The 144,179-nt window shown below is 42.3% G+C and overlaps 2 protein-coding genes across 24 annotated transcripts in view; both read left to right on the top strand.

Annotated features, from left to right (window-relative positions):
* Positions 1-23,803: 23,803 nt before the first annotated feature.
* On the top strand, positions 23,804-116,993 carry SH3BP2 (SH3 domain binding protein 2). Of its 8 annotated transcripts, none has more exons than XM_073342707.2 (14): positions 23,804-23,822; positions 77,885-77,942; positions 100,129-100,268; positions 101,422-101,524; positions 104,541-104,658; positions 105,215-105,285; positions 105,910-105,995; positions 107,342-107,410; positions 108,264-108,900; positions 111,558-111,666; positions 112,140-112,195; positions 113,550-113,631; positions 113,947-114,006; positions 114,445-116,993. In XM_073342707.2, exons 3-14 carry the CDS (start codon positions 100,133-100,135, stop codon positions 114,580-114,582), a joined length of 1,665 nt encoding a protein of 554 aa, XP_073198808.2. In that variant the 5' UTR covers positions 23,804-23,822; positions 77,885-77,942; positions 100,129-100,132; the 3' UTR covers positions 114,583-116,993. The 8 variants fall into 8 exon arrangements, with proteins under 8 accessions (XP_073198808.2, XP_073198804.2, XP_073198810.2 ...); XM_073342703.2 differs by lacking the exon at positions 23,804-23,822 and adding an exon at positions 52,365-52,674; XM_073342705.2 differs by lacking the exon at positions 23,804-23,822 and adding an exon at positions 53,045-53,508.
* Positions 116,994-130,733: 13,740 nt separating this feature from the next.
* ADD1 (adducin 1) overlaps positions 130,734-144,179 on the top strand; it is a 136,130-nt gene continuing 122,684 nt past the window's right edge. For all 16 annotated transcript variants that reach the window (XM_073342670.1, XM_073342678.1, XM_073342669.1 and 13 more), the window contains exon 1: positions 130,734-130,856. The gene's annotated coding sequence lies outside the window, so the exon portion shown is untranslated. The remainder of the gene's footprint in view (positions 130,857-144,179) is intronic.

Here is a 144,179-nt window from a genome sequence, read left to right as displayed (position 1 = left end):
CTTTACTTCCAAATAAATGTTCCATAACCTCTTGCAAGCCATAGTAAATCTACACTCCACATCACTGAGTTAAACCCAGGGTCCCCAACGTGGTGCCCTCGGGCGCAATGGTGCCTGCCGGGGCAGTTGTGAGCACTTGCAGGACACCGCCCGCCGATACGCCGCCGAGAAGCGTTGCTGTTTCTCGGTGGCATTTCGGCAGTGACGCTTCTTGCCGCTGCCACTTCTCGGTGGCATTTCGGCGGCGGGGTGTCTGGCACCTGCCACAGTCTTCTGGGAATAGGAATATGCTATTCCCACAGAAAGGTTGAGGACCACTGAGTTAAACCATCACTATATAAGTTAGTGCTGCCACTTGCTGGCTGTTTATTGTCTGTGCAGATGCTAAACCCTGCAGCTAGATCCCATAGGTGGGGAAAAAATGGATACTGTAGTATCTACCAGTCAAATCAGTAAAAAGAAAAGGAATACTTGTGGCACCTTGGAGACTAACAAATTTATTTGAGCATAAGCTTTCATGAGCTACAGCTCACTTCATCAGATGCATGTAGTAGAAAATACAGTGTGGAGATTTATATACACAGAGAACATGAAACAATGGGTGTTACCATACACACTGTAACAAGAGTGATCAGGTAAGGTGAGCTATTACCAGCAGGAGAGCCGGGGGGGGGGGGGGGGAGCCTTTTGTAGTGATAATCAAGGTGGGCCATTTCCAGCAGTTGACAAGAATGTATGAGGAACAGTGGGGGGTGAGGGAGGGTGGAATAAACATGGGGAAACAGTGTTACTTTGTGTAATGATACATCCACTCCCAGTCTTTATTCAAGCCTAAATTAATTGTATCCAGTTTGCAAATTAATTCCAATTCAGAAGTCTCTTGTTGGAGTCTGTTTTTGAAGTTCTTTTGTTGAAGAATTGCCACTTTTAGGTCTGTAATCGAGTGACCAAAGAGATTGAAGTGTTCTCTGACTGTTTTTTGAATGTTATAATTCTTGACGTCTGATTTTGTGTCCATTTATTCTTTTACGTAGAGACTGTCCAGTTTGACCAATGTACATGGCGGAGGGGCATTGCTGGCACATGATGGCATATATCACATTGACAGATGTGCAGGTGAACGAGCCTCTGATAGTGTGGCTGATGTGATTAGGCCCTAGGATGGTGTCCCCTGAATAGATATGGGGACACATTTGGCAACGGGCTTTGTTGCAAGGATAGGTTCCTGGGTTAGTGGTTCTGTTGTGTGGTGTGTGGTTGCTGGTGAGTATTTGCTTCAGGTTGGGGGGCTGTCTGTAAGCAAGGACTGCCCTGTCTCCCAAGATCTGTGAGAGTGGTGGATCGTCCTTCAGGATAGGTTGTAGATCCTTGATGATGCATTGGAGAGGTTTTAGTTGGGGGCTGAAGGTGATGGCTAGTGGTGTTCTGTTATTTTCTTTGTTGGGCCTGTCCTGTAGTAGGTAACTTCTGGGTACTCTTCTGGCTCTGTCAATCTGTTTCTTCACTTCAGCAGGTGAGTATTGTAGTTGTAAGAACGCTTGATAGAGATCTTGTAGGTGTTTGTCTTGTCTGAGGGGTTGGAGCAAATGCGGTTGTATCGTAGAGCTTGGCTGTAGACAATGGATCGTGTGATTTTAATAGTATACAGTGCTAAGAATCACAGGTCACATTAGTTTAATTTGCCTAAATTTTGCAAACAAAAAGTGTTCAAACTCCATTAAATAACATTTAACCATTATCTGAAAACAATTTAAAGCATCTATCCCAATCCCTGCCAGTTCAGCCTCCACCTTCAGCTCTACTTTCCTGATTCAGCCTTGGCAAGGCAACAGGAGCAGTTGCCTTTTTAATATCAGTTATATACATGCTCCCTGATCTTTACCTAAAAAGCAGGATATTTCACCGCCTTCTGCTCCTTTTAACAGCCACGTGTAAACGAAGGCAAACAGCATCAACCAACGAAGGGGCAAATCCTAAGAAGAAATGCTGCCTCACGTTCAAAGGAGAGTGGCTGGGTGAAATAGTCGAAACAGAATCTTAACTGGCAAGATTCATGTACAACTGAGGGAAATAGTCCAGTACACTGCTGATGTGGGCTTGATCTGCAAAATGTATGCTGAAACTAGAATATCCAAAGATTTCTCTACAAGAAAGAAATGGGACGATGGATGGAAGTTGGATGACATGAAGAGGCATTTATCAAGCAAAGGTCATGAATCTGCTGTACATATTCTTAGAAGCATAAATTCTCACCCACTGGGATTTGACTTGCAAAGTATTCTATTAGAAACCACTAATGCCAGTGTGACGATGCTGCCTGTGGGAGCCAGCTGAGGTCACTCAATTAGGGTGAACTGCGAACAGAACAGGGTAGACAAACCCCAAATGCTGGTGGATATTCCAATACTTAGATTTACCAAGCCAGCACAAAACAGCTTCTATTGCACCTCACTGGTTACTCAGAAGTCCAAACAACGCAGTTCCCTTAAAGTGCCCAGCCTCTGGCCTCCATCCAGACACACATGTCAGATATGATGATGGTTACTGAAAATCTTATTTCATCATATAAAATAAATTGGTTAGTCTCTAAGGTGCCACAAGTACTCCTTTTCTTTTTGCGAATACAGACTAACACGGCTGTTACTCTGAAACATATAAAAGAAAAGGTTCTCCTGACCCCAAAGGACCAAGCCTCAGAGACCCAGGTCAAATAATAACTTAGATCTTACCCCAAATACACACTTATAGTCAATTCTTATTAACTAAACTAAAATTTATTTAAAAAGAAAAGAGAGAGAGTGTTGGTTAAAAGATCAATATACATACAGACTTGAATTCAATTCTTGAAGTTCAGATACATAGCAGAGATGAGCTCGTAGTTGCCAAAAGTCCTTTTAGAAATAGTCCATAGATTATACTCCAATGTCCATATTCAGGGTGACTCCAGTCAGTGACTGGGGATCTCAATCCTTATGGCTTGAAACCCAAAGCATATCTGAAATGAAGAAGCATCCTGTCCCAAGGTTTTTATACATTTTCTGCAGCCTTTTGGCCTGAGAAAACAATAGGCTTAACTTTCCTTCTTCCAAACATCATGGCAATTAGCACAGGATAATTTATCCATTAAACAGTTCAGATACAGGTTAACACAACCTTCAAAGAGACATAGACAATAATACTATTTCATGCAAGCATATGTTAATATTCTTTTTTTAATCTTTGAATCAAAGCTATAGCCATAGACAAGACTTGTTTGCTTACATCACAAGACCTGAGCAAAAATCTACTCTTCTATCTCCAACAATACACGCTTGCATTTCAAAACTCTATTCATTTACATATCTTCCTAACCAGTCTTTAAAGTTCAGCCATGGGTCAGGTTAGTCTGTGAAAAGAAAAGGAGTACTTGTGGCACCTTAGAGACTAACAAATTTATTTGAGCATAAGCTTTCGTGAGCTAGACAGTTGACAAGAAGGTGTGAGGATACTTAACATGGGGAAATAGATTCAATATGTGTAATGACCCAGCCACTCCTAGTCTCTATTCAACCCAAGTTAATGGTATCTAGTTTGCATATTATTCCACTCTTACTCCACTTTTTCATGTTCTCTGTATGTATATATATATCTTCTTACTATATGTTCCATTCTATGCATCTGATGAAGTGGGCTGTAGCCCACGAAAGCTTATGCTCAAATAAATTTGTTGGTCTCTAAGGTGCCACAAGTACTCATGGTCTTTTTGCGGATACAGACTAACCCAGGTGCTCCTCTGAAACCTGAGTTAATTAACTCTTTCTGGCCTTATCACCTTTCAATGAGATATTATATTACACTCTTAACGTCACAGCCAGACAGAAGAGACTGGAACTGATGGAAAGACAATGTTCAAAGCCAGAAGAAATAAAAATGCTCATAGACAATGTTCTGCTTGCAGTACAAATGAAGAGCTCCATGAACTGTGCAAAATATAAATGGCAAAATATCTGCATGTACCAACGAGCTGGTGTCACAAAAATTATACTTTTGGGTTTTTGGAGTCAGTCAACAGTGTTGTCCATGCAGAAATCATGTTGCAGATTCGTCTGTCTTCCTATCATCCACTTATTATTGATGAAAACACAGCTATTTCTGTTAACAAGATGCTTATAATTTACTTTAAATTCAGAACTGCAGCATCTGCAGTGCATAAGACAATGCTTGGTGAAATTATTAGATTATCTGCTTGTAATGTGCAAGCTATTACAGCTGCTATAAAAGATTTCTACACTCTGAATAAGCTGGACATGATGAAAATGATGATGTTCACTTCAGATGGTGCTTCTGTCATGCTAGGGAGAAACAATGGTGTTGCCACACAAGTCAAGCAGTGCATTCCACATTTAATAGAACAACACTGTGTGGCCCATCGAGAAGATCTGGGGATAGTCAATGCTGGTACCAATGATGAAGAAAATAGAGACACTTTTGAAGACCATTTATACAGTCCTCTGTTGATCCTCAGTCCAAACAGGACAATTTGAGGAAATGGCAAATCTCACAGAAAATGAGACTATATTGTTTAAACCTCTTAATGAAGTGAGATGGCTATCTAGACATTTTGCTGTAAGTGCTTTGATGAGCAATTATGAGACCCTTCTTAGATACTTTGAACATCAAATCTCAGAAAATAATGACCCGATAGCAAAGTACTGCCTGAATAAGCTCTCGGATACTAATTACCATATCACTCTAACTGCATTAAATGATGTCTTATATGAATTAACAAAACTGACCAAATGCTTTCAGAAGAACTCTTTTTAACAACAGTTGAAGCTGTACAGTTAGCAAGGGCCCAGATCCGCAAGATGAGAGGACAGTGTCTCAAAGAAACAGTCTCTTGGAGCAACACTATGAAAAATCTAATTGCATCTAGCACAAGAGATAAACAGTTCAGCGGTGAATCTATTCTACGTTTCATATCCCTACTGTGTGATCATCTGAATCAAAGGTTTCCAGAAAACGAACTAAAGGAATGGGCAGCTTTTGACTTTGCCTTACTTTCATCACAGCAAATCAGTTATGAATTTGGCACTGAAAACATTAGCAAGCTAGTTGACAAATATAGAAAAATTTTGGACGTTAGTCAAGTGAAGTCATCTGCCCAAAACACCATGGAGAAGAACAAGTTCATTGTGAGCCAGTACAATGATTAAAAATACATAATTGTGGAGAAACATGAAGCAAAGTTGATGACAAATTTCCAGGAAATGATGAGTTTCAGTCTATAAAATGCAGAACAATACAGTGTAGTTTTATGACTGGTGGATATATGTGCAACCTTTCTAGCTTCCAGTGCTGACTGTGAGCGTGGCTTTAGCCTTATGAATAATATCAAAACTAAATCACGAAACAGATTGAAAGAAGATCACCTGGATATGCTAATGAGGATCAAATTTCACACTTCAAGTGGTGGAGAAGTAAACTTTGACACTGTATATAAACACTGAAAAAGTGGTAAAGACAGAAGAGAAAAGGTTCGTGACCAGTGGCAAGTATCTGCCCCATCATCTAGCCTGCCAACTACTGGCTCGGGGTCTCATTCCATGACAGTGATTAGTGGTCTCCTAAATTAAGAAAATAAATAAAGTAATTTCTTTCATGTGTCATAACAAAAGAATGTTTAATTTTATGTGTCACAAGTCACAACAAAAGGGGATATATAGCATACATAAAAACACTAGATAAAAAACTATTTTGTGTGTCAAGCCAAGAGATGTAATCTTTAATTTCAAGCATAAAGAAACTGTAACAATTATTTTATTTCATGCATCAATACTAATGATAAAATATTTTGTTTTCTATGTCAAGAAAATTGATAATTTTATTTTATGCCTCAAAGGAATAGGTACATGTAAGATTCTAAAAGGCTACTGAAAATTTTGCAGTGTTAATTTTCTTTTTATTTGATTTCATATTAAATAAACATCCTAAGCAGTGCACCTTGTTAATTATCCCTTGTTTTAATAATCTTTCTTCTTCTTCATGGTAACCTTTTAAAAATATATATTATATCTAGGTTTTTCGTTTCTACTGGTGGCACACATCGGCACATTACCTTGATATTCATGCTGCACATAAAAAAATTCATTCCACATATGGATGGAAAAAAATAGAGGGAACATTGCATAGGGAGGGGGTCGGGAGCTGCTGGAGGGGGGCTTCCACTTCTCGGCACTGCTGCAGGGAGCTGGGTCGGGGCACGGGGGCTTTTTCTGCTCCGCCTGCCTAGCAGCTGGGGCTCATGGCTTCTGCCGCCAGGGGAGCGGGGGCAGGGGGAATTTTTCCAGGGGCTTGGCCCCACTTCAGGGACCACTCTCACAAGGAGATATTCCATCTGGAGGTGGGCTTTCTCCTACAGCAAGGGACTATAGATCAAGTGTCACCTCAGCATCAAGGGAAAGGGTGCTACTGCCCATATTTCATAGTTCCCAAGAAAAAAGGAGGCTGGAGACCCATTGCTGACCTACATCAGCTGAATATCTTTATTCGCAAATCAAAATTTTGCATGGTTACACTGGCATCAATAATCCACTCCCTGGAAAAGGCATGTGGTTCATGGGTTTCAACATGAGAGATGCTTACTTTCATGTGAACATTCATATCTTCAGATTCCTGGTGGGACAAGACCACTACCAGTTCATAGTACTTCCATTTGAAGCAGGGTCTTCATGAAAGTCCTCTCGGAGGTGGCAGCCCAGATGAGATGAAGCAGCTATACCATCTTCCTGTATCTGGATGACTGGCTCCTAATGGACAGATCCAACCAAGAGGGTCAGTTGGCAGCCCTATCTTTGTCCACCTTCTGGCATCCTTAGGAAACTGTGTAAACAGAAAATCTACTTTGTCTCCCACAAAAATACTACAATTTATAGGAGCACCCCTAGACTGAACCTCAGCAAAGGCCTACCTCTCTGGACAGGGTCCAGGCCATGAACAGCCTGACAGCATAAGTCACTCTCAGACCTCAAACCACAGTCAAGTCTGCCTCTCTCTACTAGGCCACATGGCCTTGTGTACCTACATAACACCATTTTCCAGGTTTCACCTCTATTTCCTACAGGTCTGGCTCCACTCTGTTTACTTACCAGACAGAGACAAAATGAACACCAAGGAAATAATTCTTGCCAAAGTCAGGACTTCTCTTGTATGATGAATGAATCTGGAACAAGTGTATGGAAGAGTCCCTTTCCTTCTGTACATATCCAATGCAACCATAATCACAGATGCATCCCTCCTAGGCAGGAGAGTCCCTTTGGGCAGTCACTCTGTGCAAGACACATGAACTCAGGGCTGTCCCTACCCATACACAAAGTATGTAGCTGCATAGGGCATCAGGAAATTTGGTGACCCAAATTTCCTGGTGCCCTATGCAGCTGCGTGCTGCTCCAGCCCCTGCCCTGCCTCTTCCCCATGCCCCCCTGCCTCTTCCCCAACCCCGCCTCTTCCCACCCTGCTCTGCCCCAGCCCTGCCCCCATTCCCCTGAGGACTGCAGCAGTGCCAGGCCTGCACTCACTGGCAGTCAGAATAGACCCAGACCCAGCCAAACCACCAGTGAGAGCTGGGGGGCAGTTTCCCTGCCCCCCAAGCCAGCCCCCGCCCCCCCATGGAGGCCTAGGACCTCACACATACATACCCTGCAGAGGGCTGCGGAGGGTCCCAGAATAGCTAGGGACAGCCCTGCATGAACTCCTCAGGAGTTCATGTACATATCATATGTGCATGTTGCATATCAATCTCCTAAAATTAAGGGCAGTCCACCAACCCTACAATGCATTCCTCCCACTTGTATGGTCCTGTCACAGACAGATAATGTCAGACAACATGACAACTGTCTTCTATATAAACAAACAAGCTGGAGTGAAATCTCTTACTCTATGGCAGTGATACTCAGACTGAGGCTCACAAGCCGCAAGTGGCTCTTTAATGTGTCTCCTGCAGTTCTTTGCAGCATATTATATTAAAACACTGTGTGATTTATTTATTAACCAATCAAGATGCTTTTACTGTGTTATTAAGCAATTGTAGTTGATAAAATAATAATACTTCATCAGTCATTTTGCTGTGAGAATAAAATATACTGCAAAACCCCGTTTATCCAATCTAGTTGGAACCGGGGCCAGATCTGATAATCAAAAATACGTATAAACTGGAGAATGGGAAAGTGCAATGCTACAGCGCCATCTAGTGGCCACAGGAGAGAGCGTCCCCTTTTGGCCTGTGTGCTTTGGTTGTCTGGTTAACACGAGAGCTGCATAATGAAGGGTCGAATAAATGGAGTTATATATATATACATATATATATATATATATATATACATATATAAACTAAATATTTCCCCTGTCATACTGTTTAAATATGAATCTATACAGTAGTACTATAGTAAATGAATTCACACTACTGTGGCTCTTTTGGGTAAAGTTGATCATTAATTTGGCTCCTGAACCACTGAAGTCTGAGTATCACTGCGCTATGTATAGAAGCAATAAGTTTATGGAAGAGGTGCATAAGGAACCACATCACAGCCTCAGCAACATATCTACAGCATGCACAGAACTCTCTAGAAGACAATCTCAGCAGGCACTTCTCCACAGACCACAAATAGGAGATACACAGTTCCATCCTGAACGAAATCTTTGTGGGGAACACCATCCTGGGACCTGTTCACCTCCCAGACTTACAAGAAGTTCCCCTTCTGTTTCAGAGTAGCACTGGGCAAGGACTCCAGGGGAAATGCCTTTCTGTTATCCTGGATAGACCACCTGAGGTATGCCTTTCCTTCCATCCCACGGCTTCCACAGTTTGTGCAAAAGATTCAAATATGACAAAGCTGGAGTCATTCTCATCACACTGAACTAGCCCAGACAATTCTGGTTTCTGGACTTTTATGGATGTCAATCAATCCTCCCATCAGCATCTGTCCCTTCCTGGATCTATTAACTCAGGAGAACAGAAAGATAAAACATCCAAACCCGGACCCTCTTCACCTCTTGACCTGGTGTTTGGAGGGCATCAGATCTAGAACATTCATGTTTGGAGGCAGTTCAATTAAGTCTCAATCAAAGGAGAAAAGACTCCACCAGAAAATGTTAACTAGTTAAGCAGAGGCATTTCTCTATCTGGATACATCAGTTACTCCAGAAACAGTGGGTATTCCTGCTACTTTAGACTACATCCTCACTCTCAAGACATTGGGGCTTTCCATTAGTTTGCTAGCAGCAATCAGTGCCTTCCATCCTCTGGTTGAAGGATATTCTACTTTTAGGTTTCAGAGTAGCAGCCGTGTTAGTCTGTATTCGCAAAAAGAAAAGGAGTACTTGTGGCACCTTAGAGACTAACCAATTTATTTGAGCATAAGCTTTCGTGAGCTACAGCTCACTTTGTCGGATGCATTCATGAAGTGAGCTGTAGCTCACGAAAGCTTATGCTCAAATAAATTGGTTAGTCTCTAAGGTGCCACAAGTACTCCTTTTCATTCTACTTTTACTCACCTAGCAACAGTCAGATTCCTGGAAGATTTCATTAGGACCTTTCCATTGGTGGTGAAACAAACACAGCAATGGGACATCAATCTTATGTCATCAATACTTTTCAAACCACTCTTTGAATTGCTGGCCACATGTTCCACCTGTCCATGAAGGCTGTCTTCCTATTCGCCATCACACCAGCCAGAAGGATGAGTGATGTGGGAGCACTCATAGCTGGCCTGCCATGCACCACATTTCATAAGGAGATGGTTTCTTTTGACTCCGCCTGAAATGTATCCCTAAGGTAGTTTCTGAATTTCACATAATCAACCTATTCGCTTACCACTATCCTGTCCAAAACCTCATGTTTCCAAGGTGGAGAGGAGACTTCACTCTCAACGTCAGATGGGCTTTAATGTTCTATCTGCAGAAAACAAAATCAATTAGGAAGACACCTAGATTATTTGTTGCTATAGTGGAGCAATCACATGGAAGCATTATCTACTCAGCGACTTTCTGTGTGGATCTCTGGCTGTATCACTCTTTGTTATCAGCTGCTGTGTATTCCTACTCTGGACAGGGTGAGGGCCCATTCCACAAGAACACAGGCAACCTCAATAGGATCTCTTCAATAAGTACCTATACTAGACCTTTGCAGGGCAGCTATGTGGAGCTCCATTCATACCTTCATGAAAAATTATGCCATGGTCCAGGCCTCTTCTGCAGATGCAACTGTTGCGACAGCAGTATTATTGCTCTGCAGTCCTAGTAAACCCCCTGCACCAGGAAGCAGCAAGTGACAGGAATGGAGCAGCGAAGGTGGGTCCTCCAGGGCTGCCTAGAGAGGCCTTACAGAAGCAGCCAGGCTCAGATAAAAGGCGCTGTCGGGCCTTAGCAGTTCAGTAAATTCCTGGCTGGGACCAGAGGAGTGAGGAAGGGTGCTTCTTTCTGGCCAAAGCCACCTGATAAGTAGCCAGGGTTTATGACTGGCTGAACTTACACTGAGATTGAAGGAGGGTGCGGGGAGAGAGAGAGAGAAAGAACGAACCTGAGGATGCTGGGTCCTGAGATAGGACTGGAGATAAAGCAGCCTGGTAGGAAAATGCTCACAGAAATAGCAGTTTTCAGAGTAACAGCCGTGTTAGTCTGTATTCGCAAAAAGAAAAGGAGGACTTGTGGCACCTTAGAGACTAACCAATTTATTAGAGCATAAGCTTTCGTGAGCTACAGCTCACTTCTTCAGATGCAGAAGAAGATCTTCTTCAGATCTGAAGAAGTGAGCTGTAGCTCACGAAAGCTTATGCTCTAATAAATTGGTTAGTCTCTAAGGTGCCACAAGTCCTCCTTTTCTTTTTGAGAAATAGCAGTGATGAATTGGAGTAAGCAATTTGTGGCTGCTGTTCATAAGATCCCTGGATTGGAACCTGGAGTAGTGGGCCGGCCTGGGTTCTCCTACTGGCCACAGATAAAGTGGTGTAAATCCCAAGAAGGATTATATGGGAGCCTGAACAAAGGGCTGAATTTAAAGGGCCTAGAGCTGGGGCTGAAGACCCTCGCGAGGGGAAATAGACTCTTTAATACTTTGGGAGGAGTTCATTTGGATTTTGACTCAGCCAGAGGGTCAAGCCACTGAAGACATCCCAAGTTTGGCTGACACCCTGCAGTGGGTGCCAGGAAAGAAAAGGACTGTGGTACTCTTTCCAGGTGCTTGGAGGCACTCAAGGTGACTGCCACTTTACAGATAGTAATGGCTCCATAGGTTGTAACACATTATCCATTATACTCTAGAGGTGGGGGAGGGGAAGTGTTCCCATTTGTAACATGGGACTACTGATAATCTTTGCCTACTTCACAGGGGTGTTGTGAGGATTAATTAATTAATGTTTGTAAAGTGATTTGAGATCTGTGGCTGAAGGGCACTATAGAAGTGAATAGTATTATTTTTGGTACCTAGATACTACCATGATGGAAGCCCTTGAAATAGATAAACTTTCAGTAGCAGGGCTACAATGCAAGCAATTACCCCCAGCAACTGATCACTTATCTGTGTTTCTCTATATTCTGAGATAGAAGAACAGCATACATGCTATGTTCCTTATTTTCCATATTAATTTGCATAGCACACTCCCTTGAATGGAAAAACACATGGGGTCTGATTCTCCTTTCACTTGCGTAGATGTTACTGGTGGGCGTGATGGCAGAACCAGAACTATATTCTTTAAGTGAATCACCATGGGAAACAATATGGGTTTTGTTTTATGAAATAATTTGAATTCACAAATATTTTCAAAGCTTTGGTCCACCTGGTTTGTCCTTTGTATTCTACTTGGTTTACCTGTCCATAATCTAGGTAGACTGATAGGTAGACTCTATAAGTGAAAACTGTGTATCTAGACTTCCATCCATTGGTCTGTACAAACATGAAGCAAATCTTACAACACAACAAGATTATTTTTATTTCTATTTCAAGGAGGTGAAAACTGAGGTTTGTAGTTCCGTGGTCCAAAGTCACACAGCAAGTCAGTGGCAGTGCCAGGAACAAAATCACTCTTTTAATGCTAACTTTAAAATAGTGCAGCATGGAGTGCTAGGGACTCTAAAAAAACAGGATTACCTTTTGAGGTCTGGAGGATCAAGCACAAGCAGCAAAGAGAAGTCTGAATTTGTCTGCCCTGAATTTGTTTGATCTTCTGGATAAAAATAATTTGAGCATCTAATGCTACCAAATTAGTTCAATGGCCATGATTCTCCAAATCATCTGAGCTGTGCTTGGAGGCATTGAATAGGGGTGGCTGCAGGGACCTGTTTACAGATTCCAGACTTAGAGCTTCCCAGTTTTTGCACAGCAGTAGCTCTTGCTTACTCCAGAGGAAGATCAGGCATAGCAGAGCTCTGTTCCACTACACTCTCACCGTCCCCTGCCCCCAGAATGCCCTGACACACCCGCCTCTTCTCTTTCCCTTTATGCTGAGACTGGAAGGGCATCAGCTGTATAAGGCAGCAGAGGTGCTTCCTTGAGAATTATGCTAATGGCTAGTGTCCCTACACAGAGGGAATTCTCCACTGGCTGTCTGCAGCCACTTTAAGGCCAAAGACTCTGGCATACTAACTTTCTTGCAATGACACAGTTGATATATGAAGTACCTATGTCCAGAATGTTTCATAGTGGTAACTGGATTTTGTAAAATGTGCCTGTCTGTACTGATGATGAGCAGCATATCTGTCATATTTTAGATTTAGAATAAACAAAGCACAAGCTCTAAGTGCTCTGCCAATAACTTAAAATTACAACACGAAAATGCAATACCATCAGTTCACCCTCCTACAAAACCATTGCCCATACTCAAATGCTGCCAGCTCCACACACGCGCCAGTACATCAAGCCACCCACTCCTATTCAAAAACCATGTTAAAAACCTGCAGGCCCCCCCCCCACACACACACACCTTTTTTTCTTCACCATCAAGTCCCTGATTGAGCAAAGCACACACCTAACTCCCTTTGCTGAATCAGGGCAGGTATCACTTTGCTCACATTAATTGATCCTCACAACACCCTTACCTGAGAATAGGCAGAGTCTGTTTTTTTCTTCACTCCTTAAAAAGGTGTTGGGGAGCACCTTTGAATAGCAAGTTAACAAACGTGATAGTTATCTTGCGGTGAAATGCTAAATGGAGACAAAGCACTGTAGTGTGTACTTTGAGGTAGCTAGGTGAGGTCAGAAGGCCTGGGATTGATCGTGCCTAGTTTACTGCACAGTAAAACTCCTCTGTTTTTACAATGGGATAGCTAATGCACATTAATTATTCTGCAGTAAAAACACACTGTTTGGCAGTGAAGACAGACTAAGGCTATATGTACACAACCCCAGAGTCTAGTGCACATTGTTATCCACACCCCTGTAGTTGTAAGTGCTGAGCTGTAAACTCCCCGATTCCTTCCCCGCCCCCTTTGGACTCTGCAGGCACGAGGTTCCTAGTTTGCATTAACATAGTCCTGTTTGGTTTCAGAGTAGCAGCCGCGTTAGTCTGTATTCGCAAAAAGAAAAGGAGGACTTGTGGCACCTTAGAGACTAACCAATTTATTTGAGCATGAGCTTTCGTGAGCTTATGGGTTTCGTGAGGAAACCTTTTGAAGTGATAAACACCCATTTTTTCATGGTCTGTGTGTGCATCCTCACTGCATTTTCCACTTTTATGCATCCGATGAAGTGAGCTGTAGCTCACGAAAGCTTATGCTCAAATAAATTGGTTAGTCTCTAAGGTGCCACAAGTCCTCCTTTTCTTCATAGTCCTGCTTGAAGAGGATTGCACTAACATGGACTAGAAACCACTTAGTTTGTGCCCACGGCGTCCACACGGGGGAGCTGGAGCTCAGTACTTTGGTGTACACTGCTACTCAGACCCTGGCAGCCAGAACTGCAGGGCAGTGTTATCAAGCTCGAAGCTTTACCAGAAATCAAAAAAGTAGTCAGCATCAGAGGCTGAATTAAAACCCAGGAATTGCTGCTTCCCGGTCCTGTGTCCAAACTACCAGCCTGCACCTGTGTGACAAACACTGCATTGACATGAATGGTTAAAGTGACTTTTATGGTGTCTTTTCTGTCAACCCAGTGGAAACTGCTCCCTCCTATGTCACAGAAAACAATCTGACATTATTGCAACTGGGCGGGTGAACCTTCAACATTTCCTGTTCTGTCCCTTTAGCTCTCATTCAGTTCAGAATGGCGTTTGTGTCTAACACATGAACACTTCCAATGAAGTATTGTTGCCTTGAGATTCTTGTTTGGTTATACTTGAGTTTCCAGTTGCTGCCTTTGCCTCCTATTTGGGTCTTTGCAAGCATAGGACCATTTAAAAGTATTCTGCAAAAGAAGAGAAATTGGGCTTTTGTCCTTTTTGCTTCCTCATGATGAAGATGACCTGAAGAGTTTTTTGTAATGTCTTAAAAAAACAACAACAACAACAACAAAAAACTGTTTAAAGGAGGACTATTAAAGTGGCAAAGTCAAGCAATCAGATTAGGAAATGTCAGAATTAAGGTTTCTGTACAACTATAATTCCCCCCCACCCACACCCCCGTGCGTATGCATTATGATACAGTCTTTAGTTACATGGTCACATAGTTTCCCTCAGGACTCCTGCCTTATTCAGTGAATTAAACATTTCGTATTTAACACACACCATCCAAACCCTGCTCTGAACACACAATTATTTCTACCTGGGTATTTCTTTGGTGCTCTCACCATAGTATGAGTGACAGGTTTCAGAGTAACAGCCGTGTTAGTCTGTATTCGCAAAAAGAAAAGGAGTACTTGTGGCACCTTAGTGACTAACCAATTTATTTGAGCATGAGCTTTCGTGAGCTACAGCTCACTTGTAGCTCACGAAAGCTCATGCTCAAATAAATTGGTTAGTCTCTAAGGTGCCACAAGTACTCCTTTTCTTTTTGCATAGTATGAGTGTTTCATACACACTAATGAATCTATTTTCACAACATCCTGGTGAGATGAAGTGGTATTATTATCCCTATTTTATTGCTGGGTAACTAAGACACACAGATTAAGGCTAAAGCTGTCTTGTTCCCACTAATTTTGGGTGCCCAGTTTGAGATACCTAGGCCCTGATTTGTTTTCAGAGTACTTAGCATTTTATGGCGGTTTGTGTTCACAGCATTCATTCAGAACTAGTGAAACTGATATCCCATAAGACAATATTCTGGTTTTGGGAACTGTACCTTTAAGTGGTTTAGCTTCCCAGGGTGGGAACTTGGGGCAGACTACTACAGAAGCCTATGTTCTGTTATAGAGAAGCTGTTGGAACTGGTCAATGAATAAAGAGGATCTTTCAAGCACCTTGGAGTGATTACTGAACACCACAGTACGGATTTGTGTGGGGGAAATGGGTACTTGGGTACAAAATTATCCATTTTTGTTTCTCCAGATATAGTTGCATGCAAAATTAGCTGTTTGGGCTTACACTAGTTTAGTGACTAAGTGCACATGTACCACTGACCTCTGGAATAGCAGACCTGCTATTTGCCTATATTTGCCTATATTACCTGCAGTGTAAAGGCTGCAGTCTCTAGATGACACAAGCTCTAGTAGTACGTCTACAGAATAGTACAGCCTTAAGTTGAAGAAGTAGAAACCTGTGGTTTTGGAAGCAAAGGTCCTGGGTACTAGTCAGAGTGCCATAAAAGTGCTGTTTAACCTGAGTGTGGTGTCTAGACCATTGACTCTAGATGTACATATTTTTGGGGGTACAGCTGAGGTGCCTATCTTTGAAAATTTTGAGCAGAATAATAATTTTGCAGCGCCAACAGTCTGAGTCCCCATCCAAGAGTTTCATGTCTCAAGTCTCAGGGAGGACTGGCTGGGAGTAGGTTGGTCTTGACATTTAGAGCATCTGTCATCAGGCAGAATGCAGACTCTAGTAGTAGGTGCAAATCTGGCGTCATTTACCCTGTGAATGCCCTGGGTCAGGAGTGAACATTAGCTAAGCCCTGACTGTATAACTGTTCCAAGCTCGCTCTCCCATCCTTCTAACTGAGTGTTATATTCATAGCAAGCCAAATTCCTCAGGAGTCCTAGGACTGGAGTGGGGAATATTAGAGAAAACAGGGAGAAAAGATCTGCTGGCAAATAAGCCCCTTATCCCAGCTTGCTTGCCTAAAATGGAAACTGTGTAAACATGAACTATCAATCTTGTGGCAGACTAAAAACCATGTGACTGTCAAACAACATGATGGAGATATGATTTTCTCTCTGATGCATCACCTCTCACATCATCCTGCTTTGAAATTCCTTGGAACTACACAGGAGCATAATTGAAGACAGAGACAGGTAATCTGTTTTCTCATCTATTTCCAGTGAATGATTAGTCATTGATGCTGCCGCCAGTTGCCTGGTTGCGGGTTTTGTAGGAGAAGTTTTTGGTTTATTATGCCCCATGCAGGTTCCGGGGCAGCTGAGGAGGCAGTATGTGCTATTCAGCTTCCTGGGTTCATCAGCAAAGCTAAGATTTTGTCATAGATATTTTTAGTAAAAGTCATGGAGTGGGCAATAAAGAAAAAATCATGAAAGTCACAACCTGTCCCTGACTTTTACTAAAAATATCTGTGACAAAATGGGGATCTGAGTGTAAGGGGACTGTTGGCCCCTTACTAAAATTCAGTGGGGGTTTTTTGGTTGACTAGTTCCCAGTACCAAAAGAAAGGGGAAGGGGACAGTCCCCAAGGGGACTGGGGAGAGGCCAATGCTCCAGGTCAGCCTGATTGACAGGGCAGATCAATGAGGGAGTCAGGAGGCCGGAGACGTTCCATCCTCTGTGTGAGCTGGAATTGCCTGGGTCAGACAGAGTGGGACCGAGCTAAGGAGAGAGCAGGGGCCTGAGCTGAGTTGGGGAGCAGGGCCATGCCAGCCAGAGAGAACCAGAGAAGCAGCCCAGGGAGCAGGTCAGTGCTGGGAGCAGAGCCACGGAAGCAGCCCAGAGAGCAGACCTGTGCAGGGAGGAGAGCTGCAGCAATCAGAGCCAGAGGGGCCAGAAAAAGCAGCCAAAGGAGCTGGAGGCAGAGCATCAGCATCAGTGCTGAGGCAGAGTAGAGCTGGAGCTGGATGCCTGGCAACCCTACTCAGGATTAGGGGAGCATAAAGGAGGAGCGTAGAAGTGGTTTAAGGCCACCTTTGTGCTTCTCTCCTGCTGCATTATTGCACCAAACACCGCTCACCAAGAGGATCAGGGCCTTCAGTTAGTTTCACTTTTCCAACTGTACAGCAGCCATGTTTTGTTGTTATTGTATAGTAGTTCTATTCCCTCTCTTCTCTTCTCCCTTTTCCCCTCTTTCATTTATTAATTATCTGGAAAAGGAGGTGACAACTGAGGTGGCAAAAATTTACAAAAAATACAAAATCTTCTAGGTTAGTCAATACTGCAGAAGAGCATGGAGAGCTTCAGGAGACCCCCCAACCAGTTAGGTGAATGGGCAGTGTGACAGCAGATGAAATCCTTTGATGAATATAAGGTAATAACATACTAGAAGGAATCATTTGAACCACTCATACACCTCAGTGGGTTCTAGATTAGCTGTAGTCAGTTTAAGGAAAATCTCCAGTGAACGTGCAGCAGCAGACAAAAAAAATTGAAAACGTAATACCAAAATCAATGGTATGACTTCACCTGGAATACTGTGTGCAATTCTGTTCACCCTGTCTCAGAAAGGTAAAGAAGAAATTAAGGGGGTTACAGAGACAAGCAAATGAGACATGGAGTCAGATTACGGCATGAGGACAGAATATAAAGATGGGGACTGTTTTGTTCAGAGAAGAGATGAATAAGGAGAGAAGTGACAGATGTGTTCAAAATAACAAATAGAGAAGGTACTTCCCATTTCTCATAATACGTCAAGGGAACATTTAGTGAAACCAAAACACACTAAAGAAAACACCATTTTACATAGTGCACACTAGCCTATGGCTAACTCAGAGCCACAAGATCTCATTGAGGCTAATAGCAGAATTTATAAAAGGATTTGATGTGTATGGATAATGGGAACATCCACAGTGATGCTAGATAGGTTAATTTTTAAAAGGAATACAAACCCTGAGGCTTCAGGGCATAAACCAACCTTTTAATGATGGGATTAAGAAGAAAAAAATCTACTATGAGCAGGTTATAACATAATTTTCCATCGGGGTTTCTTGCACCTTCCTCTGAAGATTATGATACTGGCATTGTTGGAAACAAAACACAGTACTTTAAAGAACTCTGATCTGATTCAATATGACGGTATATTCCTGTATGCACGGTCCCATTGACTTCAATGTGATTACTCATGTGGGTAAAGGTATTCACACACGTTTCCAGAATCAGACCCAAATCTTGTAAGTATTGTTTGGAGCTCATTGAAACCTTTTTATGGGTAGAGTTAAAACCTTGCTGAGATTGAAGGGTGAACTAACTCTTCAGTTAATGTAACTGTCAGGATCAGTTAATCAGAATCCCTCCACCTTTGGCTATGTCTACACTACAGACCTTACAGCAGCACAGATGTAGTGGTAAAAAACGCCTCCCACGTAGCTGCTGTTTGCCAGCAGGAGAGAGCTCTCCTGCTGGCATAATTAAACCACCCTCAATGAGTGGCCGGCATTATCTATGTCAGCAGGAGAGCCTCTCCTGTTGACATAGTGCTATCCACACCAGCACTGTTGCTGGTGAAACTTATGTTAGTCAGGGGGGTGTTTTTTTCACACGCTGACTCACAGAATTTTACCAACAAAAGTTTCACTGGCAAATCCAATACATCCAATAAGATACCAGATTCTAGTCCCAAAGTCTACTTGGGAGTAGAAAATCCGCAGGGTCCCAAACTTTGACTAGCTGCTCAGGTGAAAAAGGGGCAACAGTATTGTCCCACCACTACCAAACTGAAGCCACTAACCAAAAGTTAACATGTCTGACTGAACTTCCTCTTTCTAGTGCCACTAACCAAGCACAGAGGTTCTGCTTTACATTTGTCATTCATCTGTGGTGAGTGTGTGTGTGGGTGGAGTGGATAACAAAGAAAAGAGAAACGGATGACTTTGTGTACAAAACATACATCCTACGTAGGCAGTAATTAGAGGGCGGCAGCTATGTTTAGACTCAAATTACAAAAATGGTCCAAAAATAGGTAGAAGTGTTACTTCAAACACTACGAGTAAGATGTTGTGGGCAAGTCAAACCCAGGCCATTGCTATTTTTAAAGTGTGTCTGTGGGCTGACAGACTTAGATGAATTAATTCACTTTTGAGAGTGAAGAAAAATATGAAAAGCAAATGAAAAGAGGTTTGGGGGTGGTTGTTATTAAAGGAAATGAAAAAGTGAATGGAACATATTAGTAAAGCTCAAATGCAGTGGCTTAGGGCTTAGCTCTTCACTGGCACACTCTAAAAAAACCACCTGCATGAGGGGCGCAGCTCCCAGCACTGGTGCACTGTCTACACTGGCACGTTACAGCGCTGAAACTTGCGGTGCTCAGGGGTGTGTTTTTTTCACACCCCTGAGCAAGAAGTTTGCAGCGCTGTCAAGTGCCAATATAGACAAGCCCTTAGATTTTCAAAAGTGACTAATGACTTTTGATGACCAGTCTGAGATTTCTTAAAAGGACCTGGACCCAAAACTATAAACACTCTTGAATATGTACACTAGATCTTCAGAAGGGAGATGTGTCGCATGGCAGTAAGCATGTTAATGTACCCCTGCAGGGATATCTGTGTGAGCATTAGAGGACATAACATGGCCTTTATATTTAAATGTCAAAAAAGATCAGTGTTCAGTCGCTTCCATTGTACATTGTATTTGCTTTCCCACACTTCTGATTACAAATGAGTTTTGTCACAACAATTCATCTTTCCTAATAGCATACTGAACAAGCCATATGACAGGGACTTGCTTAGTGTCTGACTAAAGTCAGTGGAACGAGTCCAGTTCATTTCAGTGAGATTTGGATCAGGGCCCACAGGGTCAGCTTTGAGGGTGGAATTTCATCTTGGTGAAGGCAGTGTTCATCAAGACCAAGTTAACAGACTATCAGCCCTTCAGTTTACAGTGGGGAAGACAGTATGTTAGGGTACTTCCATGCTATAGAGCAGTGGTTTTCAAACTTTTTTTTTCACGGACCACTTGAAAATTGATGAGGATCTCAGCAGACCACTTAACGATCTTTCCAAATGTTGTTTGTATTGTTAGCTAACTATTGTAAAGTGCTTTGGATACAAGCGCTATATTAAAAATAACAATAATTAATGTTTTTTTGTTCTACAAATAAAAGCACACTACTCATATTTCAATATCAGTAGTCTTACCTTTCTAATGCGATAGATGTGCCCTCTCTCCCCCACCGTGGCAGCCCTGGAGCGGGGCTGGGAAGGACGGGGGTCTCTCCTTCTCTCCCGCCCCACATCAGCCCCCGAGCTGGGGCTAGGAGGGCTGGGGGGTCTCTCCTCCAGCAGCCACAGCCCTGGAGCTGGGGAAAGTCGCCTCTTTCTCTGGCTGCCACAGCCCTGCATGTCCCAAATTCCCCCCATCCCCTCTTCTCACCCCACTGGCCCCTCCCACCTACCCCTCTATTCCCCCCAAGGCCACCACCTCACCTTACATGTGCGTCTTCTCCAGGGTCCAGGCACCTAATTTTTGGAGCCATGCCTGTGCGGCTCCACTAATTAGGTGGGTGGCCCTTCATTCTCTTGTGTGCAGCCGCCCAGGCACACCCCTAAGAGGGAACTATCTGCGGACCACCTGAATGGAGCTCATGGACCACAGTTTGAGAACTTCTGCTATACAGCCTAAATGTTCAGATACTGTGTGCACCTCCCAACCTCTGACACATAAGCTGAACTGCTGTGAACCTCCTCTCAAGATGCCTGCCCAGAGGATGTCTGAAATTAGTCTGCAGACAAGTCATAATTTCTGACAGACAGTGATGTTTAATAATGTGTGTATTACTCATGAGGAATACACAACTAGCCAACACATTTCAAAACCAAAATGTTTCTGCCTGTGCTGTGTGATAAGAAATATTTTTAAAGGGTGCTAATTAACACCTCATTTTCCCTATGTGGACAAAGTCAGAGTAGTCTCACTGAGGGGTAGTGCATGGCTTGAAAGAGTATAGAAGGTACAATCTCAGACACTATGGTTATGGGAATCAATAAATACCTAGGCACTAATGGTATCTGTATACCAGTCATGGACCAGTCATTCTGTGGGTGGAACTGACAATGCATTGACATCCAAAAATGTCAGAATAGTGGGCCCTGTGTAACTGAATGCACTCCTGTATTCACACCCTGCACATTATTCTAGTAATCTTTGTATAAAATGTGACTCGTGAGGTATCATTTAAATCCCCCCAGGAAATGTTAAAGGAGCCTGTTCAAACTCACATAGCCCCGATTACACACAACTAGTCAAGCAGGTCTTAAACAAAGGGATGTGTGGCTACCTCAATTTCTATATAAGCTGTAAACAGAGTCCTCAGACAGGAAGAGAGAAAAGACAAAGAATCTGCATCTCAGCACACACAGGTGAAAGAAAATAGCATGAAGCATCTTTCCTCACCAGACTTAATATCTCCTTGCTCTCAACTGAAAAGAACTTTGTGGGGACTGAGCTATAAAAGTGAGGGGCAAACATCCCAAGTTATCTCTTTCCCTGTCAATCTCCCTCTTTGCACCTCAGAAGACAAAGGAAACAGCCATTAGACTTTGGGGGAGGGGTCCTGACCTGAAAAATTTTTGGTCACTAATGGTGTTAGAAGAATGTGGTAAGGACTTTACTATGAATCAAGTATAGTTTTAAGTTAGGCCCCAGAAAGCATTTTATCTTTTTTCTTGTCACCATTTCTAACTTTTATGCCTCATTACTTGTACTCACTTACAGCCTCTTTTTAGTTACATAAACTTGTTTTATTCCTTAATTAAAACTAATCCAATGTGGTTAAGTTTTCTGGGTAACTCCATTTAAGGCGGCAAGTTTGTTGGGTATTGTTCCCTTAATGAGATAATGGACCTAATATCCTTGGACTGTTCAGGAGAGGGCTGCACAGTACAGAACATACTTCTGGGTGTCTGGGACAGGGAGAGTGTTGGGGTCACCCTGCAGAAGTAACCCAGGCTGTTAAAAGCCAGAGTGTAACCTAAGTGTGGCTGGCAGGCTGCAGTTATACACAGATACCCAGGGTATGACTTGCATGCTGAAAGGCTATCTGAGCAGCCCAGGTGACAGCTGCAGCAGCAAAGCATTGTAACTAGGGCTTTCAATTAATCACAGTAAATTCACATGATTAACTCAAAAAAATTAAACGTGATTAAAAAAAGTAATTGCAATTAATCGCAGTTTTAATCTCACAGTTAAACAATAAAATACCAATTGAAATGTATTAAATATCTTGGATGTTTTTCTACATTTTCATATATATTGCATTCTGTGTTGTAATTGAAATCAAAGTGTATAATATTTTTATTACAAATATTTTCACTGTAAAAAATAAATGAAATAGTATTTTTCAATTCACCTCATACAAGTACTGTAGTGCAATCTCTTTGTCTCTTTGCATGGCACTTTTGTAGCCAGCATTGCAAAGTATGTATGTGCCAGATATGCTAAACATTCGTATGCCCCTTCATGCTTCAGCCTCCATTCTAGAGGACATGCTTCCATGCTGATGACACTCGTTAAAAAAAAATGCATTAGTTAAATTTATGACTGAATTCCTTGGGGGAGAATTGTATGTCCCCTGCTCTGTTTTACTTGCATTCTGCCATATATTTCATGTTATAGCAGTCTCGGATGATGACCTAGCACATGTTGTTCATTTTAAGAACACTTTCACTGCAGATTTGACAAAATGCGAAGAAGGAACCAATGTGAGATTTCTAAAGATAGCTACAACACTTGACCCAAGATTTAAGAATCTGAAGTGCCTTTCAAAATCTGAGAGGGACGAGGTGTGGAGCATGCTTTCAGAAGTCTTAAAAGAGCAACACACCAATATGGAAACTACAGAACCTGAACCACCAAAAAAGAAAATCATCCTTCTGCTGGTGGCATCTGACTCAGATAATGAAAATGAGCAAGCGTGGGTCCTCACTGCTTTCAATTATTATCAAGCAGAACCTGTCATCAGCATGGACGCATATCCTCTGGAATGGTGGTTGAAGCATGAAGGGACATATGAATCTTTAGCGTATCTGGCACGTAAATATCTTGCAACGTTGGCTACAATAGTGCCATGAGAATGCCTGTTCTCACTTTCAGGTGACATTGTAAACAAGAAGCGGGCAGCATTATCTCCTAAAAATGTAAACAAACTTGTTTGTCTGAGCGATTGGCTGAACAAGAAGTAGGACTGAGTGGACTTGCAGGCTCTAAAATTTTACATTGTTTTATTTTTGAATGCAGTTTTTTTTGTTCATAATTCTACATTTGTAAGTTCAACTTTTACTTGTATTAGGTGAATTAAAAACTACTATTTCTTTTCTTTTTTACAATGCAAATACTTCTAAATATAAAAAGATCACTGTACACTTTGTATTCTGTGTTGTAATTTAAATCAATATGTTTGAAAATGTAGAAAACATCTGAAAATATTTAAATAAATGATATTCTTTTATTGTTTAACAGTGTGATTAATTGCTATTAATTTTTTTCATTGCTTGACAGCCCTAACTGTAACACACACAAGGTTGCAGGGCAGGTGTGAGACAGCCCCTCACCGGCCTGGATTGCACCCTGGAATGCCACAGCCTATTGGTCTGCGTTGGAGGAAATAATGAGGTAGATTTTTTTCTTTAATTATTCTCTTTTCCAAAGATACTTGTTTTCCAAAGTATCTCTTGCAGTTTGACTGAGATTTAAATACAGGTCTCCAGAGGTACAGAGCAGTGCAGTAATCCAGATTTAGTTTGATCTGGACTACATTGAAATATTGGTTAAACAGGAAAAATAGAAGGATTTTAAGAGCGACTAGAAGTTTGGGATAGGAATATACTTTATTTCCCCACCCCCACCGCCACGCACCTCCCACCCACCATACATGGCTCAGGATCTACCATAACAATGCTGTTATTATAGAATGGGCAAATGTCAGGATAGGAAACTTGCCACTGTCTGGCTACAACTAAGAGGAAGAACTAAAGTCTCCTGTGCTCCCACGCCACTGTCTACCTGTCATCCATACTAAATGGTCTTGGCTGCAGAGGGAATAAGATTGGAAGAAGAGGGGGTTAAAAGAAACTTGAATTAATAAAGGAAGATTCTCATTAGGATTCTGCTGACTCTCAAATGTTCTGATGTTTGTTTTGTTTGGCTTTTCTATTTGTAGCATGGCATAAACCCCTCCAGTTTGAATTTCAATTGATTCCTTTTGGACAGGCCAGACTGCATTTTAACTGCTAGAAGACTGAAGGCCAGACTCTAATCTCAGCTGTGTTGGTGTAAATCAGGAGTAACTCCACTGAAGTCAATGAAGTTAATTTGGATTTATACCAACAAAAATGAGATCAGATTCTGGCCCTATCTTTTGCAAATGTATGTCTTAAGCTATGTCGCGTTTAAAAAAAACAAACCAACAACTTTGCTATCTTTTTCCAGGGAATTTAGTGTCCCGCAAAAAGTACTGGATTGATAACCCTGGAGACCAAAGTCTTTCATGTACAGAATGCATACAGCACTAGAAGCAGCAGCGCAAGCTTCCCCACACTGCCCTGCCAATGTGCTTCAAACCTGACATGAAAGAATCATTTGTAAGGATAAAAGGGTAGTTCAGTCTCCATACACAATCAAGCCCCAGCCATAAAGAGCCAGAAACAAGGACCATACAATATCTCTCCAGACTCTTCCTTCTGTCTTCTCTTAACTTCAGGGTTCTCTTGTCCTGACTTGTCAGTTTACTTGTTCTTTGATACAGTTCCACAATGTTCAGTTCTAGTCAGCATCCATTTCCTGTAGGAGTGTTTCTGGCCGCTGTGATGCTATAGTTGTTATTTATTTGAGCCTGGTTTCTTTGGATACCCAGATTATGATTCCATCAAGCAGTTTTATGTTTTGCTAATGATATGATGCTTCATGTTGTAGTGGATTAATCATAGTGAATCTCCCACATTTATTTCTGGATGATTTTCTCTATTAACTTCCTCTCATGCCTCCTCCTAAGATTTCCACCCCCCACTCCACCCCCAGTGTTCTCAGAGGATCCAGTCATTCGCTGGATTTGGTTTGTGAGAGAGGGCAGTTTATCCTGGACTCTGAAACTTCTGTAGCAGTTAACAGTGCTTATGAGAGTCTGTGATGGCTTTTGCATTGCTGATATGATTAGCTTGTAAGCTGGAAATATCACCTAAGGCAGGGGTAGGCAAACTACAACCCGCAGGCCGGATCCGGCCCATCAGGGCTTTGGATCCTGCCTGCAGGATTGCCACCCCCCGTGGCACTACAGGGCTAAGGCAGGCTTAGCTTGGGCAGTGGAAGACGTACATTTCTGGAGGAAACCCTGGGACTGAGAACTTGCTGGTATTGCTCTGCAGTGTAACTCATCAGTGGCGGGCCATAGCACTCATACAGTACAACTGGGAGTGACTTACATGCTGGAGGCTGTGTGTGAGCAGACGAGGAGTGAAAGCTCTCATAGCAAAGCAGGGTAAAGGGCACCCCAGGTGGGGGAACTGAGGGGACACAACTGTTCAAGAATCCAGATCGTATTCTGGGTAATGTCACAGGGCAGAGCAGTGCACTCTTCAAAACGGCACCCCCCACCCAATACTGGACAATACTACATCTGGTTTTGTCTGAGTACGACGCTTGGGACAAACCTGAGCAACAAGACTGTACAGTTTAATACCGGATGAGTTGCCTGCCTATGTATGGCATCGTTTGACAGGTGAGGCACAGGCAGCTGATTGAACAGTAAGTGAAAAGCAGGTGGCCTCCTGTCCTGTGGTGAAGGCTGCCATCGTGGATAGACTGGGACTGACTCTGGAGGTGTACTGGTGCTGTTTCAGATCAAACCATTCCCACAGGGGGCATGACTGTGGACAGTGGCTCAGATTATAGGACCTCGCTACATGAGGGTTATGCCCAGAGACTACTAGTTCCACAGGGAAAATCATGAAGGTCCTTTCCAGGGGAGCCCAGAGCTGCCTTAATGGGGGAGCCAGTCAAATGGTCAGAAGCCTTCTTTAAGGCTGAAGTAGCTGAGCATGAGCAGCCTGAACAGTGTGACAGACTAGTGGTGGCCCCCTAGGGAGACCAGACAAGAGGATAACCTGGTCTGAGGAGTCACCAAGAGGCTCTCAATGGAAGAAGAACCTCAATAGCTGAAAACAGGGTTGCATGGGAACTACCAGAGTGCTGTTCAGTCCCAACTATAGTGGAAGCGCTTCTGGGACAGCCAGGGAAACTGGGAAGTCCAGTGTTCCATATCAGATGCAGCAAGCCTGGGCATATCGGGTGAGTGCCCAATAATTTAGTGTGATTACCTGGGCTGCTGTTACAGCCAGGCTGGGGGTCTGGGGTTTACTCTGAATGATGCTGGGGCAGAGCCATACCTGGAACCAGTCAGACTGGGAGGAGTGCCAGTAGAAGGTCTTGGACTTAGGTTATGGATGCACCTTTATCTGGGAAAATGGGGTGTAGCAAAGAGGATGGACGGGCGCCTTCCCATACATGTCTCCCTATGGACACGAAACAAGTGTCTACCTTATGACAGAGGCTGAGCTGGGGGCCCAGGGCTGGTGGCTAGGCTGACCTAAGATTTAGGTGAAGGCCTGGCCTGAGGCACATTGTTACTTGCACAGTGTCATGCAGGAAGTCTGTAACAGAGCTAGAAATTGACTCCCAATCTCCCAAGTCCCAGGTCAGTGCTTTAACCATAAGATCACCTTTTCTGTCTGGCAGAGGGCCAGGTTGCAGTGGAGCAAGGTAGCTGCCACATGCTTTGGTGGGGGAGGTGGGAGGCCACCAGTGCACCTCTGACTGGAATGATGGCCTGGCTAGGCTGACCAGAAGAGTGTTTATTGAATGCCTTCTCTCTGGAGCACTCAACTATAGAGATCCTAGTGGGAATTCATGCAGCTCCCTACTGCTAGAAGGAGCAGGGAGTGCAGCAGTAGAAACACTGCCTGGCCTCTGCAAGGGTAAACGCTTCCAGGGCATAAAGAGATTTGCTAGCATAGGGAGGGACGTGGGCACCTCTCTGTGACAACTTTAGTGACTCTCATCCCAACTCCTTGTGAGTTAGGAAAATTTGATTTGGCAGGTTTAAACCTTCAGTAATAGTGTGGATCTCTTTTACCAGAATGGCAGCAAAATGGCTCCTATTTAGGAAACTGAGGGCATGGCTACACTTGCAGGTGTAGAGCGCTTTGAGTTAAACCAGCCTTTGTAGAGCGCAGTAGGGAAAGCGCTGCAGTCTGACCACAATGACAGCTTCAAGTGCACTGGCATGGCCATATTTACGGCACTTGCAGTGGCGTTGGGAGCGGTGCATTATGGGCAGCTATCCCAGCATGCAAGTGGCTGCAACGTGCTTTTCAAATGGGGTGGGTGGGTGGGTGGGTGAAGTGTGACAGGGAGTGTGTTGTGTGTATGTGGGGGGGAGAGAGAGTGGGGTTTTGGGGGGCTAAGAGCATGTCAGCATGCTGTCTTGTAAGTTGGGACAGCAGCAGACCCCCCTATTGCTCCTCCCCCCCACCTCTCTCTCTCTCACACACAGCATTCCACACGAATGGTTGCTTTGTCTCTGAACACATAAGCAGCCAGCTATCAGAAAGGGAGCTTTCCAAGGGCATTTCTGCATTCCTACAGCCGATTCCAAACAATGACAAGAGTGGTCACTTGCCTTAAGGGGATTATGGGACGTTTCTGGAGGCGGATCAGAGCGCAGTAAAGCAACACCTCGTTCACACTGGTGCTGCAGCGCTCCAGTGAGGGCGCAGCAAACGTTATTCCACTTGCCGAGGTGGAGTACCAGCAGCGCTGTAGCTGTGGAGTCAGAGCACTCTATGTGCCTTGCCAGTGTGGACAGGTAGTGACCTAGTGCACCCAGAGCTCCTTTATTGCGCTGTAACTCGCAAGTGTAGCCAAGCCCTGAGACTGAAAGTGGCTGATTAGTCAACAAAGAACTAATGGAAACTGTGACAGGTTGGATCACAGAAACCCCCTTGGGGCTGCCAACTGATGTGCCAAGACTACTTCTGCCCCTGCCTTCCTCACCAGCTTGGGACTCCAGAACCCTCCTGGTTGTGCCAGATATGCTTGCTGGTCACAAACACAGACCCAGGTCTGAACCACATCCCACAAACTGCAAGCTTAACTGAAAGCAGCTTAAGAAGTGTTCCTGTCTTTAGCACTCAGATGCCCAACTCTCAATGGGGTCCAAACTCCAAATAAATCTGTTTTACACTGTATAAAGCTTATACAGGGTAAATTCATAAATTGTTCTCCCTCTATAACACTGATAGAGAGATATGCACAGCTGTTTGCCCCCTGACCAGGTATTAATACATAGTCTGGGTTAAATAATAAGTAAAAAGTGATTTTTTAAATACAGAATAGATTGATTTAAGTGGTTCCAAGTAGTAGCAGACAGAACAAAGTGAATTACCAAGCAAAATAAAATAAAACACACAGCTCTATGCCTAATACAGTAAGAAAAGAGAATACAGATAAAATCTCACACTCAGGTGTTCCAGTAAGTTTCCTTTTACAGACTAGTCTGCTTCTAGTCTGGGTCCAGCAATCACTCATCCCCTTCCCCCCCGCCCCGTGGTTACTGTTCTTTGTTCCAGTTTCTTTCAGGTATCCTTTGGGGGTGCAGAGGCTATCTCTGGAGCCAGCTGAAGACAAAATGGAGGGGTCTCCCAGGGGTTTAAATAGACTTTCTCTTGTGGGTGGACACCCCTCCCTCCCCCTGTGTAGAATCCAGCTACAAAATGGAGTTTTGGAGTCACCTGTGCAAGTCACATGTGCATGCATGACTGAGTTCCTTACCAGCCAAGCCACATTCCTGAGAAAGCTCAGATGTGGATTGGCATCTCCAAGTTCATTGTTGGCTTAAAGGCTTCTTGATTGGGCACTTACTGAGAATAGTCTTTTCTCAGGAAGCTGACCAACTGCTTCGCTGAGGCTATTTAAAATTAAACAAGTATACAGCCAATATTCATAACTTGGAGTACAAAAATGACACATGCATACAAATAGGATGAATATATTGAGTAAATCATAACCTTTTCAGAGATATGTTACATGGCATATGTAGCATAAAATATGTTCCAGTTATGTCATATATATACATTCATAAGCATATTTCCATAAAGCATTATGGGATGCAACATCTCAGAAACATTGACACTATTGGAGAGATCATAGGCAACAAAGCTGCCATAGGGAGACTCTGCATGCTACAGATTCTTAATTCCGTGTGCCTATAAATACATGTGCTCTGCCAGTCCCTCTGTTCCATTAAACCTTTATATGTAGTTAATCAACTCCCTAGTCCTCTGCCTGTCAGTCTTTCTACCAGCAAATTGGTAAATGTGTGTATAATGCACTTTGTATTTATACATACACATCCAGTAAAGAGGTGCACATGCTCTGAAGCCTTGCTGTGTCTGTGAAGTGTAATTAGGGGGAGCATTAAAAAGGGAACTGAGGACAGAAGAAAATGAAGTCTTTCTTCAGAGTTCACTTTCTTTGATCTTATACTGCTGTATGTTCTGTACTAGCTTTCAATCAAATCCTGCACTGCTTACTGAAGCCACCTCTGCACTGGGTTTTAATTTTGGGTACAATTTTCAAAACCATTTTGGTGTCTTAGGAGCTTAATTCCAATTTATTTCCAGTGAGACTTGGGCTTCCATGTCATTTAGGCACTTCTGAAAATTTTACCCTCTAACCCTATGTAAATTTACACCAGTCCAGCTTGTCTGCACGAGGGCTAGATACTGATTGAAAGAGTGACTTGCACTGACGTGGCCCACCTGGTTTGAAGTGGATGTGCAAGTCATCACTTCTTACATCTATGCAACCCATCTATAGTCGCAAAAAGAAAAGGAGTACTTGTGGCACCTTAGAGACTAACCAATTTATTTGAGCATGAGCTTTCGTGAGCTACAGCTACAGCTCACGAAAGCTCATGCTCAAATAAATTGGTTAGTCTCTAAGGTGCCACAAGTACTCCTTTTCTTTTTGCGAATACAGACTAACACGGCTGTTACTCTGAAACCCATCTATAGTCGGAGTCTATCCTGGCGCAGCTACATCAATGTAGCTATACAGGGGCAAAATCCCCATTGTGATCAAGGCCCCAACACCCATTGACTTTGCAAGTGTCAGGATTTGCAGTACTTAATACTAGAGGATTTGAACCAGGTATCACACAAATGTAAAAGCTTGCTGGGCCAAGTTTTCTAAACAGGAAGATTAAGTTCTACGTGAACAACAGTGCTTATCTCTGCCCATGCAGTCACCAGGATTGCATGCACAAACCGGATGATTTTCATGTGAAAATGGTTGGTACTACGTAGCCTTTTATGTTTTTAGTCACCCAATTTGCACCAGTTAGGGTAGGCACACAACTGATTTCAAGGGAAGTTTTTCCTGAGTAAGCAGGGCAGAACTGGACGGAAATTAGGGTGCAGCCCTGCTCCTGCATAATGCTCAGTGGCTATCAAAGTCAATGGAAGCTAAGGCTGCTTCTACTTTTCAGGGCTGGACCTTATAGATTGAAACATAGTGCATTGAAAATTGGAAAAAAAAAAAAAAACAAGATTACAAACACCTGCATACAGTTTTTTCATTCTATGGGCCACTTTGTACAATAATGTCCATCTCCTCTGCCCACACAGAGACTGGTGGACTGGCTGCCTAATGCAGCCAGATTTCTCTCATAAAACCAGTCCCATAGCCTGTATTTTGAAACGTTTGTGTAAGGAAGAACTCTTGAAAATTATATTTATTGTAGGATTACAATACCTGTGTACAAAGATGTGCTGATGAAATATTGAAACAGCAGAATATAAAGCAGACTAGCAATGTTAGACATTACCAGCTGGTTTGCCTGCTGAGTATAAACCAAAGAAGAAAAGACAAAATGAAAGCTTCTTCATTAAAGCTTATGATCAATTATGAATGATATTTTTATGAAAGTTTTGAACACAGGACAGGTTATGAAAAATTTACTTAACTGTCTTCAAAAAAATACATTTCAAAACAGATTTGATGGAAAATAAAGATACCCTATGACAGGTCATTGGAAATGTGAAAAGAAATCAAAGCCATCCCAGCTATACCTAGACTCATGTTAAAAATCATTATGAATGCTGGTGACACAAAGAATGAAGGGAAGAGAGGCCCAGGAAACTGAACCTTTACCATAGTCGTGTGGGCCTGTTGTAATCCATTACAGGCAGGTTTCTAGGCAGAACTGGAGAGAACACTCCATCTCCAGGCAAGAAGAAATGTAGTCTATGATAATTTATTTGACAAAGGTATTCCCCCAAGGTCTGAGTTTGCTCTGTGATTGGTTAGCTGAAGTGGCAAGCTGTTAGCTAGGTAGAAGTACTGTAATTAAATATCAGTTGGATTTGTGGTTCATCATAGATGCTACTAGGATTGATACCAATGTAGCAAACAGTGTTTACGTAATGGAAAGTAAGGCGGTGAGGGAATCCCCAACTGAATCCCCAGATGAGCCAGTATTAAAACTAGTGGGAGCCCTATTGTAGACAAAGGTTCCAGCAGGGAGAACCATTATTACTGTTTTAGTTAAACACAGTGGCAGAAATGATTACAGCTGCCAAAGCCTTGCCTACATTAGGGCTTGCTAGGGTGACCAGATGTCTCGATTTTATAGGGACTGTCCCGATTTTTGGGTCTTTTTCTTATATAGGCTCCTATTACCTCCCACCCCGTCCCAATTTTTCACATTTGCTGTCTGGTCACCCTGGGGCTTGCACTGATTTTAACACTTTTCAATGAACTAAGTGGGGAATTTTTTAGTTTAATTACCTGAGGAGGGCTTCCAACTTTTCTGATTTTTTTTTTAATTTTTTTTAAACTGGACCCCCTGATCTGCTTCTTCTCCCCAGGCCCTGCCCCCTGCTCGCTGCTCTCCCCCCTCCCCCTTACTAGTCACTCAATCCTCTCCACATGCCACCCTCACCAGCAGGGCTCCTCCTGCTCCGGGGCTGGGATGGCACCTGCAGCCCCCGAAGCAGAGCCTGCCTGCCCAGGAGATGCAGGTAGGGGACGGCCCTGGCTGAGCAGGGGCTAGTGTGGGTTGATGACCCGGCACCTCCCTGCCTGCAGTAACCTGACTTTTGGTGTCCGGTCAGTATATGCAACCAGACGCTGTCAGGTTCCCCCTTTCGACTGGACTTTCTGGTAGAAAACTGGACACCTGGCAACCCTATATCGGAGTGATTGTAAAGATTTAAAAATCAAGATTCAAATAAGTGGCTATTTAGGAGAAATTAAGTGGAGGGGTTGGCTATTATTTAAAGCATCCCAAATGTTACTGAGATGATGAGTTCCACGGAAGTCAGTTTTTTGTATATTTATGTAAATGTTAGCAGTTATTCATGAAGGTAGACACACATGGGATACTAGTTTGTATAACACAATTTTACTATCCTACTTACAGTTAAATACATGCCATGCTTAAAGAATTCAAAAATACTATTCAAGGATCTGATCTAATCCTGAACAAATAACATAACCTGGGCAAAATTCCTGAGAAGGCTGCAGACCATACACAAAACAAAAGAACAATTGTCCCTCTCAGATGCTATGACTGTGCATGGGGATCCTTTTCAGTACTCTTTCTTGGCAATCCTCTCTATTCCTGTCCCAAAGATGAGAGATATCACAGCAGGCCTGGGACCCAGTATAGCCACAATCTCATTGTTCAACCTACACACAACCCAGAAGTAATCTAAATACATAATCGGTCACATTTTTATATCACTTTTCTATCTGTGGATCTCGAAGTGTAACAACCATTAATTAATCTCACAATAACCCTATGAGGTATGGAAGTATTATTCCCATTTTACAGATGGGGAGATTGAGGCCTAGAAAGGTTAAGTAACTTGACCAAGGTCAGGTAGAAAATTTGTGGCAGAGCTAGTTAGAGTCCAGAACTTTCAGTCCCATATTGTAACCATATGATCATCTTCACCAGTGATCTATAATTAGTTTTTCTTTTAGCAATTCATGCTGTATTATGTTTTGTATTTTTACTTGTAATGATTAAAGCTGGTGTGATAATTTGTAAATATAATTTTAATTCAATAATGTAATGGTTGAATACTAGGTCCATTTATTGGATGTTGAATTGGGCAAGTAGAAAAACTAAATGAAGTGAAAGGCCCACTACTATAGTGGTTAGATGTTGTATTTTTCCCCATTTTTTTATACTGGTGCATAATATTTATTTTGTACTCCATTGATTTAATGTTATTTTGTCTTATTTTAAAATAAATGCTTTTTCAAAGTAATTTTAACCCCCATGCAAAGAATAGTTCCTGCACACAGTTTTATAACTGGCTGCATTCTGTGACATGGAAAAATATTTTAGATCCCTTCATATACTAATGTGAAAGTGAGACTAAAGTTCCAATCCTGCTTGTAGTCAAATCAATGGCTAAACTACCATGACTTCAGTGAGAGCAAGACCTGGCACTAGTACACTGCTCAACAACATTATTGCTTATAGGAATGACACTTTTTGGCTTGAAAAGCTAAATTAACTATTATTAGAATATATGAATAATATAGATGCAGCTGTCAGGGGAGAAATCATTTACATGTCTGATATGTTTAACTAAACAAATGCTATTTTTAACTATTATTTAACTAAACAAATATTATATTTATAATTAGAAGCACAATTTATGCAAAATATACTCTTTGATGTTCAAAGTGAGCTATCTGCATGGGTATTTAGTTAACATTAGAGAGGGCAGGGGACAGAGTGCATATAGCATACCTCTCAATCTGGTTCAAAGACACAAAATGAGAGGGACCCATAATTCTAAACAGGAAGCCTGTAATACTGTGGTATTCCTTCCTTTAGTGTGAATAACTCTGTAATGTCAGTTTCATTATTCTGTATTTCTGATCTACAATAAAAGGGGACACTAGATTTGTGGGGAAAGTAGCTGACTTTGAGACTAAAATGAGCCATGTCCTTCAAAAGAAGGTACAGCTGAGAGGTACGTCAGTGAGCAGGACTATATATTTTTTTAACCACGGTACAATATAAATAATCATAAAGGGTCAAACTGTGCACTTCTCAGGGCACATTCCAGTCCTACTGAAGTCACTGAGGCTCAGATCCTCAAAGATATTTATCTTCCTAACTCCCACTGAACTCAATAGAAGTTAGGTGCTTAATTACCTTCAAGGATATGAGCCCATGAGTCCGTCCATTGACTTCAGATGGTGCAATATCAGGTAGCTCCATCTGATGCTGGCAAAATTTTCAGACTTTATTAGGAGCAGAATGAGTCATGGAGTTGCTTACTGACTTCAGTGAGTTTTACCTGAGCAAGAATTGAGGAACAAATCCTACTTTCTCTTCTGTGGTTACACAAGACTCCCAACTTGTGTCAGAGGAGGAGGCCCCAGGACCAAGCCCAGCTACCATGGCTTAGCTCAGCAAAAAGGATTTAGCCCTGAGTGTGGACTGCAGGATTTAGCCCAATAATACATTGCATTCTTCATGCCTTTAATCTGAGGATCTCAAAGTACTTTACAAGCAATAACAAATTGACCATTTCAACTCCCCTGTGGGATAGAGTAAGGGAGATGTAAAATACACTTTATGCTGAAAGTATGTGGTTGCTCCGTCATGTTTGGGAAAATAAATTGCAATCATCTGATTTTTTCCCCCTGGTTATGCCTCAGAGTTAGCAGAAGGAACAAAGATCTATGGGTAAACAAAATGAAGACTGAGAAACCCATAGCATACAGTTAGAGACTGGTGGGATTTGAATTTTGAAATTCAGACCCACCTTAATTTTACACTATCCCTTATACCCTCTATATCATACTATATTGCCTTCCCAGAGCCTCAGTAGCTCAAACATTAGCTTACTATCGGCTACAAATTACTACAAATTAGCTTGCTATCGGCTTCCTGCTTGTCATGGAAATTGTAAGCCTTGAGGGCATTGGGTAATAATAAGGCTTTGGTTGATTATTGCAATGTTCTGGCTTTCCGTGGTGTGCAGTGACCTAGCACACTGGGGCAGGCTGGCAAGAAACAGCAGGTTGGCATTCTTCCTACTGTATCCTCATTTGACTTTGCTATGTGATACAAACAATGGTTGTAGTGTCAAAGTTATTCCTTAGAACTCCACTAGCCTCTCCTGTGTTTATTTTGTCCTGTATTGTCCTTGCTTGTGCCTTTAGACCATAACAGGAATCGATTCTGTTCCTTGTTTGACTAACATTAGCTATCTAAAAATGTCATATACATTTATGATGCTAGAGAGAAAATAAAATTGCCTGTCAGTGGTAAGTCTTGAATAATGGTTACCTCATATTTCCCTAACCCAATTCCAGTCTAACAGATTTTGCCACAGGGACTGTTACAGATGGGCCTGTGATATAGCATTAGCCTGGACAAATTTGCCTGGAAAATATTGCTCTTGAAATATTCTTTCAGGTCTCAAGTCAGGGACTTCTGTCAGTCCTGTTTCGCTATGTCAGTCACAGTCACTGAGTATGTGCTCTTCTGAATTGCACTGAACAGTACCATACAGTGTCCCTGATGAAACAACACTGCCTTGTTTCTTTTAGTCATGTGTTTTGCTTATTAGTTGAATTCTTGGCACATTTTTTGGACAGATGTCTACACTTGTTACAAACCCAATGCTGTCTTTGCGCTTCTGGTTGTTAAATTTGGCTTTTTAGGAACTTAGAGCTCCTTTCATTTATTGGCCGGAAGAGGGTCCAGGCCCTTCTTGGTGACTTGCTGTATCCCTTACCATCAAGAAAGTTTGATGAGGAAACCAGAACTTTCTCACCTTTACAGTTGGCACCTCTAGGTCAGAATTCAGGGTACAGGACAGTTCAGCTCAGTCTCTGTGCATAGATATTTCTGAGAAGTTTTCAACCTGGCTCATGCTGAGACTCCAGGTTTAAGCCTGTACACTACACTTCCAGTATTGATCCAAACCTTTCAAACTGTGCATTCAAAGCATAGGAGTCAGCACAGGATCTAATCTTGCAGAAATTTCTAATGCTTCCTCTGAACCCAATTCAGCTCCCATTGAAGTCTGTGGCAAAAATCTCATTGGATTCAGTGGCTGCGGGGTTGGGCCCTGTGTGAGCAATGGATTTAACATGGCAGCTCAGGTGTTAGGAACCAATTAAATCAGCAAGCAAAGCTTATCAGATGGCTGCAGAAATATCCATCCATCCATGCTCTTTTATACTAATGAGGAAGCAGTTTATCATATATATTGACAGTTTCAGTTGTCCCTCTAATCCTATTACTCACTGGATTTCCCCCAACTGAATACTCCTTTCCAGTCAAAACATAATTATCTTCTTCCTCCTCTGCTTCTAGCTTCATTTTCTCCAGCTCAGACTTTTGCTTCACCGTTAACTGTACCAGAGTCGCTGATTTCGTTTTATCCTTTCCATCTTGGCTCCTTTTTCTCATTCTTTTTTTCCTCATCCACACATGGAATGACTTTCCTGAACAGATCCATAAGGCTGCTACCCTCTCCTTCTTCAGCTCCTTTCAAGAACCTCCTCTATGGTGACTGCTACCAGAAATTAGCAAACTAGGACACAAGCAGGAATAGTTTATATTATTTCAATTTTTAAAAATGTGTATTAAATTATATATATTCTGATTGCATCCATCTCCCAGATCCCTTGTAGGTTGCTTGGATTTCTAGGTCCTGTCCTGCAAGCAATTACTCATATATACTTAATTTTATACAAGTCAAAGTCTCGTTGACTTTAGTGGAACTACTTGCATGTGTAAAGCCAGGAATATGCCCAACTTCAGGATTGAGATCATAGACTGTAAGCTCTTTCGTGCAGGCACCAGGTCTTCCTATGCCCATTGGAGCCTAAATACTACTGAAATATAAATACTAAGTCATTAGTTCTTCTCTTTGTTCTCATGTTAATTATTTTCCAGTAGTTTTTTCTTTGTATTAAATAGAATCATAGAATTGTAAGACTGGAAGGGAATTCGAGCACTCGTCTAGTCCAGTCCCCTGCACGCATAGCAGGACTAATATTATCTATATTTTAAAGAAGATGAATTACCGAGGAGAGAGGGACAGATGAAAATACATCAGCCAACACAACCCTAGAGTTATGCATTAATTCTTAGCAGTGACATAGCATGTGCTTCACAGGCATGCATTGGTCCTTGCAACACTTCTGTGGGATACGTATTTCTTTCAAATGGGAAAAGTGAGACACAAAGAGTGAAATCCACTATTGGTTTGAAGGGCCACCACATGGGGCAGTACAACACCCTGATGCTCCACACGATCAAGTGATGGTGTGGCCATGCAGGCTTGTCTGTGCCTTTTAGCGTACTGTGGAAATCATCTCTGTGCCAGGCTTTCGTAGGCCAGTGTTAACATTCACTTTGGAGTGGAGTTGGGGTGGAGCGTGGGGGCCAGGAGGGGCTAGTGGATCTGACTCAGGGAGGCTGCAACTCCTACTCCAGCACAGAATATGTGGATTGATGCTGCAGGGAGGCTGCCAGCAGTTCTGTGGTATGAGGCTAACATGCTCCTTCTTGCAGGCTCCACAGACACATTTCAGTGGAATTAAAATGCATTCACTCACTTCCCTTTGCATGACACAGTGGGCAGATGTCTCTCTCAGGGTATGTCAACGCTACGAAATTAGGTCAAATTTGTAGAAGTCGGTTTTGTAGAGAGCGTTTTTATACAGTCGATTGTGTGTGTCCCCACACAAATGCTCTAAGTGCATGTAGTCGGCGGAGTGTGTCCACAGTACCGAGGCAACCATCGACTTCCAGAGCGTTGCACTGTGGGTAGCTATCCCACAGTTCCCGCAGTCTCCACAGCCCATTTGAATTCTGGATAGAAATCCCAGTGCCTGATGGGGCTAAAACACTGTTGTGGGTGGTTCTGGGTACATATTGTCAGGCCCCCCTTTCCTCCCTCCTTCCGTGAAAGCAAGGGCAGACAATCATTTTGCGCCTTTTTTCTTGAGATACCTGTGCAGACGCCATACCACAGCAAGCATGGAGCCCACTCAGCTAACCGTCACCGTCAATGTCTCCTGGGTGCTGGCAGACGTGGTACTGCATTACTACACAGCAGCAGTTTATTGCCTTTTGGCAGCAGACAGTGCAGTATGACTGGTAGCCGTCGTCAATGTAGTCCTGGGTGCTCTTTTAACCGACCTCGATGAGGTCAGGGGCGCCGGGGCAAACATGGGAGTGACTCAGCCAGGTCATTTCCCTTTTAAATTTCATCTCGTGGCGATTCAGTCCTACTGGCAGTGCACTGTCTTTTAATCAGCAGCCAGCAGAAGATGATGGCCAGCAGTCATACTTCACTGTCTTCTGCCAAGCACCCAGGAGATGACGATGGCTAGTAGTCGTACTGCACAGTCTGCTGCCCGCAAGATGTATAAAGATAGATGAAGTGGATCAAAACAAGAAATAGACCAGATTTGTTTTGTATTCATTCTCTCCTCCCTCCCTCCGTGAAATCAACGGCCTGCTAAACCCGGTTTTGAGTTCTGTCCTTGAGGGGGCTATTCTTTTTCTCGCAAAGCCACCCCCTTTGTTGATTTTAATTCCCTGTAAGCCAACCCTGTAAGCTATGTCATCAGTCGCCCCTCCCTCCGTCAGGGCAACAGCAGACAATCGTTCCGTGCCTTTTTTCTGTGCAGACACCATACCACAGCACGCATGGAGCCCGCTCAGATCACTTTGGCAGTTAGGAGTACATTAAACACCACACGCATTATCCAGCAGTATATGCAGCACCAGAACCTGGCAAAGCGAAACTGGGCGAGTAGGCGATGTCAGCACGGTGATGAGAGTGATGAGGACATGGACACAGACTTCTCTCAAAGCACGGGCCCTGGCAATGTGGGCATCATGGTGCTAATGGGGCAGGTTCATGCGGTGGAATGCTGATTCTGGGCTCGGGAAACAAGCACAGACTGGTGGGACCGCATAGTGTTGCAGGTCTGGGATGATTCCCAGTGGCTGTGAAACTTTCTCATGCATAAGGGCACTTTCATGTAACATTGTGACTTGCTTTCCCCTGCCGTGAGGCGCAAGAATACCAAGATGAGAGCAGCCCTCACAGTTGAGAAGCGAGTGGCAATAGGCCTGTGGAAGCTTGCAACGCCAGACAGCTACCGGTCAGTCGGGAATCAATTTGGAGTGGGCAAATCTACTGTGGGGGCTGCTGTGATCCAAGTAGCCAACACAATCAAAGATCTGCTGATATCAAGGGTAGTGACCCTGGGAAATTTGCAGGTCATAGTGGATGGCTTTGTGGCAGTGGGATTCCCTAACTGTGGTGAGGCCATAGATGGAACCCATATCCCTATCTTGGCACCGGAGCACCAAGCCAGCGAGTACATAAACCGCAAGGGGTACTTTTCAGTAGTGTTGCAAGCACTGATGGATCACAAGGGACGTTTCACCAACATCAACGTGGGATGGCCGGGAAAGGTACACTCGCATCTTCAGGAACTCTGGTCTCTTTCAAAAGCTGCAGGAAGGGACTTTATTCCCAGACCAGAAAATAACTGTTGGGGATGTTGAAATGCCTCTAGTTATCCTTGGGGACCCAGCCTACCCCTTAATGCCATGGCTCATGAAGCTGTACACAGGCAGCCTGGACAGTAGTCAGGAGTTGTTCAACAACAGGCTGAGCAAGTGCAGAATGGTGGTAGAATGTGCATTTGGACATTTAAAAGTGCACTGGCGCAGTTTACTGACTCGGTTAGACCTCAGCGAAACCAATATTCCTACTGCTTGCTGTGCGCTCCACAATATCTGTGAGAGCAAGGGGGAGACGTTTGTGGCGGGGTGGGAGGTTGAGGCAAATCGCCTGGCTGCTGGTTATGCACAGCCAGACACCAGGGTGGTTAGAAGAACACAGGAGGGTGCGGTGCGCATCAGAGAAGGTTTGAAAACCAGTTTCATGACTGGCCAGGCTACGGTGTGAAAGTTCTGTTTGTTTCTCCTTGATGAAATCCCCCGCCCCTTGGTTCACTCTACTTCCCTGTAAGCTAACCACCCTCCCCGCCACCCTCCCCTTCGATCACCACTTGCAGAGGCAATAAAGTCATTGTTGCTTCACATTCATGCATTCTTTATTAATTCATCACACAAATAGGGGGATAATTACCAAGGTAGCCCAGGAAGGGTGGTGGAGGAGAGAAGCTCCAGGAGGGGTGGTGGAGGAAGGAAGGACAAGGCCACACAGTACTTTAAAAGTTTAATACTTTAAAACTTATTGAATGCCAGCCTTCCGTTGCTTGGGCAATCCTCTGGGGCGGAGTGGCTGGGTGGCCGGAGGCCCCCCCACCGCGTTCTTGGGCGTCTGGGTGAGGAGGCGATGGAACTTGGGGAGGAGGACAGTTGGTTACAGAGGGACTGTAGTGTGGTCTGTGCTCCTGCTGCCTTTCCTGCAGCTCAACCATATGCTGGAGCATATTAGTTTGATCCTCCAGCAGCCTCAGCATTGAATCCTGCCTCCTCTCATCACGCTGCCACCACCTTTCAGCTTCAGCCCTCTCTTCAGCCCGCCACTTACTCTCTTCAGCCCGCCACCTCTCCTCCCGGTCATTTTGTGCTTTCCTGCACTCTGACATTGTCTGTCTCCACACATTCGTCTGTGCTCTGTCAGTGTGGGAGGACAGCATGAGCTCAGAGAACATTTAATCGTGAGTACATTTTTTTCACCTTTTAATCTTCGCTAGCCTCTGGGAAGGAGAAGATCCTGTGATCCTTGAAACACATGCAGCTGGTGGAGAAAAAAAAAGGAACAGTGGTATTTAAAAAGACACATTTTCTAGAACAATGGGTACACTCCTTCACGGTAAACCTTGCTGTTAACATTACATACATAGCACATGTGCTTTCATTCCAAGGTCGCATTTTGCCTCCCCCCAGCGCATGGCTAGCCCCTCCACCCTTAAGAAAAGCACCCTATTTCAACCAGGTGACCATGAATGATATCACTCTCCTGAGGATAACACAGAGAGATAAAGAACGGATGTTGTTTGAACGCCAGCAAACATACACTGCAATGCTTTGTTGTACAATGATTCCCGAGTACGTGTTACTGGCCTGGAGTGGTAAAGTGTCCTACCATGGAGGAAGCAATAAGGCTGCCCTCCCCAGAAACCTTTTGCAAAGGCTTTGGGAGTACATCCAGGAGAGCTGCGAATGCCAGGGCAAATTAATCCTTTCATATGCTTGCTTTTAAACCATGTATAGTATTTTAAAAGGTACACTCACCGGAGGTCCCTTCTCCGCCTGCCGGGTCCAGGAGGCAGCTTTGTGTGGGTTCGGGGGGTACTGGCTCCAGGTCCAGGGTGAGAAACAGTTCCTGGCTGTTGGGAAAACCGGTTTCTCCGCTTGCTTGCTGTGAGCTATCTACAACCTCCTCCTCATCATCATCTTCTTCGTCCCCAAAACCTGCTTTTGTGTTGCCTCAATCTCCATTGAAGGAGTCAAACAACTGGGGCTGGGGCTGGGGTAGTGGTGGCTGAACCCCCATAAAATGGCATGCAGCTCATCATAGCCATAGGTTTTGGGCTCTAACCCGGAGCAGCCGTTTGCCTCTCTGGTTTTCTGGTAGGCTTGCCTCAGCTCCTTAAGTTTCACGTGGCACTGCTTCGGGTTCCTGTTATGGTCTCTGTCCTTCATGCCCTGGGAGATTTTGACAAATGTTTTTGCATTTCGAAAACTGGAACGTAGTTCTGATAGCACGGATTCCTCTCCCCATACAGTGATCAGATCCCTTACCTCCTGTTCGGTCCATTCTGGAGCTCTTTTGCGATTCTGGGACTCCATCATGGTCACCTCTGCTGATGAGCTCTGCATGGTCACCTGCAGCTTGCCACGCTGGCCAAACAGGAAATTGAAATTCAAAAGTTCGCGGGCCTTTTCCTGTCTACCTGGCCAGTGCATCTGAGTTGAGAATGGTGTCCAGAGCAGTTTCAATGGAGCACTCTGGGATAGCTCCCGGAGGCCAATACCGTCTAATTGTGTCCACAGTACCCCAAATTCAACCCGGCAAGGCCGATTTCAGCGCTAATCCCCTTGTTGGGGGTGAAATAAGGAAATCGATTTTGAGAGCCCTTTAAGTAAAAAAAAAAAGGGCTTCGTCATGTGGACGGGTGCAGGGTTAAATCGATTTAACGCTGCTAAATTCGACCTCAACTTCTAGTGTAGACCAAGGCTTAGTTTGCACACACAGTGCCCATAAAAAAGTATGGCACAAGTTCCTAGGTATTTCCAGGTCTACAGCCGGGATGCTCAGGACAAGATGCAGACATAGCCTCCTAACAGCATTCAGGTCCCCTTATCCTCCCACCCCCATTAAATGGAATCCCCTTCATTCCCCATTTATACCCTTCATTAGCATATTTAATCCACTTCATTCTTTGCAGATTGAGATTTTCAGACTCCCAAAATATTTGGATGCCCAATTCTTATTCATCTTAATGGGAATTGCGTGTCCAAATCTCTTAGGAGGCTTTAAAAACCTCAGCCATTAAATCTCCTAGTGTTCGTGCTTTATAAGCACAAACACAAGCTAAACACCACTTTTTCTGAAAGGCCTTATCCCTTTCTTTGGCTTGAATTCACTCCCAGCAATCCTGCTGGTATAAGATAACACAAAGGTTTTGTTTACACTAACAGTAGTTTCCTATTGGAAACTTTGCAGCTACGATGTTTGTATCACTTTGACAGCATGAAAGTAATTTACTCAGCAGTAGACTGGAATTATGTTTTCCATAACTGTGTACTTTTTTTGTAACAGAGTGGAAAGAGTGGGAGGAGATCACAGTATGACGTGGTCTACTCAGATTATTAAATACATGGAGGGGCTTTCAGAGGATTATTAGTATTTGGAATTCTCTATCCCTGCAGATACTGGTAAAATCCACTTACTTGGATTCAAAATGGGAAAAGAACAATGAGACCAGTTTCACTGAGGGGGTATGAATGGGGATAAGTGTTTAACTGTTGTGTTTCTTGATCACATGCACAGAGTTAAATTGACCACTGCATTTTGGGTGAGGAAGAAATCTTCCCCTGATGTACCTGGCAGAAACTCTTCTGTTTTCCCACCTTTCTTTGGAGGACTGAACAGGAATGATCAGATAAGATCAGGTGGTCACACCCCATGCTATCAATTTCCAGCCCTTGCAGCGGATGGGTGTTGGTGAACCGTGGTCCTTCCTGTCTGTTCTCATGTGTGTAATCGCCAGCAATGGGTTGCCCAGTGCCATCCTGATAAACAAGGACAGTAATTAATTTTATGACTTGCCACAGCCTTTCACTGCTGCAGGGAAACAGTGCTGAAAGGAGGAGATACAGGCTTCATTCAGACGAGGATGATCAGATAGCAAGTGTGAAAAATCAGGGTGAGGGGTAATACGCACCACCTATATAAGAGAAAACCCCAAATATTGGGACTGTCCCTATAAAATTGGGACATCTGGTCACCCTAATTTAGACATATCCTAGTGAATGGAAATTCCCAGCTAAAACCCCTGGGCACAATAGATTGCTCTTCCCTTCATCTAAATTTCTGTTGTGCGCATATTTCAAATATCTTCCCTCCACCCCCCACAAACACTTTATTCCCCTCCCCGAACTGCGCAGCCTCTGCAGAGCCATAATTGAGCCCTAAAATAGATTGACTTAAATTAACTGCAATATGTTTCAGTATTAGTGTAATTAGTGTAAAAAGAAAAGGAGTACTTGTGGCACCTTAGAGACTAACCAATTTATTTGAGCATGAGCTTTCGTGAGCTACAGCTCACTTCATCAGATGTTTACCGTGGAAACTGCAGCAGACTTTATATACACACAGAAATCATGAAACAATACCTCCTCCCACCCCACTGTCCTGCTGGTAATAGCTTATCTAAAGTGATCAACAGGTGGGCCATTTCCAGCACAAATCCAGGTTTTCTCACCCTCCACCCCCCCACACAAATTCACTCTCCTGCTGGTGCTAGCCCATCCAAAGTGACAACTCTTTACATAATCAAGTCGGGCTATTTCCTGCATAGATCAAGGTTTTCTCACATCCCCCCCACCCCCATACACACACAAACTCACTCTCCTGCTGGTAATAGCTCATCTAAACTGACCATTCTCCAGGTTTAAATCCAAGTTAAACCAGAACATCTGGGGGGGGGGGGTAGGAAAAAACAAGAGGAAACAGGCTACCTTGCATAATGACTTAGCCACTCCCAGTCTCTATTTAAGCCTAAATTAATAGTATCCAATTTGCAAATGAATTCCAATTCAGCAGTTTCTCGCTGGAGTCTGGATTTGAAGTTTTTTTGTTTTAAGATAGCGACCTTCATGTCTGTGATTGCGTGACCAGAGAGATTGAAGTGTTCTCCGACTGGTTTATGAATGTTATAATTCTTGACATCTGATTTGTGTCCATTTATTCTTTTACGTAGAGACTGTCCAGTTTGACCAATGTACATGGCAGAGGGGCATTGCTGGCACATGATGGCATAGATCACATTGGTGGATGTGCAGGTGAACGAGCCTCTGATAGTGTGGCTGATGTTATTAGGCCCTGTGATGGTGTCCCCTGAATAGATATGTGGGCACAATTGGCAACGGGCTTTGTTGCAAGGATAAGTTCCTGGGTTAGTGGTTCTGTTGTGTGGTATGTGGTTGTTGGTGAGTATTTGCTTCAGGTTGCGGGGCTGTCTGTAGGCAAGGACTGGCCTGTCTCCCAAGACTTGTGAGAGTGTTGGGTCATCCTTTAGGATAGGTTGTAGATCCTTAATAATGCGTTGGAGGGGTTTTAGTTGGGGGCTGAAGGTGACGGCTAGTGGCGTTCTGTTATTTTCTTTGTTAGGCCTGTCCTGTAGTAGGTAACTTCTGGGAACTCTTCTGGCTCTATCAATCTGTTTCTTTACTTCTGCAGGTGGGTATTGTAGTTGTAAGAAAGCTTGACAGAGATCTTGTAGGTGTTTGTCTCTGTCTGAGGGGTTGGAGCAAATGCGGTTGTATCGCAGAGCTTGGCTGTAGACGATGGATCGTGTGGTGTGGTCAGGGTGAAAGCTGGAGGCATGCAGGTAGGAATAGCGGTCAGTAGGTTTACGGTATAGGGTGGTGTTTATGTGGCCATTGTTTATTAGCACTGTAGTGTCCAGGAAGTGGATCTCTTGTGTGGACTGGACCAGGCTGAGGTTGGTGGTGGGATGGAAATTGTTGAAATCATGGTGGAATTCCTCAAGGGCTTCTTTTCCATGGGTCCAGATGATGAAGATGTCATCAATATAGCGCAAGTAGAGTAGGGGCTTTAGGGGACGAGAGCTGAGGAAGCGTTGTTCTAAATCAGCCATAAAAATGTTGGCATACTGTGGGGCCATGCGGGTACCCATAGCAGTGCCGCTGATCTGAAGGTATACATTGTCCCCAAATGTGAAATAGTTATGGGTAAGGACAAAGTCACAAAGTTCAGCCACCAGGTTAGCCGTGACATTATCGGGGATAGTGTTCTTGACGGCTTGTAGTCCATCTTTGTGTGGAATGTTGGTGTAGAGGGCTTCTACATCCATAGTAGCCAGGATGGTGTTATCAGGAAGATCACCGATGGATTGAAGTTTCCTCAGGAAGTCAGTGGTGTCTCGAAGGTAGCTGGGAGTGCTGGTAGCGTAGGGCCTGAGGAGGGAGTCTACATAGCCAGACAATCCTGCTGTCAGGGTGCCAATGCCTGAGATGATGGGGCGCCCAGGATTTCCAGGTTTATGGATCTTGGGTAGTAGATAGAATATCCCAGGTCGGGGTTCCAGGGGTGTGTCTGTGCGGATTTGATCTTGTGCTTTTTCAGGAAGTTTCTTGAGCAAATGCTGTAGTTGCTTTTGGTAACTCTCAGTGGGATCATAGGGTAATGGCTTGTAGAAACTCGTGTTGGAGAGCTGCCGAGCAGCCTCTTGTTCATATTCCGACCTATTCATGATGACAACAGCACCTCCTTTGTCAGCCTTTTTGATTATGATGTCAGAGTTGTTTCTGAGGCTGTGGATGGCATTGCGTTCCGCATGGCTGAGGTTATGGGGCAAGTGATGCTGCTTTTCCACAATTTCAGCCCGTGCACGTCGGCGGAAGCACTCTATGTAGAAGTCCAGTCTGCTGTTTCGACCTTCAGGAGGAGTCCATCTAGAATCCCTCTTTCTGTAGTGTTGGCAGGGAGACCTCTGTGGATTAGTATGTTGTTCAGAGGTATTTTGGAAATATTCCTTGAGACGGAGACGTCGAAAATAGGATTCTAGGTCACCACAGAACTGTATCATGTTCGTGGGGGTGGAGGGGCAGAAGGAGAGGCCCCGAGATAGAACAGCTGCTTCTGCTGGGCTGAGAGTATAGTTGGATAGGTTAACAATATTGCTAGGTGGGGTGAGGGAACCATTGCTGTGGCCCCTTGTAGCATGTAGTAGTTTAGAAAGTTAGTTAGTTATTAGTGTGAGACTAAAGGTGATATGTATCAGAGGGGTGGCCGTGTTGGTCTGTATCCACAAAAACAATGAGGAGTCCGGTGATACCTTAAAAACTAACATTTATTTGGGCATAAACTTTCGTGGATAAAAACCCCACTTCTTCAGATGCATGGAGTGAAAATTACAGATACAGGGATAAATATACTGACACATGAAGAGAAGGGAGTTACCTTACAAGTGGAGAACCAGTGTTGACAAGGCCAATTCAGTCAGGGTGGATGTGGTCCACTCCCATTATTGATGAGGAGGTGTCAATACCAAGAGAGGGAAAATTGCTTTTGTAGTGAGCCAGCCACTACCAGTCCCTATTTGAGCCCAAATTAATGGTGTTAAATTTGCAAATGAATTGTAGCTCTGCAGTTTCTCTTTGAAGTATGTTTTTGAAGTTTTTTTGTTGAAGTATGGCTACTCTTAAATCTGTTATAGAATGTCCAGGGAGACCAAAGTGTTCTCCTACTGACTTTTGTATGTTACCATTCCTGATGTCGGATTTGTGTCCATTTATTCTTTTACATAGAGACTGTCTGGTTTGGCCAATGTACATGGCAGAGGGGCATTACTGGCATATATCACATTAGTAGATGTGCAGGTAAATGAGCCCCTGATGGTGTAGCTGATGTGATTGGGTCCTGTGATGGTGTCACGAGAGTAGATATGAGGACAAAGTAGGCAACGGGTTTATTCTAGGGATTGGTTCCTGGGTAAGTGTTTCTGTCGTGTGGTGTGTAGTTGCTGGTGAGTATTTGCTTCAGGTTGCAGGGCTGTCTGTAAGCAAGGACTGCCCTGCCTCCCAAGGTCTGTGAGAGTGAGGGATCATTTTCCAGGATAGGTTGTAGATTGTTGATGATGTGCTGAAGAGGTTTTAGCTGGGTGCTGTACATGATGGCCAGTGGTGTTCTGTTATTTTCCTTGTCGGGCCTGTCCTGTAGTAGGTGATTTCTGGGTACCTGTCTCGCTCTGTCAATCTGTTTCCTAACTTCCCCAGGTGGGTATTGTAGTATTAAGAATGCTTGATAAAGATCTTGTAGGTGTTTGTCTCTGTCTGAGGGATTGGAGCAAATGCGGTTGTATCTTAGGGTTTGGCTGTAGACAATGGATCATGTGGTGTCCTGGATGCAAGCTGGAGGCATGTAGGTAAGTATAGCGGTCAGTAGGTTTCCGGTATAGGGTGGTGTTTATGTGACCATCGCTTATTTGCACTGTAGTGTTCAGGAAGTGGATCTCTTGTGTGGACTGGTCCAGGCTGAGGTTAATGGTGGGGTGGAAATTGTTGAAATCCAGGTGGAATTCTTCAAGGGCCTCCTTCCCTTCCAGATGATGAAGATGTCATTAATGTAGCGCAAGTAGAGTAGGGGCGCTAGGGATGAGAGCTGAGGAAGCGTTGTTCTAAGTCAGCCATAAAAATGTTGGCATACTGTGGGGCCATGCGGGTACCCATAGCAGTGCCACTGACTTGAAGGTATAAGTTGTCCCTTAATCTGAAATGGTTGTGGGTGAGGACAAAGTCACAAAGCTCAGCCACCAGGTGTGCCATGGCCGCATCAGGGATACTGTTCCTGACAACTTGTAGTCCATCCTCGTGTGGCATATTGGTGTAAAGAGCTTCTACATCCACAGTGGCCAGGATGGTGTTTTCAGGAAGATCACCAATGCATTGTAGTTTCCTCAGTAAGTTGGTGGGGTCTCAAAGATAGCTAGGAGTGCTGGTAGCGTAGGGTCTGAGGAGAGAGTCCAAATAGCCAGATAACCCTGCCGTAAGAGTGCCAATGCCTCAGATGATGGGGCGTCCAGGTGTTGGGGCTGACCGCCCGTTACCTTGGGCTATTGTTACAGAATGGTTCGGAGGGAGCTAGTAGTGAACTGGCTTTGACCGGCCAGGCTGGCTTGCAGACACTTGACTGGATAAACAAGGAAAGAGATAAGGAAGGCCTGGAGAGTGTTGAGTGTGGGAATAGAGAGCAGTACTGTTTCTTGCCAGAGCCTCCTTGTGGGTGAATACGCCCCCACCCCCCATTGAAGGAGATGATGATAAAGGGAACTATGAGAATTGCTTTAGATGAACAGTCTCACCTGCGGACCCTGGCCTTGTGGGTGCCCAGGAATTCCCCATGCTGGAGCAGTGCCTGCTACAAGCCCACAAGGACAAGGCTGGAGGGTCCAGGACTGTGCATAGCAGAAGCGGTGTAAGCATTGATTCTTGCTTGCTTGCTGGAAAGCACGTATTTAGTAATGTGTGAAGGCTGGGAAGCTTATTATATTTTGGCAATAAAACCAGTTATACTTATGTACCTGGTGTGGTATCATTGAGTGTATCCGAGCCTCCCGCTCCCCCAGGGTTTCCATGTTTATGGATCTTGGGTAGCAGATAGAATACCCCTGGTTGGGGCTCTAGAGGTGTGTCTGTGTAGATTTGTTCCTGTGATATAGCAGGGAGTTTCTTGAGCAGATGGTGTAGTTTCTTTTGGTACTCCTCAGTGCAATCAGAGGATAGTGGCCTGTAGAATGTGGTGTTCGAGAGAGGCCTGGCAGCCTCCTGTTCATAATCTGACCTGTTCATTATGACAGCAGCACCTCCTTTGTCAGCCCCTTTGATTATAATGTCAGAGTTGTTTCTGAGGCTGTGGATGGCGTTGCATTCTGTATCGCTGAGGTTATGGGGCAAGTGATGCTGCTTGTTCACAATTTCAGCCTGTGCACGTCTGCAGAAGCACTCTGTGTAGAAGTTCAGTCTGTCATTTCGACCGTCAGGAGGAGTCCACGCAGAATTCTTCTTCTTGTAGTGTTGGTAGGAGGGTTCCTGTGGTGCACTGTTCAGTGGTGTGTTGAAAATATTCCTTGAGTCGGAGATGGCGAAAGTAGGCTTCCAGATCACCGCAGGGCTGTATCATGTTTGTGGAGGTGGTGGGGTGGAAAGAGAGTCCCCGAGATAGGACACACTCTTCTGCCGGACTAAGTGTGTGGTTGGATAGATTAACAATATTGTTGGGTGAGTTACGGGCACCACTATTTTAGCCCCCTGTGGCATGTAAATGGCTTGTCTTGTGTTTGTAAAGTCCAGCCATGTGGAAGTTTGTGTGGAACGTTGGTTTTGTATGAGAGTCTCCAGTTTTGAGAGCTCATTCTTGTTAAAGGTGATATGTGCCCAATGAACACGGAAGAAATACTCTATATGCAAATATTTGTTCTTATTTTATCTATTTATCTTTGTACCTGAGAGCCTTTTCCTGCCTCTTTAGGGCTTCGATTAACACAACTACACAACATCTTTACATTTAAAATATTTCTATTTTTAAATGCTAAATGTATGTTTCTTGGAGGAACAGTTAGTATCTTCATATATCCAAAAAGCAAATATTCTTTACTTATATTATAGTTGCATTCAGAGGCTCCAATCAAGATCAGAGCCTCTCTGGGCTGGTTTTCTTGAAGTTTTGTTTCTGTGATTTCAGTTGCAATATATTCCCAGATGGTGACAGAAACTAACGTAAGCAGAAGGAAATTAAAGCAATACTGGCTGTAAGTCCATTTTAGCATGATAGAGTGCACATCACCTGAGAAATTCTTGAGATGCAAAGTATCTTTCAGATTCAAATTACCAACCTACTCAAGAATCTGAAAATTGGGAATGTGTTAGAATCACAACATAATCTCAGTTGTTCAAAGGACATTAAAATGTCATACTGTGTTTGTCTGGCACTTCCCTGACAAATTTTATTTTCAATCAGAATATGAATTTGAGGTTTGGCATAAATGTCTCAGCTTCTTGAAAATGAACATGTTTTCAAATATAGTCATAGAGAATTTTACAGAATGGTTGTTATGAGTGTAAAAAAATATAGCAGATTTGAAATGCTTTTGCATTGTGCTTGAAATTCCACCCAGTGCAGAGGACTTATTCCAGGCTCTCCACACCACTTAAGCCTCAAATTAAGAACTAGGACCCAGATCCTGCAAAGACTTAGGCCTGGTCTACACCTATAATTTAGATAAATCTAGTTATGTCACTCAAGGATGTGGAAAAATTCACACCCCTGAAAGCGGTAGTTTAACCAATCTAAGCTCTGGTGTAGAGACCGCTAGGTCAACAGAAGAGTTATTCCATCAACCTAGGCTACCATTTCTTGAGGGGGTGGATTTACTACAGCAACGGAAAACCCCCTTTTGTTGCTGTATTAAGTGTCTATGCTACATTGCTACAAAGGCATAGCTGGAACTTTATACGTGAGTAGTCCCCCCTTAAAGTGAACAGGATTATTTACGCTTAAAGTTAAGCATGTGCATAAGTGTTTGCAGGATCGGGGTCTAAATGCCAACCTCATTGAAGTCAATGACAAAACACCTTTAGATTACTCTGGGCTAGGATTTTGTCTCTAAGGGCTTAAGTGGTGTGGGCAGCTTTGCAGGGTCATCTGCAGTGGGGTGAATATCAACTTTTAAAACATTCAAAAGATTGGAAATGGGGAAAAATGTAAGTTTTTCATCTACTATGATACATCTACACTCTGTGTTGTACATCCTAAAACCAAAGTCAGTTATTATTAGAGTGTAAAAGTTAGTGAATAAAGTATCAGGAGTGGTAGGGAGAGGCTAATTATGTATTTACCTCAGTAGAAAGAAGTGTAGTCTAGTAGTCTGAGTACAGAACTGAGAGCCGTGAACTCTTAAATTCAAATCCTATCTCTGACAATGACTGGCTGTGCGGCCATCAGCAAATCACTTAGGATAAAATTTTCAAAAGCTCCTAAATAGTTTAGGAGCCTAAAGTCCCATTTTCAAAAAGTGATTTAGAGACAGATTTTTATCTAAAGATGCAGACAAGTGCCTAGTGCAGTGGAAAAAACAGTAACGTTTTGAAAAATGGCGGCGGGGGCGGGAACCAAAATACAACGAGAAGATGCATTTTATTTCAATTTTTTAATTGAAAACTTAAAAACCTGAATTTTTTTGAATGAAACTTTGTTTGAAAATTAAAATAAAACAAACCGAACAGCTCTAGTGCATTCATTAAACCAGATTACAGATGTGTTTATTAAACTGATAATACCTTGTCCTCCTTTATTTTACAGATGGGGAACTAAGGCATAAATAAATTTAGCCCCTGCAAAAATTTATGCATGTTTCACTTCAAATATGTGGGTTGCCCTAGTGGATTCAAGTTAAACACATGATTTCACTGGGATTCCTCACCACAAGTGTAAACATATCTTTCAAAGCTCAGACCCCATGTGACAGCAAGATAGTGACAGAGCTGGGACTAGAAGCCAGATATCCTTGCTCCTGCTTGGCCTGTCCTCATCTCTCTTTAATAGCCACAATGCCCACAACAACACAAAAGCTCATTTACCACTGGGGTGCAAAGTGATCCAGGAGCAGATCTAGACAAACACAATCACGATCTGCTGCTGGCTTCAAAATGACTAGTAACGCATAAACCCTGGCGTGCGTAGAAGTACATGACGGGCTCGCTAAAGAAAAAAACAAACAACACTTTTTGTATGGGGCTAATAGTGTTAGGTCAGATTCACCCTCAGATTGGACTTGACAGTCCCAACATCCTTCAGACCTGCGCACTGTCACTCACGGGCCTGCCTCACCACGTCTCGTTGCAGGCAGCCCGTGACTTTCGCGGGGCGGGCTGAGCCTCTCTCCTGCACCCTACCTGGGCCGCCCCAGTCCCGGCCCCTTCCCCGCGCCCACAGAGGTGCAGCGGGGGGCGCGCGGGAGGGAGCCGGGCGCGTCTCGGGGAGGAAGAGCCGAGCTGGAGCAGGTGGAGGAAGCGGCCGGGCTCCCAGGGAGCAGGCAGGGGCTCGGCTCCAGCGCTGGAAGGGGCTGCGCGGCCGGGCCTCCGCTCCAGGTGCGACTGGAAGCCGGCGGCAGCCAGGTGAGCTGCTGGCGGGGGGGCTGAGCCACAGCGCCCGGGAAAGAGCCTGGCCGCCCCTGCTCCGCTCCCTGGGCGGGTTGGGGGGGGTCTCCTGCTGGCTTAACCCCTTCCAGGCCGCGCCCCCGGGGATTGCCTGGCGGGGCTGTCTTTGGGGCGCCCTTCCCGTGGCCCTGGGCGAGCCTCTCGCCCCCTGCCTGCTCCTGCTGCACGGTAGGAGGGGGGCGGCCCCTCGCCTGCTGCCTTTCGCGGGATGGGCTGCGGGGAGGCCGCTCGTGGCTCCGTCCCCGGCAGCGCGCTGCAGCAAGCGCTCTAGACTGGGGGCGGCCCCGCTCTGCTCTCCTGGCCGCGGGTGGGGTGGGGGGAGTTGTGTGTGGCATTAGTCACCGAGCGCTTTGCAGACTAAGCAGCATTGCTTAGGTCGAGGGCTGCCGGGCTAATCCTGCAGCCGTAGCCTAAAGGCGGCTGGAAACTCCGATGACTCACAGTGGCTTAAAAAATTTTAAAAAAAGTTTTGTTTCAAATGCAAACATTCCCTCTTGGTGAGCCGGGCACGTTTTGAGTTGCTGGGACCTGTTGGCGTATTGTGTGTTTTGCACCCATTATTTGGCTTCAGAGAAATTACCTGCAACAGGTCCAGGCTGGAAGCTCAGCGTACTATCCGCAGGGCTTGGAACGCGGCATGCCTGGTGTAGTTGGTGCTAGAAAGGTGCTTATGGTAGGGTTGCCAACAGTCTCTTATTACAAGGGATGGCCCTTATTTCTTCATCTCTGTGTACAACAAGATCAGGAGTTGCTGAGTACTTCAAAAAGCTGCAAATAATACTTCTGGCAAGTGTAGGTGAGTGCTGCTTATTACTATTGCTAATATTAATTATAATAACGATGATGATATGGAGAGGAGAGGTGGGGTGCTAAGAAAGCAGACCCTTATTTTTGACAACTTTAGCAACCCTAAAAATAGTATGCCTGTCACCATGGTTTCTCAGAGGAGAGTCTCTGTGGTAGTCCTTAGGGGAGAATAGATCTAGCATCTGACCCTTGCAATCAGCATTCACTCCTCCTTTCAGATCTCTCTTTGGTTTGTGTGTCTGTAGATCAGAATCATAGAATATCAGGGTTGGAAGGGACCTCAGGAGGTCAGATGGAGGGAGGGATAGAGCAGCTCAGTAGGGTGAGCCCAGAAGTCTGTTGTATTTGAGGGAAAGTAGGGGGAGACTTGTACGGAAACAACTTACATTGTTTCCAGGTCAGACTAGATGATCTTCTTTTGGCCTTAGCACAAGGCACCCACTCAGATTCAAACAAATTCTGTCTTTTAAAAATCATCACTTTCCAACTAACTTTGAGCCTTTATGGTGTTTTGGTATTTGAATTACAAACTGTAGGCATTCACAAGTGCTTCCTGGTATTTTTCCAGTCATGTGAAAGTTAGATATTAAAGCATAAGGCTGAGAGGCTTTTTAAAGGTGAGGTGTGCAAAGAACTAGATGGCTTAAAAACATTTTCCTCAGGGACAGCAGTGTAGTAGTGGTAAGATATTCCTTAAGCCCCTGAAAGCTTTGAAGATCACTTTCCTCTGCTTTAAACATACCTCCAGTCCCCTCAGGCTTTGCATCTAACGTTTATCTGAGAAACTGAACTCTATGAACATCCCTGCTCAGGTCACCAGAGCTGGGGAAGCTGGCTTAGGTAATAGTATGTAGTGGGATCTGGGTCCTTGAATCTTTTAGGTGACCAGCTTGAATCCAGCCCAGGTCAATGATGACTGAAAGCTGTTGCCATCCAGAATTAAAGGGAGGAGGGTGCGAGGGGGAGGAGGAAAGAAGTGAATTGGCCTGCTTCTCAGTGGAAAGTTCACATTCCAGAAAACACCATAATAATTGGCATGTTTTGAGCTTGTGAGTAACAGAGAAGGCCAGGAATAAATGAGCATGGGGACTTACCTGCTCTTGTACTCCTATGAGGTGGCTATCATGGGTAGGCTGTGGGCCCATCGTTGGGGTGATGTGGAGACGCTTCTCCTGCTGCTGTTTGTGCTGTATTTGGTCTGTAGATGTGAATCACTTCAGCTTTCAGTGTGGTGTTAATCTGCCACTTTCCATGAGTCCTAGTATTGTATTTAGTTAAAGGTATTTAAAATAAATTATCTGATAGGCTTGCTGCTGTGAATGGCTAGTCTCTGCCTCCTACTAGCTTGTGAATCTGAGACTGGGATCTGAAATCAATTCACATGGCCAACTACATATCTCCCTTCTTATTTCTAATTTTTATTTATTTGTGCAGGAATGTATAGCTGCAGACTCTGGAGCATGTTTTATTCAGACATAACTTGCACACCAGATGCAAAACATTAATTTCCTTTTATCTCCAAAGATGTTAGAATGTTTCTCTTCCTCCCCACCACCTTTCTGTATTTCACCATGAGGAGGTGAGTCATTGATCTCTAGTCAGTGCCCCACTGATAGGGAGTTACTAGTGAGCCTGCATAGTGGTAGGTTAAATACTGTTTCCTTTATAATCTCATCTCTGTGTGTTTTTGTTATAAATCTCCAAATGTTCAATAAACTCCTTTTGGCTTGAATTTTTTCATGCTTTGTCAAAGGCAAGAAGACAGATTTTTTTTTTTCTTCTTTTGGGGTGTGGAAGGAACCACTTTTTGGCTAAGGTTTAAATCTTTGTATTTGTGATCTCTCATAGCTCAAAAATGTCTTGTTGCAGAAATTTCAGGCTGGTTTATACAGACTTATTTATAAGACCAGTATTGTCACAATTTAGATCCTGATGCTTTAAGTTCCCATGCACAGATAGACGCTGCACATAAGCTTGCAAGAGCACATCCTTAGTTTTCAGTTTAGTTACTAAAGATCAAATACTTGAAGGGGTGCTGTCGGGTCAGCCTACATTTTCTTAAGTAATATTTGACAAAACCTAATGCCAATAGAAATGTTTCCACTGAAATAAAAATATGAATGGGAACAGTTTATTTTTAAAAGCTATCTAGCATTCTAATGTAGTGGCTGAAAACCAAACATTGCAGTTATTTTTCCGATGCATGCAATCAGAAACTGAAAGATTAAAAACTGAATGGTTTGTTTACATTGCTCAAACTGATAGAAATGCAAGAAATGGACAGTCTAAAGCCTGGAGCCTACAAACTCTTACAGCTGTGCTTAATTTTACCCATGTGAGTAGTCCAACTGTCTTTGATATGAATAAAATTAGGCAGATGTGCATTTGCAGCATAAGAACCTAAGAGGTGAAAAATAAACTCAATTTCTAAAAATCTGAGGTGCTAGCAACACAGGTGGTTAATTCTCTCTCTTTTTTTTTTATATGAATTTTAACTTGTAAGTGTCCTGTTACTGTTGGAATTTCTGTCCGGTTGCATGGTGCTGAACATCTGACAAAAACAACAATTACAAGTCTTCTGGCAATTCATCATATTTTTACTTTCGGTGGGACGTGTAGCCCTGTGAGCATCTGGTCAGTTATTTGTTGGTGGTTTAGGCCCTGATCGTACAGATGCTTACGGATGCGAGTAGTCCCATTATACATAAAATTACTGTATGTATGTAAGTGTTTGCAAGATCAGGATCTGAGTTTATTGCTTCTGCAGGCCCGTTTGTTTTCTAGAAGTGTCAGATTTTGCCAAGATAACTGATAGGTGAGTCTTGTAATGTTGGTGAGGTGTTTAGCAGTTACCACCTCCATGAGACCTTTCCTACCCAGATATAGTGGCCCAGGCAGCCTCCAGAGTTTCATCAGAAATACCAAATGACCTTGGAGTACTTCACCCTGCATTCAGTCTTTTGACGCAGAGGATTCCAAGGGTTTCTGTTGATGCTGCAAAACCTGAAGGATTTAACAAATGGGAAGTGTGTTACACCTTTTAGGGCCCCGATTAACCTGTACAGGTCCTAGGGAAGGAGTGTTATAAGTCCTCAGGCCGATCCATGTTGCTGGGGGAAAAAATTCTGTTAGGCCCCAGGTCTTTGTGACCTATTGATCCTTCTCCAAATAGCCAGCAATGCTTGTAACTTCCATGGAACCTCACTCTCTTTTAAATGTGTCCCTTAAGTGAGGCACTTCAGAGTTGCCTCTAAAGGCTGTGGTGAGTTGGGGCAAACCAGGATATTACAAGAGTCTGTGGGAGGAAGCTGGGGTGCAGGCAATTGAATGGAGGGGTCATGGAATAGCTGAGATGATGTGCGAGCCTGGTTGAAAGGAGGCTTTTTGGGAGGGGTGTGGCGGGATGCTAGCCACCTTCTCTAATGAGAATGTGGAATGGAGTGTGTATCTTTTAAACTGTCTCTTTCACATTTGTATATGTCCGCCTGTTCTTATGACACAGATGCATTTAATGATCATTTGTTTTTGTTTTTTCTCCTGGGCTTTTCAAAGTATCCTATGTTAAAGTGTCTAGATCAAATAAGGAATATAAAACACATCCTTAATTGAAGACTGAGGCCAGTTGAGGAATCTAAACTATGTTCTTTGTTGAAAAGAGTCCATGAGACACTGAAATATATTGAGTGCTAATTTTTTAAACTACACTGTGAAAACTGTTTCACAAGAACATAAGAATGGCTGTACTGGGTCAAGACCAATGGTCCATCTAGCCCACTATCCTGTTGTCGAGCAGTAGCTAGTGCCAAATGCTTCAGAGGGAATGAACAGAATAGGGCAATTATTGAGTGATCCGTTCCCTGTCTGGCAGTCAGAGACTTAGGGACACCTGGGACTTATTGCCATTGATGGATCCATCCCCCATGAACTTGTTTAATTCTTTTTTGAACCCAGTTATACTTTTGGCCTTCACAACAACCCCTGGCAATGAGTGTCACAGGTTGACTGTGTTGGGTGAAGAAGTACTTCCTTATGTTTTAAGCCTGCTGCCTATTAATTTTTTGGTTGACCACTGGTTCTTGTGTTCTATGAAGGGGTAAATAACACTTCCCTGTTCACTTTCTCCACACCATTCATGATTTTGTAGACCTCTATCATATCCCGTCTTAGTCATCTCCTTTCTAAGATGAACAGTCTGTCTTTTTTAATTTCTACTCATATGGAAGCTGTTCCGTACCCCTAATCATTTTTGTTGTCCTTCTCTGTGTCTTCCAATTCTAATGTATCTTTTGAGATGAGGTGACCAGATCTGCATGCTGTATTCAAGATGTGGGATACCATGGGATTTGTATAGTGGCATTATGATATTTTTTGTATTATCTGTCCCTTTCCTAATAGTTTCTAACATTGTGATAGCTTTTTTGACTGCCGCTGCACACTGAGAAGATGTTTTCAGAGAAATATCCACAATGGCCCCAAGATTTCTTTTTTGAGTGGCAGTAGCTAATTTACACCCCATCATTTTGTATGGTGTTGGGATTATGTTTTCCAATGTGCATTACTTTGTATTTATCAACATTGAATTTCATCTGCCATTTTGTTGCCCAGTCGCCCACTTTTTCCTTGAAACGCTTCAGAGTCAGCTTTGGACTTAACTATCTTGAGTAATTTTGTACTGTCTGTGAACTTTGCACCTCTCTGTTTACCCCCTTTTCCAGATCATTTATAAATGTGTTGAACAGTACTGGTCCCAGTACAGATCCTTGGGGGACCCTGCTGTTTACCTCTTTCCATTGTGAAAACTGACCATTTATTCCTACCCTTGGTTTCCTATTTTTTAACCAGTTACTGGTCCATGAGAGGATCTTCCCTCTAATCCTTTGGCTGCTTACTTTTCTTAAGAGCCTTTCACATTGAACCTTGTCAAATACTTTCTGAAAGTCCAAGTACAGTGTTACTCGTGTCCATAAGTTTGTTGATCCTGTCAAAGAATTCTATAGATCAGTGAGGCATGATTACCCTTTACAAAAGCCATGTTGACTCTTTCCCAACAAATCATATTCATCTATGTATCTGATAATTTGTTCTTTACTATAGTTTCAACCAATGTACCTGGTACTGAAGTATGCTTATGGCCTGTAATTGCCAGGATCGCCTCTGGAGCCTGTTTTAAAAATTGGCATCACGTTAGCTATCTGCCAGTCATCTGTAAGAGGTTGCATACCACAATTAGTAGTTCAATTTCATATTTGAGTTCCTTCAGAACTCTTGGGTGAATACCATCTGGTCCTGATGACTTATTGCTGTTTAGCTTATCAATTTGTTCCAAAACCTGCTCTGACACCTAAGCCTGGGATATTTCCTCAGATTTGTCACTTAAAAAGAATGTTTCAGGTGTGGGAATCTCCCTCCCATCCTCTTCAGTGAGGACCAATGGTAAGAATTCATTTAGTTTCTCTGTGATGGACTGGCCTTCCTTGAGTGCTACTTTAGCACCTTGATGGTTGAGTGGCTCCACGGATTGTTTGGCAGGCTTCCTGCTTCTGATGTACTTTATTAAAAAAAAAAAAGCTGTTTGCTTTTTGTGTTTTTTGCTAGTTGCTCTTCCAATTCTTTTTTGGCCTGCCTAATTACACCTTTATACTTGATTTGTCAGAGTTTATGCTCCTTTCTATTTTCCTCATTAGGATTTGATGTACAGTTTTTAAAGGATGTCTTTTTGCTTTAACCACCTCTTTTACTCTGTTTAGCCATGGTGGCTTTTTTTTTTTTTTTTGGTCCTCTTAATTTTTTTTTAATTTGGGTTGTATATTTAGTTTGAGCCTCTATTATGGTGTTTTTAAACAGTTTCCATGCAGCTTGCAGGCATTTCATTCTTGTGACTGTTCCTTTTAATTTCTGTTCAACTAGCCACCTCGCTTTTTGTGTAGTTCCCCTTTTTGAAGTTAAATGCTACGGGGGTGGGTTTCTTTGGTATTTTCCCCCCTTACAAAGATGTTAAATTTAATTACATTATGATCACTATTACCAAGCAGTTCAGCTATGATCACCTCTTGGACTAGGTCCTATGCTTCACTTAGAACTAAATCAAGAATTGCCTCTCCCCTTGTCGCTTGCAGGACTAGTTGCTCCAAGAAGCAGCCGTTAGTGGTGCCTAGAAATTTTATATCTGCATCCTGTCTTGAGGTGACATGTACCCAGTCAATATGGGGGTAGTTGAAATCCCCCATTATTATTGGGTTTTCTGTTTTTGTAGCCTGTTCAATCTTCCTGAGCATTTCACAGTCACCATCACTCCTGGTCAGGTGGTAGGAAGTATATTCCTACAGCTATACTCTTATTATTCAAGCATGGAATTTGTACCCACAGAGATTCTGTGATACAGTTTGATTCATTTAAGATTTTTACTATATTTGACTCTATGCTTTCTTTCACATGTAGTGCCACTCCCCCACCAGCATGACCTACGCTGTCATTCCTATATACTTTGTACCCTGGTATTGCCGTGTCCCATTGACTATCATTGTTCCACCAAGTTTCTGTGATGCCTAATATATCAATATCTTCATTTAATACCAGGCACTAGGGTTCACCCATAACGTTTGTATACAAGTTGTCTGCCTTCATGCGGTATAATTGACTTTTCTTCGTTTGACTGTTTCTCTTCAGTTCCTACCTGTAGTTTATCAAATTCTATCCTCTCCTCTTTACTAAGATACAGAGTATGTCCTTTAATAAATCTTCCCCTACTTGATGTCTCTATCCAAACTGCATGCTCCTCTGTCAGCTTTCCCCCAGCCCTTGGTTTAAGAACTCCCCAGTTTAAAAACTGGTTTCATTTTGGTTTAGGTGGACCCCATCCTTCCTGTATAGGCCCCTCCTTTCCCGAAAAGTTCCCCAGTTCCTAATAATCCTAAATCCCTCCTCCCAACTCTATTTTTCTCATCCACTCATTGAGACTCTGCAGTTCTGCCTGTCTAACTGGCCCTGTGCATGGAACCAGAAGAACTTTAGAGAATGCTACCATGGAGGTCCTGGACTTCAGTCTCTTACCTAGTGTTGCCTGATTTTATGGGAGATTAATAATATTGTTTAGATAATATGGGTTATAGGCTCACCAGTTGATCAGAAGATAAGGTTATTGTGTCAGAATCAGACTACACAGAATTTGCAGGGAGATGTATGATAAGGAAACTCACACTGAGAACAAAAGGCAGCTTTAAACCTTTTATTGAGATAAATGGAACAGTAATGGAGTAATCAAATCAAATTAATTACAAAAGCAATGTTATTCTAGCAGTACATGTGGTATTATAAACTATAAAAGTTTATCAATTTAAATATTCACACCCTTCCTTGATAATAACTTGGTGATAAGAGACAAAAGGCTAGCCTTGCCTCAGGCATGCCAAGTGAATTCGATGGTCCAGGTTCCTCAAGTCTTGAATGAAGTGTGAAGAACTTAGAAGAAACTAGAGCTAAAAGCTATAGAAAGACTATAGAAGCTAACTTAGTTTACTTAAAACTAACAATTAAGAACTAACAATGATGAACTAACAATAAACAAGCTGAATCTGAACTTCCCCAACATGGTCGGTTGCCCCTATTATAGGGCCTGATCCCTAAGTGCCCTCCTTCCATGTCCAAACTTAACTTCCTCAGCCACAAAAATGTTAGGGTACCCTTACTCTATAGGCTGGCATGTTCATGCATATTAATGTTGTATTTGTAACTATTAGAGACCATTAGCTCATCCTCACCTCTCTTATATCTGTCCTCACCAGTTATTTTCTTGTTCTTTGTGGTGTACCTGTTAAGTCTGAAAAAGGCCATGAACTTGGGTGGCCTTACCTACCAACTTGCTTTAACTTTCCCACTTATCTGTGTGAAAGGTCACAAACATATATACTATATACTTTAGCTCATCACCACCTATTCAGGGTGAAGGTATTGATCATATGTATGTTAACTTGCCTTAGCTTAACATACAGGATGTTGCCTGTAGGTTCCTTGCGTTACATCTAAAATACCCTAATTCAAATTGATAAACCTATTATAATAACAAACTTATAATGTAACAAATGATTAAACTCATAAGAAAAGATTTTTATGCAAGCAAGCAAGCTAGCCCTATAGGTAAGGCTAAGATTTTGTAAAAACCATGGACAGGTCACGGGGAGTAAAGAAAAATTCACGGAGCCTGTCCGTGACTTAACTAAAAATAACTGGAGGCAGGGCTAAGTAGGGGTGGGAGGAATGGAGTCTCATGGGGGAGGGGGAACGACAGGCCGAGTCCCCTGCCATGGTGGGGGACACAGCCCCGGCGGCTGCAGTGTGGGGCGCAGCCACAGCGGTGCTGAGCTCCCACTCCGGAGCTGGCTGTAGCTGTGGGACAGGTGTGCAGTCCCTGCTGCAGCCCCCTCACCCCTCCCAAGCCATAGGGCAGGGGCTGCAGGGTCCTGGTTCCAGCCATCCAGCCCTAGTTGCAGAGCAGGGTTACACAATCCCGCTTGCAGCCCAGCAGCTGAAGTGGGGTAAAGTCACGGAATCTGTGACTGCTGTCACCTCTGTGACTAAATTGTAACCTTATCTATAGGCTACACTAGCAGCCTAAATTTGGTCTCCAGGATCTCTCTCCTACCTTTCCCTATGTCATTAGTGCCTACATATACCATGACCACCGGCTCTTCCCAGCACTGCACATAAGTCTATCTAGCAAAAAGAAAAGGAGTACTAGTGGCACCTTAGAGACTAACCAATTTATTATCAGTCTCTAAGATGCCACTAGTACTCCTTTTCTTTTTGCGAATACAGACTAACATGGCTGCTACTCTGAAAGTCTATCTAGATGTCTCATGAGGTCTTCAACCAGCAGGCAATTCACTTTGCGGTTCTTCTGGTCATCAGAAATCAAACAATATATTTCTAACAGTCGAATTCCCCATTACTATTACCTGTCTCTTTCTAATAATAGGGGTCCCGTACCCCAGAGGGGTATCCTCAGAGTGAGAGGATACAATGACATCATCTGAAAGGAATGGAAGTTGTGTCCCTGAAAGTCTCATCTGTGTACCTCTTTGTATTCCACTTCAGACACTCTGGTTTCCTAACGGGATGAAATTTTCAGAAGAAAATTCTTCTCCTAACCTACATTACACACACACATCTTCAAATTGTTTGCTGAGACATAAAATTAGAGGGCAGGTCAAACTAAGGCTAACAGTGGAACTTTCAATGTATCCTCAACTCTAGAGACAGTATAAGGCCTCCATAATATTTTGTGAACTCCAGTCTTGAAGATTTTTTGCTGCTGTTCTTGCAAACTTGCCTTTTAAAATAGTAGAGCTCTCACCATAAACTTCTTTTCTGTTTATAAGTGCAAATAGGTAGGGGTGTGTGTGTGTGTTGAAAATAGCATCTGAGATGATGAGGTTATAGAGGTAGATTGCCCAGAAGGAATTTTGTGAAAACTACTTTTCCCCAAGCAAGGGGTGAATTTCATACAGTAATGGCCTGACTTCTGGAGGTTTTGAGGATCTCAATACAGAAGCTGCAGGTGCTCAGCCATAAATGCTTTGGCAGAAACACAGACTTTAAAAAAAAAAAAAAAATTAAAGAAGTTAACTGGTTTGAAAACATTAAAGAAGTTACAGTAATGCAACAAATCTGCTCAACAAACCTCCCATTCAGAAACTAAGGACTTGTCTACACTTACAGCACTGCAGCAGCGCAGTTGCACTGATAAATCTGCGCTGCTGTAGTGCTAAGTGAAGACGCTACTTGTGTTGACAGGAAAGCTTCTCCCATCGGCGTAGGAACTCCACCTCCCTGAGAGGAGGTAAATATGTTGACAGGAGAAGCTGTCCTGTCGACATAGCACTGTCTGCCTTGGAAGTTTGATTGGTATAACTGCATCACTCAGGAGTGTGGATTTTCCACACCGCTGAGCCATGTAGTTATACCAACATGACTTCGTAGTTTAGACCACGGCTAAAATTTGCTCTCTATAATACTAGTGTGTTCATCTCATGCAGATTTTGCTTTGGGACAAGTGAGGAAGGGGAATAGCTTGAATTCCTGTGGTAAATTGCTGTGTGGTATGCGGCACCTCATGGTCTCGGACACCATCCGATGGCCTAGGGATATCTACATTGAACACATCACCGGCCACCAACAGTACCAGGAGGTGTGAGCTGGTATGACATCGTGCATCAACTGGGAAAGGGACTGAGCGACTTTTTCCATTGGACCATATGAACTGGAACCATAAACTCACTGAACATTAAATCCCACCAAATGAGGGTAAATGCATCCTCATCGTATCCACTCATTCTACTCCACACCTGACCATAGCCATTATATGAACAACATACCCCCATATCTCAATGTCTGTACTTTGACCCGTTAAACTTTTATCCCCAGTTGGGGAGATTGCAGATTATGTATTCCTTACGCCACCCGTTCCTAAACTGAATTTCGCACCCCTTGATAATCTGTACCTTATTCCCTGATAACCAGAAACTTCTATGCTTAAACGCCGTACGGTTTTCTTTTTACTTCAACATCATCTTAATAAAATTATTAAATCTGTAAACTTGACTAGCTAGGGTTTCTCTACTAGAGCTCTTCCTCAGGAAGTTCTTCTCCCTGTCATTCTTAGCCCAGGGAAAGGGAAACTGGAATGCATAGGCTCTGGCAATTAAAAAAACATATTATAAAGAGCTGGGCTAAATAATTGCCCTTGTATGATAGCACTTTTGGCCACTTATAAACCTAGCCATCTACCATGCCACTAAAGGGATTCTGACCATCTCTGTGGACAGTTGATGGTGGAGTGAACAGATATCAAATAAAAGTGTTATGGGAGTTACAACCTGTTCAGAAGGCCCAGAAACTCAAGGAAGGCCAGAGCTGGAGGGAGTCCTGTTTAACTCTTTTTATATTTAGAAATAACTTGTAACAGAGACTAGTTAAAAAGCTTTCTGAATTTACTTCCATTAATGGCATTGGCTCTCAATCTGTAGATCATTGACCACCTATGATCTGCGGTACTGCTTCTGTCTAGGGCTGTCGATTAATTGCAGTTAACTTGTGATAAATTGCAATTAATTTTTTTAATTAAAATTAATTGCAATTAATTGCAGTTTTAATCACACTGCTAAACAATAGAATACCAATTGAAATTTATTAAATATTTGGATGTTTTTCTACATTTTCATATATATTGTATTAAGTTGTAGTTGAAATCTAAGTGTATATTATTTTTATTGCAAATATTTGCACTGTAAAAATGATAAAAGAAATAGTATTTCTCGGTTCACCTCATACAAGTACTTTAGTGCCACCGCTGTGTCGTGAAAGTGCAACTTACAAATGTAGGCTCTGAAGTTTTACATTGTTTTATTTTTCAGTGCAGTTATGTAACAAAAAAAATCTACAAGTCCACTTAGTCCTACCTCTTGTTCAGCCAATCGCTAAGACAAACAAGCTTGTTTCCATTTACAGGAGAAAAATGCTGCCCTCTTCTTATTCATCAGCAAGTGAGAACAGGCATTTGCATGGCACAGTGCATTAATTACATTTGTGACTGAACTCCTTGGGGAGAATTGTATGTCCCCTGTTCTGTTTTACCCGCATTCATGTTATAGCGGTCTCGGATGATGACCCATCACGTTGTTCATTTTAAGAACACTTTTGTGCAGATTTTACAAAATGCAAAGAAGGAACCAATGTGAAATTTCTAAAGATAGCTACAGCACTCAACCCAAGGTTTAAGAATCTGAAGTGCCTTCCAAAATCTGAGAGGGATGGGTGTGGAGCATGCTTTCAGAAGTCTTAAAAGAGCAACACTCCGATGTGGAAACTACAGAACCCAAACCACCAAGAACGAAAATCAACCTTCTGCTGGTGGCATCTGCCTCAGATGATGAAAATGAGCATGTGTCAGTCTGCACTGCTTTGGATTGTTATTGAGCAGAACCTGTCATCAGCATGGACACATGTCCTCTGGCATGGTGGTTGAAGCATGAAGGGACACATGAATCTTTAGCGCATCTGGCACATAAATATCTTGGGATGCCGGCTACAACAGTGTTAGGAGCATGCATATTCTCACTTTCAAGTGACATTGGGGTTTGGTTCGACTAGGAAAAGAGGTCGAGCTCAGATTGTGCTTCACTGGTGTGCTAAATAATCCTGACCTAAACTTGACCATTTTCTCCAGGGTAGATTGAGAGTATTACCTCGTCGTACCATTTGTAGCTGGTTGAGTTCTAGCCTAGCTACATGGACTGACAAAGTGCCACCCTGCATTTATACTGGGGGAAATGGTTGTGTTTAGGTCAGAAATAGCTAGCATATTAGCTAAACCCAACCTAAATGCAACCAATCTTTTTAATAGATTATAATGCGATAAGGCTAAGAACCAATCCCTATAGGACCCCACTAAAAATACCCACTAGATTTACAATTGCATTCTGCGACCTGTCATTTAGGCATTTAATGTGTACATACTGATTTTATATCATTCTAGTTTCTTAAAACAAAATGACAGGTTTCAGAGTAACAGCCGTGTTAGTCTGTATTCGCAAAAAGAAAAGGAGGACTTGTGGCACCTTAGAGACTAACCAATTTATTAGAGCATAAGCTTTCGTGAGCTACAGCTCACTTCTTCAGATGCATATCGTGGAAACTGCAGCAGGCTTTATATATACACAGAGAATATGAAACAATACCTATTCCCACCCCACTGTCCTGCTGGTAATAGCTTATCTAAAGTGATTTCCAGCACATGTCATTCAAACAAAATGTCATTCAGTACCAAATCAAATGCCTTACAGAAATCTAAGCATCAGCGCTACTATCTTTATCAACCAAATTTTATAATCTCATAAAAAAAAAAGCCAAATTAGTTTGATAGGGTCTATTTTCCATAAACCCTTGTTGACTGGCATTAATTATATTACCCTTCTTTAATTCTTTATTAATCAAGTCCCATCTCAGTTTTTCCATTATTTTGCCTGGGATTAATGTCAGGCTGACAATTCTATAATTACCTGGGTCATCCCTTTTACTCTTCTTAAATATTAGCACAACACTTGCTTTCTTCCTGTCTTCTGGAACTTCTCTAGCTTTCCACGACTGATTTGAAAATCATCATCAAGTGCATGTCTACATTGCAATAGAAGACCGATGGTTCAGATGTGGCTGGCCCAAGTCAGCTGACTTGGGCTCATGGGGCTTGGGCTGTGGTCTATAAAATTGTATTCATAGAGTCATAGAATATTAGGGTTGGAAGAGACCTCAGGAGGTCATCTAGTCCAGGCCCCTGCTCAAAGCAGGACCAACACCAACTAAATCATCCCGGCCAAGGCTTCGTCAACCCAGGCCTTAAAAACCTCTAAGGATGGAGATTCCACCACCTCCCTAGGTAACCCATTCCAGTGCTTCACCACCCTCCTAGTGAAATAGTGTTTCCTAATGTCCAACCTAGACCTCCCCCACTGCAACTTGAGACCACTGCTTCTTGTTCTTTCAAACTTGTAGAGTTTGGGCTTGGGCTGGAGCCCAGACTATAAGACAGCACAAATTGAGAGGGTGTCAGAGCCCAGGCTCCAGCCTGAGGCTAAACATCTAAGCTTCAATTTCATAGCCCTAGAGCTCTAGCCTGAGTCAGCTGATCTGGGCTCTGAAACTCAGTGCTATGTTTTTTTATCATAGTGTAGGCATACCTTGACAACCCAGAGAGCTCCTTGGCTAGGGCTTGGCTTCTTGCATCTAAATTATCTGGACCTGCTGATTTTGAAAATGTCTATCTTTAGTAGCTGCTGTTAACAGCCTCCTGAGTTACTGTTGGGATGGAAAGTGTTTTGTTACCATGCTGTGACTATATTATCTGGCTTTCTCCCAAATACAGAACAGAAATATTTCTTGAACACTTCTGCATTATTGTTGACACTTCTACCACTTCCCTCTACTAACACCAATACCAGTTGTAGGATTTTTTTTGTTCCTAACATACTTTCAGAAAACTCATTATTGTCTAACGCTGCTGGCAGTACATTTCTACTTGTGTCCTTTTGCTTCCTTTGCCAGTTTTCTACAATTACTAGTTTCTGATTTACATTCATTATTCTCAAGTTCCCCTTTCTTTTATTTCTTATATTTTTTTAAGAGACAAGATTTTACTGGACCAGCTTCTGTTGGTGGAAGGTACAAGCTTTCAGACTTCAAGGCTTACACTACAGTTTAAGTCGACATAAATTGTCACTTGCGGGTGTGAATCCGAGCAACATAACTTATGCTGACTTAAGTGCTAGTGTAGACAACGCTATATGGGCAGGAGAGCTCTGTGTAGAACGACTACACAGAGAGCTTACATTAGTGCAGCTGCACCATAAGCTCTCTAGTGCAGTGGTTCTTAACCTTTTCTGACTACTGTATCCCTTTCAGGAGTCTGAAGCCTGAGCCCTGGGGCTCAAGTCCAAGCCGCTGCTGCCTAGGACTGAAGCATGTAACTTAGCTTTGTGGGAGGGGGGGGCCCTGTGGCGTGGGGCCCCGGGCAATTGCCCTGCTTGTCATCTCCTAACACTGGCCTTGCACTTGTGACCCCCCCAACCCATCCTGCGACACCCTCCCTCCCGCGGGGTCGTGACCCCCAGATTGAGAGAGACAGATCTAGATGAACTGATGTACCTCCTGGAAGACCTCTCTGTACCTCTGGTCGAAAACCTCTGTAGCCATAAGCCACAGAGTTTTTCTGATCTGGGGAAAGAAATCAGAGTGAGTTAAGTACAAGTAAGGAAAGATAGTTAAGAATAAAGCATAAGGTGGTAGGAGGTCACTTAAGATAGTGTGGGCAAAAAGGGTTAGATTGTTATGCAAAAGGGGTTTGAAGTGGGCCATTAATGGTTAGCAAGCAGAGGTGGTGTGTGTTTCAGAATGTTGCAATGGGTCATGAAACCAGTGTCCCATTTAAATCCAGGGTTTTTAGTGTCTAGCAGTGTTATCAATTCAAATTCCTAGGCTCACCTTTTGAAGGTGTTGTGCAGGTTTCCTTTGCGAACAACACTGCAAACATATTTTTTTTAAAAAATTGTGTGCTTTCACTTCTTTTCTAAGTCAGCTAGGCTTTTCTTAATCAGTGTGGCCTTTTTTCTCAATTGTGTGATTGCCACCTTTTTAGGCAGCTAGTAAAATGTTCTTAAGTTTCCAATTAGCATGCACATTATTCTCTTTAAATTTTTTCCCAACTGATTTGACTCATAATTGTATTCAGCTTTGTGAAATTGACCATTTTAAAGCACCAAGTATATAATTAAGACAAACCTCTGCTGTGCGATTTAGTGATTGGCCTTATAATAATGCATAGAGGCAGCCTTAACTCTAAACATCCTTACATTGGGGTGATTAATCATTCTCCATCTTCATGTTGTGTTAACATAAGATTTTGCATTTAATTTCCTTGTTTCTCTTTTTTCTTTTGCTTTAAAGAGAATCAAAATAACAAAGAGGAACATTTGGAAAAATATTTCACTGAGTACATTTGACTCTATTTTTATGTTTGATTTTCAACCAGCTGAAGGAGCCTTTGCCCTGGCGGGGTGGGAAATCTTTTTCTTCTGCCCTGAAATTCTCCTCCGGGTCCGCTGGTAGATGCAGCACTCCTTGCAGCAGCTTAGAGATTCTGCAGCAGATCTGAATAAATTAAAAAGTGTATGTTTGTTCATTTTCATATTTAATTTAACAATTAGTAGGTTTTTTATTTAATTGGATAGTAAATTGGTTGATTTTTACTCTTCCTCCATCCCAGAACTCTAGTGTGCTCCAGAATTTTGTACTTAAAACTCCCAACTGCTTGTAGAAGTTTTGCAGAGAAGGGGAAGAGAGAGAGAAAGGAGCTAAAAGTTTTGGCAGAGGAGACATTTGGGACTTTTGGCTCCTTGGAAGGCATGGGGGGCAGTTTGGAAATTGGGAACCAAGCAGGTGGTTGAGATTTTGGCACAGAAAAGGGAATGAGTCTCCTTTTTACCTCCCATTTGTGCAACAGCACAGAGTTGATTTTAAACGTGTGAAAGAGGCTTCGAACTCTTATTTTTTCCATTCCAGCAACTCTTGATAGCAATCAGTTGCCCAGTGCCCTACTGCTCCTGCACCCAACAGTGGTAGGTTAGTATATTGATTTGGCTGGATGTGTTTGTGCTAAAACAATGATCAATGAGAGAGTTAAAAATATATATAAAGATAACTTTGCCATTAGGATTCTGAGTTAATTATTCATTTATATGAATGGGGGCAGTTTGCCTTTCTCAGAGCTATTGTTTTAGGCTGGCTGCAAACTCAGGAAGACAACTATGTATTAGTTAATATTTATTTTGTTATATAGAAGATTTTCTGCACAACTAAAAGTGCTAGCAACATAAGTGTAAAGTGAATGCTTGGATTCTGGAGCACAACTTCTGTAGCAAGAAGTCGGTTTGGCAGATCATAGACTCATAGAATATCAGGGTTGGAAGGGACCTCAGGAGGTCATCTAGTCCAACCCCCTGCTCGAAGCAGGACCAATCCCCAATTTTTGCCGCAGATCCCAAATGGCCCCCTCAAGGATCGAGCTACATAACATTGCAAATTTTAAACTTGATTAGTATCGGAGTGCTTGAACATAATGAGTGTTTATGGTTTGTGAGATTCTTCTAAAACATCTAAGAAGCTTAGATTATAATTCTTTCCTCTTATTTAAAGGTTAATGTGGAAAAATAACTTGAAAACTAAAATGTCTAGATAGGTTGCATTTAAATGTGAGGGAAGAAAGGAGGAAGGGAGTTGGAAACTGATTAGACAAAACTGAGATATTTTTAGTCTAGCAAAGTCTGCCTCCTCAGACCAAAAAATAGAGTAGCAGAGAGTGGTTTGGCATGAACCTTTGTTTCCCCTAACCTATTTTTAACTTCAGTTACTATACCAACAGAAACTAATCATCATCCTGGAAACAAATTAATCTTTTAATAACAAATGTTTGCATATTTTCCTTTCAAAACTATTTCTACTATCCCTTTTAAAATCAACCCTTTCCCACTCGTGACTGTTTAAATAGGCAGGATACGTCATAAATTCCCAGACTTTTGCTGAAATTTGTTACAAAATCATTAGGGGACAAATCTGCTCGTGGGTCGAGACATATAACTCTTCTTAACTTCAGTGTGAGCTGCTTACATGCATCTGAGGGCAGACGTTGGCCTTAAGAAATTACTTTATAACTTTGCAAAAAGAAAAGGAGTACTTGTGGCTGTAGCTCACGAAAGCTCATGCTCAAATAAATTGGTTAGTCTCTAAGGTGCCACAAGTACTCCTTTTCTTTTTGCGAATACAGACTAACACGGCTGTTACTTTATATCTTTGCAGCTAACCCTGCAGTGTGGCTCCTCTGAGGAAAATTTGGAAGGGTTAATCATTATTCTTGTGACAGTGCTGCTAGAAACTGAAAGAATTATTAACTTGACACATTGCTTAACAAATATATCTGTTAAACATTTGAGAAGTAATCCAGTCTTTTTGGACTGGGAGGAGTGTGTACAACCTGTTACTTCTCCATTGCTCTCCTGGTCACAGATTTGGTCTGTGTTACAGCGATAAGGGCTTGAGACCACCTCAGATAATTGCAGCTTTATAGCACCTTTCATCCCCAAACACTTGGGTATGTCTTCATTGCAGTTAGCCCAGGGTCTTACTGGGTGTTGTCCCTAACCCACCTGCCATCCACACACAAACCTCTCACCCGAGTTTGGTAGTGCTTTCAACTGGGGCTAACTCCCTTGACTTCAGGTTATTCACAGAAGTTCGAGTGGTGCTTTCATTTGGGCCGGTACCCTGTCCACTTTGCAGTGAGGATGCAGGCTAAAGTACTCAGTGCCATCCCACAATTCCCTCTACGTGCCCAGATGGATAGATGAGTTCTCCCACAATTCACTGGGAAAGAATTGTAACGTGGCTCAGCTTATTGCAGCACAAAGAACCTTGGGATATACCCCCAGAAGCCCACGCAGTGCCGGTGAGGACAAGTGACTCGGCATGGCAAGGTGGCTGCTTTCGCCCAGGTGCCAATTACCCAGACTACTCTTCAGTCAAGACATATTCTATGAAGACTGTCCCTCATTTGGAAACTTGGCTGACCGGAGTTAGGTACTTGGGTCTGCATATAGGCAAACAAGTAAGTGACCTGGTTTGCAGAGGTGCTGAGCACCTGCAACTCCTAAGTGACTAATTAATCAACCAGACGTGAACATTTTTGAGCTCCTGTAATTCAGAAGTCACTGACTCACTCTCTAGTAAAGTCTCAGATAGGAATGTTTTCAAAGCATTGCAGACAGTTCTAGCAATGCAATTTTCTGGGTGGAATGGGATTTAGTCATCTAAATCAGCGGTTCTCAACCAGGGGTGAGCGTACCCCTGAGGTATGCAGAGGTCTTCCAGGGGTACATCAACTCATCTAGGTATTTGCCTAGTTTTACAACAGGCCACATAAAAAGCACTAGTGAAGTCAGTACAAACTAAAATTTAATGCAGACAAAATGAGAAAGTAAGCAATTTTTCAGTAATAGTGTGCTGTGACACTTCTATATTTTTGTCTGATTTTGTAAGCAAGAAGTTTTTAAGTGAGGTGAAACTTGGGTTACACAAGACAAATCAGGCTCCTGAAAGGGGTATAATATTCTGGAAAGGTTGACACCCACTGATCTAAACCTCTGCCTCATTCTTTGAGAATATGCTCCCTATGGCAGGCTGTTAAAGGGGCGGGTACACCAGCTGTTGTGGGAAGCAGCAAACCTTTTCCAACCCCTGCTGCTGCAGATGTGGAAACTGGTCTTTGACAGGCTGTCCATCCCTAAATAATGTCTGACTGGGGACTTGTGTTGGGGATATAAGGAGAGCTTAGAGAATTCTTCTCCCCCTCGCGCCTCCTCCACATGTTACAGATGCTACAAAATTGTTTGAAATGGGCAGCAAACTAAAAGTTAAGGAAGTGTTAGACCTTTGAGAAACAGAAGCAGATTATCTAGATGAGGAGATGTAGCAACTAGTATAAGTAGCTATTTTATTTTAATGTTTGTGAAAGATGCTGGATTGTGTACCCTGGAACCATACTCTGGAGAGGTCAGAGAGAAGAGTTTGCTCTTATGGGCTGCTCCATTGGTACTGCCAGCTAGGGAGGTCCTAGTGGGGAGCCAGCTATGGTCACTCAATTAGGGTGAACTGCAAAGAATGTGTCAAAGAATCACCATAAAGCTGATGGATAGTCCAATACTTAGATTTACCACACCAGCACAAAACAGCTTCTTTATTACCTTACTGGTTACTCAGAAGTCCAAACAACACCGTTTCCTTAAAGTGATCCAGCCTCAGGCCTCCATCCAGGTACCCACGTCAAATATGATGAAGATTTCTGTAAATCTTATTTCTTCATTTAAAAGAAAATGTTTACCAATCTCAAAGGATCGGACAGATTACCTCCCAGGCTAATCAGTGTTTCAGATCCTACCCAAATACACGCTACAGCCAATTCTTATTAACTAAACTAAAATTTATTAAAACACAGAAGAGAGAGAGCATGGTTAAAAGATCAGTATACATAGAGACGTAAGTTCAATTCATTGAGATGCAGATTCATAGCAGAGCTGGTGAGCTTTGTAGCTGCAAAGAGTTCTCTCAGAAATAGTTCACAGATTATAGTCCAATGTCCAATATCACCTTCAGGGCGTACCAGCACAACTGGGACCTCAATCTTGCGACTCAAACTTCCCCTGATGAAGCTTAAGCAGATCTGAGATGACAGAATCAGGATCCAAGGATCTTTTATATAATTTCATGTCTTTTGACAAGTTGGGATTTCTTCGGGGAACAAAAGGTAATTGGGATGACTTTGAAGGAAGTACTTAGCTATACGAATTAACATAAGGCCATTTGCTTGTTCCTCCACCATTCACAGTACATTTCAAAGAGAGATGAATACCGAGATATCCCGTGTTTACAATTAATTTAAATGCTAGGCTGTTCTTTTGGCCTCTGAATTATCAGAATACAGCACAGACAGGGACTGTTGATTACATTGTTGACCCTACTCATACAGATGTAAATACACAAAAACACAAACATCATCTCCCCACGTATCTTTTGAGGGTTATTTATTTTGCCGGATGTTTAACCCTTTCTAGCCATGCGTCACAGCTAGCAATTAGTGCTAGTATGCTCTGCTAATTATTTGCTTTACATTTTGTGTGTGTGTTGTAGGTGTTTGTTGGGAACTGGACTGAAAATCCAGTCTCACTTCATGTAGTCCAGAGTCTGTCTAGCTGTAGAAAGTACAAGGGAGTTAGATAAATTTTTGATTTGTGGGTTTTGGAGGGAATCCTTTTGATACATCTGATAAGTAAACCACAGGACAGATGTAGCTGATACTCTCTGATACTCAGATACACAGGACAGATGTAGCTGATACTATCTGATACTCTCCAGTAGCTATAACTGCCCTTTTTTCAAATATCTATTGGAAGCCTTAGTGGAAATCTCTTAGCTTGAAATCTGTTTCTTCAGAGAACATCTTCGTGATGTGGAAAATCCTTTTCCAGAACAAAGCTTCAAGTAAATCAGCTGCATGCCCACAGGGACAGGAACTCTCACCACTGCCCTCAGGCCACTGCTAAATGGTACAGCTGCTCTGCAGGTGCGCTTGCTCACTAAGCTTTATCCCTAACCCTTCTGTGGGAGAAAATTGGGCCGTTAACTGGTGGATGTATGAACCTGCCCAGCTTCAACCGCCCTGCGCACTGAGGTGCAGGTAGCTTCCTGTGCTATTCTCTGACAAGTAAGGGATCTGCACCGCTTGTGTGGGCAGCTCCCCAGCACAATGAGAGTGCATCAGTTCTTGTCTCCTCTCCTAAAATAGAAAAGGAGTACTTGTGGCACCTTAGAGACTAACCAATTTATTTGAGCATAAGCTTTCGTGAGCTACAGCTCACTTCATCGGATGCTGTAGCTCACGAAAGTTTATGCTCAAATAAATTTGTTAGTCTCTGCGGAATCTCCTAAATAGCCTCTTCATTCCCTGATCAGCCTAGTAGCTCTTTTCTGCACTTGTTCCGATTTGAATTCATCTTTCTTGAATTTCCATGAGCAGAACTGAACACAGTATTCCAAATGAAGTCTTACCACTTCCTTGTACAATGGCATTAATACTTCTCAATCTGTCCTAGCAATGTACATTTGCTTTTTTCACAGCCTCCTTATGTTGGTAGTTCATGGTCATCCTGTGATTGACCCCCACTTCCAGGTCTGTCTCCTCTTCTGTCACTTCCAGCTGAGGAGCTCCCAGCTTGTAGCAGAAATTGTTATTAGACCCTACGTGCATGACTTTGTACTATTGAGTTTTATCCCATTTCTGTCACTCCCAGTCTTCAAGATCATCCAGATCTTCCTGTTTAATATTCTGATCCTTGTCCGTATTGGTGATGCCTTCCAACTTGTACATCTGCAACAAGCCTGGATTTTAAAAAAAATGAAAATAATATATAATTCCCCAATTCGCTGTCAGATTTTAGTTCTAAAGTAGGTCAGATTAGGGCATGAACTACTTGACAGCAACTGTTTTAAGGTCAGTGTTGTATTACTTTTCTTATTTTTTATTATAATATTTACCCTGTCCCTTCCAACTTCAGACTTAACTTTATCCCATCCAAATAAACTAAAACAGTTGCAATTATTAGCCTCGCTCATGTGAGATGGCTGTTTCCAAGGGAACTCTAATACACATTTGTGTTTTATTGATGTAAGTGACTTTTCTAAACAAATTCTGCTTTCATGTTCCCAGGCAGCCCACCAACTTCACAGGCATTGGCACAGGCTATAAGTGAGAATAGAATCTGGCCCTACTAAATTCTTAAAAGCTTCTGGTAAACTTAGTAGAGATCTTTCTCTCCACCCACACTTCTCTCTTTCTCATGTAATCCTTGGGGCACAATAAATGTACAATAAATGTCATGATTTACACTCCTTTCTGTTCTAATGAACCTTTGCATCAACTAAAGGGTTGTATTAGAATCCACTGTAAATAATTTTAGAGTATTGTCATGATCCATGAAGAATTATTTGCAAGATTAACAAAAGCAAGAAAAAGCAGGAATTACTTTGTAACTCCTGCAGTCTGCATGTCAACTGCCCATGCCCCTAGTTCGCTGGGGTGAACCAAGGCAGCTATAGAGCAGAGACAAAAGGGAACCATGATTGAGAGATGAAAAGGAAGAGTAATGAATTCATTTGGTTGCTTTCCAGTGTAACATTCTGAAAGTGGAAAGAAAAATGTCACTTCAGAGGGATGAGTTTTTACTGATTTTTTTCATTATATTGTGAAATCAAAACAAGTTATCTGGACTTGAAGTAAGTAGATTTCCCCTCCCCCCGCACGCCCCCCGTGAAAATAAGTGTTCAGGAGTGTGTGTGTGTGTGTGTGTGTGTGTAAAATATGTCTGTGTACACACACACCCATAAGAATCCATGGAGTTAATACCCAAATTAGTTAGGGAAGAGACATGTGGAAGATATGGGGCTGATCTTAATTGAATCCCTCTTTCTCTTTTGCTTGCATGTGAATAGAAATCATTCTTGTCCTCAAGGTTAGAATGCACTGGCAGCTGCTCACACCCAGCCCAAATCTGGTCCGTAGTCTGGTCATGGCTTCCAAAAACAAGTATCTGCACAAGACGAGCGATATCTGAGTATTTAAAATCATAACTCCAATTGTGTGCTTTTTTTTTTTTACACACCATGCTCTTGGTACTATGACAATTATAATTATGTACAAATTCAATCAGAAATACTGTGGTCAGATTTCATAAAGCTTTAAATTCATGTAAATATTTTTTCTGTTAAATGTAATCAAATGTGTGCTGTGGTATTGTACATGGAATGTCTATCCTATCTGGAGAGGGGCCTGCATTAATCCTGAATTTTTTTTAAATACATCTTTAGCTTCAAAGGAACAGGTCTGTGTTGTGCTAATACTCGCACTCGGAGCACAGTACTGTTCACGAGAGGATTTTAACACCCCCCCCCCAAAAAAAGAGCCCCACTTCCCACCTAGGACTTCCTAACTCTAAAATAAGCTGCAGTGTCATTGAAAGATCTCCCCTGATTGATCCCTTAGTATTCAAGCAATGGTAAATGCATTTTTATAAATCATACAGTAAAGCAAACTAGTTTCACAAAAATATAACTGTTTGCAGAGTTATTTTAAATCAGAGGGGAAAATAGTAGCTTCCTCACCTGCAAAAATCCATTTATTGCTGTCCCGTATAGTGGAATCCCTTTCAACCAAGTATTTCATCTGAAGGTGAATAAAAACCCAGTATCCCAAACTTAAGCAAAGAAACACATGAGGAGGTAGAGGCTGCCAGGCTCTGCTGTTGACATTCTTAAGCACAGTCTGCTGGTAACTCTTCTGTCTCTCCTCTTAAACACCCAGCAGCACCGTATCCCTATGGAACATAGTAGTGCTCTGTCTTTAAACCTAACTTTAACTCTGACTTTTCCAGATACTTTTGTGTCCACCATGCCCCCTCCTCTTCCCATCCTCCAAGAAGTAGTATAGTAATTATTTGCTTTGATGCATTGGCTAGAAGCCTTAGTCATGGACCAGGACCCAGATTTGCTAAAGCACTGTACTAACATGCAACAAAAAGACAGTTTCTGCCCCCAAAAGCTTATAGTGTAAGTATTGTGGTATATTATTTATAACCAGATTACTACAGTACCAGGCTCCTTCCTAGATTAAGATTAGCCCATTCTGTAAAGTCTTTTTTGGTGGTTTGAGTGGCAGTGTGGTCCAGTGGTTTGGTACGTGGCTGGATGATCAGGAAACCTGGGTTTTGTTTCTGGCTCTGGCACTGGCACTGACCTGCTTTGTGGGAAAAGCACTTCCCCTCTGTGCATCAGTTTCCTCTCCCACCCTTTATCCTGTCTGTTTAGATTAGAAACTCTTTGTAACTGGTAGTCCCTTCCCTAATGTGGCTGCACATTGCCTAGCCCAGTTGGGGCCTCGTCTAGGCAGTACTGTAATATAGAAAATAACACGCAGAAGTAGATACTGGGTTTATTTTTAAGTCACCTGTTCCTAGTTAAAGTTTCCAAATCCGAAGTCTAATCTCTATACTGTAGCTTTGCTGCATCTCTGTTCGGAGAGCAGCACTGTCTAATGCTGTGCAGCAGTAAATTTACAATGGAAGATGATCTTTGTTATTTTTTTGTCTTTAAATTGTATCACACACTATTTTTTTTTGTAAGCAGAATTTAAAAAAATGTCTTTCATTTTCTCTCTCAGGGTCTGACAGAAGTTGAGCTTCCTCCTTGGTGCTGGGTGCAGCAATCTGCCTGCAGAGGTAAAACTTGATATATAAAGTAGTACCAGTATCCACCAGGAGAGGGGCTAATTTCCACCTCCTGTATATCAGAGACAGGATCATATGCTTCCTAGTGGGGACGGGGGAAGGAGAGAGTGGCTCACTAGGTTTATTTAGCATCTAGTTAAATACAGTAACTCCTCACTTAAGATTGTAGTTATGTTCCTGAAAAAGTGACTTTATGCGAAACAACGTTAAGCAAATCCAATTTCCCCATAAGAATTAATGTAAATAGGAGGGGGTTAGGTTCCAGGAAAATTTTTTTCACTAGACAAAAGACATTATATACATATATAGTATAAGTTTTAAACAATTTTAAACTAACAGTTTAATATTGTACACAGCAATGAATGATTGTAAAGCTTGGTTGAGGTGGTGGGGTAAGAGGGTGGGATATTTCCCCAGGAATGCCTTGCTGCTAAATGATGAACTAGCACTTGGCTGAGCCCGCAAGGGTTAATACACTGTTGTTAATGTTGCCTCACACTCTACAAGGCAGCATGGACTGAGGCAGGAAGGAGGAAACACAATAGATGCAGGGCAGTAGCTGCAAACAGTTCCCTACAAAAACAACATGGTGAGCCCACGCTATCCAGCTGGAGCACAACACTCCCTCCTCTTGACAGCACATGCACGGCTGCACAGGTGCTGACTTTCCAAAGTGCTGTGGGTGGGGGTTGCGTGCATGAGTGAGAGAGAGAGATGTGAATTGCCCCTTTAAGTACACTGACCCGCACTTCAAGTACGTTGCCCTTTTAAACAGATCAGCCAGTTCAGACAGGAAGTGACAGCTTCCAGCAAGCTCCCTCCTTTCTGTCCCTGAGCCCTGTCCCCCTCCTCCGCTTTGTGGAGACGGGGTATGGAGCAGGGGGACATCCTGACATCAGCACCCCTCTCCCCCCTCCCCCAGCAAGCAGGAAGCTCCCGGGAGCGACTCCAAGGCAGAGGGCGGGTCAGGAGCTGCACGGCAGTGGGGGGAGGGACAGCTGAACTGCGGCTGTGCAGCTGCCGAGCCACAGACCTTACAGGGAATTTAGGGGAGTAGATGCGGGGGGGCTACCGCCACCCCCCTGCCCCTTTCTAATCCCCATAAGGAGGGGCTGTTCTTCCACAGAATCCTGCAAGCAGTGGACAAAGCAGGCAGCTACCAAACAATGTTATATGGGAGCATTGTGCAACTTTAAACAAGCTTGTTCCCTAATAGATCAGCAACGTAACAACAAAACAACATTAACCAGGACAACATTAAGTGAGGAGAAAGAACAGGAGTACTTGTGGCACCTTAGAGACTAACAAATTTATTTGAGCATAAGATTTCGTGAGCTATAAGTCACTTCATCACGAAAGCTTATGCTCAAATAGATTTGTTAGTCTCTAAGGTGCCACAAGTACTCCTTTTCTTTTTGCGGATACAGACTAACGCGGCTGTTACTCTGAAACCTGTTAAGTGAGGAGTTACTGTCTTTGTTTGGAACAATAACAGTATTTATAAACTTTCTCATTGCAGCTGTTTGCTGGTAGATATTTGAAAAGATGTTACTGATGGGCTTTCTTTTTTTTTAAATGTCATACTCTAGGGATCTTCTTTTAAATGATTTTTATTCAGTGTCTTTTCTACTCAGTTATTTTTTATGTTTTTGAAAGAACAATAGACAAAACTGCAACATCCCAGATTTCCTTAAAATGGAAACTAATGAAACCCTGTTCCCATGTCCTGCATGTTCTCCTGATCAGGCCCAGGGCTACTGCTGCATGTGTTTTGCTTGAAGTTTGTACTAGAGAGATTTTCAATGAGGGATGTGTGCACATGCTTCCTGCTTCCAAAATGCCTTAGCATCAGGAACAGCCAGAAAACAGTAAACACAAAAGTAAGCATGGATCCCACAGTGTTTCAGTTTCTTTGCAATTTTTGCTGCACTCTGATAATCTGCAAATTCCAAGATTTCCTTAAATATACCAAACCAAAAAAAAAAATCTTTCCATTAGGAAATAGAAAAAATAGGTTCCAACAGTAACTCTACCTCACTGCACACTTGTATTAACTGGGGTTCCTTTTTTTCCTGGTTAAATAAATTTTATGACCAGCAGTAGGTCCTAAAATATGTGGGATGTGGAGTGTAGCTGAGCTATTGTTGATTTTAGAGCCATCATTTCTGCATTTTCTGAATCTTTGTGTAAAATTCGCATGACATTAATGTAGGTTTGCTGTGGGAGTTATGATAGGTGTTTTTTTTTTTTAATGTATTAAGTAAAATAGGCAATAAAAGCCAGGTAAGTTCTCTGTTTTATTGATAGAATGGGCAGACTAGAGTCTCAATGATAAGAAAGGAGTTTCAGCTGCTTGCTACTCAGTTGTCCATAAGCAACAAGGCAAGCTAGAATTTTTGCATGTGTTGCAGACTTATACAAATAAAAGTATTAGCTAAAATATCACTCTCTAAGCAAAAACCAGTATAACTGTTCTTTCTGCTCACTCAGCTCTGTATCTGTTGCTTTTAAACTTTGGAACTCCTGAAGTAATAATGGATCTTTAAAGCCCATTTATTTTCAAATTTTCAGTTCAGATCTCTCAAACTGTTCTGCAAAAACAACAAGGAGTCTGGTGGCACCTTAAAAACTAACAGATTTATTTGGGCATAAGCTTTCGTGGGTAAAAAAAACCCCACTTCCCCACAAAAGTTTATGCCCAAATAAATGTTAGTTTTTAAGGTGCCACCGGACTCCTCGTTCTTTGTGGATACAGACTAACATGGCTACCCCTCTCAAACTGTTCTGTTTATTAAAGCTGACAGCTTAATTGTATGGTCTGAGCACAGTTCATAGATGAGATCATCTGTGTTACCCACAACCTATAATTGTAAACAGTTCATCGCAAACTAGCCTACTAGTTGAAATGCTTCAGTGATAGCATGTTACAGTCGGAGCTGAGAACTCTAGCCAAAAACTTCCCCCTGTGTTTGAGGAAACTCCCATTGCAGCCATCTGCAGTGCACTCACTGTCTGTGGGCTATGGAGAAATAGGGCATTGGTGGCTGCAAGGTGCAACGTCATTCACCTACATGATTTTAAATGTCTTTATTTGCTAGATGTGTGTGTCACCCTAAAATCACTTCATAATGATTTCAACTAGCCCTTTAATTAACAGCCATGTTTATAAGGAGGTACGTATAACAGAGAAGTAGTTACAGGGGGTGAAAGCTTGAACTAGGGTCAGACACCTGTGAATGGGAACAGATGGAAATCTTGATTAGCTAAGGGGACCTCAAGATTCCAAAGAAATTATGATTTAAGATGAGGGGCTAAAATGTTTGGGGTAAGAACTTCTTTGCCTTAGAATTAAGGGTCTCAAGTTAAAGAACTTTTTGCCAGTGAATTAAAGATAAGCCTCTCTTAGGTTAAGGAATGTTCCTAACTGTATATAATTCTACATGACAGGTTTCAGAGTAGCAGCCGTGTTAGTCTGTATCCTCAAAAAGAACAGGAGTACTTGTGGCACCTTAGAGACTAACAAATCTATTTGAGCACAAGCTTTCATGGGCTGAAGGTGCCACAAGTACTCTAATTCTACATAGTGACTCTTGTCTCTTATTCTCCAATTGGTTACTTGGGCTTTATAACGGGGCACTGAGAGACACTGGTTGCTCACTGTGCTCCCTAACATGATGAAGAGAGAAACTCAACAGCAGATGTATGTCGCAGGATTATTTTTTCTGAAAGCAGTGTTGGAATATAGATAAGGTTTTCCTGGGGTCTTAGAAACAAATATAGTACACTGAGGATTTGGGGGAGGGAGGGCATCAAGCTTTCTGAAGTCTACTTTTTTAAGGACTTATCTACGTGGGAAAGTTTTACTTATATAATTATACCAATATAATGACAGGGTTCAGAGTAACAGCCGTGTTAGTCTGTATTCGCAAAAAGAAAAGGAGTACTTGTGGCACCTTAGAGACTAACCAATTTGTTTGAGCATAAGTGAGCTGTAGCTCACGGAAGCTTATGCTCAAATAAATTGGTTAGTCGCTAAGGTGCCACAAGTACTCCTTTTGTTTATACCAATATAGTTATATTGCCATAGTTTTCCTGGTATGACACCCTGTGTGGACACTCTTATTGTGGTATAAGAGTAGGGTTTTTTGGCATAGTTTAAACCCCTTCCAATATGACATACGATAAACCCCCCACCAGTCTTATAAGAGTGCCTACACAAGGAGTTATACTGGTATATCAGTTTAAATGCACACCTTAGGTTTTTATAGAATAGCTTTCCCAGGTATACAAGCTCTTAAATACTTGTCCAGATCCCGCTGATGCATGACAACCTGTTTGAGTGCAGTGGTGGTCTGCCAAGTTGCAGTGCTGTGATACTTCTGTTTCTCTTATTGTGAAGATTAATTTAATTGTGAAAAGCTTTGGGTGAGGTTGATCTGTGAATCAGTCCAGCTCCATTAAAATTAGTTTTCTTCCTTTTCCACTTGATATATGGATCTTCATCTGCGTCATGGTCATGTCTACAGCTAGTTAGTGCTGTCTTGCTTCGTAGAGGTTCCAAGCACACACTCTGCTGAAGTTTGTTCATAGCTCAGGTAGAGGGGAGGTAGAGACTCTAAGCTGAGAGACAGACCTGACTTTTTTTCTATTTTTAATTAAAGTAGTGTGTCTTCAAAGTTATTGTTGCTGCATCCTCTACAAGACTGACAGGTTTCCTCAGGCTTTTTTCTGGCTAAGGGGAGTTGGGGAATGACGGATTGGGGCTTTATTTGGGGTGAAGGGATTGGAGCTCATTTGGGTTGGGTTTTGCAGGAGACCTTATTTTCTGTTTTTAATGGTTGATATGATTTTCACTTTGCAAAGCATCTAGAAAACTCTGATGGGGCTAATAGAAGTAAATCTGAACAAATAAACTGCACAAATGGAATTCACATGAGCAAATCCCATTGGATGTAATAGGAACTGCACTTGCAGAGTGCATTGTCAGATGAGACATCTGTCAATATGATTATGATGTGCTTTCTACCGTTTACCGTGACTGAAATGGCCAAACTCCATTTTAAGGTTTGGATTTCTGGGAATGTACAAGTTTCAGATCACTTTTAGATTTCACTGGTGAATTACTGTAAATTACTGGGACAGATCCAGTCCTGATGTAAGATCATTGAAGCCAGCAGACGTATAGCAAGAGGGAATTTAATCCCTTGTTTTATTTTACATCTCTCTCTCTCTCTCTCTCTCTCTCCCCAAGTCTACAATGCAAGGTCAATACAGACATGTAGCAAGGTTATTAAAGATACTCTGCGGTATTCATTCAGGCAGCTGACTTTTTCCTGGGGCCTGGAGAAATTAGCACTTTATAAAGAAAAAAGTGGTATTTTCATTTCTTGCTGCTTTGCTCATTCGCCTGTGTGGCCTGTTGCAGGGCTGCTTACGGTCTGCTCTTGGCCACACACAGTGCTTCCTGTAAATTGGTCAGCAAGAGGAAACTGCTTGCGGCACTGCAGAGCCCGCTCAGCACGGTGCTGCATCTGGACTAGAGAACGAATGCCAGCAAGGGCAGCACAGTGTTAGAGATGTATATCTCATTGCTCTTGTTTGCATGCACCTAAGGTAGAGGAAGAACAGGTTTTGACTGGGAAAGGTAGAGAGTGGGGAACACAGAAGAATCAGGGAAGGATCCAAATTCCACATTTCTGCTGGCATGAAATTCAAATGCCACTTGGGCCTTGTCTACACTTCCAAGTTTTGTCACCAAAAACTGTATGCAAGAGTGAACACACTACAATGGGACTTTTGTCACGAAAAATGCCCAGTGTTGATGACAAAAAACTTCCACCCATACGAGAGACTTTTGTCTTTTCCCCTCCCTTTACTGTCGACAACAAGCCAGTGTAGACACTGCTGATTGTTTTGTCGACAGAACTGGCTTCCTCCAGTAGCCCACAATGCCTGCCCTAATTGCCCTGCTCAGTGTTTTGATCTCTGCTGCTCTGCAGCATGCGCCCTTCCCCTTTCAAAGCTCCTGGAAGTATTTGAGCGCTGCTCCATTTGGGGAGCAAACAAAGAGCAAACCATTGGAATGCTCCTGTTCTGCCCGGCATTAGGAACATGGCAGCAGGCAGACTGCTATGCCGCTTTGCCGTTCCTCAGCACGGAGAGCTCACAGAGCTGCTCATGGTGCTGCTCTCGGCAGCTGAGGGGGCTGTGGGAGAACTCGCGCAGCAATCAGGTCTTCCTTCCCACATCTTCCTTACATACCCACGGTGCATTGCTCACACAGTCGATAATGGTTTTCCCAATGGGGACATGATCTGTCGACAGAGGGAGCAAGTGTGAACGCCCTTTGGCCATTTTTGTTTTGTCCACTGTTCGGTGTCGACATAAGTTTTGTCAACAAAACTTGATAATGAAGACAAGCCCTTGGTTTGTGATATTCTGTCTGCAGTCTAATTCCCTGATTGAAATCTTGTAGTACTAAAGGGGTAAAATTGTAGTTAATCCTTCTGGGTGAAATTCTCCCCTGTGCAGAGCCAGCATGAAGCCTATGAGCCCTTGGAGTCCTACACTGAAGGCCTGAGTCTTAGTGGTGTGTAGGCCTTGTGCTGGCCTTCTTTGTGGGGGTGAATTTCACTCTTTGTGCAGAAGGATGTATGTAAAAGTACTCCCTGTCTGTTTCACTGGGGTACTGTTACATTCCTACAGTTGCCAAGTTTGACTCTTCCCTTGTTAATCCATTTCAGGAAGATTTAACTTTTATCAGCCTTCCCATTTATGGTTCTAAAAGGCACAGTGATTCTGATTATTCCTGTGCTGGGAAATGACACACGTTCAAACTGCATCTTCTCCAGAATCAGGAACTGTGTAAGCATTCTTACCTAGTTTCTCACTCTAACCCCAATGCCTTCTACAGGAAACAGTTTTGGTTTTGACTGCATTTCCCTCCCTATGAGTATCTCCACAGAATTGAAAATCAGCCAGAAAATTCCAAAGGGGCTCTTGGAATTTGAAATGATAAATCCTTTTGGCACTATGTATCTGTCTGCCTTGAGTGTGGAAGGAGGCCGGTGTGGAATTCAAAGAGAGAAATAATGTGAACCAAGTAGTTGCTAAAGGAATATGCTCTGGATAAATGAGAGGGGATTGAGGTGGGAATGTGAACACCGGAGACCAACATGTTGTAGTAGCAAAGGCAGGAGTCAACTGAGATAGGCTTTTGCACTTGCCCCTAAGAGGTGGAAAGGAAGGGACAGAAGTGGCCAGCAGCAGGTCCGGCTCCTAGGTGGAGGTACGCAAGTTACTCCGCATGGCTCTCGTCTGCAGGCATTGCCCCCCTAGCTCACATTGGCTGGTTCCCGGCCAGTGGGAGTTTGGAGCTGGTGCTCGGGGTGAGGACAGCGCATGGAGCCCTGTGGTCCCCCCCGCCTAGGAGTCGGACCTGCTGCTAGCCATTTCTGGAGGTGCAGCGTGGTGTTGGAATAGCCTTAGCCGGACAGCACCGCTGACGGGACTTTTAATGGCCTGGTTGGTGGTGCTACCAGAGCTGTCATGACCCTGTGCCTTACATTCCGCAACCCAGTACTAGGTTGCAACCCACAGTTTGAAAACCACTAATATAGAGAATTAAATGAGAGGGTTTGATAGCAGCCTGGATGTGGGCTGCAGAGAAAGGAGATGGAGAAGTGTGGCACAGAAGTGTTGATCCTGGGTTAAAGGAGCCTGCTGATGGTATATCAGTGGTGATGTGGAGAGCTTGGGAGGAAAGAGGAAGTCACTTGCATCTAAGATTGATAAAAACTGATTGTTTTAAAATAACTTGGGTTTTTTATTTAAATTGTATTTTATTTAAATAAACTTACTTAAAACTAAATTTGAAATTGACTACTTATGTTAAGGCCTAAGCTTACTATCGATTAAAGTCATTTAAATTAAATACACAAAATGTTAAGCAGCACATGTTTGCTGCCAAATTTTAAAGAAAGTCAAACTCCTGTACTGGTGGAAGTCACTGTTGAAGTACCTGGAATCAGAATGTGTTTGAAGGGCAAAACCAGCTTGCGTCAGCAGTAGCCTCTTCTGCAGGTGCACAGTGAATATTTTCTTTATTTCAGTTTATTCAATTAGTTAATTTCAATGATTAGTTTATTCAAAGTTAAGAAACCAACTGGGAATTGAAAAAGCAGGAAAGCTTGTTTTCCTCTTCCAAGCAATGAATAAAACCTAGATGTGACAGGATTTACTATTTCTAAAATCTTGAAAGACATAGTAACCAGAAAAAAATTGGTTCTCCTCACTAACTATAGATAATACTTCTTTTTTAAATAAATCCATTGTTTATCAAAGCACATGTATCCAGCATTTTTAAGGTAGTTTTATTTAATAAAATAATTTAAAATACTGTTTCTTTCCATTTTTAATGGAAATTCAAATTGAAAGTAAATAGCGCTTGATGCAAATAGCAAGTAAAAAAGTAATCACCACCTAGTAAATATGTACTGCATTATGCACCATTTTGCTAACATAATAAAAAAAATTCAGTTACACTATATAATTGTTTAATTGTGTATAGTTATAGTGCAGGAGTGACCAAACTTACTGACCCTCCGAGCCGCATACAATAATCTTCAGAAGTTTGAGAGCAGCAAGAAACGCACAACCTGCTCCGCGGGGCGACACCTGCTGGGGTGCGGGGCTTCTGCCCCAATGCCCCCCATCCCCACTAGGCTAAAGCCGTTCGACCCTCCCCCGCCCCCGCAGGGCAGAAGCCCCTAGTCCCACCACCTCACCGCAGGCCAGAAGTCCCTCGTCCCACCCCGCTGCTGCAGGTCAGAAGCCTCAAGCTCCAGTCTTGTAGGTGTGCATGGGGGGGGGTTCTGGGAGCCGCACTTTAACTGTAAAAGAGCCGCATGTGGCTCACGAGCCACAGTTTGGCCACAGCTGCTATAGTGTATCCTCCTAGTCATCAAAAAGAAGTACCAAATTTAGTGTAAAGACTATATTTTGTTGCAAATCCACATGTTTTAATGGTTACCAACCAATAAGAATAACCTCTTAAGAAAAATAACTAAAATGTACAAGTGCAATACATGATTAAAACTGATGGTTTAAATCAAGGTTTCCTATTAGCTGATTTATATCATAATTTAAATTGGTGATTTTAAATAATCCACCCTGCTTATATCCACTCTGATTTGGAGTTGGTGAGGAGATGTTGGAGAGATGTGGAGATTCTGTCCTTAGGTTTATCATCCTATTGTTTGGAGGAGGTTTAAATTGGGATCCACCTTGTATTGTATGTAGAGTAATATGGTGCAGTATAGTGGTTAAAGCAAGTGATTACTACTCCGGAAATACAGAGCTTTAGTCTTGTCTATGTCACTGAGTCCCAATGTAGCTTTGAGCAAATAACCTCTATGCCTCAAGCACCTGATCTGTAAAATGGGGTTACTTACTGTGACAGTCTGTACCCCTATGTACAGCCCTGTTACAAGACTGATAACTTTTATACAAAGTACGCCTTGTGAGATGGTAAATGAAAACTCATAATTTGCTGATCATTATTGTCCTAGTAAAATGTGGAGCAACTTTGCATGTAAAGTTATAGAATTCCTCTGTGTGTTATTATTGGACATGTTCCAAGTATGGGAGGAGCAGCCACAAACCAGTTCCCCAGAGACAAAAAGCTAGCCAGTGCCTCAGCCAGGTTCAGCAAAATCAAATGGACCATCAACTGGTTAAGTGGCCATCCTTTGGCAGGAAAGAGGATGTGAGTAAAAATCTTTATCTTGGCAAAATAACAGCTGTAGGTTCCCATCACACAGACTTTCTGTCTCTTGAACCTCAGCTAGAGATGTTTTCTCTTCTTCGAGAATCTATAAGATGAGAGAGGGAGCACCCTAAATCATTCCTTCCTTTCTCTTTACCTACGGCATCCACAACATCTGAAGAACAAAGGAAACAGCTTTGGAATGGGAGAGAGATTCTGACTGAAAGGAGTTGTCGGTAAGACTGCTGTAACATGTAGTGAGAGAGAACTTTGCTTTAAATTCACTTAGCTTGTTAAATTAGGTATTCGTTGCATTTTATTTTCTTGTAACCAATTCTGACTTTTATGCCTCATTACTTGTTATCACTTAAAATTAGGGCTGTCAAGCAATTAGAAAAATTAATCGTGATTAACTGCGTGATAAAAAATTGTGATTAATTGCACTGTTAATAATAGAATACCATTTATTTAAGTATTTTTGGATGTTTTCTACATTTTCAAATATATTGATGTCAATTACAACACAGAATACAAGGTGTACAGTGCTCACTTTATATTTATTTTTGATTACAAGTATTTGCACTGTAAAAAAACAAAAGAAATAGAAGTTTTCAATTCACCTAATACGAGTACTGTAGTGCAATCTCTTTATCATGAAAACTGAATTTGCAAATGTAGAGTTATGTACAAAAAAACTGCATTCAAAAATAAAACAATGTAAAATTTTAGAGCCTGCAAGTCGACTCAGTCCTACTTCTTGTTCAGCCAGTCACTCACACAAACGAGTTTGTTTACATTTGCAAGAGATAATGCTGCCTGCTTCTTGTTTACAATGTCACCTGAAAGTGAGAACAGGTGTTCTTGTGGCATTGTTGTAGCTGGCATCCCAAGATACTTATGTGCCAGATGCGCTAAAGATTCAGATGTTCCTTCATTCTTCAACCACCATTCCAGGGGACGTGCGTCCATGCTGATGGGTTCTGCTCAATAACGATCCAAAGCAGTGTGGACCCACGCATACTCCTTTTCATTAGCTGAGTCAGATATCACCAGCAGAAGGTCAATTTTCTTTTTTGGTGGTTCAGGTTCTGTAGTTTCTGCATTGGGGTTGCTCTTTTAAGACTTCTGAAAGCACACTGCACACCTTGTCCCTCTCAGATTTTGGAAGGCACTTCAGATTCTTAAACCTTGCGTCAACTGTTGTAGCTATCTTTAGAAATCTCACATTGGTTCCTTCTTTGTGTTTTGTCAAATCAGCAGTGAAAGTGTTCTTAAAATGAACATGTGCTGGTCATCATCTGAGACTGCTATAAAATGAAATATATGGCAGAATGTGGGTAAAACAGAGCAGGGGACATACAATTCTCCCCCAAGGAGTTAAGTCACAAATTTAATTAACACATTATTTTTTTAAAAAGCATCATCAGCATGGAAGCATGTCCTTTGGAATGATGGCCGAAGCGTGAAGGGGCATATGAATGTTTAGCATATCTGGCATGTAAATACCTTGCAATGCTGGCTATAAAAGTACCATGCAATGCATGTTCTCACTTACTGTTGAAATTGTAAATAAGAAGAGGGCAGCACTATCTCCTGTAAATGTAAACAAACTTGTTTGTCTTAGTGATTGGCTGAACAAGAAGTAGGACTGAGTGGATTTGTAGTCTCTGAAGTTTTACATTGTTTTGTTTTTGAGTACAATTATGTAAGGAAAAATCTACATTTGTAAGTTGTACTTTCACGACAAAGAGATTGCACTATAGTACTTGTATGATGTGAATTGAAAAATACTATTTCTTTTGTTTATTTTACAGTGTAAATATTTGTAATAAAAATAATATACACTTTGATTTCAGTTACAACACAGAATACAATATATATTGTGACAGGGTTGGGCCAGATGGGTACAAGAGAGTGATAGAAGGCAGATATATTAGCCCCAGGTTAAGTAGGTCCCTTTTCCCTTGGTAAGGTAACAGGGAAGGTTCCAGGACAATCAGGAACTTTCTGGAAACAATTAAGGCAGACAGGCTGATTAGAACACCTGCAGCCAATCAAAAAGCTGCTAGAATCAATTAAGGCAGGCTAATCAGGGCACCTGGGTTTTAAAAAGGAGCTCACTTCAGTTTGTAGTGTGCGAGGAGCTGGGAGCAAGAGGCCCAAGAAGCTGAGAGTGAGAAGGCGTACTACTGGAAGACGGAGGAGTACAAGCATTATCAGACATCAGGAGGAAGGTCTTGTGGTGAGACTAAAGAAGGTGTTGGGAGGATGCCATGGGGAAGTATCCCAGGGAGTTGTAGCTGTCACCCAGTTGTTACAGGAGCCACTGTAGACAGCTGCAATCCACAGGATCCTGGGCTGGAACCCGGAGTAGAGGGCGGGCCCGGGTTCCCCCCAACTCGGTACTGGAGGAGTTGAACTGGACTGTGGGTTCCACCAGAGGGGAAGGTCTCTGGCCTGTTCTCCAAACCACTAGGTGGATTAGCAGAGACTGTGGGGATTGTTGTTCTTCCTTTCCCCATGCTGGACAGTGATAAGGCTAACTGAGTGAACGGCAGATTTGAGTCACAAAAGTGGTCCAAACTGAGGGCTGCTGTGAACCTCTGAGGCGAGAAAATCCGCCAATAAGCACATTGGGTCCTCACCAAGGCAGAGGAGGAACTTTTGTCACAATATGAAAATGTAGAAAAATATCCAAAATATTTAATAAATTTCAATTGGTATTCTATTGTTTAACTGTCTGATTAAAACTGATAAATTGTGATTAATTTTTTTGAGTTAATTGTGACTTAACTGCAATTAATTGACAGCCCTGCTTAAAAACTATCTTTTGTAGTTAATAAACTTGTTTTACTGCTTTATCTAAATCAGTATATTTGGATTCAGGTGCTTGGGAAACTCCATTTGGGATAACAGGATTTGTGCGTATCATTTTCTATTAATAAAACGAGGGGCGTTGTATGAGCTTGTATTGTCCAGGAGAGAGCTGGGCAGTACAAGACATACATTTCTGGGGTAAAGTCTGGGCCAGGGAATTTGCTGGTGTCTCTCTGCAGTGTAATTCATAAGTGACTGGCTATAGCGCTCATATAATATAAATGGGGGTAACTTACTTGCTGGAAGTTGTGTGTGAGCAGACCAGGAGTGGTGACTCTCACCAAAGCAGTGTAAAAGGCACTGGCACAGTGTAAAAGGTTGCAGAACTGAGGAACAGCTGTTCATCAGTCCAGATTGTACCCTGGATAACGTCATGCATACCCACCTACCTCCTACTCTTAAATTCTCTCTAAGCTGTGCAGCCATGTGGTCGCACAGCTGCCTATTAAGCCCTGCTGTGGGGAGAGGTGCCCCTCCCTGCTGGCCCTAGCACAGACCAGTCTCGGACTTGCTGCGGCCAGGGGAGAGGAGCCCATCCCTCGGCTCGGCCCGGCCCAGCCCCGCCGGAGCTGCTGCAGTTGGGGAGAGGCACCTCTCCCCCAGCCCCAAGCTCCTGCAGTAAGAGAGGGCTTGGGGGGGGAATCCTCTCCCCCCAACGCAGACCAGGGACAGCCTGTACCCCAAACTCCTCATCCCCTGCACCCCAACCTTCTGCCCCAGCCCTGAGCCCCCTCCTGCACCCCAAATTCCTCATCCCCAGACCCACACCCCCAGCCCTGAGCCCCCTCCCACACTCCAAACCCCTCGGCCCAACCCTCACCACACAAATTTTGTTGTGTGCACCAACATGAAGGTAATGTGTCACACATCACCTCCATATTGGTGCACATAACAAAATTCATTCTGTACACGGACATAAAAAATTAGCGGGAGCACGGCTCCCACCGTGAGGTTTTGTTAACATTTGTGGCTAAGTGTAGAGACGTTAATAACTCACCTTCAGGGCTCTGTCCCAGTGGTACTCAACCTTGGAATTGTGTAGAGGTTTCAGGTACTTTCAGCCACCCTTGCCTATTCTTATTACTAAGTGAGGGGAGGGGTCCAGGGAAGGTGGAAGGAGGACTTCGGGGGTGGCCTGGTATGGAAAAGGTTGAGAACTGCTTTCCTACCCAATACCACCGCTATCTGTATCTCAACCTAGATTATTTCATCCTTCTCGTACAGCTTTTGTTCTCCTTAAGCCATGCACCTAACCATACCATTTGTAGCCTTCTCCTTTTTCCATATTGTTCCTTGTGCTTGGAACCTCTCCCCTTCCCTTTTGAGACCTGGACTCGTATATTCTTAAAACACACATCTTCCTTAAAGCCCGTTGGTGCTGATCCACCAAAATAGGTTTTCAGTACACAGCATCCCTCTTTAAAAAATGTCTTGTCCCTACCACTCTGAACAGTGCTAGTCATCTATTGTATTATGTGGCTTTACTGTGTTTTCTATCCTGTGGTGTCACTTAATTCAGCCTGGTTAATTCCCACTGACATCAGTAGGGCATGTGAATTTTTTGCATCTTTATAATTTAAGACCCTCAGTTGAAGGGGCTATAACAGTATAAAATAGTGGTATTTTATATATCATCATCATCATCTGATGGCCCTTAGATTGTAGAATTTTGCCTTTACGTTACAAGCGCCTTAGGGAAGGGTTTTGTCTTCCCTTATGCTTTGTGTAAGGTGAAGCATGCTGACAGTACTTAAGATATTCCTGCTTTCATAGAGGGTGAACTTTCTGCATCAGTTTTGTGAGTATTTAACAAGGTGGCTGTCTTTAGTTCCTTTGTTTGAAAGAAGAAGGGCAATCTCAGGTTGCTTTGGGTAACATTAGAGATAAATATTTAATCCATTCCATTATTATAAACCACCACCATCTGAAACATTTGCTTCTCTTCTTAAGCACTAAGCAATCATTCTGAACCAGGCTTCCACTTGAGTGTAAATTCAAGCACAGAGCCACACCCCCCCAAAACTTCCTCTTTTTAATCCTCCATTTCCTCATGAAAAAAGTACCAAACCAGCTGTAATGGAAAATTCTCTCCCTTTTTGGGTAGCTGTCTGCCACAGGTTGAGATTTTTGTAAGTTTCGTTTTACTACCTCTCTGGTGTATCAGGAAATTCTGATAGAGATAATGCTGCCCAATGACCCCAGGAACAGGAAGCAACACACACAGAGACACACACAGCCAACAAAAAAGGAAGCAACCCATTGCTGAGGCGTCCCATTTGACCCTACTGCACTGCCTGGAAGGGTCAGGGCATGGTTTTTTTCCTCCCTTTTCTAATATGAAACCTGAAGCTGCTGCAGCAACCGTGACAAAGATATTTAATCAATAGGTGCACACTACGGGGAGATATGCTAACTTTCTTACCTGAGGCAGATTATAAATGGCTAATGGCTTCATCTGTACAAAGGAAAAGCTCGTTCAGTGCCACGTTCAGTAAGAAAGCTGTGTACCAGTCAGATCTTGTCATCAGGTTAGTATGAGTTTGTGGTTTGTTAATCTATGCTCTTTTCCTTTTACCTACATAAAGAGTAAACTAATAAGAAAAAAGAAAAAAATCCTCTTTTGTTCTTGACTCTTGTATGTGGATTAAGAATGAATCAGTCATCATTTTTAAAAAAGGTGGGGGTCAGGGGGAACGGGGAAGGAACACACTTCCATGAAATTAAAAGCCAGTGAAGACACTATGTGCACATTAAACTTGTTCATAATTGAATGCTTTGCAGTGGGATTCAGTCCCCAGTGTCTCTCTTCCCATAATACTGACTGGACTTCCACAGCATTGCCAGTATCGGTAATTATCCTCTCTGACAGAACTGTTGCTGAAAACGGAGGCAGGAAAAGGATTAACCTGAGAAAATTAAATTATGTTGCGTATCTGATTTTTATTAGATGTTTCAGTGTGAAATTGATTTTTCTAGTGGAAGAGCACCTGAGATCTCTGCAAGGTTAGAAAATCCAGTTTTAGGAACAGAAAGTAAATGTGTGGCTAGCTGAAGCTGAAATGGTAGAGTTTTGTTCTGACATGCTGAGAATATGCTGTTTTTTTCCTTTCCTCAGTAACCATGGTCTTTGCAGCCGGCTACGTGTATAGTGTTCTCTCTCTCTTGACTAGGCCACCTGTGAAAGATGGAATTCTCAATTGTCTTTCCTTCTATCTTTATTTACTGCACCATTCCTTTTGTTGTATTATTTGTAGGTTCAAAAGCTTCCCAGCTGAGATCTCACTTTTCGTGGGTGTATTGTCAAGATGGGACTTAAAGATGAAATGCTACAGTACATGTGAAATTATGGCACTTTTTATAATTCTCAAATATAGTATGCTGAGACACTTCTGACAAACTGAACTCAGATTTAATGTTTTGTGCTGTAAATTTGAGAGGCTGTTTTTCATTTGCTGACCAAATTGATCCCCAGTGTTTAACAACACAGGGTGTAAATAATATCATGGAAAGCTAAGAAATCCAGTATAACCTCGGGTTGGTGAAAGCTCAGAGAGAAAAATAACATGGTTTTTAGGCCTGAATCCTGCAAGATGCTGAGCAGTAACTGCAAGATACCAAGTTGCCTCATTTCCAGTTGAATTCAGTGGGAGTTGGGGCATGCCGTGCCATGCAGGGTGAAGTCCTTATCTGTTAATCTGTATTTGCTTTAATTTAGGCTGGATGTCTTTGCAACATTCACATATTTTTAGGTTAATTGATTTTAGGGCCAAAAGAGTCTGTTGTTGTTCTACAATACACTCCAGATTTTGAGGGCAAAATTACATTAGTTTGGGTTCTTTTTATGTAAATCTAAATGCATAACTGAATCTAGCTGCTATATATACCCTATGTGCTCAAGAGATTAATGGAGGAATGGGTAGGAATAAGATTTCATTTCTCGATAAGATTTAGATAATTGATTTAAGCACCCCATCTGCCGCAGAAATCTGCAACTTTTGTGCAGTTGATGAGTTTCAGTAACCAAAGGCCATTATACCAAGATTGAGGACCTCTCTGCAACCTCATGTTGAAGTGGTATTACCAAGAGGACAATATAACGTGAATGGCATCTGCCTTCAGCTGTCCGTATGCCGTTGTTTGCAGTGCTGTTGTAGCTGTGTTGGTCTCCGGGTATTAGAGAGACAGGGTGTGTGAGGTAATATATTGGACCAACTTCTGTTGGTGAAAAAGATAAGCTTTCGAGCTGACACAGAGCTCTTCTTCAGGGCTGGGAAAGGTACTCAGAGTGTCACAGCTAAATATAAGATGGAACAGATTGTTGAGCAGAAGTTGTTAGCAATTATTTAAGGGACCATTCAAGGTGAAGGGGCCTATTAATGTCCCTGTAGTCGCAGGACAAAAAAGGGGGCTCATTATCAGAAGCAAGCTCCCCACAGGACCCACCAATTCAAAGTAGCACCAGACCCTGCCATAACAGATGCAAAACCTGTAAACATGTCTCCACTGCTACTATGATTGATACCACCACCAACAAACCCTTCAAGATCCATCAATCCAAGGCATACCTCTCACTATGTGTAGTGTGCCCATCCAGTGCACTAAATGCCCCAATGACAACTAGGTGAGTGAAACCAGACAATCACTACATTCTTGAATGAACTCGCACAGAAAAATGATAAAAGACAAAAACACCGTATCACCCATGGGCGAATACTTATAAAATCACTCCATGTCTGACCTCTCAATCTTTGTCCTCAAAGGAAACCTGCACAACATCTTCAAAACTGTGCCTGGCAGCTTAAATTCATAATTTTGTTAGACACTAAAAAATAACTGGATTTATGATTTATTACAGTAATCTGTGATGCGTTAACACCCCTTTTGGCCTGTGACTGCAGAGGTGTAAATGGGTCACTTTAACTGGAATGGTCTCTTAGCATGTATTCTACCTACTTATGCTAAACAATCTGTTCCATCTTGTATTTAGCTTTAGTACTCTGAGTACTTTTCCCAGGCCTGAAGAAGAGCTCTGTGTAGCTTGAAAGCTTCTCTCTCTCACCAACAGAAGTTGGTCCAGTAGAAGATTTACCTCAGTCACCTTCTCTTATGTATGCTGTTATGGCTTTCACAAGCGTTGGCACAAACATGCTGTAGCAATACTTTTTTGTCCAAATAACTTCTCAAGTAATCCATCACAGCAACTGCAGCTATGTTCAAATTACCTGTGATACAGACTCAGGCGAACCTAACCCCTTAATACTCCGTTCATTTACCAAAAATGTTGCAAACTCTATTTCTAATGGTTGCTTTGCAAAAGAAGAAACACTCGATATGTGTTAAGTACTTGCTCTAGGTAGAGTATGAATAGGCTTTGAGGTATGCTGGAGAGTAACGTGACCACACTGTGCAGTGTTTCAAAGAAAACTCTTCAGTATTGAATATAGTGCTATAAATTACTGTTCCTGTGTTCCACCCCAGCATACTATAGAGCACAGAGTCTTCCTAACAGACATGGGATTGTCCCAGAAAATCCCTGAGGAGTCAGGTACAACAGGGACAAGGCCCTTTCTGGTGTGCTTTGATTGTCTTTGGATCAGTCTCAGTACTACTTGAGGTGAGGAAGGATGTGTGTTCAGTGGGCACTCTGTTTTTGTTTTTTTTTTGGGAGGGGAGAAGGATGGGTTGTTTTCTTGGCTTGGTCAGCATGACGAAAATTAGGCAAAAGAATGTATCTGTTTCTTAAAAACAAATGCTTTTTGCTGTTACAAGGAACTCACAGAATGAGTTGGGGAAAATTTTCTGAGTAGCCTCAGCAAGAGGCCCCATTCTTATCCTGGTTAAACTTGGTGTACTTACACCACTGTAATTGAGGCTAGGTACACAATGCAGCTTACATCAGTGTAAGTGATGTCTCTTGGGTGCAAATAAGGCACCCTCCTGAGCAATGTAAATTACACCAATCTAAGCGCCACTGTGGACAGCGCTATGCTGGCGAGAGAGCTTCTCCTGCCAATGTATCTACTGCCACTCGTGGGGGCTGGAGTAATTAAGTCAACGAGAGAGCTGTCTCTTGTCAGCTTAGAGCATCTACGCTAGCAGCGCATCTAAGATCAGAACCTGGCTCAGGGTCTCTTGTCTTGGCCTGCAGTCTCAGGTATTTAGACATGTAACCATAATCTGAAAAATGAGTTGGCGTTCCCTGTCTATTAGTGATCCGAGAGCTTAATGTGCTCAGATTATAAATCATACAGTGATTTACTGCAATAACTGCCAACTCCAGTTGGGATTTGAAAATCAAGCTGTTCTTTGTCTCTCCTGTATCAGCAGTAATAAAGATCCTGCAATCAGAACTTTTCTGACAGTTGTGTCCATGAAATCTGAGGCAGAATAGAATCTAGTGCTCTCTTTTCCGTAGATATTTTTGGATCTGAGGTATTATCAAGAGTAGTATTAGAAAAATATGTTTTTTCCCTAATAGAGTAAGCAGTTGTGATATGAAGATATATATGGGGCTTGAAATTGGTCGGTTACATTGGTGAGACTTCACTAAAGTCAATGAGTTTATTCCAGTTATACTAGTATAACACAGAAGAGACACTATCCTGTTAAATAGAAAGATTCCATTTTTACTTAATCTCCTTTTTAAACATAACCAAATCTCAGGAAATTTCATCAGTTTGATTTCTGATGATTTCAATGTATATTTTGACTGATGTTTGTCATTTAAAAAAAATATTGTCAGTCCCGGATTTCCCCTTCACACCCTTCATTTTAAGGAAATCACTCCCATGATGACACTAGAGTGTTGCAACATTTGGGTTTCTACAGCCAACTGAAAATGTGCTCACATTCCCTCATGCCTACTTTTCAGCTTCTGCAGTATAGACAAAAAATATTTAATCCAGTTTTGATTTCAGTTTGCAGGAATAACTTCAATGATTTTTTGGAGTTTAAAGCTTCTGTGCATAGTGCATCTCTGGCTCATTAACATGTTGCTTTTATCAAAGATCTCTGTGAGTGCAGTGGAACAAGTCGTCTCATGATTGGGGATTAGGTAATGGGTTGGGGAGAGGCTTCAGTGGAAGGTGGCGCAGATACAGCGTATGTGCAGAAGAGGAACTATTTCAGTGAGAATGGGAAAGTATTTGGGGCAAGTGAGGGAGTTCCCGTTGTACTGGTGGAGCCTATAGTGGGCTAATGGTGGTGTTCGAGTTAATCCATCATGGCTCCATCTGTTGTCTTGGGTTTGAGACTAAAAACATTGCAGCCCCCCGCCCTCCATCTCTCGAACCCTTTCTAAAAATAGAGGGCAAAACTAACATCCATGCCTGAGCGCTAGGCTGCTTAGGAAAACTAGCACTGAATTTAGCAGATAGACAATGCAAGTATGCATAAATGCATAACACTTCGCAAAAACGTTCTCATCCAGGGCAAGTTTAATTGCTCTTGAGGGAGAAGTAAAATATTACTGGCTTTTTCCCCATCATTGTCAGCACAGCAGGGAGCTGGCAAGTAGGTTGGATCCTGCTCTGGTAACTTTTTAATGACCATTTTTTCAAGGCAACATAAGGTGGTGTCATTCAGTGGTGAGAGTGGGTTATGTTGATTGTGACCTGGTCAAATCAAATCCACAATCTAGTATTCTGTGTGACATTTGTGTACCTGGCTTCACCACTTTGGCCCATAAGTTAATACATCACTGCCTCCGAGAAAGCAGGACATGTGCATAGGAGATGGGGCCTCTCTGGAAGTATTGGGAGGGCGGGTCAGAGAGAGAACAGAGGGAGCAGCATGGACTGGCAATCTTCTGAGCAAGAGGAAGAGACTCTGGGAACAGCGAGCTGAGTAGATCGGGGAGTTGAAGGTTGGGATAGAATCAGTGAGAACGGAGAGGGAACAGCGTAATGAGGAAAACTATTAGGAATATAGAGAAACTCAGTGGATGGAATGATATTGGGGGAGTCCCCTGGGGAAGAGTTCATTACTGAGGTATAGACACCTCATACATATCTAAAATATAGCCAGGTGGCCCTGGGTGGGGACAAGAGCTGGTAAGATAGTTGGTTCCATTCAGAGTGCCTCAGAACTTTGCGGCCTAGGGCACCTTGTGCAGTTTTGTCTTGCTCTGTTTTGAAAAGGAAGCTAGTAGGGTACTAGTTACTTGTGGTGCAGCTCACGCCTATGGCTTCAGAGTCACTGCTGTTACCTCAAACACTGATTCCTCTCTCGTTTCAGAATAATTATGATTTTATTAAACAAACATGGACCAAATTCTTAGTGGCTCTGTTCAATCAGAAAACTAGTATGGAAAGAAAAAAGTACCCACTGTACATGCTGTGGGAAAACAGAAGCATGTACTGTACTACTGCAATGAATCATTCAGCAAAAACAAACTCCTTGCTCTCTTCACAATGGGTACTTTGAGTCAGCACGTTAGGCTGAAGGGAATTTAGTTAGTGAAATTATATGTGTGGAAAGCACGTTCCTAGGTTATAGATTGACAGTGTTAGCATTTTTTTGTGGAAAAGATGGAGTAAACAGCATCCTTTAAATTTTTAGTTCTTTCTGCTCCGCGTCCAACATCTGTTCAAGTCACAAACAGCTTGAAATCAACTAATAATAGCTGAGGAACTTTAGCAGTTCATGAGCCCTGCTCTCTCCCGTTGAGGTACTCTGTTCAAGCCTTGGGAATAATACAGCATTGTATGTGAAGGTCAAAGTTTCTATTCAGTTCATAGAGGGTGTTCTCAGTACTAGATAATTAAGGGATTTATCCAAGCCCTGCACAATGCCTTTTATTGCCAGTTGAAGAAAGAAGGGTCTCTTTGTGATTATAATCAAGCTGATAAAACTAGTTATTAAGGAACTAATACTCTGTAGCCTGTAAACTGCATAAGAAGGGAGAGCAGAAAGAACTGTAATTGCTAGGATACTCAGTGCAGTGTGGCAGCAATAATTAATGTAGGCTGCCATTAAATGAAACATCAAGGGAGGGTGAATTTGAGTTTGATTATATCCTCACTGTATTGCATGTGACACTAAAAGCAATGTTATGTAATACACACTCCGGTTTATGACAGTACAAAGAACTGAGATAGATAAGAAATGAGGTGCACTCTGTATTTGAATCACAATGTCACTTCTTCGAATAATGGGGGTGGATCTTAACCCTTCCAGCAGCAAGGCTAAATACGTTACTACTGGATTGAGGCCCCCCCCCCCTTTTTTTTTTCTTTCATGGAAATGTTTTCACAATGTGTTGCTACAACGTGAAGTTAAACTTCTTCTCCGGACCACTGTCATTACCTTGGTGATATGTACAAAAATAAACGGGGACTTTGTGCACCATATTTTTTTTATGCATTGCAAACTTCCTGAAATCTCTGAGACACTAGTTTATTCCACATACTTGGCTGCTGTACTGTTAGTTATTTCCTTAAACATGTTTTCCAAACAAGCTTCCTTTCTGAAAGTTCATTTCTTAAAGCAAAATATACATACAATGTGAAATACTTTTTTCATTCTAAATTGCAGAACAATGGCCGCAGAAGAGCAGCACTGGCCAGTCCCAATGAAGGCAATTGGAGCACAGAACCTACTGACAATGCCTGGGGGGGTTACCAAGTCAGGATACCTGCACAAAAAAGGAGGCACCCAGCTGCAGATCTTAAAATGTAAGTTGGGGAGGATGTTAGTTGGACTGCATCTGGTTGCTTTAAATGTTTGCATTTGTGGACAGTGACAGGCAGGCATTATAGGCAGGCAGTTAGTGTTCCTGTGTTTATAATGAAGCTTTGCCCTTTTATGTGTTTTGTTCGTATTGGATTTAATTTTACAGTAATATCTAAAGACGATGCTTTCTTGTTTTAGAATATTAAAAATTTTAGATGGGGGTGCGGTGAGGATGTGCATTTCTTTCTTCCCTCTAGTTTGTTGGATTTGGATGTCAGTGCCTCCAAAAATAAGACTGAGAAAATGAATCTACTTTCTCTCCAGTGTACTTGGAATACCTCATTTATTTCAAACATTTTGGTCCATTATTTTCAAAACAAAGTTCTAGTCAACTTCTTGTCCAGATTGGAATGTATGAAATCTATTATTCTGAACTGGAGGTATACCTCCCCGAAGCCCCCTACCTTAAGATTTAGAGTAAACATATTTTTCATATCAGTAATTGCTCCTGGAATCCACATACCTTTAAGGTAAGAAATCCAAGGCTGTGTGTTTTCTTTGTTTCTAGGAAATGCATAAAATATAGTTTCATTATAACAGATATGGAAAGAAATTGCTGCTTTTGATATAGGAGGGAGAAACACTGGAATTTGATTTTTTTTTTAAACTACTCAGTTTTATTGCCAACTTCTCTAACTATATGAAGGCAAGGGAGGCTTAGTTCTGGTTTTGGGGTCAGCGTGAATATGTTTTGATTTTAGTTTCAGTCACGAAGTGTGGCTTTTTTCGGAGATCGGGTATTGTTGGCCTTTGGGTTATGTTCCTTGGATGTGGTTTGGGCTGCAGTCTCATGCTAGTGCTTTCCTCCACTAGAGAAATACAGGTATGGGTCAGCCTTACATCCTTTGAAGTACCTCCCCACTCCCCTTCAGAGCAGCTGTCTCTCAAATGAAGAGAACTGACAGCACATTACATTCTGATAGGCTTATGAGTTGACTGCAGTATCATGTGACTTGTCATTCAGCTAAAAAAATCATCAATTATATTGATCTATTAAACTAGCCAGAACTGCGTAATTCAGGCAGAATTGTTTGAAAGTGCTTAGTAATTCACTCACTTTGAGTTGATTTTTTTCCTCCCACCTTCTCTTTCAAGGGCCACTGAGATTTGTGATTATCCATGAGGGATGTATTTACTACTTTAAGACTAGCACATCTGCATCTCCACAGGGTGCTTTCTCTTTAAATGGCTATAACAGGTGAGTGGTACAAAATATTTATATTATACACAGACACCGTTTAATGATAAAAGCATGGCTTTTACTTAAGTTTTAAGTAACATTGACTCAGGGAAAAGTAACTTTTTCTAGTTATGCAGATTTTGTTAATTAGAGTTTACTTAAGGAACATTTAATGCACCCACAGTGACATTTCACTAAGGATTATTCCATTCACTCCATACAAATCAGATAGTGATCAGGCAACTGGGAAAGGGATCTTGGGGTTGCCTTTTCAAGCTGCAAACTGTTGGCATTATGTTATCTGAATAAACTGTTTTGTCAACATAAATGCCCTTAGAGATACAGGCTATGTGCCAAGGCACATGCTCTTATAAATACATATTCACTACAGATGTTTACAGTAATACTGCTGTAGTGTGTTTAATTCAGGGAGGAAAACCTACATTAACTCCATAATACAGGCAGACTTCTCACTGTTGCTGTTGGTGTTGCACCGTATTGCAATGTGAGATCTCTGCTCCAATAGGTAATATGACGTTTTTCCTTACTAGAAGATCCTATTCCTTTCACCTTTTACCATTTCTTCAGAGAAGCTATCTAAATGCTAACAAATAGGATCAACTTGATTTCTGATTTACACTGATAGATGTGGCCTTTTTGTTTTTGGCAGATATTATCACAGTCCCCATGTTTTCTAATTATCTTCATCATCATCAGAAAATAATAGAAATACTTTTGGAGTTAACTGGTGCCAGCCAATGTTGCCTCCTTATAGAGGACATGCTAAAAGGAAACGATACAAAACCACCCATATGGTCATAAACAAGAGAATATGCATGCAAAAATCTGTAACCCATCTAGCTATGTATGTGATATGTAAATTAAATATTTGCTTTTAAAATCGGTGATGACAAATCTAATTGACACATTCTTTCAAGCTGTACAGTACTGTCAAAATTTGATAGGTCTGTACAGAATATATGAGAGTCACATTAATAAATCAAAACTGATTTAGAAAAACAGCACTATAGTTACTGCCAATACAAGACCAAACTGGATACAGAATCTGGAGTACATTGCCATGTTAGTCACAACCGCTGAAATCAAGATATACTCTAGCAATTATTTTGGGGAAGTTCTATGGCTTGTGTTATACAGGAGGTCAGACTGGATTATCACAGTGGTCCCTTCTGGCCTTGGAATCTACAAACTTATGAGTTTTATTATTTTTCTACTGATTCTTCACTCTAAGGCCACATACGCATTCTCATACTTATTTGTAGGGGATTTTCAGCCTTAAAGTATTAGTAATGTGTGACAGTTCTTCAACAGTGCACAGCTGTGCTAAACAACTCTTAAGGGAAGATAGCAGAAAACACCATATCCAATTAGAAGTGCACAGAGAATTTATATAAACAGAATAAAGTTAACTGAGTTGAAATTTGGCCATGATAATAGGGTTAACACCTCTGTTCATGTGAAATATGGGAACTGTCATTGACATGGGTGACGTATTACATATTACATTTACATATTTATATTATACCACCACCCAAAAGTCCCAGGAATTAGGGCCATGTTGTGCTTGGTGGTGTTCAAACCCAGACATAAACACTGTCCTTGCCCCAAATATTGAATAAAAAGCTTACAATCTAAGAAAATGTGTGCAACTCTCATTCATATCAATGGGAGTTGCACGTGCTTGTCTGAAAAGAGGATCTGGGTCCTTGAGTAGACCTTGGTTTTACATCTCACGTTCAACAGTCCTGTGTCTAAAAGTACAGAGGAGCATTGGGTTCAAGTGACTCAGAAGGAAGAGTGATGTCACTTGACTCACCAACACCAGTCCTAAAGCACCGTGGGTATTTCTTACACTGACTTCCTTATGTCTTTAATTAGTAAGAGAACATGTTCCTGTTGCATTTTTAACCTTTTCTGTGAAGACTCCATGTCAGCAAACTATAGCTAGGATTTAAAATTAGACAGGGAATCTTGAATATCTGGCCATAGATCTTTCTAAAGTGTTCAGCAGTCCTTAATGGCAGCTGCTGCATGTTGGCCAGATTTAAAAAAATATATTTAACTTTGCTGCCTAAATGAGAGCAGAGTGTTTCTGAAAATCTGTCCCTGGAGTTCAAAATCCAGCTGGTTCAGGGTCTTCTAATGAGTTAGTGACTCTAGGAAAAGCTGTTCTTTAGAAGGAAAATAGCATTGAAAAGAGGTGAAAAGAGCATTGAAAATAGCATTGAAAACCACTTCCTAATGAGAGCTATGAACTAGTAACTGTGATGATAGTCATAAGCCTAGTTCCCTTTGGCTTTTGTGGATACAAGTATTTTTTCAGACTACCAAAAATCTTAGCACTGAGAGCCCCAAACCTCTTTTTCTCTCCCCAAAATCCCATGTTATGAATTTGTAAGCAATTTCCATGTGAGGTCTGTCTGAGTTGTGCACCTGAGAGTAAGGTCTTACCTGGTGAGGAGGGGAAAACAGAAACAACTATATCTAACCTATCTCCTCAAAGGAGCTGAATGACACGTGTCATTAAGCATCAGTTATTTTAAAAGGACTCTCTTACACTAAAATGAGTGGAAAGGCAAAATAAGGCCTAAAGTTCATATTAGTTCTCCTTTATGTTAATGGAAAAGTAGTGTCGTGAATTTCCCTTGTGAGGACACTTGAAATGAGGAGCACAACCACACAAATACCTCCTGTCATGATATGAAGTTGGGGTACAATAACATAACAAAATTAAAAATCTATAATGAACAAGTTTGTTACAAATGTAGCAGGTATCCTTTTTGGTGATTTCGGTAGTGAATGATCTCTCCCTTTCTCTTTGGCTAGCATCCTCCATTTTCATGAGATAAATACTGCAGATGGCACTATGGGTATTAGATTTTCTTTAGCCTTTTGACAAAGTTGATTTGAAGGGCCATTTTGTAGCTGAACATTAGGACCCTACATTTACCTGCGCAACAGAAATAACTGCATTGACTAGGCTTTTTACACTGTTGCTTTTTCTGTTTCTCAGGGTTATGCGGGCAGCTGAGGAGACAACATCAAACAACGTGTTTCCTTTCAAATTAGTTCATATTAGCAAGAAGCACAGGACCTGGTTTTTTTCTGCCTCCTCTGAAGATGAAAGAAAGGTGAATAACTTCCCATGACCCAAGAATATATTCCAAGGGGGTGGGGGAGGGAATGAATATGTTTTCATAGGAATTTAGAAATTGGGTGCCTAATTCTCTTACTGTGATTTGGGCACCTAACTCCTTGGCCTCATTTGAAAAGCCTGAGTTCTCACTATTGTACTAATCCAGATATTGGTACAGCATGTTATGTCTTCAGATCCTGACTTTTGGTTCAAGAAATAAACAGTATAAAAGTTTTTATAAACATGGAAAATGACTTTGTTAAATCCTTTCTCCATATATAAAATGGGAATATTAAATTACCTGGCTTTCTAAGTAGCAGTTTGAGATCTGTAGAGCAAAAGTTCCGTAAGTGGTAAGTAACATTTTTAGACTGCTCTAATACCTTATATGTTCAAAGCACAGGAACTTACAATACCCTTGTGAGTGAGTAAATGTTGTTATGCAGTCAATCCATAATTGCTAGCACCTCCAGCCTTTCAGAGGGCAGACACTTTATACATTTCTTTACTAAAAGCAATAGAGTAAGTTTACATGAAATTGTTTCTTTTAGAAGTGGATGGTCTCACTGAGGCATGAAATAGATTACTACCATGACAAGAAGGAAACTGTAACAGATTTAAGGTATGCACCTGCTAATTCTAGAATCACTTTCTTGATTCTTGCACTTTATCAAAAATTCCTTAGTAAAGAGTAAGGCCCTTGCTTTTATTAGGCATTGCTACAGTCAGTGTTTAAATGAGGAGATTTAGACTCCTAAGGTCCTACATCATTTTTGAAAATGAGAGTTGGGCTCCTAAATCAGTTGGCCTTGTGATGCTGAGCACAGTAACACCTAAAAAAAAAAAAACCTTTAAAAATCTGGGCCCATATGTTTATAAAGTTGCTTCCCATTCTTTGCACCTGATGACAAAACATGATTTTTTTGTTTGTTTTATTACCATTAAACAGTAGCAAGTACAGTAATTCCTAACTATGTCTGACTTTCTTACTACATAGGTTAAGTACAATAAAATATAAACCTTTTATAAAGAGCACTTGAAATATCAACTTTATAAGTCCTTAAAAATTAGAAGTATTTATTTGGCTGTTAATTGAAAAATGAGACTAGATCAGTTTTTCTGCTGCTTTCAATATTCTAAGACCAGCACTTGCCAATGTGCTCTTAACCTGAATATCTACTGTTAAATCCCATTAAGGCAACAGTGCACCTCTTACTATAAAATCCCTTTCCTTTTCTTTGTGTAGTGACTCTGGTTCTGATGCAGACAGTTTCTATGGCTCAGTAGAACGCCCCATCAATATCAACTACTCTCATTCTACAGAAAATGAAGGTGAGACTTTAATTTTGAATGTTTCCCTCTTTTACTCCTTACTCCATCAATAAATTAGACTTTTTGATCACTCCTTCCTCGTCAAACCACTCTGAGTTTGCAGCACTTTTATGGGCTTAAAAAAAAATTCAAATAGCTGAAATACTATAAGAATGTTTGGCCTAGTATTACAATAGAAAATTGTTAATGCCTATGATAACATTACAATACATGAAAGGTTACAATAATTGTAAAATAAGGGACACTTGGGATCAGATTCTGAGAGATGCTCAGCATCCTAAACCCCCGAGTGAAGTCAGTGGCAATTGAAGAAGCAACCTTACAGGGGTTGCTAAGCACCGTAAAAGATTGAGCTCTTAGTAGTTGTCCATCAGTTTAATGTCAGAAAGTCATTCTGCTCGCCCATACATCTGACTGAAGCATGGATGAAGACACTTTTTTTTTTTTGGAACATTCAGCCATGTCTGTCTGCCCTATATGGGAATGCCAAATGATCTTTATTAAAGCTGACAATGAGAGTGATTAAATGCCCTTTACTTTTACAGAAGCCGCTTAGAGCTATAATCACTTAAATATAATATGTTCTAAAAGCTTAAAAAGAAGCAATACAGTGAATTATGTGGACTTTTAGCATGACTTTCTGTAAACCACCTGCTTCCGGCACAAACTGTAAAGTTTACCTATTAACCATTCGTGTAGTATTAGAATATTTTTGCATCTGGAGGAGTCCTCCTCCAGAGGAATGAGGAATGAGTTGTTGTTCGGGCCTTATAGACCAGCTGGGTTGAGTAGGCCTATGACAGAGACAGTGGGTACAATTTTCAATGGGACTTAGGCTTGTAAGGGTATGTCTACACTGCAGACTCGTGGGAAAGGTGAGCCTTTGGGGACTCTGCTGAGAATGGAGTTTCAAAAGCCTTTATGTCACTTATGGTATGTCTATACTGCAGTTAAACACCTGCAGCTGGCCCATGTCAGCTGACCTGGGCTGCAGGGCTGTAAAATTGCTATAATACTTTATATTATAGCTCCAGTTTATATTTATATTCCAGACTCTGGAACTATCCCCATTCACAGGGTCCCAGGCCCAAATGTCTATGCTGCTATTTTAGAGCCCAGCAACTGTGGAGAAAGCTGAAAGTTGGCGCCTGTGGTTCTATCCTGAGTGGAACTAGCCAAAATTACTTAATCTTCTGTCTTGTGTTTTCCCTTGTAATGGAACCAGATTTTCATTAATTATAAAAAAAATCTATTTTTTTTAATAAAAATCAGCATATGCATGTTCCCTGTGATCAGATCCCAATGAGTACTTTACAGTTTTAAACACATTTTAATTTTATCTGCAGATTATGACCAGGAAGAAGATGAGGAATCTTACTTACAGCCAGATTCTACGGATTTAGGGAGACCAGATGGTAAGACAATATTCACCAGTCATGATACCTTTTAAAGATCTCAGATAAAGGTGACACTCATGTGAAATATAAAAACATCTGTAGGCTGATGCTTTAACTCAGTATGTGTGAAGCGCCATGGGTAGTTACAATAATTGTAAAGGTTTCAGAGTAGCAGCCGTGTTAGTCTGTATTCGCAAAAAGAAAAGGAGTACTTGTGGCACCTTAGAGACTAACCAATTTATTTGAGCATAAGCTTTCGTGAGCTACAGCTCACTTCATCGGATCTGATGAAGGGAGCTGTAGCTCACGAAAGCTTATGCTCAAATAAATTTGTTAGTCTATAAGGTGCCACAAGTATGCCTTTTCTTTTTGTGAATAATTGTAAAGCAATGAATAAGTGGAGCCTTAACCTGAGAGGTACTCAATGTCTAAACTCTCAGTGAAACCAGTGGCAGTTGAGGAAGCCAAGAACATTAGCACAAGTGCTGAGTACCTTTAAATGACTGTGTTTCTAGCCATTGTCAGCCAGCTGAATATTGGAAGGTCTTGCTGCTAGTCCATGGATCCGTCAAAAGGATGGATGATTCTTTTCAACATGCTTCTGGACTTCCTTCCATCCTAACATAGGCAAAACACCCAATGAAGTTAATGTGACTTGTGCCAGAGTAAGGACTGCAGGGTTTGGCCCTTAGTAAAGTCCAGAACTGTGTTTCAAAGTTAAGTGTCCATCTGGCACTGAGATATCATGATGATAGGTGCCCTAAAATATCCTAAATCAAATAGAAACTTCACTTCAAACAAAAGGAGAGTAGAATCTTATTTTCAATTTTTAAATTTAATTCCTCATGTTCTGTGGGGTTTTCTTACACAGATAACATGATCCTCCCACCAGCCTACCCGCCACCTCCAGTTCCTCACATCAGAAAAGTTCCCTATGCAGAGACAAGGGTGCACTCCTATGCAGGCCAGTCCACTGGGCCTATGGTTCCTCCACCACCTCCTAAAAGAAGCTTACCTGATATAAAACCAGAGGATTCCTTAAATACAAGGGGAGAATCCCAGTTTCATTGCAGAGCGGAGTCAAATCTAAAAATACAGCCATCAAGCCGTAGAGTAAGTGATCTACCACCACCGGTGCCCCCTATGCCTCATCTCAAAAATCTTTCCTGTGTCAAAGAGAGCTGCTCGCCATCAGCAGAGAGCCTACCTCTAGTCTGCATTTCAATGGGCAGTGAAGGATGTGAGGGGCTAAAACAAATGAACCTTTCTCCACGGGTCCCACCTCCATTACCAAGCAACAAACCCAAGCTATTAATGGAGAAGCCAGTGGAGGCCAAAGTGCCAAAAGAACACAGCAAACCTGGGATGTATGTTCCACAAGTGCCAGTGGAGACCAGAGCACCAAAAGAACATGGCAAACCTGGACTGTTCGTGCCACAAGTGCTACCTAAACCGCCTGTGCCTGTATTCAAATCTAGATCAGAGAAATCTTTACTTCCCCAGTTACAGTAAGTATGAAAACAGATCAAACTTTCTGTAGCATATTTACCAAATGATATCTCTGATACTTAGTTCATCAGGCCCAAGTCAGCATTCTCCCTCTTCCCCAAGCTTTGCAGTGAAGTTACTGCACATTTTTGTAATGTTCATCAGTGAAAGTAAACAAACCAATTCTTAGTTTTACTGTAATACGCCAACTTGATATGATACTTCTCAAGGAGATATAGAACAGATGCAGTGTGGTTGATTGTAAGTCATGATACATGTAAGCATGATCCAGGATGACATGAAAAAGACTGAGATGTTAATGCCTATTTTGATTCAGTCTTCCCTAAAAAGGTTAATGGTGACCAGATACTCAACACAATCAACATTAAGAACAAGGGGGAAGAAATGCAAGCCAAAATAGGGAAAGATCTAAATATTCTTTATCTTGATAAGTTAGATGTATTCATATTAGCAGGGCCTTATGAAATTAATCCTAGGATACTTAAGGAACTAGCTGAAGCAGTCTTGGAACTGTTAGCAATTTTCTTTGAGAACTCCTGGAGGATGGATGAGGTCCCAGAGGACAAGAGGAGGGCAAACATAGTACCTATTGTTAAAAAGGGGAACAAAGAAGATCCTGGGAATTATAGACTAGTCAATCTAACCTTGATACCTGGAAAGATACTGAAACAAATTATTAAACAATCAATTGGATAAGAGGATAAGAGGATAATAGGTATATTAAGAATAGCCAGTATGGATTTGTCAAGAACAGATCGTGCCACTTACTGGCCTTGTGGTGTGGGGAAAGCAGTAGACATAATATATTTTGATTTTTTAGAAAGGCTTTTGACACAGTCCCCCACTGACATTCTCTTAAGCAAACCAGGGAAATATGGTCAAGATTAGTAGTATTCAACCTGTGCTCCCCAGACCCCTGTGGCTTCACAGACTAAGATTTCTAAATCTCCGTTTGAAATTTTTTTAGGGGTCTGCAATTGAAAAAAGGGTGAAAACCATTGATCTAGATGAAATTACGATAAGGTGGGTGCAAGTCTGGTTGAAAGACTGTACTCAAAGTAGTTGTCAGTGGTTCGCTGTCAATTTGGGTGGGTGTATCTGTTGCACAGGGATCAGTCCTGGGTCATTTTCATTAATGACTTGGATAATGGAGTGGAGAATATGCTTATAAAATTTGCAGATGACACCAGCCTGGAAGGGATTGCAAGCATTTTGGAAGACAGGATTAGAATTCAAAATGACCTCGACAAGTTGGAGAATTGGTCTGAAATCAGCAAGGTGAAATCAATGAAGACAAGTGCAAAGTATTTCACTTAGGAAGGAAAAATCAAATGCATGACTACAAAATGGGAATAACTGGCTAGTAGTAGTAGTACTGAAAAGGATCTGGAGGTTATAGTGGATTACAAATTGTATATAAGTCGTCAATGTGATGCAGTTGCAAAAAAGCTAATATCATATTGTGGTGAATTAACAGGAGTATTGTATGTAAGACACGGGAGGTAAACATCCTGCTCTACTTGGCACTGATGTAGCCTCAGCTGGAGCACCGTGTCCAGTTCTGGGCACCATACTTTAGAAAAGATGTGGATAAATTAGAGTCCAGAGGAGAGCAACAAAAATTATAAAAAAGTTTTAAAAAAAAACAACCCCAAAACTTGGGCATGTTTAGTCTTGAGAAAAGAAGACTGGGTGAGGTCTAATAAGTCTTCAGATATGTTAAGTAAGGGCTGTTATAAAGAAGACAGTGTTCAATTGTTCTCCATGTCCACTGAAGGTAGGACTGTAAGTAATGGACTTAATTTCCAGCAAGGGACATTTTAATTAGAGACTAGGAAAAACTTTCTAACTATAAAGGTAGTTAAGCTCTGGAATAGGTTTCCAAGAGAGGTTGTGGAATCCCCCATCTTTGGAAGGTTTTAAGAACAGGTTGGCCAAACATGTCAGGAATGGTCTAGGTTTACTTTGTCTGCCTCAGCACAGGGGACGACACTTGATGACTTCTCAAGGTTCCTTCCAGCCCTAAATTTCTATGATTCCATGTTTAAAAATTGCTACACTAAGGAATCTGTCTGGAAGTTTTATGGTATTCCCCTACTGTCTTCAGGGTGTGAATATGTCTGATGTTCCTTATGAGACATTATATAGTCACTGATTTTGTCTGTAATCTTAACTGCACAGCATTTGAAAACCCTGCAACAAACTGTGGCTCTTGGAAATACAGGAATAAGTATTATACAACCTAAAGTAAAGCACATAAGAACAAAAGTGTATCTTGTCTGTGTCGGGTTATGCTGAAAAGATACAATAGAGTCTTAGACTGTAGCTGGTAAAAAGCCTTCACATCAGGATTTCAACAGGAATTGAAAAAATAGCTTTATGCTCTTAAAGCACATGCAGGCTCTTACAGAGAAGGAAATGTATGCTTCAGTGTAAGTACATTCCTTAGTAAGGGACATGGTGTATATCTGCAAAAATGTCCTTACAGATGAAAGCCTCTATGTCCATTGCATTGCTCAGCAGTTTTGAAGTGAATAATAAAAACTGTTAAATGACCAATAAGGAGCTAACGGAAACAGAACAAACTGGTTCTGCATTTATTGTCTCTGAATGTTTTTTCTGCAGAAACGTTCTTCAGTTTTGTTCTTTCTTCCAGGAGATCGCCACCAGATGGGCAGAGTTTCCGAAGCTTCTCATTTGAGAAACCAGCATTACCTTCAAAGCAAAACAAGTCTGGTGAAGATTCAGATGAAGATTATGAAAAAGTAAGATCAGATGGCACATTCCTAAAGAGAACACTTCTAAGTTTTAGGGGGTTGTAAATTTGGGCTTGAGTCAGGTCTGTAAGTTAGAAAGGAGTTAGTATAATTAGTAACAATACTTCACTTCAGAATACTGCTCCAGTGCATTGGCCAACTTTATGAGAGCGCTGGTAACAGATTTTGATTCTAATGTCAGATACGCCAGAATGTATTAGCGCTTTTGAAGGAGCACACAATAGGGAATAATAGTATAGTAACAAAATCAGGAGACCATGGGTGTAATTTAATTCTACAAAATATTTGCTGTACCATAGAAGTTACCTATAAAATTTGGGCCTGAATTTAGAGAATCCTAGGTAGCTGCAGTATGTCAAAAGACACTTTGCTCTGTTTCAGTTATTCCAATCATCTTTTTAAAATATTGCTGTTTACCTTACTTTACACATTTTAATTTTTTTTAAACGCTGTCTTAACAGGTTGAACTGCCTAATTCGGTATTTGTCCAGACCTATGAATCCACTGAAGTAGAAAGGTAAACTTAACGTTTTTTCTTTTTTTTGGAAAGAGGAGTTGCTTATAAATCCTCAAATAAAATGACCTGCAGTCTAGAAAGCCATATTGTGAGAGTTAAGACTAGTAAATCAACCTGAGATTTCTATTGAACGCATGAAATAATTTACCATTAGTTTGTATATAAATAAAAAATGACAAGTCCTTTAAATTGAAAACCAATGGCCTCTAGGAAAGCTAATTACATGTTAAAGTATTCACCATAAAGTAGTAATGCATAAGATTTATTCCTTCTGGGACAATGAATTGGACTGGAGTCTGGCTTAGGGTTATATAGAACTTTTAAACTCTAGGTCACTGGTTCAAATGTAGCCCAGACTGGTAGTGACCAAAAGTCATTATAATGTGATGGCCATTTCATGACCTATATGAAATGAATTTGATGGTCTTAGTTCAGTTCCCAATGGACAAGTATCCTCAACAACAATTGCCACCATAAGCTTGTTGGCAGTCCTCAGCAGAGAGGCCAATGATAGAACGCGTGCGACTGAATTGTCCTCTCGCGCTCTAAAGGTGATCCCTCCAAGTAAAAGCTGGAGAATTGGGGAGCGGGAAGGGGGAGAAGAAGGGAGCGCAGTATGAGAAAATTGTATTGCTACTGCCTGCTCTGTTGTTGTTTGTTTCGTACCATCCAATATATGCTAGTGAGTTTTGAATTACTCAGGAAGATGATCCAAGGATGCCTGGAGAAGCTGATGATCTAAAGAGAGACAGAGACATAGATAGGTTAGGAGAAGGGGAACAATAGGCAATTTGACTTGAATGTAACTTGATTCACTGGTCTGTGGAGAAAGAGACCTTCATGCTTCAGTGCTACCAGTCAGCATGTTTCATGAGCATAGAATCCATTAAAAAAAAATTGAGTCTAAAGTATTGTGCAAATATTAATCAACTGAGATCTTCACACCATCCATCCTAGTAGGGAAATACAGATTGGGAAAGTGAAGCCGAGAGTCAGTGATGTTTTGAAAGCCACACAGCAAGTTGGGGAGAGAGTAGAGATTAGAGACCTAGAGTTTCTTTTTTCCAGCCCGTGCGCAATCCACTAAGACATCACTACCTCCCTATACACTAGCTGCTTAAGGACCCTAATGAGTCTTCCTAAAATGATGAGGTTCTATTAAGTGTCCATTACCATCAGTCTGTGAAACTGCCTTCCCAGCCTTTAGTTAGTTCTTAGGCTAAATCATTACAATCCGTGAAATGATGATTTACATTAAGGATTTTGAGATGTAGACATATCCATTCTATCCAAAATCTGTTAAGTTTGTTAGTATTTTCTGAATGTGATATTTACAGTTTCCATATTATTTTAGGATGTTCAAAGCTACCAGCTCAAGAGGACATCCACAAAATGGATTATACTGTATTAGGAATTCATCTACCAAGCCTGGAAAGGTAACTCACAATAGGGGAACCTGTGCTATAAGTTAATTAAATGTAACTCCCATTTAATTGTTATTTGCAAATTAACGATATTGGAGTTTAATTACAGTAATGTATTTAGCAATTTAGACATGCCCTTTTTTAAAAAGGGAAGTAGGTCTGAAGCAGTAGCTGTACATCCTAACTTGCATAATGCTCAATGCTCAGTTATTTGAAAGAAATGTAACTGATTCCTCAAAAAAGGTAGTTTTGAGTTTTTTCTTCATAAATTTGTTAGGAAGACTTTTTTATGCATGCTGAATGTAATATTGCATTTTCTTTTTCAAGGTATTAGTTGTATGGGATGAATCTGCTGAGAAAGTGAGAAACTACAGAATCTTTGAAAAGGTTGGTATGAATGCTGTACATAAAAAGGGCCTCTATGGTATATTTACACCTGCTCTAGTTACATCATACAGTATCAGCCTAAGGCTTCCCGTTACCTCCAAACACCCTCTCTCCCCCTTCCTCCCTCCCCCCTCTGCAAAAAACGTACAGATAGGCCTGAGCTGCAAAAATCAGATCTGGATTTAGAGCCGGAGAACTCTGATCTGGGCCTTCCATTTATGAAGATAGGAAGTCTATAATGTTCAGACCCAAATATGATCTTCAGTAAAATTATAGGGTGTTTGGATCCCCAGGTTTGGTTTGGGCTTATCATTTATGTGACATGAGCTTAGGGTTAGAGCTTAGGTCACATACATAATACTTTGCAAAGTAGTGGTCTGTTTGGAAAGGCTTCATAGGTGCCATTGATTACAGGTGTATTTTCTATCCCTACAACAGGATTCACAGTTTTACTTGGACTCAGAAACCATGTTTTGGAACATTGGAAGTTTGGTTGAATACTACTCCACCCATGTCTTACCCAGCCATGACAGCTTGATTCTCAAATGTCCTTATGGTTACTGTGGACCAAGGTGACACGGCCTGCAAAATGAACTGACTGTAAGATCAAACACACTGTGGAAAAATGGGCACTTAGAGGGATGGTAGTTTTCCCCCCAAAATTAAATAGGAATTCCCATGCCACTGGGTTTGATTTCCTGAACTTTGCACACAGAAACTGTTTCTGCCATTTGTTCTCCCACTGCCTACAGACTTGCATTTAAAGTATCTCTTTGATAAGCCCTTCCAAACCAGGCTGCTGGATTTCAGACCCTCGTTACAGCTCTTTCTGTGAAAAAAGGCTGATCTGGCTCTGCTGTGAAAGGTATTTACAAGACGTGCCCTTTGAGGAATCGCTGCTGCTACTTTCCTAATCATGTGGATGTGAAGTTGGAGGAAGGACCTGGCCAAAGAGGCATTGTGGACAAAACTATTAGGAAAGGAGAACTTTTGAAAGAAAAGCACTGTCCATTTGTGACAGGGAATACTAATTTTCTGACTTGTATTGCTTCTTGAGTCAGTACTGGTGCTTGACTGAGATTTTGTAATAGTTTATAATTAATCTGTAAATAACAAGGATGCTTATGGAAATAACTTGGTTCAATGGTGGATATAGGAAATCAAGGAAGTGGGCTTTGTAAGTCATGCCTTACAGAAGGCCCATCTCTAACTCCTGCAATCAGCCTCCCAGTGCCTGCAGTGGTATGCTCAGCTCTGATGGTGGGTGTGGATTTTTATATATTGCTTACTGATAACCTCTCTGGACAATTGTGGACCAGTATTAAGTTTGCTCCATCAGAAACCCTATTCACAAGTTCTCAGTCAGAAAGATAGTTGCCAATAAAACTTTTTCATGTATGTATGAAAGAAAAAAGGAGGATATAGGCTGAAGTGGCGAATAATCTGGAGACTAACCCAGATTGAGATTGAGACTTCTCCCATATCATCACTATCAAAGGCAATAGGAAGGATGGTAAATAATACATAAAACTTCTATTAAATCATGTGGATAAAGTTGTCAGCGCATCAAATTCAGTATATGTAGAGCACAATGGTCCCATTATACATTGTGTAAATCACAAATTGTTCTTTCTGTTGGTTTTAACATGTCTATTCAGTTTGGAGTCCTTGTATAAAATAAATGATCCCAAACCTACTGTTCTCACTTCCTGTCAGCTAAGATAAAATTGCAGCATTAACAACCCTATTAATGGTAGGTGCATGTAACTTTTGTTGACATATATTTGTGTAGGAAAATCCTAAAGCCAAGGTGTTAATAGGAAGAGCAACATTTCCACATAACTGACTTTTCCAGTGTATGTTGTTTAACAAGGGGAGGGAGGGAAAAAATACCGTACTTTAATGTCCTGTGTTTCTTAACTTTTGTGTCTCAAGAGTACTGTAATGGTAACATGGTGATGAGCTCAAACTCCGTAGAAGGAGAATAGAACTGATCCAAGTTTGTATGATAAGGTTTCTGAATCCAGATTGGTGAATAATCTCTCCTGGTGTTGACTTTTATATCTTTATGCACACCAGGTTTTATTTCTGACACTGTTTGTATTTAAGTTATTTCATGCATTTAACAAAGGTGTTATAGGGTAAGATTTTCTATTTATAAAAATAATAAAACGGGATCCACATTAGATATTACCTATGATTGAATTCTCCTTTAGAAAAGAGAGATGTGATCTTTGAACTGGATTTCGAGCCAAAATCCTTGGGTTCAGCTCCCAGCTTTTAACACAGTGTATGGTTTTAGGCAAGTCACTTAATCTCTGTGCCCACCTTAAAGGAACGTTGAGTATAAACTAAGGTTTATGTGGTGCTTGGAAAATGTAAAGCACTATGCAAGTTTTTGATATCTTTTAATAGGTTAATATTTGTGAAGTTTTAATGGGAATCCTCTAGGTTTCTCTGCTTCTCCTCTAATATGAGGAGCTGAATGTGAAGCATGCTGTCAATCAAGTGTTTGCAAAAAGTCATTAGAGCTGGTTCTACTCTATGTGGAGAGAACTAGTGTGAGGAGAGGATTTCTCAGAGGTAACCCAGAAAATGTTTATTACTTTCGACCTCTGCTTTTTTTTTTTTTTTCTTTTGCAGATTTTGATCAAATGAATTCTGTCCTGTCTGAAAACAACTGACTAGGTCATACCAGACCATTGACACTTACAATATACTGTCTTGCAGGAAGCAGTTGATTCAGATCTAGAATTATACTAGCATTTTGTTTATTTCCTCTGACAACTATTATTATTCATCTTGAGTGCCTTAAACTGCAAAAGTACTTACATAACACAGTATAGTAAAACTACATAACACTGTCTTGTGTAATAGGTGAAATTTGCACACATGTAAATATTCATTTTCTATGAATTACTGCCAATTTCCTTGTGACAAACCTATGAATGTATACGTTTCTGAGGTAAATAAATTTTTAAGACGAATTCATACCAACTGTGTAATTTCATTGACCTACCATACACACTAAAAAGGAAACTTCTCCTTTTGTTGTGCTATCTTTAAGGAGCATCTGATTCTTTGATTTTGATTTTCAGCACCATTGAGAAGTAATGTTGTATATGGAAAGATCTTTCAGAAAATCATTATTTCTGCAAATAATTGTGTATCAAGAATAGATTAGACAAACATCTGTCAGAGATGGTCCTAGGCAGGAGTGGACCTATGCATTTTGCAAGCCAGAATGGAAAACATTTTCAGCAACCCCTTCCCTCCACCCCTGCTGAGCAGCTAAACAAAACAAAATATGGCTAGCCAATCAGCAAAACTGAACAAAGATACTCCCATGGAAGTTGACGTCCTAGAACCAGCCCTGAGTCTAAGTATATTTAATCCTGCCTTAGTGCTGAAAGATGGACTAGATGACCTCTTGAGGTCCCTTCCAACTCTATATTTCTACGATTCTGTGATCATGAAACTGTACCCTATTGTGAGGTGCAATCAATAAATAAATAAATATTAAGGAGAAAAAATCACTAAACATGGGAGCCTTAATGTAATTGAGAATCAGCCCAGCAAAGTGTAGTGGAACTGTCTGGATGCAGAGGTTATTTGATGCCCCTACGGGAGTCCCATCATCTATTCCATAATTGTGCCTCTAGCAAGAGACCCCAACAGGTTATAGACTTGGCGATTTGTTTAAGGTTCAGTCCCCAGCTGAGAGTATGTCACTGAAGGCTCTGTGTAAGCTTGAAAGCTTGTCTGTCTCATCAATAGAAGTTGATCCAACAAGATACTACCTCACCCACCTTGTTCCTCTAACGTCCTGGGACCAACACGGCTACAACAATACTGCATACAATCATTGAAGTGAGGCAGTCTGTGCAGCAAAGATCTTGCTAGATTTTATCACTAGAAGTTTGTGCTTCTATCGGATGTATTATACCAACTGACACACCACTGATTGTGCTTGTCAGTGCTAGCCACTCTCATTAGGGTTTCTTCCCCTGCATCCAGAAGTAAGCACCGAAATGCTAATTTCACTTAAGGACACAAAATGCTGAGCGATGCCTATAGCAGAATTAGATGAAGAACATCTTGGGTGAATGGGCATGTGTGAATCAAGCAAGGAACAGAGTCTCCCTGAGGAACCTTCCACTGGGTTTATGGGGGGTGACAGTGGGTCTGCCTACTTACCAGCACCCAACAACTGCTATCTCTTTAAGATTTCAGAAGGGCAGAGAAGGCCAACCAGCCAGTCTTCAGACTACAAGATAGGACGTAGTGCAACACTAGATATAATCCCTTCAAGAACCAAGTAGAGGGAGAATATTCCAGCTGTAGCCTCTAGTTAGTTCCTTCCGTCTATCTGAATGTGGGGTACGTACATCCCATCACAAGCTTTTTATATCTTTTTAATTCCACCAATAAAGCACTTTAAAAAGGCATTTTTCAGCAAAGCCAACAAAACAGAAAATTGTAGGCCAAGCCAATGGGGAGATATGAGGCAAAAAACAGCTTACAAGACGAGACAACAGGTGGAGACAGACAGATGGGAGAGCACAAACTAGACAATACTGGTCAACATGATTATGTAGCTGGTGTGCTAAAACCACTGCCATTTTAGCCTTGTAATCAGAATATTCATCTCTAGTGTCAAATACTGTCATGAGGAAGCTATAAACATAGAGATGTTGATAATTAAAATATTTCCAATTAGCTTTACTTGCTTTCTGTCCTTAGAAAATGAAGGTGCTTCTACATTGTTCCTTTGTTACAGATGTCTCTGGAAGTATTGTACCCTTGATGTTTGTAGCTGGAGAGATTAAGCAGGTAAATTGAAGTTTACTGACATGCACATACAAAACAGTTTGATAACATATATGGTCTGTGCTGCTTCATGCTTTGTGAAGATTTTGTTGTCAAAGTTAACATTGCTTTTTTTTAGATTTCTTGAGCCTCTGTGGCAGTTACTTTGAATTTAGTGACATCAACTGGTCAAGCAATAAAATAGCACTATGCACGATAAATTCTACATCTGAATACATTCAACAAAGATTGGGTGATTTGGAAAAAATCCTTGTTATATGAACTTGTGAAACTCTTAACAGAAGCTAGGTCTTAAAGCTCAAGTCTCAATATCAAGTGAAAACTTGATGGGATGGAACACTACTGTAACTGGCTTTGGGTGTAACATCATGTGACCAAATCCTGCTCACATTTCTCCTATAAGTAGTTCCACAGATGTCAGTAGCACTCCTCACCTGAATAAGACAGGATTTGGCCAAGGGAAAGACTGAGGCAAATTTCTTGTGATATTCCTTATGTTTAAATTACTCTAGGAAAAACACTTTCCGTTTATAGTATTTGCACAATGTTGGGCATCTGGTCTCACGACAAATCAATATTTATTCTATCCCAAAACCTTACAGGATTGCTGCTGATTGTTGTGAAATTGAAATATTTTTGGCTGGAAAACTGTTTGACCCCATATCAAACATATCTGATATCTCAAAAGGGTTTCTAGCCCCTTAAATGTTCAAAGTTTCCTTTAAACTTTGATGAGGCACTTTTTTGTTTCAGCAATAGGAACATTGGGGGATGCCAGACTATTTGTACAGCTCATTAAATATAGAATAACTTGTAGTTCTTCCATCTGAAAAACACTTTGCAAACCTTAGCTTCACCACGCCTCTGTACCTCCACTTTTACAGCTGGGTAAACCGAAACAAAGAGGTTCAGTGAGCTGAAGATATATAGGAAGTCTGTGGCAGAGCCAGGACAGAAATCAGGTCCGCTGACTCCCAATCTGTGCCTCAAACACAGGGCTATCCATTACTACCTATCCTGTATATACCCTAATGATAGCATCTAATCTCTGTTTGTTAGGGAGATGGCCATGCAACCCGGTCATGACACGGTTCTTTCCCTGAGGGGCCTACAGTCTAGACACTGCAAACAATCATTTCCATGTATAACCTTATCACACATTCTCACTGAAGCAAATGGATTTTTCATGGAAACAGGATATTTGCTGAAGTAACTTTTTGCAGGATTAGCCCCTGATTTAGATGCAACATGTTTTGAAGAAGGGGAGATGAAATTGAGTGAGGCAAAAAGAGCAAGTCAACAAAATAAGATTAGGAGACTTCTTGTTTTTTGAAAGTCACATTATTGTTCCTTTTTCATTTGTCTAATGCTTTTATGAGGCTGTTTAATGCTTTCAGCTCTTCGCTGTAGCTGCTTCTCCTGCCTTTCGCTATCCCCTCCACACTAACTACCCTCTAAACCAATGGTTTTCAAACTGCAAGTTGCGACCCAGTACTGGGTCGTGGTGACTCTGGTCAGCATCGCTGACCGGGCTGTAAAAAGTCTTATCAGTGGTGCTGTCCAGCTAAGGCAGACTAGTACCTACCTGTTCTGACACTGTGTGCCGCTCCTGCCCCAAGCACCGGCTCTGCACTCCCATTGGCTGGTTCCCAACCGATGGGGTGGGCGGGTGCCTGTGGGTGAGAGCCACGTGAAGCCGCTTCTGTGCCTCCGCCTAGGAGTCAGACCTGCTGCTGGCCACTTCTGGGGCACGGCATGGTCTACGGTGCCAGGACAGGCAGGAACCCTGCCTCAGCACCCCACTGCACCTCTGACTGCGAGCTGCCCAAGGTAAACCTGCACCCCTAGCCCACAGTCCCCTCCCACACCTTGAACCCCTCATTCCTGGCCCCACCCTGCAGCCCTCACGTTTGCATCCCAAATCTCTGCCTGAGCCCCTCCCACACCCCAAACCCCTCATCACAGGCATCAACAATTTTCTTCAACTGGGTCACCAGAAAAAAAAAGTTTGAAAACTACTGCTCTAAACAACCCTTAATGTGACTAGTTCTTCCTTCATATTACCCACATAGACCACAACCCTGCAAGCTGTTCTGCATGGTTGAACTCCTACTCCCACACAACTCCATTAAAGTTGATAGGCCTTCACTCTGGTGCAGTGAGAGAACAGCCTGTAGAATTGAGGCCTAATATACTGAATTACAGAAAACATGACAAAAGAGGGACAGATGGCCTCACAAATTGTGAGTATGGTGCCTCAACAATCTCTTGTGATTTGTGCTTTACTTATATCCCACTTCTGTTTGCCTTTCCAATGGCTGCCAGACACACATGGTATGTCTATGCTGCAGCTGGGAACACACTTCCCAGCATGGGCAGACAGACATGTACTAGCGCTGCTCAAGCAAGCACACTAAAAATAGCGGTGTGGCTGTGGGACACAGGTGACTGCTTAAGCTACCTACCCAACCCCCGGGTACAAACTGGTGATTAGCCCAAGCCACCACCCATGCCCCTGCAGCCATGCTGCTATATTTTGGCATGCTAGCTCAAGTAGAGCTGGTGCGTCCATCTACTGGTACTGTGAAGCACGCTCCCAGCTCCAGTGTAGACATACTCATACGGTGGTCACTTAAGTACTATTTTCAAATCATACCTAGGTATTCTTGAAAATGTTACTTTCTGTTTATTGCCATCAATACCAGGCTTTTCCTGAATGATGTTTTGCAGATTGTACCCATTTGGCTTGTAATCTCTCTTGGCCATATTTCATCCTCATCCTCCTTGCTTTACACATCCCTTGATTTCTTCAATTCTTCCGTTGATCTATTTTCAGATGTTTCTTACATTAATTTCTCTTCAGTTCTAACTGGGCTATGAAGAATCCAAAACCTTTGCGACTGGCACTGTTCCTTTCTTTAATGCTCAAGGATGAGGAAGGTGTCCTTAAAGAAAGGGTAAGAATCCCATATCAATGAGTTTATTAAATATATCTAGAAACACTATAGCTACCATACAGGTCATTCATTTAGAGAACTCCACCCAAAATCTGTTAAGTACAGGATGTTTACAGGATTTTAAAAGTTGAGATGAGAACCACTTGCAAATTCAAAGGCTCGCTTTCACTTCAGAAAGGATTTTTCAGAAACGTCATAGTACTGTAACAATTTAAAAAGAAAAAATTTGTCACTTGCCTTTTGATCTTTTTCAGACCAATAATTACCAATGAAATCATCCTCCCCAAAATCTGGTGTTTTTAATGCAATCATTAACCAGCTTGATGTACTATTGTAGATTTCTGTTTAGACTCATTACAGTGTTTAACAATGTATTTATTTATTTTAGTGTGAAACAAAAAGTCATTATTTTTCAAGGTTACATAGATTATATGAAAATCTGGCAGCATCAATCATCCTTCTGATCCAGAAACTCTACCCTATTTTCCTACCTGCTGTTTCAGTTCTTTTTAATGTATTTTTCAGACCAAATAAACTCCAGATGTGAACGTGTGTAGCTGTGGAGTGACATAATTCAAAGCCCAGAGACTGGCTTCAGCTAGGTGAGTAAAGCAGAATAGTTCTTCTGCATCTTAAGTTTCACAGGGACGCTTTTATATAGGAAAGGTTTCAGAGTAACAGCCATGTTAGTCTGTATTCGCAAAAAGAAAAGGAGTACTTGTGGCACCTTAGAGACTAACCAATTTATTTGAGCATAAGCTTTCGTGAACTACAGCTCACTTCATCGGATGCATCAAATAAATGCTTTATGCTTATGCTCAAATAAATTGGTTAGTCTCTAAGGTGCCACAAGTACTCCTTTTCTTTTTATATAGGAAAGATTTCTTGGAATTTTTTTTAAATAGGCAGAAAATTTCCCCTCTTTATGTTACTAAAAATTTCATGAGGAAAAACTCCTTCCTATAAAAGGTCAAAATGCACCTGGTCAAAGGTAAGGCTTATAACAGAACTCTTGGCACAACCTTAACTATGCTATAAGATGTCTAAACTTTGGCAATTCTATACATGAAATATCCTTAAGTTACAGTTAAGGATGCTATGTGGAATTCAAAAGATAATGTTTGATTACACATATCCTGTACCAGGAAAAAAAAAATCAAAGCATTAAAAGTTAGGATAGTCTCAATGAAAAATTACCTTAAAGCATTCTGATACCAACTTTAGCTCTCAAATCACGCACACCTCCATTCTTACCAATAAACATAAAGGGGAAAGTCCTGCCATTTCAGTGAGATGCACAGAGCTTGCATCTAGACCCATATGCCCATTTTCATAAGGAAATTTTACCTTTATTTGTTTTTTCCTCTTTGAGCCAGGTCTTTCAGCAGTATTATCTGCAATGTGGGTCTTCCCTTTGTGGATCTACAACAAGGAAGTGTGCAGGCTTAGATCTTTCCCTTCAGGCACCAGGGAAAAGCTAGAAGAGAACTAATGAGGGGAGGGACTTTTAAAGGCCAGAGGAATTAGAGACCATCCCAGAAGAGCTGTTTCAAAGGCCTGGATCAGATGATAATTACAAGCCACAACATGGAACCACCCACAAATCCCAGAAAGTCTCACCCACAAATGCCCAAACTAGAGTCTGATGTCCCAGTGTGTAGAGTCTAGGACACCCGGAGAAGGAAGACTGCTGCTCAATGTGCAAAACACCCAATTCTCTAGGACCTAAGGGACTGTTATGGGCTATATGTGCCCTTTAAGACTGGAGGGGGCCAGAAGACCCCATTCCAGGGATATTGGAATGAACAAAGGCCCTGGAAATGGTCTCGTAGCAAGAAGAGAGGACTCAGTCCCAGAGAATTAGTAACTGGATGGGAAAAAACAGGATACTGCCCCTTTAAGGGCCTGCAACCAGGAGACCTGTGGGGGTGGAGAGGAAACTGGACTCCCTTCTCTCCCAATCAGGAAGAAGTTGATATATATGCAGCGGTATATATGCTGCCTGCTCTCAGAATAGGAAGTGCAATCATTGGAAGAAGGAAGCCAGAGCTAGAAGGCTGAGCTTCTACTAGGAAGGGCATAATCAGTAGCTCTGTGAAGAACGTTTCTCTGGGACAGAGAAAGAACTCCGTGTGTGGTAGAAGAGCAGGATGTGAGTATGAACTTTTGTGTTGCTATGGTGGACTTTATTTTGAGGACATTGAGGACTCCTTTGAATTGCTTTAGGCTATCAACCCAGCGCCAGGCAGTGGTTGGTGATAGTCCCAAGAAAGTCTGGAGGGAGCTCTTAAGGGGTTCCAAAGAGGAGAAACAGAGCCAGGGTGGTGCAGAGGCACCTTAGGCCAAAAGGTGGTGCTCAGTTTTGATGTTCTGTACCTTGTGGGAATGCCCTACCCCCCATGTTCATCCTTGTAAAATGATTGTGTGGTATCCAATGCAAAGTTTGTCATGTTGCGTGTCTTTGGAAGGCTCATGATGCACTGAGCATTGTTGTTACAGTAATGTTATAGGTTATAATTTCATGTATATAATTATGAGTCTGAAAATGTGTCCTCATGGCTAAACAAGCCCAGACAAAAACTCTCCAAGAACAGAGGGGCAGTTCAGACCTCATCAGGGCATGTATGGGACCAACCCAGCCCAGCCTCACAGGAACAAACGACACTGACCTGGGCAATAACAAAGGATCTGTTGGAGTCTTGTGTGAGTCACCCCCCTTCCTTTGGTCAGTCAGGGACTACGATGAGGTAATGCTCACCTGACCCTGAAGGGGGGGGGCAAAGCCAAGAGGGAAGAAAGAACATGATAAAAGGGAGAGATCTTTGCCATGCTTATCTTCTCTCTTCCACCTCCATCTACAAACATCACCACCAAGCGACTGAAGTGCCAATCAAAGAGGAGAGCCTGGCTGAAGGGCAACCAGGCAGCCTGTGGTGAGAAGCATCTAAGTTTGTAAGGGCACTGAAAGTGTTAAGATCAGCTTAGAATGTGTTTTCCTTTTATTTCATTGCACCAAATCTGACATATGTTTTGACTTATAATCACTTGAAATCTATCTTTGTCATTAATAAATTTGTTTGTTTGTTCTACCTGAAGCAGTGCATTTGGTTTAAAGTGTGACAGAAACTCCCCTTGGCATAACAAGCCTGGTGCATATCAATTTCTTTGTTAAACTGATGAACTCATATAAGCTTGCAGTGTCCAGTAGGCATAACTGGACATTGCAAGATGGAGGTTCCTAGGGTTGTGTCTGGGATCGGAGATATTGGCTAGTGTCATTTGGTTGCAAAAACCAAGGAGCAGCTTACATGCCAGAGGCTGTGCGTGAACAGCCCAGGAGTGTGGGTTCTCACAGCAGAGCAGGGTAAGGCTGGCTTCCAGAGTCAAGGATTGGAGTGACCGAGCAGATCACTGGTCCGGATAACACTAGGGGAATATCACAGTAAATGGCAACTCTGCTACAGGACCATTGTGGTGTTTAATTATTTTGGAAAATGGGGAAAAAATAACTCGAGTCCCAAAAGACATTAACTGATGGTTGAAAGAACAATTAGGTGAATCTTATGCAGATCATTTCCATAACATTGCTAGGCTTTGGAGCTCAAATAAGAGTACTACTACTATTTTCTGAGGACCTCAACTGCTTTACAAATATCAATTAATTAAACCTCGTCAAAGGTACATGGAGTAGGAATTATCACCACCATTTCACAGGTGGGGAAACTGAGACCTGAACATGTCAAATGACTCAAGAGAGGGAGTCAGACCACAGCCAGAAAAGGAAATATTGTACATGTCCTGTCGAATTTTGGAAAAAGCAGTCCCTGCCCCAGAGAATTTACAGTCTACAGCAGTGGTTCTCAAACTTTTTTTTTTTCACGGACTACTTGAAAATTGCTGAGGGTCTTGGCAAACCACTTAATGAGCTTTCCAAATGTTGTTTGTATCATTAGCTAACTATTGTAAAGCACTTGGATAAAAGCGTTATATATAAAAAAATTAATAATTACCTTTTTTTGTTCTACAAATAAAAGCACACAACTTGTATTTTAATATCAGTAGTCTTACCTTTCTAATGCGATGGATGTGCCCTCTCTCCCCCACCATGGCAGCCCCCAAAGTGGGGGCTGGGAAGGAGGGCTATCTCTCTCTGGCAGCCACAGCCCTGGAGCTGGGGAAAGTCGCCTCTTTCTCTGGCCGCTGCAGCCCTGTACGTCCCAAATTCCCCACACCCCCTCTTCTTACCCCATTGCCCCCTCCCACCTACCCCCCATTCTTTCCAAGGCCACCATCTCACCTTACATGTGGGTCTTCTTCAGCGTCCTGGCACCTAATTAGTGGATCCACATCTGCGCGGCTACACTAATTAGGTGGGTAGCCCTTGATGGTCTTGTGTGCGGCCGCCCAGGTGTGCACCTTAGAGGAACTATCCGTGGACCACCTGAATGGAGCTACAGACCACAGTTTGAGAACCTTTGGTCTATAGTTTACAAGTAAGGGTGGCAGAGTAGGGAGGAGGGACTGAGGAGAACAAGGGTGTGACCAAGAAACCTCTTGATGCCAACTGGCAGAGGGCATAGGGGGTGCATAGCACTTTACAGGCATTTCCTGGGTCAATTATAGGCACAATAGTTCACCAAAGGCATGTGAGAGCTCTACTGGGTGCCCTGGTCATCATAATCATTACGAAATGTATGCACGGGTCATATTTATGAAATTATGTATTTATACTAAAAATTATGTACTTCAGCTCGGGAGTTAAGATAGGTCACCAGGAGGTGACCTAACTTGGACATGTTTCTTTCAGGCAGGAGGTAACACACTTAATTCTCTGTCTGGCCATGAGGCAGCCCCAGCAGAGTCTTCCCAAAAGTGGGGGTGCCCCACCCCTTCTGCCTGAGGCCAAGCTGGAAGCCAGAGTGGGCCAGGAGCCGCAGACCCTCCACCTGTCGGGGGGGCGAGACCCAACAGCAGCCCCCACCCGGAGCAGGTAGAGGGTTTGTGGCTCCCCACAGCTGTCTGCACGGCTCTTACCCCAACCCAGCTCTGGCCAGGGGATGATGCCTCGGAGCCACAGCCTGGCCATAGTAAGAGCCGCGCAGCCAAGCAGTCCTGGGCGGAGACATGGACTGGGGGCTGCTCTCAGCCCCCAAACCCTGGGCAGGTGGAGGGTCCATGGGGTGGCGTCACACATTGCCTGGGCTCCATCTGCCAGCCCGGCTGGGGGCGCAGAGCCTCGGGGGAAGAGGAGGGGTTGGGGCTGTGGCAAAAAGTGGTCAGGCCAGTCCACTTTTAAAAAATGGGAGGGCCATGGCCCCCAGTCTCCCCTGTTCCAGCACTGATGGTCATGAGTGCATTGTATGCCTCACAATGGATGCCAATTTGCATATTGAGCCAGATACCAGCTGAAAGATTGTGAAATCTATTAGAGAGAAAATCTACAGGAAAAAAAGAAACGGGATGTCCCATTTATGACCAAGATCAAAGGATTAATCTGGTATATCAGGGAATGCACAGGTTTCTCTACTGAGGAGACCAGCTAAAAACATGTTTGTCTTATGAAAGGAGGGTCACAGCCACCCTGGCTGTAAAATGCTGAAAGGATTTAGGATGAGCATTATTCTACAAGACATGAGGGTATCTAATTAATTAAATCTAGGTTCTACAATGACTGTTATGATTTGATTGTATCTGTAACCATTTATTTCCAGTACTTGAATCTCAGTGCTTTGTTCAATAAATCTATACTTGATTTCACTGTAAACATATCTAAATGCTATGTGTTAAGTGGGGCAGTGATCTGAGGTGGAACTGATAAATTTGGGTGTACTGTTTCTTTGGAAGCAGCGGATCTCTGAATCAGTATGGTCCGCACAGGTCCAGAGGGGAGTACTTGTGTTGCCTGTGCCTAGTGAAGCTGAGGAGCTGATCTTAGCAGATGACATAGACAAGGCTTCCTCATGTTAAAGACAGGTGGTAGTAAGGTACCTCACAGACCAGGGTACTCCCAGGAAGCATCCAAAGGCTTACAGCAATCACATGGTCAGTCTAGGCATCTGTATGTCTCTCTTAGTGGTTCTGTGTTCTGGGGTTTTGTTTTTATTTCTTACATTTATCTGAAAATGAGAAAGTTATAGGATGGTGAATATCATGAATTTGGTGTTAGGTGGGAACAGTGGAAGAAATGAGTCTTGAGGAAGGATTTAAATGAGAAATGGTTGATGGCTTGATGGATGTCATTCTGGCTTGTAGTGGGCAGACCATAAATTACCTTGGTAGCAGACAATTCTAGTTGTTAGCTCTCTGGTGTATCAAAGCAACTGTAAATTGAAGGTGTAGAGAACAATTTCAATAGCAGGTAGCTGTCTCTTGAGACTGTTTTTCCATTAATGGAGTGGGCAAATATTGATTTTTGACCTATTTCTGGCTAACAAAAGGAAAAACATTTCATTATCTGGAAAATTGTTGATTCCAGAGGCTCACTGTAATCTGTGTTTTTTCTGTTCTCTCCTATTTCAAATGTGTGTTACTGCAGCTGCGGGGATGCTTCTCCTCTACTGCAATAAATCCGTACTTTTAGCATCTATCTGTCTCTCTCTCTTCAGTATGTGAAATAAGCATTACCATGCAAGAAGAGTGCCACTACTCTTTAGAACTAAAACTCTTTGGACAGGATGTTGTAGAAGCAAAAGAAATGAGCACTTATAAAAGTAAGTGCCTTTTCCAACATTCCTTATTCTGGTAAAATATCTATTGACTTCACTGGCAGGTTTGCCTGAATAAGGAGTGAATGACTGGAGCTTTAAGTGTACAAAGAGGTGTGGAGAGTAAAGGGGGGGGAGAGAGAGAGATGAGCGAGGCAGAAGGCCTGAGACAAGAGGAGTAGAGATTGGTGGCTGCATGGAGATGGCTGATCCTCTGAGGTGCTGGGCATCTGCAATTCCAATTGATCAGGCTCTGACAGAAGACAGAAGGAAGCCATCTAATATTTATTTAGTCTGTTAAGTGTTGAGCATTATTACATATAATTTTTGAGAATTTTGTTTACATAATAGAAACTCTTGCACCACTTTGCCAAAAATATCTCATTCTCCATGTCTCACTGTTTCAGAGCCCAGCTGGACAGGATATTGGCCTACTGCTTTTCTCTGCCAACCAGTGAGCAAACCAAAGACTAAAACAGGTCTTGCAACCTTAATAAGTGGCTGTATTTCAACTAGCCTCTCAGAGACATTCTCTTCACTATGGCTCTTGAAAGTTCTTGACATAATTTTATCAGGGATTCTATTATTTTCTTTCTAATAACTTGTCCAGGACAAGTGCTCTAAGTTTACTGTGAAAGCATGTTTTCACTGATTTGTACCTTTATTTGAAAAGCAAGAGCCCTGTCTGCTTTCTGACTATAAAGCACTGTTTTTTAGACCTAGCAGGTGTGAAGCAGAGATTATTAAAATATGTGGGGATGGTAGTCAAAAGGGTGGGAAGTAAATCAGCAAGGATAGTGAATAGAATGTGGTGACATTAATGTCTGATATCTCAATTGGCTGAAGCAAGATTTTTTTTTTTTCCTGGGATAATCAGTTCCTTGGGAAAGGGCTCTTTCATAGTTGTTGTTGTTGGGTTTTTTTAAAGATCAAAAGGGACCATTTGTGATAATCTAATCTGCCCTCCTGCATAACACAGGCCACAAAATTTCACCATGTGATTCTAGAAACAAGCTCACAGCACAACTCAGCTGGAAGCTATCTTTTAGAAAGACATTGTGTTGATTTAAATACTTCAAGTGATGGACTGTCCAACCACATCTGTAGGTAAATTGTCCCAATGTTTAATTACCCCCATTGTTATACATTTGCACTTTACTTCTGGTCTCACTTTGTTTAGCTTTCGCTTCTGACTGGATCTTGTTATAACAGCATCTGTTAAACAGTTCTCTTATCAAATCTTCTCCCCATATAGGCACTTAAATAGTAAATAGTGATCAAGTTATCCCTTAATCTTCTCTTGGATAAACTAAAGATTTTTTTCATTTTTACCTATAAGGCAGGTTTTCCAGAATTTGAATTGTTCTTGTAACTCCTTCTGAATCCTTTGCACTAGTGGTCTCACCAAATGCCCTGAGTAATATCACCTCTTCCCCACTTCTTACTGTTACTGTTCATACAGCTAAGGATCATATTTCCACTCATATGCACTGTTTAGAACTGGGCTTTTTTGGTTCAGTTAGTTATTCACCATGACCCAAAAGTTGTTCCTAGAATATATAGTTTTTGGCTACATTAAAACATATTGTTCATGTTCGACTAGCTTACTAACCAATCCACGTCACGCTGTAGGAGTGACTTTTTTACCATTCCACCACTATATGGTTCATCTGCATGCTTTACCAGCAATGATTTAATATTTGTGGATTTTTTTTGTATTCATAGGGTCCTATCTGTACACGTTGATAGCACTGCCTGAACAATAATAATGCAGAGGGACAATATTTTGATGGTGGGGAGGATAAAGCAAGGGACCTAAATACCGGGCCGGATTCTCGGAGGTGAAGAGAACACAGCTCCCGTTAGCGTGCACCACCCCCTTGTCTCTGCTTCCCCTACAGCTAACACCTTCTGCCTTAGCACCCCCACCATCTGCCTTCACCCCTCAGAGTAGCTGCCTCCCACCCCCTACCTTCAACCTGCCACCGGGCTCTGTTCCCCAACCCAGCCTTCAACCCGCCCCCCCCGTTTGCTTTTCCCGCCACACCCCTACCGTTGATCCCACCCTCCCGCCACTTGCCCCGGCCCGCGCCCCGCCTCGCTCCCCTCCCTTAGCCAATGGGAGAGCCGCTTGCTTGCCGAGCCTGCGCCCGCCAATGGGCGGCGCGGTTGTTGGCCTGCGGCCGCTGGAAGCCGCACCCTGCCGGGGTGGGGTGTCGGGGGAGCGGGGCGGGGTTTGGTGCTGGGGCTAGAGGCGGAGGAGACGGAGGCGCGCCGGAGACTGGGGGGGGGGACTCTGCAGCTGCCGCCCAGCACCCGCAGCGGGGTGCCGCCGCCGTTACTTCTTCCACACGCCGGGGTGAGCTGAGCGCCGCCGGGGCGCGGCCTGGGCGGGGAGGGGGCGCAGACGTTGGGGGGAGCGGCTGGGGGTGCAGCGGTGCAGGTGTCTCGAGGCGGGGGTGCAGGCCTTGGGCGGGGTTGGCGGAGCAGGGGTGCAGGCGTTGTGAGGAGGGGCTGGCGAAGAAAGGTCGCAGCTGTTGGGGGAGGGGGTGTAGGCGTTGGGCGGAGGCGTTGAGCCTGGGCTGGGGGTGTAGGCGTTAGGTGGAGGGGCTGAATCTGGGCTGGGGGTGCAGGCGTTGGGGGAGGGGCTGGGCGGGGGGTGCAGGCCTTAGGCGGCAGGGGCAGAGGCGGAGATCTCTGACCTTGGTGGGTAGACGTAGCCTGGGTCAGGGTGCTGGTCCTGGAGTGAGAGGAGGCACTGTTGTGGTGGTTGGGGGGGGACATAATGCGTGGGAGAAGCCTTAGCAGATGTGGGGTCTGGGGCAAGGGGCTGTAGTTCAGGTTTTGGGATTGGGTTGGGGAGGCGAGGGGTTGGGAGCCAGGCTCAGGGTGTGGAGGTTTTGAGGGGCCCCAAGCTTTTGGTTTGGATGACTCAGGGGATGGGCTGGGGGCTCTTCTCTGGGAGTTGTGTGGAAGCTGCTGTGCTGGCAGTTGGGGTGAGGGGGGTTGCTGTGGTGAGAGGAACGGTCACTGTGTGTCTGTACCTCTTTGCAGTCCTGTGATGGGTGAGGTGTAGGGCTGATGCTGTTACTGCAGGAAGCAGCTGCTCAGTGTTCAGATCTCCATTACACCACTTGGTGCATCTACCACCTCTTTCCCGGTTCTCCCTTGATCCGCTGTTTTATGGAATTAGATTGTAAACATCTCTAATGACTTGCTGATTTTTGCAAGGTGTGGAGAGTGGGTGATACAGATTAATAACAGCAGCTGGTTTAGAGGGAGGGAAACAGTGAGAAGGAGGAAAACGGGGAATTTGTTGTATTTGTGTACAGTGTTATTGATTGGTGACGTACCAGTTGCTAGATATGGGCATTGGGCAGCTGTTGCATTTTGTGTTCATAGAGTGTTTCTCATCTTTCCAGTATCTGTTCCTGGGTACAAAACATTACAAGCATCTGTGCACGTAGCAAATATATATTGTAAGTGTTTTGTGTTTGACATTGGGTCTTAATTTAGGTTGGCTTTAAATAAAACTGGGGGAAATCCTATCTAGAAAAGACCACAGTTATGTGGGGGCCATGAACAGTGGTGGGTCTAAATCTTCACAGAATATTGTTGCAGCTGGTGGATGTCCATTCAAAGCCGATTCTTTTCTTTGGTCTTCTGAAAGCTATTACCAACAGTGGTCTTTTTTTATTACCTCCTTTAGTGATTTATGTTGGCAAATTAATACACTTTGTTCATTAAAATTGTTAAATTCTCAACTGTAACTGCTTGAGTTAAACAGTCTGGTTTGCCTGAATCTACAGGATTAGTCTCCAGTATATACAGGCTGCAGTGTAGCTATTCTGTACAACACCGAGCAACAGAATTAAGGTGATATAATGATACTCCAGGTGTGATAGAAGGATAGAAAGCACCACAAATCCTTTATATCATGGAATAAAGAGGGTTTTTTAAATTATACACATACTTATTTTTAAAAAAAATAGTCAACCACACACCTCATTTGGAACCTGAAGTATGCAATCAGGCAGCAGAGACACAAAAAAAGCAAATTCTGTATAGTACAGTACAGTGTTAAATGTAAACTACTAAAAAAGGAAAAGTGTTTTTTAAAAAAGATTTGACAAGGTATGGAAACTGTTTCTGTGCTTGTTTAATTTAAATTAAGATGCTTAAAAGCGGCATTTTTCTTCTGCTTAGTAAAGTTGCAAAGCTGTATTAAGTCGCCTCCATTCCTGAGGTGTCCGTAACTCTGAGGTTCTACTGTACTAAGAAAATTGTCTTAATTTTATAGGCTGTTATACTGAACTGAAAAACAGAATCTAGAATGCATTTTCTGTTTTGCCCTCCATATCGAGGAATATGGATAACTCAAATTATCAACAACCTCTTGAGCTGTTTAAGATGGAGTACAATATATCAAATTACTTCAAAGTGAGTTTAATGCCTGCTGTGGTTTGTTTTGGTTGTAATCTTGAGGTTGCAGGATTTAATTGAGATCTGACTTTCCAGCTTGAGGATGCTTTGGTCTTCCAGGATGAAAACGCATGCATTGATATACTAAACATATTGAATGTCTTCCACTTCTATTTGACTTCATTTTTGCTTAAACTCTTATTAGAGAAAACATTTTGGTCCAAAGATTGTTTTTTGTGAACATGAGAACAACCAATTGTCCATCTAACCCAGTATCCTGACAGTGGACAATGCCAGATGCCTCAGAGGGAATGAACGGAACAGGGCAATTTCAAGTGATCCATCTCCTGTTGTTCGGACCCAGCTCTTGGCAGTCATAGGTTTAGAGACCCCCGGATCATGGGGTTGCATCACAGACCGTTCTGGCTAATGGCCATTGATGGGCCTATCATCCATGTGCATATCTAATTTTTTTAAATTTCATACTTTTGGTCTTCACGGCATCCCCTGGCAACAAGTTCCACAGGTTGACCAGATATTGTGTGAAGAAGTACTTCCTTTTGTTGGTTTTAAATCTGCAGCCTTTTAACTTCATTGGGTGACCCCTAGTTCTTGTGTTATGTAAATAAAAAATGTGTTGCCCTTCTCTGTATCTTTTCCAATTCTATGATATCTTTTTTGAGATAGGTTGACCAGAACTGCATATAGTATTGGAGATTCATGTAGGGGCATTGATATTTTCTGTTTTATTATGTATGCCTTTCCTGATGGTTCCTAACATTGTTAGTTTTTTTTCATCTGCCACTGAACGTTGAGTGGATGTTTTCAGGGAACTATTCACAGTGACTCCAAGATCTTTTTCTTGAGAGGTAACAGCTAAATTTACACCCGATCATTTTGTATGTGTAGTCAGGATTATATTTTTCAATGTGCATTACTTTGCACTTATCAGCATTGAATTTCATCTGCCATTTTGTTGCCCAGTCATCCAGTTTGAGATCCCTTTGTAGCTCTTCGCAGTCAGCTTTGGACTTAACGATCTTTAACGCTTTATAGGATAATCTTGGATATGTCTTTTAGCACATTTCATGTAAAAATGTCAAGTTATGATATATTTGCAAGGTGGTATTAAAGTAATATTTCCCCTCATTATTATGTCTCTTGGTAACTTGCCCTTTTAGCAAGCCAGCAAGCACACATTCAGTGGAGGGAAAAGTGTTTGGTAAACAAATATTTTAGTTTCAAGTAAACCCTCACTGACTGCAGTAGCACTCAGTGTGGGAACAAGGGGGTCCAGTGACATGGATCCCATTACAGGGTTGGGGTCTTAGTTCTTGAGTGATATCTGATGAGCTTGACCTAATATAGATGCGGGGGGAAAAAAAGAGAGAAATTCAAAAAGTCTTTTACCAACTACTGTATGAATTCTGCAAACTGAGAAGAAAATAAAGGGTGAACATTTTAACAATCTAACCTAGGTTCCCTTTCAGATTAGAATGCTACATTGCAATATGTTCTGAATGTGTGCAAACAGATTTTGAATATTGGACAAACATGTCCAGCATGCAGATTATAAGCATATATATACTTTTATGAAGCGAATATTCTCAAAACCCCTAGAGTATGACTACACAGCAGCTGGGAGCAAGCCTCCCAACCTGGATAGACAGACTTCTTCTGTTGGAGGGCGAGTCTCATGCTTGTGGACTAACAATAGCTGTGTGAACATTGCCGCACTGACGGAGGCTTGGGCTAGCAATGGAAAGTTCATAGCCACCCAGTTACCTGGTGAGCCATAAGAATCAGAGTAAAGGTCCATCTAGCCCAGTATCCTGTCTTCCGACAGTGGCAATGCCAGGTGCCCCAGAGGGAATGAACAACCACACTAACAAAAGTCTTCAGGCTATAAAGTTTGCTCCCAGCTGCAGTGTGGACATACCTTGACAAGTTAAATTGTACCTCTTGTAATTGTAATCACTGCTTTTTGAACTGTGGCTTTCAGAAAGATTTTTTTTTTCAATTTCTTAATTACTTGTTTGAGATCCTAGCTTAAATCATATTCTGCCTACCAATGTTCCCTTATAATTTCAGTTATTCTTTTATTCTTTACTTTCCTCTTTAAAACATTTCAGTGTTGATGGTGTGAATAACTGCTGTATTTCTGCCACAAAGGTGTCTGTGTTTCACTGTCTTGGGGTATGTGGTCCTAGTTCATATAGTCTGTAAAGGACTTTAGGTAATACTTCTTTCTGGATTCTGCAGTTTGCGCCATACGTCTTTGTCAAGGTTCCTACCCCACTCTGAACTCTAGGGTACAGATGTGGGGACCTGCATGAAAAACCTCCTAAGCTTATCTTTACCAGCTTAGGTCAAAACTTCCCCAAGGTACAAAATATTCCACCCGTTGTCCTTGGATTGGCCGCTACCACCACCAAACTAATACTGGTTACTGGGGAAGAGCTGTTTGGATGTGTCTTTCCCCCCAAAATACTTCCCAAAACCTTGCACCCCACTTCCTGGACAAGGTTTGGTAAAAAGCCTCACCAATTTGCCTAGGTGACTACAGACCCAGACCCTTGGATCTTAAGAACAATGAACAATCCTCCCAACACTTGCACCCCCCCTTTCCTGGGAAATGTTGGATAAAAAGCCTCACCAATTTGCATAGGTGACCACAGACCCAAACCCTTGGATCTGAGAACAATGAAAAAAGCATTCAGTTTCTTACAAGAAGACTTTTAATAAAAATAGAAGTAAATAGAAATAAAGAAATCCCCCCTGTAAAATCAGGATGGTAGATATCTTACAGGGTAATTAGATTCAAAAACATAGAGAACCCCTCTAGGCAAAACCTTAAGTTACAAAAAAGATACACAGACAGAAATAGTTATTCTATTCAGCACAGTTCTTTTCTCAGCCATTTAAAGAAATCCTAATCTAACACATACCTAGCTAGATTACTTACTAAAAGTTCTAAGACTCCATTCCTGGTCTATCCCCGGCAGAAACCAGCATATAGACAGACACACAGACCCTTTGTTTCTCTCCCTCCTCCCAGCTTTTGAAAGTATCTTGTCTCCTCATTGGTCATTTTGGTCAGATGCCAGCGAGGTTACCTTTAGCCTCTTAACCCTTTACAGGTGAGAGAAGCTTTCCCCTGGCCAGGAGGGATTTCAAAAGGGTTTACCCTTCCCTTTATATTTATGACAGTCTTGTTGAAGTGAGATACCATAAATAGCTGGAGTAGTAAATGCAGGTAATCAGTTACATTTTACATATTCTTGTTCACTTTCTCATGAGATGAGCTGGCAGTGTTGAGCATGGTAAGGTTCTCTCCTAACTTTGAATGAATACCTATTTTATTTACCAGAGCTGTTCTTGGAAGTTGGGGGTGGCAGTAGACATTTTGTTTAAAACCACTGTCACTGAACGAAAACTTCAGCCATGAGACTTAAGTTGGAACTTAAAGTTCAATTTTCTTTACTTGTTGGAGAGGGGTGTGTGTGTGTGTGTGTGTCAGTTTTCAAATTCCTGACATTATTTTAAGGTATTTTTGTTGTTTCATGTAACCTGAATCTCATGAGAGGTCAAGTTCACTGTTGGTACGACTTCACTAAGCTAATGGAGTTGCAACATCTTACACCAGCAGTGAACCTCGCCCAAAAAAAAAAACTTCTCCCTGAACTCCTAAGGGCAGATCTACATTCAGAAGTAATGCTGACCCAGCTGCATCACTCAGGGATGTGAAAATCCACACTCTAAACAGCATAGTTAAGCTGATCTAACTTCTCTTGTAGGCAGTGCTAGGGTTGATGGAAGAATTCTTCTGTTGAGCTTCCACCTCTTGGGGAGATAGAATATCTATGCCAGTGGGAGAATCCCTCCCATTGCTGTAGTGAGTGTCTATACTGAAATGCTATAGCTGTGCCGCTGTAATGTTTTAAGTATAGACAAGTCCTAAGCTGGTGTGGCTATTTTTAACAAAGTTATGTACGCTCATAGTAATTATATCCAATTACAATGTTCTTATTCTTGCATCCTGGTTTTCCAGTGAACATTCTCTTATGAGGGGTCAAGCATATTGAACTACTCTCTAGGGCAGTAGCTGAAGTAAAGCCTGATCTACATTACAAAGTTAGGTTAATGCAAAGCAGCTTATGTTGACCTAGTTGTGCATCGGTCTGCACTTCAGTTTGTCTCCCACCACTGAAAGCGCTCTATTAGGCTGACATAGCAACACCACCACTCCGAGTGGTATAGAGCCATGGCTGATGTACTTAGGTAGACACATTTTGAGTGCTGACACTGTTACCCTAACTGTCCTTCAGCAGCTGTCCCACAATGCCCCACATTGGCCATTCTGGTCACCATTGTGAACTCCATTGCCCATAGAACATGGAGACCGGAAGCCCCCCTCCCCTTTAAAGCCCTGTGGATTTTTGAAATTCTGATTTTTGATTGCCCGGCTTGGTAAGAGAACCTAGCAGTTCTCCACTGTTGAGTGCAAGTGCCCAGCTGAGCATGCTGGTTACGTTCTCCAGATGTGCTCCTGCCTAGAATAGACAGGAGATACTGGATCTCCTGGGCCTGTGGGGAGAAGAGGCTGTGCAGGCATCCTTTGAACCAGCCATAGAAACATTGAAATCTATGAGCAGATTGCTCTGGGGATGCAGGAAAAGGAACCAGCAGCAGTGCTGCATGAAAGCCAAGGAACTGTGGCAGGCATACCAGCTGGCTTGGGGGACCCACAGTTGATCTGTTGCCAAGATGCAGACCTGCTGCTTTTACAAAGAGCTGCATGTAATGCTTGGTGGAAACGCCATGACCTCCCTGCCCCCTCCAGCACCATGGATATCTCCAAGGAGCACAAGTCACAGGAGCCTGCTGTGAACAGTGAGGAGGAAGTGATGGTGGAGGAGGAGTACAGGGACAGTCAACTGGGTGATCCAGCTCCACAGCAAGCCAGGACCTCTTTGACTCCTCCACAGTCCAGCCAGTCCCACCAGTCAAGCATGGGATGGAATCTCAGGTAAGTGTATAGATAAATTTTCAATTACAGGGATGGTACCCCTAATGTACAAGGACACAATCTTTTGACTTTTCATTAATTTACTTGTGCTAGAAGAGGTAGTGGCACAACCAAGAGAGAGAGTTCTATCTGCTTTTCATTCCCCCTCTAGATTTAGGTTGATGCGGAGCAGTTTGTTTATGGGGATGTCCCTTCAATCTTCCTGAGAGATCTAGATGAAACTTTCTTGGAGGTACTCTGCAATCTTCTGCCGAAGGTTTCTAGAGAGAGGCTGCTTTATTCCTTCCTCTGTGGTAGGACAGTTTCCCACTCGACTCATTGATAACTTCAGGAAGCACCATTGCAGTACACAGGCTAGCAGCATATGGGCCTGGGCATCTTTGGGATGCCAGAAGCACACCCTGCCTTTGTTACTCTGAGGAGTGAGATATCAGCTAAAATAACCACTGCCTCTGGAAAACTGTGCCACTATTCAGTGCCATTGCACTATACTACTAGAATCATGTAACTGAGCAATTCCCTCCTCATTTTCCCAACCCCTGGTGTGTCATACTTACCATTGCCGGTGTTGTGCACAAACAATCCCAGGCAGAAGTGAGAATTTAGTGCTTAAAACTTTAGGGAAGCCAGGGGCAGGAGTTCAGCATCTTGTTTTGCTTTCTGTAGTGAATACGCTGATAATGGTACCTCTTTTTTTATCTTTTTGCTTGTTTTATCTTCATCTGCTGCCGTTGCGGCCCTCCTCCACACCCGCAGAATGCCTGAGCCAGATAAGGAGAAAGAAGAGGACTCTGGATGACATGTTCAGTGAGATCCTGCAAGCCAGTGCTGCATCGGATCATGAGCACTGGGCCTGGAGGATAAACTTTGCTGACAGCCTGGAGAAGGATAGAGTGGAGAGGAGGAGAGTCCCAGCAGGAAAAGGAGAGGGAGACCTAATGGGGCTTTTCAGGCAGTAAACACAGATGCTGCAGACTTCGGTGGACCTGCAGATTCAACATTCCTGGCCTCCCCTCCCTCTTCAGCCCATTGAGAACTCAACTTCAAGACCTCCCTATTACCCCCCTACCTACCCCCCCCCCAACATTACACATTGACGTTAGTGGTTGCTGCACTACCCCTATGCCACTGCCTCAGGAGGATATTGAATATAATCACACCTTCACATATGCTGACCTATGAAAGCCATGGTAGTTGTATGTATAGCTGAAATGGACATTAATGTTCATTCCCCTTCATAACTTCTGTTCTCTTAATTTTTTAAGTTTTTATTAACTTTTTAATGTATTTGCTTTTTTTGGTACTGATTTTGTTACAGAAAAAAATTCTTGTTGGAACACAGTTCTTATTTCACAAGATATGCTGCTGAGTAATCAGCAATTCTGAAAGCAACCAATTACCTGCTTCACAGGCCTGGTCTACACTACAGAGTTAGGTCAACATAAGGCAGCTCACGTCACGCTAATTATGTTAGCGTCTACACTTCATCCTTGTAAGTGCCCTAGTACACTGACATAACTCCTCCACTGCACAGGAATGAACCCTGGAGTGGGGAACTGGGAGCCCGAATCCTAGTGGGGAGCACTGGGCTGGGAGCCTCCCGCCTGCTCCGGGGTAACAACCCAAGCTGTGAGCTACAAGGGGCCCACAGCAGAGAGCCTACCAGCCTTCCTTGTCAATTTCACGGCTCCAGCATGGGAGCTGTGAAATTGACAAGAATGACAGCGAACAGCTGATGAATAGAGCTCTGGATATCCACTTTATATCTGCGTGGATATCTGCATCCATGGATGCGGTTCTTTGTGGATCAGATGCAGATCCAATCTTTTTTATCCCACAGGGCTCTAGAGCAGCATTTCTCAACGGTCTGCGGCACCCCTAGGAGTATCAGGGGGTCTGCCCGCTGGGGAGTGGAGCTGAGAGCCCAGGCGGCAGCTCAGCCCTACATTATATCTCTTAAGTCAGTGGACATCCTTCTGGAGAGGATGTGCACCATCGACAGAAGGAGAGTAGTGTGTACATGAAAAACTGCAGTAATTTCTGTGGTGGCTGCAAGTCTGCCTAATGTAGGTTGACTTAAGCTTGTAGTGTAGACAGACCCATAGTGTCACACAACTCTGAGAGTGATCGTAACAAAATTAATAGGTTCATTGAGAATGTTCTATTCTGACACGCATAGCAGTCACCACACGATTCCTAGCAGGACACATAAGAGTAGGGCCAGGTAATGTACACTACAACACTCACTACTTTTGCTCACTGTTAAAATGGTCTTTCAAAGACTCCCTCAGCTGTCTAGATCCACGTTGAGCTCTTCTAATAGCTGTGTATCTGGCTGTTCAAATTCAGCAGCCAGCCAGTCCATCTCCACCCTGGTGGAATCTCTTCCCCCTTTCTTTCTCATATATCGTGCAGGGTATAGCAGGCAGCTATAATCATTGGAAGTAAACAAAGCCAGCGAACCTTCAAACAATAAAAAGCACATTCAACTGTCAACTGTCATTGTCATTCAACTGTCATTCAAAGCACATTCAACTGTCAACCTACTGAGCTAGTAGTTGAATTGTTCCTTGGCTGTCAAGGTAACTACTTTATGTCGTCATGAGCCAGGGAAGCAAGGGATAGGCTGGGTCCCCCAAGATTGCTATTAGCATTTCAACGTTCCCAATGGTAATCTGCTGGTCGGGAAAGTAAGTCCCTGCTCATAGCTTTCTGAACAGTGCTGTGCGCTTAAAGATGGTATACACTTTCCCTGACCAGTGCATTGATGTCATTGAAACATCCATGGTGATCCACCAATGATTGTATAACCGTAGAAAAGTAGCCCTTCCTATTGATGCACTCAGTGGCAAGCTGGTCTGGTGCCATAATAGGGATAGGCATGCCATCTATGGCTCCACTACAGTTCAGAAACCCCATAGTTGCAAATCCATCCACTGTGTCCTGCATATTGCAGAGAGTTTCAGTCCTGCATGCTTGCATCAGGATGTCTCTCTCCCCCCCTCCCCCCACCTCTGGTAGATTTCCTGACTCCAGGTTGATTTCTGATTGACTGGTAGCAATCTGGCATTGCAAGTTTCTGCAGTGCAATAGCCACTCGCTTCTCCACTGTCAGTGCAGATCTCATTTTGGTGTACCTGTGCTGGAGGGCTGCAGCGATCTCGGCATACAGATCCAGGAATGTGGCCTTGAGCATCTGAATGTTCTGCAGCCCCTGCTTGTCACCCCAATCCTGCATTATGATGTGAACCCACCAGTCAGTGCTTGTTTCTTGGGCCCAGAAGTGGTGCTCCACCATCTGCAGCTGGTCCATGAAAGCTACCAACAACCTTGAACTAGTTCTTGCTATGTCCCACAGCAATCAGTCTTCCAAGGAATCATCATGGTTTTTATTTATTGCAGCTCTGCAAATATTCCAGGATCATATGCCCTGTGCTTAAAATGCTCATGACAATAGAGCAGAGCTGTGCAGGCTCCATGCTTCCGTCAGAGATGGTGGACAGTGAGGAGGGCCACCTGGGTTTGTGGGAATTTGTAAAATGAGGGCATGAAAATTGTGGGATACAGATAACATTATGGGATGGAGACAGTTGGAAACTGGGACATTTACCGCATGATTCCAGTCACCCATGCGTGACTTATTTCAGCCCCAGCATGCTTTGCCAAAACTTCCCAAAAGACCATGCACTAGATGGTGGCAAGTTACACAGTGGGATGCATCCCTGGTGCTCACAGTCTGCATCAATACAATCATTCCTGGTGTTACGCAGACTGCTGACATAAGGAGCCAAGTATGTATATGCACAAGTGAAGTACTGACTGAGGCAATTGTATGCTGATGTAATTTGAGTTGACATGAGTTTGTAGTGTAGATACGGCCTAGTGGGTTTTGAACCACTCATGTGAAACATGCTCTGCATCCAAATGTAAGTCCACTTGCAGTAAAACGAGATAGCATTGTTACTCTACATGTTGTGAGGGACACTGTCTATTTGAATTTTTTTTAAATTGACCAATTTATTTTTAAAAACCTGCTTCTAATACAGCATTGATTAAATGTCTTGAATTAAAAGAAGGAACTTGCTATACAAGGGACACTAAAATTGATTATACATAAACTGCTGTCAAATGTATAACGTAAAGTTGTGGGGGAGGCAGCTTTAGAAAAAAAATTCACTGGTGTTCATTTTGGATCTTGTAATTATAGTAGATACACAATTTGTAGATGGAAATGTAATTTTTTTTCTTTTCTTTTTTTTTTCCAGTTACTGGTGCTCCTTTTATTTGCTCAAAGTGCTTGCACCAGTTCTGAAAACAATGTCAAAACTTTCAGCTAGGAATCTGCACAACTAAATTATTGCTTTAACTATTAACTTCAAAAATGTCATTTTAAGTTCTAGGTGATTTGATTAACATGTCCAATGTTTTGCATAAGCTTTTATTTTGATTCCTAAGGGAGTCCCCACACACACACACACACACCACAATTGTGGCTATCAGTGTTCTCCTACACATGTTGTACTCTTGTTAATTTAGCATACATTGCAAAGAGTGTCTTTCCTATTTTATAGTAAAGTTTATTAGACTAGGTGGGGCAAATCTTCATGTAATTGGTAATCCATTAACATTTCCAACAACTACTGTGTCCTTTGTAAGTTACCTAGGGACCAAGCCAGTTAATAAGGGAGAGGTGAAGGCTTCAGGAACACTTCATTGTTCTTTTTTGTAGAACACTTTTATAAAGGATGTCTGGCTGCAGGTAAACTATACAATGAAATTGGCTATGCAATGTGTTCATAGTACAGTATTAAATTATCGGAGCTGTTCGAGGTGGGAGAACAATTTAACAGTGAGTTTGGGTGTCAATTAGTTCTTAGGTCTTTGTTTATACACATGAAAGAAATCTTTCTACGTGTTTACATGAAAGAAACCTTTCTACGTGTTTTCAGGTTGTATCAGGGCACTGCTGGGGAAGCCTCAATCAGCTCCTGCCACTCCAGCCCCAATCAGGGGAAATAGCCTACGTTTGCCTAATCACTGACTGCACCTGCCAGCCTCATTAGGCAGGAGCTATAAGGAAGTGAGTGAAAAGGGTGGCAGAGACCAGGAGGGAAGGAAGGCTCTGAGAGAGGTAGGAGCCTGCTACTCTGTTGCTGACCAGGCCTGTATTAGGCCAAGCCATTGTAAATAGCCTGTATATAGTAGGAAACTGGTGGTGGGAAACGGACACAAATAAAGAGCATAGGAGTTGCATCAGCTTGGAGTTTTCCTGAGTCTGTGAGGAGCAGGGCCCAGAGACTGGACGCTCAGGGGCGCAACAGGCACCCCGTTACACAGACATAGGGATTAGGAAGAGAAATTGATTTGCATCTTAGTAGGGAATTTTTAGCCTTTTTCCCCAGGCAAATAAGTGTTAATCAATAAATTGAGTAGAGTTTTCTAGCAGGCACAGTGTCAATATATAGTGCAGTGGCCAGATCTGGTAACACTCCAGCTGCTCAAAGGTGTGTTGGAACCAGTGAGCATTGGCCTGCATCAGCTGTTCTTAAAGGTATGACCATCAGGCAAAGTACAAGCAGTGTGGAAAGAGATCATAGTGTCCCAGTACAAAGGCAAAGAATCTTGCACTGTGTGTGGCAATTACAGGCCAGTATCATTGTTATCCTGGAAAGGTGGTCTTGTTCACATTCTCCTTGGTAGAATGCGGTTGTTCCTTAACAGACATTGTCATCACAGCAATCAGGTTTCACTGTTGGATGGTCAGCAGTGGATGCTGTCCTTACCCTCCAGCTTCTAGTTGAGCTGCACTGAGAATTTAATTACCCATTTCACATAGCATATACCAACTCAGAGCAGCCTTTATTCGGTTGACATGCCAGCAGTTTGGCTTGCACTGAAATGAGTTGGTGTAACAGATGTTCAGATAAATCTGGTGCACAATCTTCACACCAGTACTGCTGTGAGAATGCACATTGGTTCATCACTTTCCCTATGTTTCTACACAACCTCAGGTGTGTGACAGGGATGCGTTCTTGCCTGGTACTATTCTGTTGAGCTGCCTACTGGATATTAGGGCTTGCCACTCCACACATCAGAATCAAGACTGGTCAAGAAGCGTTCACTACAAGACTGCTGATGACACTGCCTTGCCTGTTGAGAAGTCCAGTAACTTCAACCCTGTCCTCCAAGATCTCTAAGATGCCACGCAGGCTATGGGGTTGAACATCTCAT

Source organism: Lepidochelys kempii, chromosome 4 (genome assembly GCF_965140285.1).
Source record: "Lepidochelys kempii isolate rLepKem1 chromosome 4, rLepKem1.hap1, whole genome shotgun sequence".
NCBI lineage: Eukaryota > Metazoa > Chordata > Testudines > Cheloniidae > Lepidochelys > Lepidochelys kempii.
This window is presented reverse-complemented; position numbering and strand designations above follow the sequence as displayed.

Excerpts from the sequence above, each read along its gene's own strand:
- SH3BP2 (XM_073342701.2), top strand. The coding sequence starts at position 93,001 with ATGCTAACTTTCTTACCTGAGGCAGATTATAAATGGCTAATGGCTTCA. Across the intron at positions 111,667-112,139 it reads CAGATGAAGATTATGAAAAA|GTTGAACTGCCTAATTCGGT; the intron begins GTAAGATCAGAT and ends CTGTCTTAACAG. Across the intron at positions 114,007-114,444 it reads ACTACAGAATCTTTGAAAAG|GATTCACAGTTTTACTTGGA; the intron begins GTTGGTATGAAT and ends TCCCTACAACAG.